This window comes from Lissotriton helveticus, chromosome 7, assembly GCF_964261635.1.
Source record: "Lissotriton helveticus chromosome 7, aLisHel1.1, whole genome shotgun sequence".
Classification (NCBI taxonomy): Eukaryota; Metazoa; Chordata; class Amphibia; order Caudata; family Salamandridae; genus Lissotriton; species Lissotriton helveticus.
Window position 1 is genome coordinate 334115416 of NC_136068.1, and position 144179 is coordinate 334259594.

General features: G+C 46.2%; 1 protein-coding gene across 1 annotated transcript; it reads left to right on the forward strand.

The window, feature by feature from the left end:
• Positions 1 to 31226: 31226 nt before the first annotated feature.
• FAM83D (family with sequence similarity 83 member D) lies at positions 31227 to 75749 on the forward strand. The gene is made up of 4 exons (XM_078652153.1): positions 31227 to 31789; positions 65975 to 66142; positions 69190 to 69314; positions 72207 to 75749. The coding sequence occupies exons 1-4, from the start codon at positions 31313 to 31315 to the stop codon at positions 73201 to 73203; spliced, it is 1767 nt and encodes a 588-aa protein (XP_078508279.1). The 5' UTR covers positions 31227 to 31312; the 3' UTR covers positions 73204 to 75749.
• The last annotated feature ends 68430 nt before the right edge of the window (positions 75750 to 144179 follow it).

A 144179-nucleotide genomic window follows, 5' to 3' on the forward strand; every position in this document is an offset into this window, starting at 1 on the left:
AATGACCTCTGATGTTGACCTTAAAGGTGTCCCAATCTGTCAATCTGTTAGTGCTTGTAAGGCCAAATAAACTCAAAGTAATCCTTGATAGAAGTGCCAATTGCTTAAATGAATTTAACAGTGATGCGCCGGAATTAGCAAACATGAAAGTTTCTACTCTTACATTTGAAGATGACACCTTCCCCCTTGCTAAGTCACCTATGGGGATTTAGAGTGTAATGGACCAGTTTAGCAAATTTTGTAGTGACCGGGGTTTCGAAATCAACGTGTCCAAAGCCAAGTATGTGGTTTTTAATCCTTGCCATACTTCTCAATCGAATCCAACGCTGAATCGGAAACCACTCAAGCTGGCCTACATCTTTGACTACCTATGTGTTACTTTAGACCGGATGATGGAATGGACCCAACATATCTCCACGCGGAGGCTGAAATTAGAACAGCAGATTGGTGGCCTGATGAAGATTTATCAAGGGCTTCACTTCAAACCATTTTCTCCAGTCCTCCAGCTTTATTCATATCATTCCCTGGGGGTGGCCTTATATAGTGCTGTGCTTTGGGGGACACAAAAACATCAAACAGCTAGATATGGTGGAAAGTCAGTTTTTATGGTAGATGTTGTGTACTCTGGTCAGCACCCCTTTGACTCCCCTTAGGTTTGATGCCGGTATAAGACCTCTCTCTGAGTGGGCAGCAATTAGACATCTAATTTTTTGGAGGAGAATTTGGGTCACCCCCGAAATGACATACTACTGTAACGGACTTGAGGAAATCCTTAGGTATCCTGCTACCGCAGATATCCCTTGGATGAGACATGTCAGAGAAATGTTCTTGTAGTGTAGTTCCTATTATCCCAATAGGCTCTGCGCATTGGAATAATACCTTCAATAGTATAGGCCTAGACCAGACGTTAACTAGGTCTACTACTGTCGATATTAGACTTAAAGTTTTGGGTTTTGCCAGCTAGCTCAGAGTTCACTAGAAACTTTCTCGAATAGGCAAGGAGGAGTTGAACCTCCCTGGATAGACAAGAAGGGATTTAGTTTCTGACAACCATAGAACATGACAACTTTGCTCTCCCCTAATCAAGAGTGTATCTCTAGAGTCGTGTGAAAACAAAAGACGACTTATTTTACTCAGTCAGTACGTGCATTCTTAGTCTCACCAGATTGTAGAGAAAAGGAAGAGACGGGCGTGTTCAATAAAAGATGTTATTTATTGATCAGTCTCTTTTCTCATACAAGAGAAATAGATCGATATTATTGCAATACTTATGGTTAAGTAAAGTGCATACAATAAAAGCAGAAGTATAAAATAATACTGTAAAAACATTGATATGGTTTCTAAGCCATATGAAGGTTTAAAATGAATAAAATGAATACATACACATTTACATTTGACTAATCGTACTCAACTGGTGTTTCTAACTACGCCTACCCCGTGTACCTGACCTAAGCCTAATACGTGGGCGGGAATAGAAAGTTACAGTTTAAGTTAAGTTTGTTTTGCCAAGTGACTAACTAAAGAATTCTCTGCAAGGGGTTATTCAGTTCTGTACCTGGAATCTAGGATGAATGAGGGATGGTATCTCTCGTCTCTGGTCTCGATATCCCAGGCTGCCTGCGAGGGCTACCCGGAAGCGCCGGAGCTGGATTTCTCGGCAGGAGAAAGGCAGCGTCTCGTTCTCAGCGCGTCAGGAAGGCGGGGCTGCGCCAGCGGGGTCTGCTCTGCTCTGGGCTTCGGCAAGTCTGGCTGCTCCGATCTCGTCACCACCGCGTGTGTTTGCATAGGGCAATATCGGTAATATTTATACCTTTAAGGTGCCGAGATTGACGTAAGGATGGACATAGATACGTCAATAAGGATGTCATACGACCTGGTCGTTAGCACATTCTTTTGCTGAAGTTCTCGGTGAAATCAAAACAATGGCCGCAGGGTTTTTCCCAGGTCTGTCATAGGTTTGATTTGTTTTGAGAACTCCGTATGCCTTATCAGGGGCTGGAGGAATATCGCTTGTCTAATTAGATGGCAAGCGTTATGACCTAATCAGATAACACGTTCCTGTGCCGTAGTGTGGCTTTATCAGATAACGGTTCCTGCATCATGGGGGTTTTCTGCCTCATGGGATGGCTGCTAGTTAACTTGTTAACCAGAATAGGGTCAGGAATAGGGGGATCGATACAGAACCTATAGGAATACATCACACCCACTCCACGCTAACTATGGACATATTTACGAATCTATGCATAGTAAAAACATACTGTAGAGTATCGTGTATACCTTACCACCCCAAAATACATAAATGCATCTTGAAATTATCAAATATACGGAAAAAACAGTCACATGTAATATATGCACTCAAGCTGTAGAATAATGCTAAAGTAATCACGCATATCTATACATTATCACTAATTTGTATATGAGAATTTACACATGAAATGGCTCTTAATACAGAAAAGAGGTTCGAGACCATTCCATCACAGAATAAAATAATTATGAACATACCAGCGGGCAGCTAATGTCTATAAACTATCTAAAATTAGAAATTTTAGTTCTCTAAGAATAGTTCTTAATTTAAGCAGAAGATAAGTGTCCCGTAAAATATGTAAAAATATTTTGGGGCTGCTGAAAAAAAATCGCTGTCCGTGAACTGGAGGGAAAATTGTTCATGGTATTTTGCTTTTCTAGTTGAAGGCCAAATTCAGGGAACGCCGTGTACGAGCTTGCTCAAAAGTTTCTATTTCTGCTCTGGTGAGAACATCATATCATTTAGACTCTCGAAAAAGTTGTCAACAGCTTCCTGGGAGAGTTCCACTAACTCGGAAAAAGGTGTAACCATGCATTCGTGCGCTTGATTGTCTCCATTGACATTTTGATTAGTATTGCTGACAGAAGGTCGTACCTGATCAATGCTGCTTTCATCTTGAACTTCACTACCCCTTAATCGTAGTGGTGAAGTTTCCACGAATGCCGTCAGCAGGATTGGTAGCCGTTGAGGGCAGCACAAAGCATGAGCCTTTATTGGACTCAACAATGTTTCTGCATCCATTGGCGCATCTGATTGTAGAGTCAGACAGGTGTCTAACACGCATTCTTCTCCGCATAGCAAGCACCTTAATACAGGTAAAACACATCAATGCCACATTGGTCGAAATGAAAGAAACCAAGTCATGTTCAGGTCTCTAAGCCGGGATAGTCCCAGGATTTTTGATATCCGGTCCCGGTATCCAATGGCTAGGATTGTTTCTTCCCTTGTCGGAGGTGTTTTGTCTGTGACATGGTTTGCCATAACGAAATATAAGGACTAAGAATAGGATTCCTGCAATTAGTCCTAAAATGAGGGGAAGTCCGCCAAAAATCGAATGGACGAAATCTGGAAAAATACCCAGTATGGCTTTGAATGGTGTTAATGCCATCGAAAATACTGTCTTAAATACTTTTGAGACTCCACTGGTATCAGAAATATTTAAGATTTCATTCAGGATTTCTGCGAAATGTATGGGGGAATTAGTTGATAATAAGGAGTGAATCTCTGCAGTCGTCCTTGCGACTAGGAGATCATACGTTTCTTTTGATGACGTGAGTCTGGTCGGCGTCTGAAGAAGCACTGTTTTCATTCTGCTTAAAGTATCTATTCGAATAGAAGTAATTTTCAAGTTGGGCCATGCCCTTGCCTCCCTGTCTGGAAGGGAGCTGGGGAACAATAAGCGTCCACAGCACTTGACCTTCGCAGTCGTAGTTACGAGATAAGGAGTCCCGGGCATAAGACTACAGCATCTGTGATCTACAATTAGGATGTAACTCCCATTATAGAGTCTCTGAAAGAATGGTTCTATCTCTGTTACAGGTGCGCCTAGCTGGTGACATGAAAGGTTATTTGAGTTCCCTTCACAGGCTCCATGCAAACTAATTCCGTTACACAGAAGTGTACCGCTTAGTGACATCGCACAATTATTGCCACTAAGAAACACTTTCTGTCCTTTATTACTGACACATGCATGTGAATAGGGCAGGTTCCATGTTGTTTTAATGTACCCCTTTCCCAATTTTTCGTACATGCCAGCCTGTATATATTTTTGGCAGTATTGAAACCTGAAGGTTGATATTGGAATATTAATTATCCCATGTATTATCCATTCACTGACAGGTCGTTCTGACATTGTCACTGGTAATCTCTCGAGTTTCTCAATGCTCAGGATTGTATAATCAGCACCCTTTTGTGCCATACTGATTTGTTTATCAGTAAGGTTAAAGATATTGAATAGTGACGTTGTGTTGATTAAACGCCAAGGCACATAGCCTGAACGCAGATTTTGTAACGTCCAGCCAAGCTGTACAATAGAACGCAATTGAGACTGACCGTGTTGTAACAACAGTAAGTCTTGCGATATTATGTCGATTGCTGAAGACACAATGCTGTCCAGAGAAAAAATTCTGGAGGACAGAGTCATTAACCCATTGTCCACTACAGAAAGTGATTTTTCCAAATTAATACGGTAAATTTCCCGTATACTTTCTGCTGTCTCAATTTGAGTCACCTTCCAGGCCTCGTTGTATGCTGCATATACAGAGGCTGCTATGAAACGTTTCTGACGCTGTTTGCGCGGTCCCATAATGAAATCACGCAAGTCAGCACCATCAGTAAGTAAAGTTAGGTGTTGCTTAATTTCTGCCAGTGTGGAAGTCTGTAGCCACTGAAGGCATAATTTGCCCACACTGTAGGTGGTTATTATTCCTGGGTGTTGTCTTTGGGAATATCTAGGGTCTGGCCTGGTCATTTTGAACCCCTGTGTTTTGTTCAGGAATCTGTTTTGACAGTTATTAGTATCTGTGGGCCAGATCAACCACTGTTTCCAATCAGGATGTGTTCTGTTTTGGGTTAATACATAATTTACGTCTATCTCTTCATCTGTAGAGCTATTGCTGTCCATTGTTGGTTTTGGAATAGACGGTTTATTTAAGTCTTTGATTTTGGCTAAGCCAAGACAGGTAGTTTGTTGAACAGTGTCATTTAAAAATATAATTTGTTCTGGGATCATGCAGGCTCTAAACAAAGATTCTATACCCTGTACTTGCCATTCTTTTGTACCCCAAACACTTTTTACTTCAACATTTTTGTCCCAATAATCAAAACCAAAAGTATTCATTTGTTCAAAGAATGAGTCTGAATATATCAATTTCGTGTTTGTTATCATGGTCTTTGTCCCTGTCTTATTTGACAATTTGAAATAAAATGTTTCGGCATTACTTGTGTTAAAACCTGAAAAGTATGAATATTTGTCATAAACGGTTCTTGAGCTTCCTTTTGGAGGGGTTGCACAATGTTCCCATTGATTATAATTTAAAACATTTCTAGGTTGTGCAGATCTATGTAGAAAATGGTTACCATAGTGGTTATAACAGTACATACTATCATAATTTGTCGAACCCTGCAAATAATCATGTTTGGTAAATTTAGCAGACATCACTAAGTCAGACATCATATTATTTATACTTTCAAAGTCCCAATCATCAGCAAATGAGCTTGGTTTTACAAAGTCACTCAACGAGATCTTAATTTGGTGTGGATATTTCAGGATTTCAACCGGACCATACATTTCGTAGTCAGTGTTGTCCCATGCTACCCCACCCGGTATAGGATTGGCTGTGAAGTTGACTGAAGAAAGTTCTCTTTTCTCGACGTGTGAAGATGTGTGTGGTTTGAGGATCAAGTTGATTTTCTGACTTGCTGTGTCCATTTTAGCATATTTTCCCTCAATGAAGCGTCCCAACGTTAGTACCATGATGAGCCAAAGTATGAGGATAAATGCACCAAAACCCACCCAAAATTCAATCCATGGAGAAATCAGATATGTTTCTTTCAGTTGTTTCAAAAGTACTTTAACTTTATCTTTAAAGGTTTTTGTTGATGGCTGTGTTTTTGATTCAGTGAAGCCTTCAGAGGAATCATCGAAGTTTATGAAGTAGCCGGATGCAGTTCTGTCAATTGTTCCAATTGCTTCAGGATTACTGTTTCTTGCATAGTCGTTTGTTACTTCATTATAGATTGGTGTGTCTCTGCTAAATGTTTTTATTTGGGTTTTCAGAGGTCTTAGTTCCATTGCATTGTTGCATAGTCCTTGTTGTAGTTCTGTAGGCGTTTCGAATGTGATTAGCCTCTTAGATTGAACCTCTGTGTTTGTAGCAAATCTTGGTGTTCTACTACTTATCGGGAGTCCACTTGGCCTACTATTTGTTATCGGCCACATGATTGTGGTTTTACCAGGTCGATGGATACAACTCGGTTCTCCTTTTTACCAGCAAGCGGCGGTAGTACAACTGATCTTGTCCCGTTGACAGACAAGACAGGAACTGCTTTTCTGTAAGAAGGCCCAAATTCCTTCTTTACCGCGATCTTTTCTCTGACTAGATCCCCGACTTTTGGAATCCAGACAGGTCTTGCTGGGACAGGTGGTGGTTCTTCAGTGGTTGTTGGCTGCTGTTTCAACTTTATGTTGCTCAGGTCTTTTCTTGTTTCGTTTAAGTCCTGCAAAACAGCCAAACGATCTTTGATATCAAAGCTTTTTTCCTTCACCACTGAAGTCTGACTGTCGAGGTCTAAGACTAACATCCTAGTTCCAAACAATAATTCGTACGGACTGAATCCCTTCAGAGAATTTCTTGGCAAGTTATTTAGACTACGTTGGACACTTATTAGATGTTTGACCCACCCAGCTCCCGAACCTAATATCCTTTCTGTTATAGATAGCTTTATGCCTTGGTTTTTTCTTTACACCCTCCCGTATCCCTCAGGAAGGAAGTGAGAAGAGTCCCGCTGTGCTATGCTCATTTGGCCATGTTTCCCCTCAGGCTGGAGGGCCAGATTGAAAACAATGGTCAAACGTAGCATGCTCTTAGCGTATATGCCATTTAGACTCGCAAATCTTTGTATAACAGTCCAGACGTCAGCCGAGTGCTGGTGATCTACATTATAAGTGGAAACTAGCCTGTATATGTTAATCGGACGCTTTGCTTTTTACTGTTGATCTTTTCTGGAGTGAAACGACACGGTATTACACCGTTTCTCTCACCACTGCGATTTCTGTTACAGTTTGGGCAGTTCTTTACAAAAATGGTATGATGCAGGCTCATGCCTGGCCACCAGTACCTTGATTGTAATTCTTCCAGAGAATCTTTTAGTTTGAGGTGTCTGAGACCCTCGCCCATATGTGCATCTGCTATTAACAAGTTTCTCCTGTCCATGTTTGGAATCACTCTATCCCCCACTCCAGGGATTCGAGCAAAAGGGACGGAGTTTGCATCGATTATGTATGTATAATTTAGTGGATAATTGATCGGTAGCGCTGAGCAGTCGCCTTTTGATGACGTTTTCACCGCCAGCACTGTTTCACCGTCAATATACTTCACTGTACGCTTTTTTCGAGCTACGGAAGCCGATTTAGTTGCTACCGCTGTGGCTGTCACAGCCAATGAATTCCCTGCAACGTGAACGCCATCACGCTGATGACTCAGTGAGTGTGTCACGTGAGTCTTTGGTAGTTCTTTTTTTAAAAGAGCTATTTGTTCCCAAAGCAGTTTTTGCTTTATTGTTGCACCTGTGTCATCTTTGTAACCGTTTTGAATCCATGTCTGCAAATCGTTGTTATATGATTTGACGCAGTAATATGAATCGGACACTATAAGTGTCGGGAATTCGCGATCCGCATTATCTAGCGCCATTTTCAATGCTATTATTTCAGTCTGTTGTTCTGAATTAGTTTCTACTGAGTGTGTTTTTGTTAATAGAGGTCTTAGTTTACCTCCGCGCCACACTTCTTTTGTAATCTCACATGTGGGGTTGTATGCTTGTTCTCCCCAAACGGAGGGTTGAGCATGTCCGTCTGTATAGACTACACAAGCGTATTGTCGTAAGGGCAGAATGTCGATTGGCAGAGGGAATGTTCTTTCATATTCTAGATTTTTCAGCTCTTCTAGTTCTGGATCAAAGTAGTAGTATACTTTGTCCGTTGTAATTGAATTCACCCATTGTATCCATTCCGGATTCAATGTTGTTGTTGGTAAATTACAAGGTGTTGTTAATGCCTCAAAGGCTGATTCTGCTGTTCTGACTGTGATACGTCTACCGTCAGCTTGATCTTTTTCTCTAGCTATTGCGGTTTGACCTGCATGAACAATTTTTTCTTTAATGCTGAACTTCTTTTCAGCTTCTGTGTACAAGTGTGATTTGAATGCAATCGGTACCTTTTCTCCCTCATTAGAGGTCAGGTATGTGAATCCGCATCTTCCTGGGATGACTCGAATCACAAGATTGCGTGTGTTATCACGTGTTTCTAATTTTGTTTTAATTAACATGTCTGTTTGTAAGGATCTCAAAATTTCTGTGTGTATTTGAGTCCAATTGGTTCTTTTAAAATCTGGTTTTATTAGATCATAAAGGGGTTTAACCCTTTCTGCGTAATTTGCAATGTATGTTCTTCCGAAATTTAGGAAGCCTAGAATTGACTGTAGGTTTTTTAGTGTTCTAGGTGCTTGGAGTACGGCACATTTCTCTAGGAAATTGTCAGCCAGGCTTTTGCCTTCACTTGATAATTCGTATCCTAAGAACAGGACTGTTAGATGGGCAATTCTGGATTTTTTAAAGTTGAATTTGTAACCCTCTGCTGCGAACCCAAGTATTATGGTGTTCACTCTCTTCAAGTGAGTATCCAAGTCATCATCTGTTAAGTATATGTCGTCGACATAAGATAATGCTTCGTCATCATATGTTTGTAGTAATTCTGTTACTCTTGCTGAGAATACCCCTGGGCTATTCTTGTACCCCTGGGCTAAACGACAGAATTGTTTTTGAGTGCCATTTATTGAGAATGCAGACAAATATCTGCTCTCTGGTGCTATGTTTTGACAAAAGAATCCATTAGAGATGTCTAATGTTGTTTTGTATTTTTTGCGCACTATGTTATTCATTAGTGCAGCACTATGCGAGTTTTGTACTGCAAAAGTTTTGCAACATGAGTTAAGGTGTCGGTAATCCAAAACTAGACGATATGAATTGTCTGGTTTGGAGACCGGAAACAAAGGGTTGTTCATTTGTGAGGTGCAAGTTTCAATCACCCCCTGGTATTCTAGTTGATCTAGGATTTCTTTTACCTGTTTTTTAGCTTCTTGCTTAATTGGGTACTGTCTTTGTGCAGTAGGTTGTGATTTTAACTGGATTTTGTGAGGAGGAGAGTCCTCATCCCATCCTACATGATTTTTATATAAAGCAGGAGCTAGAGCTACTGCCCACTTTCTGGCAAGTGTATATTTTTTATGAATTGGGATATGATTTGAGAAGGCAGGCATAATTATTTCTTTGCCATGAGGGCACTCCCTGACAAACTCTGGTGGCCAGTCTTTTTCAGCTAGAAGGATGTCATAGCCCTTGGAGAGATTATCCCAAAAGAGTCCCCTTATTTTTCTAGTCTTATCCCCTTCTATACGTAAAGTTATTTCATATATTTTGTGAGGTTTGCTAACTCTGGTGTCTGCAGTTTCCACTTGAAGATATTCATTCGTGTCCACTGTCTCCAGAAGATTCATAAGGACTTTGCGAGCTATGCTCACTTCTGCTGCGCTGTCTAGCATTGTCTGAGCCCATTCTCCGTTTTTCAGTTGTGTCCTCAGTATTCTCTGCATTGTTAACTACCTTGATACTGGCTACCTTCTTTTTTGGAAATTGTAATTTCTTTTTTAGATGAGCAGGTTCCTTGTCTTTGGACTTGGCGTGCTCTTCTCTTTGTTCTGATCGTCCTCTTCTTTCCGATTTCTGCGAGGAAGTCTGAAAAGATTGAGAGGGACGTGTATCAAAATCTTGATATCTATCAGGCTTCTTTATATTATCCCTATTTCTAAGGTTATATCTTTTCCCAGAGGGGTCACTTTGGGGTGACCTGTGTCTTTGGTTCGGAGATTTTTCTCTCCGCCTAGGAGACCTTCCTCTGGACTGGAATTTCTTTTCTTTAGGATTGGATTGTTTGTTTCCATCCCAGCTCTTTTTTTGTGATGTTGAATTATTATTAAAAAATATTTTTTCGGGACTTTCAATCAGTTGTGGTTTTACTGGTATTCCACCTAAACTATCTCTACCTAGTTCCTCATAGGATTTTTCTATAATTCGGGCAATTTCAGCTGGTTGGTCTGCTATATCTGTCTCCTTTAACCTCTGGCGGATCGCCACGTTTGCTGCTTCTCCCTTTATGTTGGCTAATAATATAGCCGAGACCTGCTTGAAGTCTTTTAGTAATTTCATACCAAGAGTTAAAGCGGGTTCTGGACCGTATTCGTCTTGAATTTGTTTTAGCACATCTGGTATTACCGAAATGGATGGAACACCGTGCGTTTTTGTGTAGATGGAAGCAAAGACTGTACCCCAAGTGTCACAGTCCTCCACGTGTGGTGCGATTCCCATTGGAAGACAGATAGTCAGAATCCTGTGTTTTTCTAACGGGGTTGTGTCTGGAAACACCGCCTCTATTTGGGTGATTTTTTGTGCTAACCAGAATGGTATTTGTTCCCATTTAGCTGGTACTTTACCTAGGCAGGATTGTATGTTCTGTGGTGTAATTTTATTTGTGTTCCCCTGGTGAGGGGTCAGCTGTGGAATTTTAATTGCTGGTTGGATTGTTGAAGTCCGCATCACATATTGGACTAATTGTCTATGTACTTTTATTAATTGTTTTAGCTGTATTAAAAGCTCTGGTGCAGGCATTCTTTCGATGTCTGGATGTGGTGTGTATCCGGCTAGGACCGGCCACGTTGCTCCTGGTCTACCTAATGGACCGAGCCTGGTGATGTGATTATTATGTTTTAGGGCGCCATTAAATAAGAGCAGATGCTCTTGAAATTTAAGTGGTACTTCCACCTCCTCGAAAGGAGTGTACTCATTAGGAGGTTCCTCTGTTTTGTAATAGTGGAAGTACTTTGTTACAGCATTTGCTGCTGGAAAATGTATCCATGAATAGTATACCTCTGTCTGCCGATATTCGTGTGCCTCAATTACGAATATGACTGTGCCACCTCTAGGTGTGAGTCCATTTTCTATAAGTTTTAAGGTTATAGATCTCCTTTTGATGACCGGGATGAGTATTATATCCGGGTCTGTGTCTTGCAGTGCATTATCAGCTGCTGCGAGTTCAGTTGCTATCCTAACTGCCTCTCTTTCTCCTTCATTGCCTGACATTGTACTGTCCAGAAGGTTATTTAGTTTGTTTGCAGATCAGGTTCTTATGGAAACAAAGATTAGATGCACAATATTTTGGAACAGTGTATCCTTCAACGTTGACTAAACCAAGAACCATACATAGGAGTTTCCTCCTGCGAGGTCTGGCGGATATTACCTTTTACCCACTCCAGACGTCTTTGGAATATTATGGGAAAAAAGGGGTCTGAGTGAAAAAGCACGACTGAGTTACTCTAAATGTCTTACGTTAGTTTTATCGCCCTTCCAAACGCGTTGGGCGCCATGTAGTGTAGTTCCTATTATCCCAATAGGCTCTGCGCATTGGAATAATACCTTCAATAGTATAGGCCTAGACCAGACGTTAACTAGGTCTACTACTGTCGATATTAGACTTAAAGTTTTGGGTTTTGCCAGCTAGCTCAGAGTTCACTAGAAACTTTCTCGAATAGGCAAGGAGGAGTTGAACCTCCCTGGATAGACAAGAAGGGATTTCGTTTCTGACAACCATAGAACATGACAACTTTGCTCTCCACTAATCAAGAGTGTATCTCTAGAGTCGTGTGAAAACAAAAGACGACTTATTTTACTCAGTCAGTACGTGCATTCTTAGTCTCACCAGATTGTAGAGAAAAGGAAGAGACGGGCGTGTTCAATAAAAGATGTTATTTATTGATCAGTCTCTTTTCTCATACAAGAGAAATGGATCGATATTATTGCAATACTTATGGTTAAGTAAAGTGCATACAATAAAAGCAGAAGTATAAAATAATACTGTAAAAACATTGATATGGTTTCTAAGCCATATGAAGGTTTAAAATGAATAAAATGAATACATACACATTTACATTTGACTAATCGTACTCAACTGGTGTTTCTAACTACGCCTACCCCGTGTACCTGACCTAAGCCTAATACGTGGGCGGGAATAGAAAGTTACAGTTTAAGTTAAGTTTGTTTTGCCAAGTGACTAACTAAAGAATTCTCTGCAAGGGGTTATTCAGTTCTGTACCTGGAATCTAGGATGAATGAGGGATGGTATCTCTCGTCTCTGGTCTCGATATCCCAGGCTGCCTGCGAGGGCTACCCGGAAGCGCCGGAGCTGGATTTCTCGGCAGGAGAAAGGCAGCGTCTCGTTCTCAGCACGTCAGGAAGGCGGGGCTGCGCCAGCGGGGTCTGCTCTGCTCTGGGATTCGGCAAGTCTGGCTGCTCCGATCTCGTCACCACCGCGTGTGTTTGCATAGGGCAATATCGGTAATATTTATACCTTTAAGGTGCCGAGATTGACGTAAGGATGGACATAGATACGTCAATAAGGATGTCATACGACCTGGTCGTTAGCACATTCTTTTGCTGAAGTTCTCGGTGAAATCAAAACAATGGCCGCAGGGTTTTTCCCAGGTCTGTCATAGGTTTGATTTGTTTTGAGAACTCCGTATGCCTTATCAGGGGCTGGAGGAATATCGCTTGTCTAATTAGATGGCAAGCGTTATGACCTAATCAGATAACACGTTCCTGTGCCGTAGTGTGGCTTTATCAGATAACGGTTCCTGCATCATGGGGGTTTTCTGCCTCATGGGATGGCTGCTAGTTAACTTGTTAACCAGAATAGGGTCAGGAATAGGGGGATCGATACAGAACCTATAGGAATACATCACATTCTCTGCATTGGGTTTAGTAAATGTAGACAGACCCCAGGGGAAACTGCTGTTCTATTTCAGTAATTGAATTAAAATCACTGTTTAGATCTTATTGGCTCAATAAACTCCTAACCTCATCAACTTTGGGTAAATTAACAGGATATTTTGTATTGATAAAGGATTTTTATTGTGCAGAGTCATTTTTAGGTTTCGCCTCGCCGAAAGCTGCGCAGCAGACTTTCGCGCAGAGCAAAAACTTTTGAGAAGAGTATGGTGCCTTTGTCACGCCTCTCACTTCCATTGGCTAGCTCCATAAATGGAGGCTAGCCATTGGAAGTGAGATCTGTCCATCATGGTCCGAGGCGATTCGTGGGCGTTCCTGCGATGTTTTTCTCATCCTGCCCCTTTTATCATGTCATGCGGCGGTGGGCGGTTGTTTATTTATTTATTTTTTCTCAGCAATGCGGCCGCCATTTTTTCGTGGAGCTGGGGAGGGCGGGTCGTTCTCCATGGAAGTGGACTCTCCAGGCAGCCTCTCTCTCCACATAAGCACGCTGCATGCGGCCTCTCTCTCTCCACATAAGCACACTCCAGGCAGTCCCCTCTCCTCGGTATTTGATAACATTGAGTGCAGAGGGTGAGTGTGAGTGCAGAGTGCAAAGTGAGTGTGCAGAGTAGTGAGTGCAGAGTGAGTGAGCAGAGTAGTGAGTGCTGAGTGTGAGTGCTGAGTAGAGAGTGCAGAGTTGAGAGTGCAGAGTAGAGAGTGCAGAGTGCAGCAGAGTGCAAGGGAGTGCAGAGTGCAAGGGAGTGCAGAGTGCTAGGGAGTGCAGAGTGCTAGGGAGTACAAGTGAGTGCAGAGTGCTAGGGAGTGCAGAGTGCTAGGGAGTGCAGAGTGCTAGGGAGTGCAGAGTGATTGCAGAGTGCTAGGGAGTGCAGAGTGCTAGGGAGTGCAGAGTGCTAGGGAGTGCAGAGTGCTAGGGAGTGCTAGGGAGTGCAGAGTGCTAGGGAGTGCAGAGTGCTAGGGAGTGCAGAGTGCTAGGGAGTGCAGAGTGCTAGGGAGTGCTAGGGAGTGCTAGGGAGTGCAGAGTGCTAGGGAGTGCAGAGTGCTAGGGAGTGCAGAGTGCTAGGGAGTGCTAGGGAGTGCAGAGTGCTAGGGAGTGCAGAGTGCCAGGGAGTGCAGAGTGCTAGGGAGTGCAGAGTGCTAGAGAGTGCAGAGTGCTAGGGAGTGCTAGGGAGTGCAGAGTGCTAGGAAGTGCAGAGTGCTAGGGAGTGCAGAGTGCTAGGGAGTGCTAGGGGGTGCAGAGTGCTAGGGAGTGCAGAGTGCTAGGGAGTGCAGAGTGCTAGGGAGTGCAGAGTGCTAGGGAGTGCTAGGGAGTGCAGAGTGCTAGGGAGTGCAAAGTGCTAGGGAGTACAGAGTGCTAGGGAGTGCTAGGGAGTGCAGAGTGCTAGGGAGTGCCGAGTGCTAGGGAGTGCTAGGGAGTGCAGAGTGCTAGGGGGTGCTAGGTAGTGCTAGGGAGTGCAGAGTGCTAGGGAGTGCAGAGTGCTAGGGAGTGCTAGGGAGTGCAGAGTGCTAGGGAGTGCAGAGTGCTAGGGAGTGCAGAGTGCTAGGGAGTGCAGAGTGCTAGGGCGTGCAGAGTGCTAGGGAGTGCAGAGTGCTAGGGAGTGCAGAGTGCTAGGGAGTGCTAGGGAGTGCAGAGTGCTAGGGAGTGCAGAGTGCTAGGGAGTGCAGAGAGCTAGGGAGTGCAGAGTGACTGCAGAGTGCTAGGGAGTGCAGAGTGCTAGGGAGTGCAAGGGAATGCAGAGTGCTATGGGGTGCAGAGTGCTAGGGAGTGCGGAGTGCTAGGGAGTGCAGAGTGCTAGGGAGTGCAGAGTGCTAGGGAGTGCAGAGTGCTAGGGAGTGCAGAGTGCTAGGGAGTGCAGAGTGACTGCAGAGTGCTAGGGAGTGCAGGGTGCTAGGGAGTGCAGAGTGCTAGGGAGTGCAAAGTGCTAGGGAGTGCAGAGTGCTAGGGAGTGCAGAGTACTAGGGAGTGCAGAGAGCTAGGGAGTGCAGAGTGACTGCAGAGTGCTAGGGAGTGCAGAGTGCTAGGGAGTGCAGAGTGCTAGGGAGCGCAGAGTGCTAGGGAGTGCAGAGTGCTAGGGAGTGCAGAGTGCTAGGGAGTGCTAGGGAGTGCAGAGTGCTAGGGAGTGCAGAGTGCTAGGGAGTGCAGAGTGCTAGGGAGTGCAGAGTGCTAGGGAGTGCAGAGTGCTAGGGAGTGCTGAATGCTAAGGAGTGCAGAGTGCTAGGGAGTGCAAAGGAGTGCAGAGTGCTATGGGGTGCAGAGTGCTAGGGAGTGCGGAGTGCTAGGGAGTGCAGAGTGCTAGGGAGTGCAGAGTGCTAGGGAGTGCAGAGTGCTAGGGAGTGCAGAGTGACTGCAGAGTGCTAGGGAGTGCAGGGTGCTAGGGAGTGCAGAGTGCTAGGGAGTGCAGAGTGCTAGGGAGTGCAGAGTGCTAGGGAGTGCAGAGTGCTAGGGAGTGCAGAGTGCTAGGGAGTGCTAGGGAGTGCAGAGTGCTAGGGAGTGCAGAGTGCTAGGGAGTGCAGAGTGCTAGGGAGTGCAGGGTGCTAGGGAGTGCTAGGGAGTGCAGAGTGCTAGGGAGTGCAGAGTGACTGCAGAGTGCTAGGGAGTGCAGAGTGCTAGGGAGTGCAGAGTGCTAGGGAGTGCAGAGTGCTAGGGAGTGCAGAGTGCTAGGGAGTGCAGAGTGCTAGGGAGTGCAGAGTGCTAGGGAGTGCAGAGTGCTAGGGAGTGCAGAGTGACTGCAGAGTGCTAGGGAGTGCAGAGTGCTAGGGAGTGCAGAGTGCTAGGGAGTGCAGAGTGCTAGGGACTGCAGGGTGCTAGGGACTGCGGAGTGCTAGGGAGTGCAGAGTGCTAGGGAGTGCAGAGTGCTAGGGAGTGCAGAGTGCTAGGGAGTGCTAGGGAGTGCTAGGGAGTGCAGAGTGCTAGGGAGTGCAGAGTGCTAGGGAGTGCAGAGTGCTAGGGAGTGCAGAGTGCTAGGGAGTGCTGAATGCTAAGAAGTGCAGAGTGCTAGGGAGTGCAAGGGAGTGCAGAGTGCTAGGGAGTGCAGAGTGCTAGGGACTGCAGAGTGCTAGGGGGTGCAGAGTGCTAGGGAGTGCTAGGGAGTGCAGAGTGCTAGGGAGTGCAGAGTGCTAGGGAGTTCAGAGTGACTGCAGAGTGCTAGGGAGTGCAGAGTGCTAGGGAGTGCAGAGTGCTAGGGAGTGCAGAGTGCTAGGGAGTGCAGAGTGCTAGGGAGTGCAGAGTGCTAGGGAGTGCAGAGTGCTAGGGACTGCAGGGTGCTAGGGACTGCAGAGTGCTAGGGAGTGCTAGGGAGTGCAGAGTGCTAGGGAGTGCAGCGTGCTAGGGAGTGCAGAGTGCTAGGGAGTGCAGAGTGCTAGGGAGTGCAGAGTGCTAGGGAGTGCAGAGTGCTAGGGAGTGCAGAGTGCTAGGGACTGCAGAGTGCTAGGGAGTGCTAGGGAGTGCAAAGTGCTAGGGAGTGCAGAGTGCTAGGGAGTGCAGAGTGCTAGGGAGTGCTAGGGAGTGCAGAGTGCTGGGGAGTGCAGAGTGCTAGGGAGTGCAGAGTGCTAGGGAGTGCAGAGTGCTAGGGAGTGCTGAATGCTAAGGAGTGCAGAGTGCTAGGGAGTGCAAGGGAGTGCAGAGTGCTAGGGAGTGCAGAGTGCTAGGGAGTGCAGAGTGCTAGGGAGTGCAGAGTGCTAGGGAGTGCAGAGTGACTGCAGAGTGCTAGGGAGTGCAGAGTGCTAGGGAGTGCAGAGTGCTAGGGAGTGCAGAGTGACTGCAGAGTGCTAGGGAGTGCAGAGTGCTAGGGAGTGCAGAGTGCTAGGGAGTGCAGAGTGCTAGGGAGTGCTGAATGCTAAGGAGTGCAGAGTGCTAGGTAGTGCTAGGGAGTGCAGAGTGCTAGGGAGTGCAGAGTGCTAGGGAGTGCTAGTGAGTGCAGAGTGCTAGGGAGTGAAGAGTGCTAGGCAGTGCAGAGTGACTGCAGAGTGCTAGGGAGTGCAGAGTGCTAGGGAGTGCAGATTGCTAGGGAGTGCAGAGTGCTGGGGAGTGCAGATTTCTAGGGAGTGCAGAGTGCTAGGGAGTGCAGAGTGCTAGGGAGTGCAGAGTGCTAGGGACTGCAGAGTGCTAGGGAGTGCAGAGTGCTAGGGAGTGCAGAGTGCTAGGGAGTGCTAGGGAGTGCAGAGTGCTAGGGAGTGCTAGGGAGTGCAGAGTGCTAGGGAGTGCAGAGTGCTAGGGAGTGCAGAGTGACTGCAGAGTGCTAGGGAGGGCAGAGTGCTAGGGAGTGCAGAGTGCTAGGGAGTGCAGAGTGCTAGGGAGTGCAGAGTGCTAGGGAGTGCAGATTTCTAGGGAGTGCAGAGTGCTAGGGAGTGCAGAGTGCTAGGGAGTGCTAGGGAGTGCAGAGTGCTAGGGAGTGCAGAGTGCTAGGGAGTGCAGAGTGCTAGGGAGTGCAGAGTGCTAGGGAGTGCTAGGGAGTGCTGAGTGCTAGGGAGTGCAGAGTGCTAGGGAGTGCAGAGTGCTAGGGAGTGCAGAGTGCTAGGGAGTGCAGAGTGCTAGGGAGTGCAGAGTGCTAGGGAGTGCAGAGTGCTAGGGAGTGCAGAGTGATTGCAGAGTGCTTGGGAGTGCAGAGTGCTAGGGAGTGCAGAGTGCTAGGGAGTGCAGAGTGCTAGGGAGTGCAGAGTGCTAGGGAGTGCAGAGTTACTGCAGAGTGCTAGGGAGTGCAGAGTGCTAGGGAGTGCAGATTTCTAGGGAGTGCAGAGTGCTAGGGAGTGCAGAGTGCTAGGGAGTGCAGAGTGCTAGGGACTGCAGAGTGCTAGGGAGTGCAGAGTGCTAGGGAGTGCAGAGTGCTAGGGAGTGCTAGGGAGTGCAGAGTGCTAGGGAGTGCTAGGGAGTGCAGAGTGCTAGGGAGTGCAGAGTGCTAGGGAGTGCAGAGTGACTGCAGAGTGCTAGGGAGGGCAGAGTGCTAGGGAGTGCAGAGTGCTAGGGAGTGCAGAGTGCTAGGGAGTGCAGAGTGCTAGGGAGTGCAGATTTCTAGGGAGTGCAGAGTGCTAGGGAGTGCAGAGTGCTAGGGAGTGCTAGGGAGTGCAGAGTGCTAGGGAGTGCAGAGTGCTAGGGAGTGCAGAGTGCTAGGGAGTGCAGAGTGCTAGGGAGTGCTAGGGAGTGCTGAGTGCTAGGGAGTGCAGAGTGCTAGGGAGTGCAGAGTGCTAGGGAGTGCAGAGTGCTAGGGAGTGCAGAGTGCTAGGGAGTGCAGAGTGCTAGGGAGTGCAGAGTGCTAGGGAGTGCAGAGTGATTGCAGAGTGCTTGGGAGTGCAGAGTGCTAGGGAGTGCAGAGTGCTAGGGAGTGCAGAGTGCTAGGGAGTGCAGAGTTACTGCAGAGTGCTAGGGAGTGCAGAGTGCTAGGGAGTGCAGAGTGCTAGGGAGTGCAGAGTGCTAGGGAGTGCTAGGGAGTGCTAGGGAGTGCAGAGTGCTAGGGAGTGCAGAGTGCTAGGGAGTGCAGAGTGCTAGGGAGTACAGAGTGCTAGGGAGTGCTAGGGAGTGCAGAGTGCTAGGGAGTGCAGAGTGCCAGGGAGTGCAGAGTGCTAGGGAGTGCAGAGTGCTAGAGAGTGCAGAGTGCTAGGGAGTGCTAGGGAGTGCAGAGTGCTAGGAAGTGCAGAGTGCTAGGGAGTGCAGAGTGCTAGGGAGTGCTAGGGGGTGCAGAGTGCTAGGGAGTGCAGAGTGCTAGGGAGTGCAGAGTGCTAGGGAGTGCAGAGTGCTAGGGAGTGCTAGGGAGTGCAGAGTGCTAGGGAGTGCAAAGTGCTAGGGAGTACAGAGTGCTAGGGAGTGCTAGGGAGTGCAGAGTGCTAGGGAGTGCAGAGTGCTAGGGAGTGCTAGGGAGTGCAGAGTGCTAGGGGGTGCTAGGTAGTGCTAGGGAGTGCAGAGTGCTAGGGAGTGCAGAGTGCTAGGGAGTGCAGAGTACTAGGGAGTGCTAGGGAGTGCAGAGTGCTAGGGAGTGCAGAGTGCTAGGGAGTGCAGAGTGCTAGGGTGTGCAGAGTGCTAGGGAGTGCAGAGTGCTAGGGAGTGCAGAGTGCTAGGGAGTGCAGAGTGCTAGGGAGTGCAGAGTGCTAGGGAGTGCAGAGAGCTAGGGAGTGCAGAGTGACTGCAGAGTGCTAGGGAGTGCAGAGTGCTAGGGAGTGCAAGGGATTGCAGAGTGCTATGGGGTGCAGAGTGCTAGGGAGTGCGGAGTGCTAGGGAGTGCAGAGTGCTAGGGAGTGCAGAGTGCTAGGGAGTGCAGAGTGCTAGGGAGTGCAGAGTGCTAGGGAGTGCAGAGTGCTAGGGAGTGCAGAGTGCTAGGGAGTGCAGAGTGATTGCAGAGTGCTTGGGAGTGCAGAGTGCTAGGGAGTGCAGAGTGCTAGGGAGTGCAGAGTGCTAGGGAGTGCAGAGTGCTAGGGAGTGCAGAGTGCTAGGGAGTGCAGAGTGCTAGGGAGTGCAGAGTGATTGCAGAGTGCTTGGGAGTGCAGAGTGCTAGGGAGTGCAGAGTGCTAGGGAGTGCAGAGTGCTAGGGAGTGCAGAGTGCTAGGGAGTGCAGAGTTACTGCAGAGTGCTAGGGAGTGCAGAGTGCTAGGGAGTGCAGAGTGCTAGGGAGTGCAGAGTGCTAGGGAGTGCTAGGGAGTGCTAGGGAGTGCAGAGTGCTAGGGAGTACAGAGTGCTAGGGAGTGCTAGGGAGTGCAGAGTGCTAGGGAGTGCAGAGTGCCAGGGAGTGCAGAGTGCTAGGGAGTGCAGAGTGCTAGAGAGTGCAGAGTGCTAGGGAGTGCTAGGGAGTGCAGAGTGCTAGGAAGTGCAGAGTGCTAGGGAGTGCAGAGTGCTAGGGAGTGCTAGGGGGTGCAGAGTGCTAGGGAGTGCAGAGTGCTAGGGAGTGCAGAGTGCTAGGGAGTGCAGAGTGCTAGGGAGTGCTAGGGAGTGCAGAGTGCTAGGGAGTGCAAAGTGCTAGGGAGTACAGAGTGCTAGGGAGTGCTAGGGAGTGCAGAGTGCTAGGGAGTGCAGAGTGCTAGGGAGTGCTAGGGAGTGCAGAGTGCTAGGGGGTGCTAGGTAGTGCTAGGGAGTGCAGAGTGCTAGGGAGTGCAGAGTGCTAGGGAGTGCAGAGTACTAGGGAGTGCTAGGGAGTGCAGAGTGCTAGGGAGTGCAGAGTGCTAGGGAGTGCAGCGTGCTAGGGAGTGCAGAGTGCTAGGGTGTGCAGAGTGCTAGGGAGTGCAGAGTGCTAGGGAGTGCAGAGTGCTAGGGAGTGCAGAGTGCTAGGGAGTGCAGAGTGCTAGGGAGTGCAGAGAGCTAGGGAGTGCAGAGTGACTGCAGAGTGCTAGGGAGTGCAGAGTGCTAGGGAGTGCAAGGGATTGCAGAGTGCTATGGGGTGCAGAGTGCTAGGGAGTGCGGAGTGCTAGGGAGTGCAGAGTGCTAGGGAGTGCAGAGTGCTAGGGAGTGCAGAGTGCTAGGGAGTGCAGAGTGCTAGGAAGTGCAGAGTGACTGCAGAGTGCTAGGGAGTGCAGGGTGCTAGGGAGTGCAGAGTGCTAGGGAGTGCAGAGTGCTAGGGAGTGCAGAGTGCTAGGGAGTGCAGAGTGACTGCAGAGTGCTAGGGAGTGCAGGGTGCTAGGGAGTGCAGAGTGCTAGGGAGTGCAGAGAGCTAGGGAGTGCAGAGTGACTGCAGAGTGCTAGGGAGTGCAGAGTGCTAGGGAGTGCAGAGTGCTAGGGAGCGCAGAGTGCTAGGGACTGCAGAGTGCTAGGGAGTGCTAGGGAGTGCAGAGTGCTAGGGAGTGCAGAGTGCTAGGGAGTGCTAGGGAGTGCAGAGTGCTAGGGAGTGCAGAGTGCTAGGGAATGCAGAGTGCTAGGGAGTGCAGAGTGCTAGGGAGTGCAGAGTGCTAGGGAGTGCTGAATGCTAAGGAGTGCAGAGTGCTAGGGAGTGCAAGGGAGTGCAGAGTGCTATGGGGTGCAGAGTGCTAGGGAGTGCGGAGTGCTAGGGAGTGCAGAGTGCTAGGGAGTGCAGAGTGCTAGGGAGTGCAGAGTGACTGCAGAGTGCTAGGGAGTGCAGGGTGCTAGGGAGTGCAGAGTGCTAGGGCGTGCAGAGTGCTAGGGAGTGCAGAGTGCTAGGGAGTGCAGAGTGCTAGGGAGTGCAGAGTGCTAGGGAGTGCAGAGTGCTAGGGAGTGCTAGGGAGTGCAGAGTGCTAGGGAGTGCAGAGTGCTAGGGAGTGCAGAGTGCTAGGGAGTGCAGGGTGCTAGGGAGTGCTAGGGAGTGCAGAGTGCTAGGGAGTGCAGAGTGACTGCAGAGTGCTAGGGAGTGCAGAGTGCTAGGGAGTGCAGAGTGCTAGGGAGTGCAGAGTGCTAGGGAGTGCAGAGTGCTAGGGAGTGCTAGGGAGTGCAGAGTGCTAGGGAGTGCAGAGTGCTAGGGAGTGCAGAGTGCTAGGGAGTGCAGAGTGACTGCAGAGTGCTAGGGAGTGCAGAGTGCTAGGGAGTGCAGAGTGCTAGGGAGTGCAGAGTGCTAGGGACTGCAGGGTGCTAGGGACTGCAGGGTGCTAGGGAGTGCTATGGAGTGCAGAGTGCTAGGGAGTGCAGAGTGCTAGGGAGTGCAGAGTGCTAGGGAGTGCTAGGGAGTGCAGAGTGCTAGGGAGTGCAGAGTGCTAGGAGTGCAGAGTGCTAGGGAGTGCAGAGTGCTAGGGAGTGCTGAATGCTAAGAAGTGCAGAGTGCTAGGGAGTGCAAGGGAGTGCAGAGTGCTAGGGAGTGCAGAGTGCTAGGGACTGCAGAGTGCTAGGGGGTGCAGAGTGCTAGGGAGTGCTAGGGAGTGCAGAGTGCTAGGGAGTGCAGAGTGCTAGGGAGTGCAGAGTGACTGCAGAGTGCTAGGGAGTGCAGAGTGCTAGGGAGTGCAGAGTGCTAGGGAGTGCAGAGTGCTAGGGAGTGCAGAGTGCTAGGGACTGCAGGGTGCTAGGGACTGCAGAGTGCTAGGGAGTGCTAGGGAGTGCAGCGTGCTAGGGAGTGCAGAGTGCTAGGGAGTGCTAGGGAGTGCAGAGTGCTAGGGAGTGCAGAGTGCTAGGGAGTGCAGAGTGCTAGGGAGTGCAGAGTGCTAGGGACTGCAGAGTGCTAGGGAGTGCTAGGGAGTGCAGAGTGCTAGGGAGTGCAGAGTGCTAGGGAGTGCAGAGTGCTAGGGAGTGCTAGGGAGTGCAGAGTGCTAGGGAGTGCAGAGTGCTAGGGAGTGCAGAGTGCTAGGGAGTGCTGAATGCTAAGGAGTGCAGAGTGCTAGGGAGTGCAAGGGAGTGCAGAGTGCTAGGGAGTGCAGAGTGCTAGGGAGTGCAGAATGCTAGGGAGTGCAGAGTGACTGCAGAGTGCTAGGGAGTGCAGAGTGCTAGGGAGTGCAGAGTGCTAGGGAGTGCAGAGTGCTAGGGAGTGCAGAGTGACTGCAGAGTGCTAGGGAGTGCAGAGTGCTAGGGAGTGCAGAGTGCTAGGGAGTGCAGAGTGCTAGGGAGTGCTGAATGCTAAGGAGTGCAGAGTGCTAGGTAGTGCTAGGGAGTGCAGAGTGCTAGGGAGTGCAGAGTGCTAGGGAGTGCTAGTGAGTGCAGAGTGCTAGGGAGTGCAGAGTGCTAGGGAGTGCAGAGTGACTGCAGAGTGCTAGGGAGTGCAGAGTGCTAGGGAGTGCAGATTGCTAGGGAGTGCAGAGTGCTAGGGAGTGCAGAGTGCTAGGGAGTGCAGAGTGCTAGGGACTGCAGAGTGCTAGGGAGTGCAGAGTGCTAGGGAGTGCAGAGTGCTAGGGAGTGCTAGGGAGTGCAGAGTGCTAGGGAGTGCAGAGTGCTAGGGAGTGCAGAGTGACTGCAGAGTGCTAGGGAGTGCAGAGTGCTAGGGAGTGCAGAGTGCTAGGGAGTGCAGAGTGCTAGGGAGTGCTGATTTCTAGGGAGTACAGAGTGCTAGGGAGTGCAGAGTGCTAGGGAGTGCTAGGGAGTGCAGAGTGCTAGGGAGTGCAGAGTGCTAGGGAGTGCAGAGTGCTAGGGAGTGCAGAGTGCTAGGGAGTGCAGAGTGCTAGGGAGTGCAGAGTGCTAGGGAGTGCAGAGTGCTAGGGAGTGCAGAGTGCTAGGGAGTGCTGAATGCTAAGGAGTGCAGAGTGCTAGGGAGTGCTAGGGAGTGCAGAGTGCTAGGGAGTGCAGAGTGCTAGGGAGTGCAGAGTGCTAGGGAGTGCAGGGTGCTAGGGAGTGCAGAGTGCTAGGGAGTGCTAGGGAGTGCAGAGTGCTAGGGAGTGCAGAGTGACTAGGGAGGGCTAGGGAGTGCAGAGTGACTAGGGAGTGCTAGGGAGTGCAGAGTGACTGCAGAGATTAAGCTAATGGCAATGTAAATGGCAATGCCATTTATTTATGTTTTCAAAACCAACACATAAATACAAATGTTGTCATTTACAATGCCAATAGGTCTAACTTTTCCAAAGGCGAAACCATTGCATTGTAAATGCTTGTTAGATATAGAACCAAACCTGGCTAGGAAACTTTACATCCTCTTCAGATATGGCACTTTGCCACTCTGCACTTTCACCAAAAAGATATGCCAAGTCATCTAATCGTGTTGCTATGGGCTGCCCATCATATAGATATGACCGAAAATCTATAGCCCATATGTTGCTTTTCTGCCAGGCCCATAGCAGGGCGAGGGTCCGGGTGGATAATCCCAATCGGTAGACATCTAGGTGTCACAAGGCATCTGGAGGCGTGTAATCATCCAGACATATTCATCAGCCCCAATAGTGTTTGCTGTATCGAGGTTTTTAATAAGAATGTAGTTTGCATGGAAAAAAAATTGGAGGAGATGCCTAACCAGATCAATTAGAATCCTCCAGATAGATGTGCTGACCACAATGGTGATTGGAATATCGAGGTATATAATGAGTATTTGGTTTGTACGGAAGAAAGCGTGAGTAGATGCATTGCTGTTATCTCATATCTGTACGATGGTAAATGTTAATAAAACTTTTTTTATGTAAAAAAGGAAGCGGGAGAGTAGCTGCCTCACTTGAAAAACTAGAAAATGTTAAGGTGTACAATTGATAATCAACAATTGGTTTTAAGATTTTAACTCATTCATAAACTGTGTGGCATAGTAACAAGTTCTTTTAATTAATGATTTTAAGATTATGAATGTATTTTATGATAATGACTGTTTTATGATTTTACTCGTATGTCTCTTTCATGGTATTTTTAAATACCGAAATAAAGAGTGTTGAGGATGACTGTGACACTACAGCCACGAATAAATAGTCACTGCTGGCTTAACACATTGGGAGAAAAAGCGTGACGTGACACGAGTAAGAAGGCAAGCACCCATTAAGGCGAACACGGAGAGAATGAGAAAGCACCCGACCTGCTAAGAGCAAAGTTTAAAAGTTTGCATTTTGCCAATTTCTTGCATTCTTTTTCATTGCCTATCCATGTTCCTTCATTGCCCTCCTACACCCAGAATCCGGGAACACGGGCCTGCGCTAGGCACAGGGGGAGTGAGCGGTTGGTACAGCGGGGGCAGCGCTGAAGAGGGCAGGTAACACAGGAAGGAGTTTTAGGTCTCGCCTGTCGATGCGCATGCGCATCGAGCAAGCGAGACTATGGTGGCTTATCCACTCTTTATCCAACTTGCAAGGAATCGTGGCGATTCCTTGCAGTGCACGAGAAATTTAAGCTCAATGCGCATGCGCATTGAGCTTAAAAGCGCGTGCACATGCCCCCAGCCGCCTGCCTTGCCTACTCTCCCAGCTGGTGCCGCTCCACCCCCTGCGGCATCAAAGGCTTTCACGGCCGGCCGGCCATGCTTTCAGTTTCACGACCGGCCGGCCGTGTGAAGTACATTTCAAAGCCCGCTCTCCCTGCTCCGCCCCCTGCTCCGGCTGAGACGCATTTCTCCTCCCTCCTCCCCCCTCCTGGGTCAGGTTACCCTGCTTTCTCTAGTAAACCTCTAGTAACTTAAAGCAGTCACGTTCAAGTTTTTAAATTGAAACCCTAGCTAGCTCTCATTGCCAGAATTGGTATATACTTTATTAACATAATTGCCAATTTGGCAGTCAACAAATGCCTTGATTTTAAGGCTTTTATATTGTCAACGCTAATATAAGAATATGTTGCTGTTTGCAAAACGTATTTCACAGGGAAAAGAGCATAAAAAGGCCCCTGCTTACAGGACATTATGTCGAGTGCTCTGTGTGCTCGCCATTCTGTATCAAAGTGCCGAGATAACATCTGATTCTAAAGGTTCTTGCTCACAGTATTACTCCAGCAAGAGCTTGATCAGCTTTACACTGGACTCTTTGCATCTGTATGTTCACCAGAATATGCTAAAATTCAGTCATACTGATATTGTTGTCTGTTGAAACGTACCATAATATTACCCGCAATGCTTTTTTAGTTCTTGACGGGCTATGCACTGCAAATTTATTTTGCTTCCCTCCATCTTGTTACATCTGTATGTGCTCTAGAAGCACAGCATGCAGGGAGTTGTTGAGCCCTGAATGCATCACGCATAAAACCTGTGTTCCAACAAAAATAACAGCAATAGATTTTGTCCTAAAACCAGTGTATTTTTATGACTTGTTTATCCTTATCCTAAATCTAATAGCAGTGTCACCCAGTTTTGATTTTGAAAGAAGTCTAACTTTCCTTTTGTGCACCCACATATGATCTTTAGTCTTTCATGTTTCCCTTATTGAAGGGTGGGTGCAGTGCGTTTTTCAGTCTCTAATAAGGCCCCTCTTATAACTTCATAAATGTACGCATCTTTGTTTCGAAAAGTTGATTGATCAACCGCGAAGTTAAGCATGCTAACCTATATTCTGATATATAGAACAGTAAAATAATGTATTTATCTTAACGTTTTCCATTTGAGTTGTAGTTGCCAACCCAATCTTACACTGTTCTCCAGTCGATGATACACAAAGCAGTGCATCCATGCTACATTTTTTCACTTTCCTTATTTGCTTTCTGTAGAGGGTCATCAAGCATTTCACTTGACCACTTTTCCTCTCCTTCGAGATTTCTTTAGATCAAAATTAGTAGTAGTACTCATTGCCTTTAGGATTTCATACAAATAACAAACAAGTATTTTCCACCAAGACAACTCTCTCCCTATCGTCCTCCAATCCCACCCCTCATCCACGCACTTTTATAACTTTCTATTCTGATTAATGTTCCTCATATCACAGAAGGGGACTGCAGGATCTACTGTCACCTAAATGTAAATGCTTGTTGACAGATATGTTGCAACACTTGTGCTGTGGTACATATGTAGAGATACTTATCAATAACGCTCACAACCCCTAACAATCACCCCCTAACCCTCACCCCCTAACCCTCACCCCCTCACTCTCACCCCACACCCTCACCCCCCACCCTCACCCTCACCCCTCACCCCCTCACCCTCACCCCCTCACCCTCCACCCTCACTCACCCTCAACCCCTCACCCTCAACCCTTCGCCCTCAACCTCTCACTCACCCTCACTCACCCTCACTCACCCTCAACACCTCAGCCTCACCCTCACTCGCCCTCACCCTCACTCACCCTCACCCTCACTCACCCTCAACTCCTCACCCTCACTCACCCTCACCCACACTCACCCTCCCTCAACCCCTCACCCCCACTCACCCTCAACCCCTCACCCTCACCCTCAAACCTTCACCCTCAACCCCTCACTCTCACTCACCCTCACTCAGCCTCAACTACTCTCACTCACCCTCAACCCCTCACCCTAAATCACCCTCACACTCACTCACCCTCAACACCTCACTCACCCTCACCCTCACTCACCCTCAACACCTCACCCTCCCTCACCCTCACTGACCCTCACCCTCACTCACCCTCACCCTCACTCACCCTCACCCTCACCCTCACTCACTCACCCTCAACCCCTCACCCTCACTCACCCTCACTCTCACTCACCCTCAACCCCTCACCCTCACTCACCCTCACTCACCCTCAACCCCTCACCCTCACTCACCCTCAACCCCTCACCCTCACTCACCCTCACCCACCCTCACCCACCCTCAACCTCACACAGTGCAATAGGTCTCAGACCATTTCAGTTACAGCTTTAAGAAATGTTTATGGCTTTTTTTATTTGTAATTCTTTAGCATTGGCTACAGGAAACAAAAATGCTAAACATTTACAAAAAAAACCCGGGGCCGGTCCTAGGATTTGTGGGGCCCCGGGCAGAATAGGAACATGCGAGGCCCCTATAATTTGCATAAGATTTAACCTGACAGGAAGTGACCTCATATGAGGTAATATCAATTGGACATTAACCCTTTAAGTGCTGCCGTCGGCCAACGGTCGTCACGGGCACTCCCTCCCCAGTGCTGCTATCGACCGTTGGACGTCCAGTTCAGCACTGGATAATGGACAGCGCAGCACTGGGGAGGTATGTGTACGAAGCTCCTAAGGTGTTAATTATATGGCATTGTTGGAAGCCGCTTTGTAAGAAGCAACTTACCTGGTTTTGATATAAGTAAAATGGTTAGAAATAGCTTTAAAAATCCTAATAAAATACGTACATAAGTGGAAATACATTAAATGAATTTAACCTAGTTATTGTTCTCTTGAATGGGATGAATGAAAATGATATGCAAATCGGGAATTCTGGCACTAAGAGAGCTCCAAAGGAGAGGTGCAGACTTTACTAATGTGGAGAAAGAATATTTTTAAGTGTTTTCCTAAAAATTGGAGTCACGTGCTAGCTCAAGAGGGAGAGAGTCTCAGCCCAGCACAACTAGAAAGGAGAAGGCTCTGTCTCCAATCAGGACCATCTAAATTTCAGGATGACACAGGAGTTTGGATGGCACAGTGTATAGGATTCTGGAATGAACAGTACGGAGTGCTTTCGAAAGAAAGGAACCTTTTAATGCAGTGCGCAATGACAAATGGATAGTGCCTTGCAGTTGTCGGGTTTCAAATCAAAAACACAGTAGAGAGCAGAAAGGTGAGAAGAAATAGCATTGCGATGCCGCAGTCTCAGATGAGGAGCCTAGCACTGTCCTGAATGATTTGAAGGGTACTGAATGCGAAAAGGCGGGAAGCCCAGGAGAGAGGGCATAATAATCTAATGAGAAGATAACTGACTGCACAACAGCTTCACTGTAGTGAGAGGGGAGAAAAGGGATGATTTTGTAATGCTTATGGATGTAGTAAAAGCAAGTGGAGGAAGCATGGTTAATCTGTTCCGAATAAAAAAGAGAAGATCCAGGAAAATGAATCGAAGATTTTTTTGCCGACTCCACCAATGTGGGCGATTGACCCAGCTACACCAGCCACCGAAGAGAACACCATATGTTATGAGATCCTTTCAAAATAAGAACCCTTGGTTTGCCACTTTAAGGTTTTAGTGAATTTGTCTTCATTCAGAATTCAACTGTTAGCATGCACATACAAACATATTCTTGGACAAAGACCATATTGTCACTGAGGGAAGTGATGTTTGGGTATCAATATGCACTAGATATCAGCAATAAACCAAAGTACTGTGTGAGTAAGACTAACTGGGGATTATATAGATTGAACAGTGGAGACCCAATAAATTCCACAAGTCAGAGGTTAGAAACATAATAGAAATAGGTGGTGAGTGGATTGTTTCAGATTTCTCAAATGGGATACAGGTAAACCACACCAAGTGTATACTTAAATTCCAGGTTGCACTAGTTGATTTATAAGCACTGGCTGGGAAACAGTGTCAAATGTGGTACTAACTTTTAGTAGTATTAAGGCTGCTCTAACTCTACGATCAAGATTCAACCACAAATGATCTGATACAGCACAAATGTTACTTCAAACTCCTAGAGTTGTCGGAAGCCGGCACATTGTCAATGAGTAAATTGTTTTATGAAAGAGATTTGGAAGTTGATTTCTTTTTTCTAGGATTCAAATATCTCTTGCTGTTTCTGACCCTTCTAACTTCCACCTCTCCCCTCCGGTCTCATCCTGCCCAACCTATAACATCTTTCAATGGTACTGCTTTCTTTCATCCATCTCTCACCAATACTTCTCTCTCAATTCTGCTTATGTTCCCTTGCTGGTTCTGTCTCTCTACCACACATCTTATCCATACACTCCCCTTCAACTCTCATCTCTCCTCTAGCCGCATTACTTATTTCCTTGTTCTGCTGCCTTTACATTCACCTCTCCCCTTCCATCCTCCTGAAGCATCTTACCGTTGTTGATGATAACCCTTTTAAATTCCCCTTCCCCTCAATGCTCTACTCTTTTTCTCATCTTTCCCTCAGCTTTCTGTGATTGAATCCAGAAATATAAGACAACAACTGACTTGCATCTAAAAGAAGCCAAGGGTATTGCTTTTTTGTCACTGGCTGTTTAAGATAAATGAGTAACAACAATAAATTATTTTACATTCACCCTGCAACTGTTTTGACCAATGAGTACCTCCTTCACACACATTTGCACAGAATAGCAACTGCAACTGGAATACGGGACTGTTGCTCAGTGTGCTCTTCAGAGTGGCCATGTATTGAATGACCATGTATTCTGGACACCTTTTTGACCCACTGACAGGCAGTGTGAAAGTTGAACTGCATTCTGCCTCAACTCCAAAGCACTGAACTGTAGCCTGTTATAAACACCTGGAGGCGACTCACTCCGATGTGTGCCCCATACAAGAGTAAAATGCTGTGAAATGAAATACAGAAACACACATCCTGGACATAGCTAACTCTTGGGGAATGCAAGATTAAGTAAAGCATGTGAAATATAAACAGGAACAAAATCGCTGTCATGGATTACCCTATCATGCAGTGAGACTGGGTCAGGAAATAGGCCCAGCACAAAAATAAAAGTGGCCCCCATTAGTAAATTAGTTAGCTAGAAAAGTGTCAAAATTAGAGCAGTTTTTAACTTGTAAAGACATGCTGTTTACGTTTTTTGTAAGGTATGGGAGATTGCATAGATTTGATTTTGCTGCAGGCAATGTTTGTTTTAACATCATGAAAATCAACATTAAAAATATGTTCATCTGACCATAAAGCAGGCAAACAAACAGCCCAAAAAACAGGTCAAATACTAACCTGGCAGATTAGACCATTACACACTGCCTGATTGCCCTAATGTCCAACCCAGCCACACTGTTATACAATTATTGTGCTGATACAGGATCATTGTTTTTGTAGGTAAAGTAAGGGACATGAATATAGGGTCCGATAGGGGCCGGTTTCAATGTCGATTTTAATTTACCACCAGGTAAAGACTCGAGGGACCTAGCACACTGAAAGCCCTAGTCCAGCCAATTTTACATTCTGATTGTGCTCCTCTTCCTGCACCTTTTGTCTGGCTGCTATCTCACACCTATCTGTCCCCCCGCCCCCTCTCACTTGATTCCGTATTTCGTACCCCTTTCATTCACTCTGTGCTCCCTTTCCCTCGTCCTGGATGAGCTGAGCGGTTTTCAGTGTGAGGTGCCGTCAGTCTACCTTTTCTTTTGCGCCCTGCAGCTTATCCTGCTTCTTATTCAACCAGGGGTAGGGCGCACTTCACAGGTGAGGGCTCTTGAATGACCTTTCTAATCGCTGCTATCCTCATGCAGATGCAGCGATTAGACCAAGAGAGACGGACTGGCAGGCAGATATTGATTAAATCCCTTGGGCCTCCTGGGCCCCCTGGGCCTCCAAACTCTGAAGTATTTGAAAGCGCGAGGCCCCCTGGCTGCGAGGCCCTGGGCAGCTGCCCACGCTGCCCACGCCTAGCGCCGGCCCTGAAAAAACCCATAAACAATTCTAAAAGCACTAACTCTAATGGTGCGAGACCTATTGCATTTCCAATGCTTGTTTTTATTGAAGACAAGAAAACATGGGAGTAAACAGAGAGGCTGGTCAAGGCTGGGACGGTCGAAGCTGATACTTCCCATGAGCTCGGCTTGTGGATCAAGCTTGGTAGAAACAGGCTGGTACAACGAAAGAGCTGCAGCCGATCACCACTAAAGTACCAGTAAAGGATTACGCGTCACGTGGCTGGCAAATGGGCGGGGGTGCGGGCAGCGCCAACGGGGGAAAGGGGTGGTCACAGGACGAAGAAGAAGGATGAGCAGCACAAAAGGATATGGGGAGGCCTCTGAAGACTGGGTGCTTGGCACCGCACAGGGGAGGCGGGGTATGCAGGTGTGGGCCGGGGGGGGGCAGGTAAGAGGCTGGGAATAGGTGAGCGATGGGCAGGGCGCGGCGCGATGGGTTGGAGTTGGCAGACAGGGGCCGGGCCCGGGGAGGAGGGCAGGCTGTCAGCGGACCAATAGCTGCAGGAGCGCGCGGTGTTTGTATTTAAATGTCATATAAAGGCTGAGGCAACAAGCTTAGCTGCTTCCCTGCCACTGGCTTTTAAATTTACCTGTCTATCTTGTCCCCCTGCCGTCTGTCTGCTGCTGCCCCGCTGAGGCTCCCGGGTTCGGCTTCATGGCGAACCAGTCGCAGTGCCTGGACGACCTGCCTTCGGGGCACCTCTGGCCCCGGCAGTGGGACGAGGCTGCGCTCCTGCAGCGGGACCTGTACAGCGAGGCGCAGCGGCTGGCGGTGGAGCAGCTGCTGGCCGGGGGGCGGGACGCCTTCTGGGCATTCCTAAAGAAGGAGAAGGTGGTCGCCTTCCTGTCCGAGGAGGAGATCGATGCCATCCTGGCCTCGGCCATCCTGCCAGGCGCCGAGGATGGGGCCGATCTGTCCCTGCTGTCCGCCTCCATGGACTGCTCTTCGGTCACGTATTTCCCCGACCGCTCCGACGTGGAGCCCCCGGCGCTGGAGCTCGGCTGGCCCGCCTTCTGTGCCGGGTCCTACCGCGGAGTGACGCGGGCCGAGGTGCACTTCCAGCCCAACTATGGAGAGTGCATTTACAGCTGCAAGGACGCGGTGCGCAAGCTCATCCGGGGGGCTAAGGAGGTGAGTTGCGCAACTGTGTGTGTGTGTGGGGGGGGGGGAGGGAGGGGGTAAACGACCCATTGCTAGGCGTGCAGAACACCAGCATTAAGGCTGTGACATCAGGTGCTATGACATCTGACAAAGCCTACATGTTTGGGGTGTTTTTAATGCAAAACTAGGATCGGGGTTTCCATTTCCATTGCTTGCAAAGGACCCCTTGCACCCTTGCAATGACATTCAGTTCATTTTAGATTCACTGACTCCTGAATTCTGAGCCGGGCGCTGCCATAAACAGTGCATCGGGTGCAGTGGCACCGGGGACAAGTGATATGAACGGCACTGTTGGCCCCAACGTGGTTGGCTTTAGCACCCAAAGTGAACACGGGCGGTGCACGTTTTGTTTACTTGCATCAGAGAACACGAACCAGTGCTACGCTGCTGTTCTAAGTAAACATTAATGTGCTTGCATAGCCCTCGTGCTGACAGCCGCGTGCCGTTGCACAGCGCAATAAATGCCCCGTGCAAATATTGTCCAATAAAATATTACGCTCTCTGGATTTCAGAAACACGGAGGACACAGGCCGCTACTCCTGCATTCTAACTTTACTATACTATTTTTTGCCCTGCTCGCCTTCATAAGGCTCTGCCATTTCATTGAAATCTAATGATTTATTACGCGCGTTTTCAAAACATGCTTTTGACAGAAATGTTGCCTTCACTTGAATTTCACTTGGAAGTTTGTGTATGACTCCCATTTAATGACCCAAGGCCTCTCAGGGGGTTGACTACCTGTTACACTTTCAGTGGTCCACTCACCTCTAACCTTTTAAAGGTTGATAAACGCATAGAAATAATATTAATACCTGCTGCTGGTAGGGCTATAAAGCATCAAGCCTATGACCGCACTTTATAAATATTTGTTCATGTTGAGATTGCAGCTAAAATGAATTTGGGTGGTTAGAGTAAATTATGCGGCTCAGGACTATAGGGGATACTGGGTGAATCATGGGGACATGTGAGGCGGTCGTCCGTTTAACCTGAGCACGTGCTGTAGGGGTCAGATTATGACAGAGTTAAATATATTTGACCCAATGCTTTAAATTGCCAGGTATTGGAGTACTGACCACCTGCCCTTCTTTCATTTGAACGGTAGAGTACCTGTCTGCACTTCTGAGCACAGCAGGGGGAGGGGGGTGAAGTACCAGCTTCCCTGCTTGACTACATTGTGTTATCCTGGGCAACTCGTGTTGTCCCCGTTGAATAAATCCATTATTTGTAAAAGAACTGTCTCGTTTGGAGACGCTCTGATCACCAGGTTAGAGAGACGGTTTGGCAGAGAGCGGAAAGGGACGCATTCGTGTACATGTCACAAAAGAGAGGCGAATGGATGGAAGAGGAGAGAGCGGAACGGCCTCTGAGTGTAAATGGAAATTAGTCTGAACAGCCCACCACACCTTCAGAAAGAAAAAAAAAAGCATCCGACCGTTAAGATGAGCCAGCCATTGCAAGAAGAGCCACGTGGTCTAGTGCACCAGACTGCTTACACCCAATTCTGTTGACACATCGACCGCTCCACATTTAAAGCTAAACATCGACACTACCCACCCACACCGAATATGCAAACACAAATAACAGATGGTAGAGGTGGGACGTGGGAGCGCCAACAAATTACAAAAGAGCCGAGACAAAGCTCTAGCTTGACTCTTGCAGCCAGATTCATCAAGCCCAAAAATGACTCCCCATTCATTCCTATGGGCCTTTAGGCCCATAGGAATGAATGGGAAAGCTATTCCTTATTTGCGATTCGCAATTAGCGAATCGCAAATAAGGAAGCAGTAGAAATCGCAAAAAATATTGCGATTTCTACATGAATCCCGTTTTGCGAGTCTTTAATAGCGATTCCTTAAAAATCGCTATTAAGGACTCGCAAAACATGACGATGATGAATCTGGGGGTTAGAGCCGTGCACGAGCCAAGCCAGGAAAATGTTGAAGCATGCGATTTGTGTAAATAATGGGAAATATGATAACATTTTTTTTAAAAAATGTGTCTTTCTTTAACACGCGGATTGGTTTCACCTTGGTAGATCCGACGATATCACTGCATTGATAGTCATTTCTCAAAAGTGATATTTTTTTAACATGCACATCGCAACCTTCAAGCTCCCTCGAGCCTTATGCAATGCCATTGGTGAACTAACTGGTAAGGCATTTGTCCTGTGCATCCTTTGTGTGACCTAGATTCTTACTGTAGGTGGAATAACACTACAGTCTAGTGAATTAAACACAAGTGAGAGATTTGGATAGAATGACACCATTTACTCACGCAGAGAAGCCGGGATTGATTGCAGGTTTTCTACTTCCACACTAGGCAATTCAGAGACCAGATGCATGTCTCTTTCTCTCTCCTGTTTTACATCAACTTTTAATACTTTATCTTTAATTTTTAGGCACATGAGGTTAGAGCCTGTGTGACACACAAAAGCCACATGGGGAAGGAGGAGATTAAAATAATGAGTAAATGTTGAGACATAGCAGGGATTTTAATAGAAAGTGTGACATGTAGTGGCACAGTATGGCTGGAGGGTAGATGGGAAAACATGGAAAGCCAAAGTACACTGTGGTGGAATAAAGGACGTGGGGGCATATTTACAAGCCCCTATCGCCAAAACAATGTCACTTTTAGTGACGTTGTGTTGACGATATGGGCTTCGCCTTATTTACAAGGCATCGCTAAGCCGCTTAACGCAGCCTTGTAAATAAGGCACCCTTTCATGCTGTACTTAGCGTGAAAGGGGAGGGCAATGGGTGTTGCGGTGGGCATAAATAAGAGGCAGCACCAAAATTAAGACCAGGGAAAACCTGGTCTTAAGCAGGCGAAACAAGGAGAAATGCTTTAACCCCTTCCATGCTGCTGTCGGCCATTGGCCGACGGCAACGCTTCCTTGCTGGTGCTGCCGTCGGCCAATGGCCGACGCGGCCCTGCCCGTTTTGCGGAAGTGCCGCACTTCCGCAAAATCGCGGGCTCATGGGAGGGGTTAATTCCCCTCGTTTTTGCTGTTTCCATGTGTGCTGCCTTGTGCAGCACACATGGAAACAGCAAATTGTCATTGATTGTGTACTGCACATCAACAATAAAATAAAAAATATGACGTTATGCAACTTCTATGCACATAGAAGTTTAAAAATGCCATGAATGATTGTTTATGTGCAGGAAGAGAGACCTTCCTGCACATAAACAATCATTTCCCCCAACGCAAACACCCTTTCACTATGGTGCAAGTGTGCCTGCGTTGGCGCTAGGCAGCGGAACTCGGCACCAGCGCAAGGGGAAACGCAGGGGTGCACCGCATTGTTGTGAATACGGCGCATCCCTTCGTTTTTAGAATGGAGAAGTGTGGCATTAGCAATGTCTGCTTAATGCCACGCTTCTCCATTCTGTTGTAAATATGTCCCAGGGTTGGGGGAGAGGTAGGAGGGAGAATGGTAATTGAAAAATCACTTGCACAGATGAGAACAATCTAATATACAAATGTACTAATTTGGTTATCGCTAAATGTTTTATTTTTCAACAAAGAAAAAACCTCATATCATTTTTTTGAGAAACGGAATAACAATTAGTTACATCAGCTTCAAAAAGCTCCTAAGAAACGAAACCGGTCGATTAATTGAAATCCATCTAGAAAGAAATTTGGGATGAATAAAGCAAATACAAAAAAGAAAAAATCTTTTTTTTTTACTATTGTTGGGACGGGAATGTCACTTGCATGTTGAACGGTCTTGTTTTCCTGAAGTGCTCCACTACGTGTATCTGGTATCCAGGGTCTTGATTTTGGCACTGGTGTCATGCTAATCTAGCATGTGCGCAGAAGCCTTGGCTTGTCCCGCGACATGGGTAAGGTCCTTTATATGTCCTGTGACCTTGAACAACACACAAAGCATGCCCTCATTGACTGTCATTGGACTACTGTCACTGTCGTGGATTTAACACATAGAGCGGCAGTGGCAGAGTAACGTACTTCATAAATCCTTAGTTGTGACCAGATCTTTTTATCTATCTCTGTCACTGGAATGGAGGCCTACTGGCCCACTTGTGTAATGCTCTCTTTCTGGTTACTCGTGCTAACATTCTGAGTGTATCTCATGCATGCCTGTATTTGTAGCCTGTGTGGTACATTCATGGTGTGTGTGCATATCTGTGAATAAGCTAGAGTAATGGCGGCCTGTGGGATCCATTTTGAGTCCCGCCGTGCAGGCCATCGCAAAAGATGGAGGTGACATTGTTTTCTCAGACCGTGAATATGAGTACTTACATTCTTGAAGCTGGAGGAAGGAGACACTGATGTTAGGAGAGTGGTGAAAGTGGTCCTTTAGAAATGTAATTAGGTATTTTCCTTGGCAAGGAGCTGCTGAGTAATCTTCCTAAATACTGGCATTAGGTATCTTGTAGGCCGTGAGGGTTGGGATTGCAGACTTTGTTATGCAGAGTGATAAGATCTTTAAGTGAGGGCCATCCTCCTTGTCTTTCTCTGAGTACGCCATTTTGGTGATGACAGCCAAGTGCAGAGATCTCATACCTCTTTGTGCCTATATTGTGGCTGCTCCAGTTAGGAGACTCCCCTGCTGAGGAAGCATCACTCTAAACTAAGGCTGTGTCTGGAGAGCAGCCTGGGAAGGATGCTTGAAAGGAAACCACCTGAAACTAGCTTTACTCCTGCAGACGGTGGATACATACCTCATATCTGATTTTGGTGTATAAAAGTTGGGCCTCACTACTGCACTTGTTCCAGTTCCAAGTTGTCTATGGCAAAGAAAGGGAGTGTTCGGCAGGACTGCTGTTGCTCCAGAGCTGGTGTCTGACTGACAAGCATATTGGTGGAGTTGAAGGGACATCACCAGGAACTTTTTAACTGTCCTGAATTGCCTGGAGTTCTGACTGCATGCTGAGGGAGGAAAAGGAATTCCAACCTTGCAGGAGAAGTGTCTTTCCCGGAGGACAGAAGTGCAGTCTTTCCAAGGTGTCTGATGCACGCAGGTGAGACTGAGAAAAAGCGATTGGAGGGCTCAAGTGTCTGGGCCTTTCGCCTACTGGTGCTCGTTCCAGGTAGGAACCTCTATCAGTGCAAACACAATTGTCAAAGCCTAGTCAGGTGTGCGAGTGTTTGACCCAGTGGAAACTGACAGTTTAAGAGTCGGCCTGTGCAAATTGCGCCTGCGTAGAGAAATTGACCTGTGCATGGTTGTCACTGTCTATAGGGATAGACCTATGTGTGGACGCAAATGCCTAGCGTGATTGGCCTGTATGTGGCCACAACTGCCCAGAGTGATCAGCCCGTCTGTGGGGCTGCAGCTACAGTGCCTGTGTGGCTTACATCTGCCAAAGTTGTGACAAGCAAGAGCCCTGCCCTTTCATGACTAAGGCTCCCTTTTTTCCGTTTTTACTGATTTTTTTACACATAAATACAGATTAAAAACATTTATTTTCTTGTCTGTATTTATTTTTAAATGTGGATAAAAATGGAAATTGGGTTGCTTTTGGAGTAATTCTAAATACTGTCTGCCGAGACTGCCAGGCCACTAGCTGCGTGGATTGATAGGTAAGGGGTTAAAAAATAAAGGAATTTTAGTTAAGAGGATTTAACAGCAGTAGATATGCACAAAGTTGACATATTTTCCTATAAGTGCATTGATTTATGTTCTGCTGATGTTCACAGCATTGAAACCGGTCTGGCTTTCAGGATTGAGTGCATATTTATTGGTTAAATAAATGTGGAAATATACTAATTTCAGCTTAATTTCTCCATAAAACACAAAATAAATATGGATATATACAGACGGAAATGTCAAAAAATTAGATAAATACCATAAAACCGGGAGCCCTATTCATGACCCTTTAAAGGACTGCCCTTCCGGTGTGGGCCCAACTGCTGCAGCACTCAATGTTGGTCCATTCAGGACGTGAAAGCCCAGAACTGCAGCGTCCTCTTCTGTCAGATGCAGTACACGAGTGCAGACCCATCGGACAAAGCTAGATTTACTGACGATGCTTCCTGCCGGCATGTAACCTCTTGGGAGAGAGGATGCAAGTATGATTGAGAGCCTTGCTGCTCCACCAATCCAGCAGGGACTGATCCACTGCTTTGGTAAGCTTGAGATTGAGGACAAAAAACTGAGCACCCTGATTTAAGGAGTGATATGCCTGCTCCTGAGCCATGTTTACACTGCTAACTTATACCTCAAATAAGGGAGGGCCCCTAGACCTTCAAGGGGGAAGACATAAGGACACTGATAGAGGCAGAGGACTGCCTGGATTGACACCAGAGAGTCACTTAATTGAAGTTTTGTTCTAGAGTGTGTTGAAAAGTGTTTTTCTTTCTCGTACAGATATGCCCTGCATTAGACATTCCTTTATTATGTTACTGTGTGATTGTCAGGCTCTGAGCTTCAGCACTCCTATACTATTCCCAGAGAAGTCTGTGACTGCTCACCACAGCTACTACTGAGAGTCAAGTGCTAATGGTATTATACTTGGCCCAGTTTCCAGAGCCATAGTAGGATGGACTCCACAACGTTAGAGGCAAATGTCCTCATCTGATCCTGCAGCCCAGTTTGCCCTTCTATCCCTGAGTAGGGTATAATAATTATCATTGTTCTACTAACATCAAACACACAACAGGTGATGTGAGGAATACTTGCGATAAGTCTAATCACTGAGTGCGAAGGGTGTGCCCAGATGTGGATTGTGTCCTCACTGTGCCATAGTAATCGCGCCTTACCTCACTAATGAGACCTAAGTAAGTTGAAACCAGTCTGTGGTTGTTTGTAGTCCCTTCTGGAGCGGGCCTTGCCTGGCAGTTTGGGATGGACTGTTCTCACGAGGAGCAGGGAAGGTACTGATTTTCATAAGGCAGCTTTTGTCTAGAGGTGCATAGTGGGCAATGTAGCCCGAACGACTGCCAGTGGCTGAGATTAATTCAAGCATTTACTCAGTGTAGCTGTTGTACTGTCATTTTGCATGCCACAACAGTCCTCTGTGCAAACAAGCCTTGTGCCTTTCCTTACTGTCTTACTGTGTTGCTCAACAGGAAACATCATGTTACCTATAAATGGTGTATAATAAAGAGCTCTATTCACCTCTTATACAGCACACACCTCCAGCTGAAATATCAGGAAAGATCATCTTTAAAAAACATTGTTTACTACAGAGAAATGTGAAATACCATTATTATTATTTATTTGCAAAATTCAAATTTTTTAGTACATTATTTGATTTTAGGTGCACATAAACATTTGGATTGCAAACTACACATCACTGACAAGCGAATCAGGATTCCATGCATTTTACGCCCAGTAAGTGTACTTCTAAATTAGGAACTTGTTAGAATGTTTTGGAATCACAGCATGTGCTAGTTTAGGATTAAGAGTGAGATTGTGGTGTGTCACCCAGGAAAAGTAAGTAAGCATGCACAAACTCCTAGATTGTATATATTTACATGTTCATTGGTGGCAGTGACCCATTCTGGAAACTCATGCACAGTTGCCCCCATCAATGGTAAGACTAACAGCCTTTTCCAGGGAAGGAGCTGAAAATGAACACCTTAATTAGTGTTCAGTGAACATAGTTTACTCTGTTGGGATCCTCTGCCTTCCTGAGGGACCAATGCTTGGCAAATTTAGAGTAGTCCAACAGCCCATTAGACAACACTCTAAATTGACAGGAACCGGCATAGTGGTGGTTCCTATCAATGCAGAAAATCTTTGAGGAAGGTACCGTCAGCCATGACAGCTATACGTCAAACCTTTGGATAAAACGTTTTTGTTTTTCAGGAACAAACTTAAAAAGTGACAATTTAACTTCTTTATTGAAAAACAAAAAAATAATTGCCCAATATCCTGGGGATATTGTTCCACGATGTGAGGGATTCGGCAGATCATAGGTTTTTGTTTGTTTCCTGCACCACGCCTCCATGTCTTTCCTGGTGGTGACAGACAAAGAAAAATACTTTACACCATCCACTCTAAGGGGCCGATTAGGATGGCGGTTAATCCGCATCCCCCGGGCCGGCGGAAGCCCCCGCCGGCCTGGAGGATGCGGATTAACCGCAGCAGCCACATACAACACCCACCGCCAGATTAGGATGGCGGTGGGATTGAGGTTGGACCAGCGGCGGACGGCAGGTCCGTCCGCCGCTGATCCGCGGGGTGGGGAGGGCCATTTGGTGACGGTGTCTGCAAGACACCGTCAGCCAAATTAGGATGTTCACGGAGACATGCTTTTCCGCGGCGGCTTATCCGCCGTGGAAAAGCATGTGGACTTTGGCTTTTGGGGGCCCGTTGCAGGCCCCCAGGGTGTCGGGGGTGGGGGTTGCACATGGGGGGTACCTATGGTACCCCCCAACATTTACATGCACAAAGCGGCAGGCACCGCGCGGTGCCTGCCGCTTTGTGCATGTAAATGTAATTCATGCATTTTTAACATTGCGGCGGGTGCTGCTTGAAGCAGCACCCGCCGCAATGTTAAAAATACAGGATGTGACCGCCAGGGTGGCGGTCACATCCTAATTTGCACGGAGGGACCGCCGCTGCCCCTGCAGACGGTCCCTCCACCTCTGGGTTGGCGGACGGACGAAGGTCCGTCCGCCATCCTAATCTGCCCCTAAATTAGGCGGACGGTGTAAAGTCTGTCCTTCAACGGCCCATACTCGTCGAGCAGTCTGAGGAATCATACCATCGACTGAGGCAACATGGGCTCCATTTACTGATTACTTATTATCCACCGACTTTATATGAGGCAAGCTGACCGAGGGTTTGGCATACAGGGTACTCTGTTGCTTTTCAAGTGGAGTGCACTGTCTGCCAAAATCTAAATCGGGCCCTGCATTTTTTGTTTTAAGACTCAGACACCACTCAGAATCTCAGCTGAAAACTGAATGCCTAGTAAATACAGAGTGTGAAAGGTTTGCTATTTACCAGGTGCGGTGTTTGCACAGGATTCAGAGTTTCAGACCTTGGAATGGTGGAACGCGTGCATACTGCACGTGTTTACACCCAGGCCGAAGTACGAAAAAGTGCTTGCTCTGTTTAGCTCCATTATTTGTTCCATGTTTTACCTGATGAAAATCTGAAATGTGCATGACTGAGGCTGCAATTATAGTCATATTAGGGCACAAGTTATAGTTACATGGGATAACTATAGCTGGTGAATCTCAGTGGTTTTGTTAGTTTAAAATGGTATGGGTTAACTGACATTTTCACCTCACTATAATACCTTCCCTTTAACCTTTGGTTTTGCCAGTATAAAAATATATAAATTATTCCTTTTTGTATTGCTTTCTAAAGCCTAATTTCCTATGGGCTTGATTGGGAAGTTGTAACTTTTATCCTTTATAAATCACATCTTTGTTCAACTTTTCGATGTTTTACTATCTTACAAATAACTTGGGTCCAAGATATTTTTGTGCGAGGGCAAAGTGGTATTTAATTTGGCAACAAGCCTGCCTGACTGATATGCTTTCATCCTCCTCACCTACGAGATACCAATAAGGATAAGGAATTAACTGGCCTGTAACGACAGAACTTGGGAACAAATGAAGGAGTTAAAGCAACTAACTTAATAACGTAAAACACAATATGTAAACCTATACCAGTAAACGTAGAAAAAAAATAATGTCTGTTGCACGTAGCCAGTTCCAAGTGACCCGTATTAGTGGTGGTTTACATGACCCTTTTGGGTCCGAAGTATCTTCTTTAAGAGGAGGGGTTCTCAACGAGGTTATTAGCCTGACTGTAACTGACTTTAGTAACCATAAGTTGGACACTATGGGCCCCTGGCAGCACTTTTGCAGTTCCGGAGCATCACTTTTTTTACACTCCGGTGGTGCCATGTGCCGCAGCTTATTTACAATTGCAAAAACATCAATTGATGGACAGAATGCAGAACAATGTCATACATTCGTCCCAGTACAGAGATCTGGACCTAAACCCATTGTTTTTTTGCTCACCATGCCATTCCAGTTTGGACCCAGCCATATGCAAATCAGTCTTGAACCTGCACCCAATTGGAACAGTCCAGCCCAAACTGCCAGGCCAGGTCCTTCCTGGACTGGAAACAAGTATCCTAGGACCGGTTTCAAGCTTATTTACAAGGCCACTAGTGAAAGGGACGTTCCATGGGTGTTCCTGTGGGTTTTCCCATGCAACACCCATGGATTCTGAACCATTCTCAGATTTACGAGGAATCGTAAACCTAGGAATGAGTCAGATTCTAATGCCACCACAGGGGTGGCGTTATGGAGGTGCAACGAGGAGAAATATCCTTATTTCTCCTTGTTTTTTCCTCTTTCTATCTGTGCTGCATTCTGCAGCACAGCTAGAAAGAGGAAAACACCTTTTGTGATTGTTTTGGTGCAAGAAGGTGTCCCTTCCTGCACAAAAACAATCACCCCTACAACGCAGACACCCTTCCACCATGGCGCAAAGGTGCCTGCATTGGCGCATGGCAGCTAATTGTGTGCCAGCGCTTGGGAAAAGGACAGGAATGTGCAGTATCTCATAAATACGGCACATTCCTGCCCTTTTTCTTTTGACGCAAGGCAGCGCTGCAAGCAAGATTCCTTGCGGCAATGCCCTGCGCCAAAACCTTGTAAATGAGACCCTACATACATAATCTACAACTTCCCTTTCACCATTGTCAATTAGGTTATAATTTATTTATCTGCCTCTGAAGACTAAGCCAACCTAGGATTTTGACAACTGACATTTTAGTCAGGTTTGCGATATTTGAAAACCAAGATTTAGGGAAAATATTCAAACATTCTGGCATGTTTTTTAAAGGTCTCCTTGGAGTGAATGCTGTGGAGGAGAACTGGGAATCCCCCCCATCCTTCCTAAAATCAATTGCACATTTGACTTTGATTAACTAGTCAGTCGACAAAAAGTTTTGACTCCTTCTGACCTGTATCCCATTTGAGTCAGTGACCTAAATGAGACATTCTGACTGGATCTGTCTGTGCTGCGATTTTGACTCGTACCCACGCCAGGCGATTTTGGTTTATGTTATGAATCTCCCAGTTGGATGCTTTTCATCTCCCCGTTTTTCTTCTTCCACACCTTCTTGTCTTTCAGTAATACAGCTTTAGACTTTGTTTAAAGAATGCAACACAGTGCAAAATAAACAAACGTTTTTTATCCAGAGTAAGCACTAGCTTCCAAGTTAATGGGATTGACTGAACTCGTGGAACTTAACCATCACCCTCTGGCAGAGTTGCGAGTTTCTTCATGCTATCGGTATCCATCGGGGACATATTTTTGTTGTAGATCCATTTTTCTCCAGTCTTCATTCTCGTTCCTCTGGGGTAGCCAGAGGCTACGAAGTAGATTCAGAGAAAAAATGAGTACAAATGAAAGAATGTGAACTATCTCTGACAGTGGGGCTACTGCTGACAGTGTCAGATTGTAGCAACAAGCTGAAATGACACCCTTTTAGCTTCCAGCGCCTGAAAACAATTCACTTTATTATTCTGGAAAGAAACATAGAATTTGTCAGCTAGTACACTCAAAAAAGCCCGTTCAACCAGCCTTTTCTTGAATCACAGACCTGCGTGGCCTTCAGGTACCTCCTCTTTCTATCTCAGGGATTTATTATTCTTTTTCTATTCATGTGTCACCTTCCATGCATTTGCCAGCCTTGTGTTTTTTTGGAGAGGGTGGGGATATATTTTAAGAGGCCACTCCCTAGAACTTCCTCCGTCATATCCAATTGTCTCCAATAGAAGTAGCAGCACTTGTAGAGAAAAACAGTCACGTGATCTGTACTTATTCCATCTCAGGACGTATTTCTTATTTTTCATACGTGGCTATAACCAATGCTTAATTTGTACCAGTGATCACCGTTGGTTAGAATCAGCCCTCATTTTTGGTGACTGCCATGTATTTTTCATCTTCAGTCTTTGACCCAGAGTGAAAGGGAGAAAACGGAGGAAGAGAAAGCTATGAAAACTGAGACAAAGGAAGAAAGCAGAGCAGAAAAACCTGCTAGAGTGAGATAAAAAGACAAAAAGTGTAGCATGGTGAAAGAAAGGGGGATAAGGTGGAATCAAACCTAGGCAGCCTCTGTATTTTGCAACCTCCGGCATACAGCAGCACAAGAAGAGGGCTCCAAAAATAAATGTTGGGCCTTTCATCTTGCAATGTAATTTTTTTAAACAAATTAAGCACTGATTCAACACAGAGTATCTGCTGACAGGACTTGTGGCTTCAGTCATCCTCCATTTTGGTCAAACAACACAACACCTTTTGAAATACACCAGTAACAACGTGATTTGGTGCCTTAAAAGGTCGCAGGTTATTTAACATAATATGGGTGTACATTTGCAGTTTATTGGTCATTCAACACATACACATCCATGTTATTGTATACGTTCATTGTCTTTGTACATTTATTGTTGTTATGTGGCCTTAGACAGTACAGTTCTGCAGGGAACCCCTTTTGGTCGGGCCTTTTTGTCTGAGGTTCTAGGCTTCAACTTGCTACAGAGTTTAGTCGGTGTCCGTCAGGACCTGCCCGGGCTGCAAGTGCCGTTCCGCTTGCCCTGGACCTTTTGCTGGCCCCTCGCTTGCTCGTTAGGGGCCCTGCTGTGTGACATCCCAAGGACTCTGTGCGGGCCCTTCCTCTACTCTTCCTGTGGCTGTGTCCTTGTTATTTCGCTCCCTCAGTACCCCTGCGTGAGGCCTTGTGGGAGCATCCCATCTTCTCTGTCTGCGGCTGTGTGCCATCATTCGCTCCCTCAGTACCCCTGTTGTGAGGCATCCCAAGGACACTGTGTGAGCTTTCCATCTATCTCTAGTAATTTTTTCTCTGTTGCTATATTTCTTGAGTTTCTTCCGCCACGCTACCTACGATTTACGATCGGAGGGAGCTCTCCCTCTCTCTCTACCCTTTTTCCTTATCAGAAACCCATCTGCTCTAAGACCCTACAATGTTTAGCAGGAACATGTCCATCCCCACCAGGTGTACCCCATCGTTCAAATGATAACCCGGGGATCTCAGGTTTATGAAACCGTATCTCACAAACCCCCAGCCGTTGGCCCTGCATAATTTTGACATGGTGATATTCAGTTTACGTCTTGACTTCTCTACCGACACCAGATCCACGGCCCCTCCCCATGCTTAGCGCACTATTATCTCTGAAAAGATAACCTTGGCCGGGAGGATTAGTCTTGCTATGGCTGTGAGGACCGCATGCATTTTTTCCAAGAGGCCCCAACTCCTATTTCTGCTGCATAATGCATTTCCCTCCCAGGTGGATCACTACCGCATCCAGTTTGCCACCCTGCCCCACTTCTTCCCACACTGCGGTGAGCAGTTGGTCCCATTTCATTTCTGGTCGCCCCAGCCAGATTACTTCCGTGTCCCGCAGCCATATTCCTCCGACTTCTTGTCTGGCCGCTGCCCTTCGTATCTCCCATCATATTTCCCTTTTGTCCCATAGGGATCTCACCCCCTCTCTAACCGCCGCCATGTGAGTTGTGAACCATTCCATGTCTTGGCAATCCCATTCAATCACTGGCCATGTTTGCATCTTCTCCCTGTAGCCCTCGTCCTATTTTAACCAAGCATCACCCTGCTATTTTTGTTGTGCATCATGTATTCTCTGCTCGTAAAGAATTAGGGCTGCTGCACTCTGGGGGATTGTTCTATGACTACACATTCTCTACATCTTTATGTATATATGTTGAGATCTTCTCTTTCCACCCTCTGTTTTTTCATTTCATTCCCCTTCTTTCCGTCTCTCATTACCAGTATGAAACTCCTGCATCCGTGGTAGTCAATTAAAAAGGTCAATGAGGAAATAGTGCACATCATCTATAGAATAATACTCTTTACTGCCTTGCAAAATATGTTTCCATCTCTCCTTTCCTAACTGCTCATGCTCACCCTCAGATCTGATGAGTTTTTACCTCTTCAAAGAATTTCACAGTGAGGCCACCTCTTTAGGTCTCACCTTTCAGGTAGCTTTTAGTTGTCTGTTGTGTAAGACTTAAGGTGTCCAATACCAATGCATACAGTGGGCTTTGGGTCAGCTCATTGCTTAACACTGGTTGGCTTTCCGGTCACTGTCGTTTGCTTGCTTCTTATTTAATGCCTTTCGTTCCTACTGTAGTGTGTGTCCCTCCACTAGAGCGCAGCTTCTGTACCATTCTTTGGATTAGATGATTTGCATTCTTCCACTGCTTCCGTTGATGATGCTCAGGAAAAATAGGGATTTTTATTCTGGAAGTGTACATCAAAATGCTGTTGTAGGTGTTCTCTGGGTTCATGCTGCCCTTTTGAGCCTGTCCCGCATACCACTGAGATCACCACCACCTAAAAGACCAGGGGCCTCATTTATGAAAAGTGACGCATTGCTGCGTGAAAACAGTGATGCGTCACTTTTTACTGCGTCCTCCTTGCGACACCAATGATGCGTCATATTTACAGTATGACGCATCATGTCGCAAGGAGTTACAGATACGTCAGTATTTCTGACGTATCTGTAAGCGCAAAATTCACGCATTGCTGGGGTGTGTCACAAAAGTGACGCAACTCCAGCAATGCGTCCTTTCACATGGGGAAAGCCCATGTGAAAGGGCTTGCGTTAGTCTTACACCTGCTGTGAGGCAGGCGCAAGATTTTGACGCAACAGCGTCCTAAAAGTGACGCAGTGAAATCTCATAAATTTCACTGCGTCACTATTATGAGGCTTTTTGCGGGGGAACGCCCCCTCTGCATACATTATACCTGACGCAGGTATAATGTAGCGCAGGGGTTTACAAAGTGACGCATCTGCGTAGATGCGTCACTTTGTAAATAGTGCGCAATAGGAGGCATGTTTTACGCCGCCGATGCGTCACAAAAAGTGACGCATCGGAAGCGCAAAACTGACGCAAGGCCTCATAAATGAGGCCCCAAGAGAGTAGCCATATTTAGGGACTCTTGTAGTAGATGTTTTCAATTCATCTTCAGAAAATTGGACACACAGTGTGAGTTCTGGTTCAGAGAAAATAAGCCTGTTCCATGGCCAGCATGTTTGGGTGTAGGAGTTTTGTGCAGAGGTCATCGGGTTTAGATTTGATTGGCAGGCTACTTTGAGGTCACTAGGGGTTCTTCATCAGAAATGCCATATAGTTTGAGGAAGATGATGAATGAGGACATTCCTTATAACAATTGGAATAATTCAAGAACTGAATCAATTATTCATTCAATTCCTTAAACAATGCCGAACATCTGGGTGGATCCAAATGAGGCCATTGTGTATTGCAAGACAAATGATAAGACGTGCTAGCTGGAGCTATAATTAAGATGACTAGCGCTTTGTGAAGTCATCGGTAACTAGAACTTTGCAGTTAGTTTATGTGCAGGTTTCGGAGTAATCGGGAACTACAAACTTGCAGTTCGTTTATGAGTGGCCTTAGAGTCATATGTGGGAGGATTTCAAAAAGGTGGGTTTAGGGTAGTAATGCCTTGCAGCCATAAAATGCTGGGAAACAATCTTGATCTACACTAAATAACCTCGTTTTTAATATTATATAATATCCCTAAACTCCATTAATGTGTCATAAGCCTCACTTGTGGAATGTGTGAGGTTGTGCCGTGCGGAGGTGTTGAAGCCTAGTATTGTTGGAATGTTGGCATGATTGACAGACATCCTGCCTTGCCACTTTTCACTGTTTAGCTCTCTAATCCATGTTTCTTCTGATCTTCTCTTAGCCTCTGCCTCACCTTTTTCTTTATTGCCTCTCAGCCTCTTTTTCGGTCCGTTTTCCTCCATAGTTATATCTTTTCTGTCAGGGCCTGGACTGCACCCCTCCTTTCTTCTCTGCCATTCTCTCTGCACTTTCCACATCCATATGTCTAGCCCGGGAAACAACCTTTAAAACACAGTCATCACATTGCACTACATTTACAACGCAGTCATTACATCGCAACATCCTTTACAGCGCATGTCACTACAACGCAGCCATTACATTGGATGTCACTACTATGCATCACACTACAACGCATGTCACTACAACACAGGCATTAAAACGCATGTCATTAAAATGCATACCATTACAACACATAGTACCCCTGCACTATCCAACACTTACCCTACTGTTGCACCCCCTGGAGTTAGAATAGTCATTTTTACCCCTACACTATCCAACACTTACCCAACACTTACCCTACTGTTGCACCCCCTGGAGTTAGAATAGTCATTTTTACCCCTGCACTTACCTTATATACAATGTGTTGGTTTGCGTTGTAGAGGTATAATGCGATGTAATGGAATGCGTTGTAAATGTAGTTTTAAAAATTGTGCTGTGATGGCATGCGATGTAAATGTATGCGTTGTAAGGGATTTTGCGGTGTAAAAACTTTGTTGTAAAGGCATGCGTTGTAACGTCATACATTCATCTAGCCCACATCTTTATCCATGCATTTTGTTCTGGCACATCTGCTCTTCCCTTCTGTCATACATCTAGACACTATTCTGTCCCCACCTGCGTCGCTCCTGGTACCTCATTCTGAGGATTTCAGGGACACCGGAAGGTACACAGGTCGGTTGAACCATTACTGCATCTTGCGTTTTTCCCCAGGAAGACACTTTCATCCCATTCCAAGATCCACGGGTTGGAGAGAGACCGGATATGCGATTTTGATACTACTACTTACTAGAACAAAATAATTTCTCTTACCCAGAGCTACAAAACTGCCTTTCCCCCCCTCGAGATAATTCCTCAAGTAAAGCATGGAGAAATCCGTGCAGGAAAAGGTGCTGGTCTGTGTGAAATCTGCCCGCAATCTGGAATATAAAAACAGTGTAAACGCTGTTTGACCCGGATTTGACTCACTTGGACCAACTCTGGAGGTGTCCTTTCACGCCTCTCATTTTACTTGGTGCACCTAGATGAGTGTCTGCCTCAGATTCACTTATCTGCTGGGGGATGTACGTTGTTACAACGCATGCTTTTACCACGCATGCTGTTACAACGTAGGTTTTACAACGAAAACCATTACAACGCATTGCTTTGGGGGATGCTGGATAGTGAATAGTTGAATTTACTATTCCAACTCCAGTCCCCGTGGATAGTAGGGAAGGTGTTGGATAGTAAATTAAAACTATTCCCTATCCTAGAGCGCCCCCCAGTGCAATGCGTTGTAATGGTTTTCGTTGTAAAACCTGCCTTGTAAAAGCACTGCATGGTAAAAGTTGCGTGGTAAAGGATGTTTCCCCTGCTGGGGATGCGTTTTCTGCTTCCTTCAGATCATCCACTCTGACCTCACCAAACAGGGCTTTGATCTGCTCCCCTCATCCTTCTCGAGTCAGTGGAGTGATCTTAGTGCCTTCCTAACAGCCCCTCTGTCCCCACTCTTTGCTTCCAATAGTTTTTAGTGTTCTTCACAGAATCTATACAATGTGTTTCATATGCAGCTGAGCGTATAAGCGTGGGCCCGTGTCCTTCACCTGTCCCATCTGCATTTGCTTGGGGCACTTAACGCTGAGTGCCTCGTAGCCACAACTACAAGTTATGATGGGGTCCAGGGATATTCTGCATTTAGAAAACAATGGGGACCGGATATTGCTAAGTGATGAGTCAGAGCCTAAACGCCTAAGATCATACCCGTGGACACCCAACCCTAAGGGCGAACGCCACAAAGCACTGAGCCAAGTCCAGTGTTTACAGCGGGCTCCTAGGTGCTGGCAATAGTCAAACCAATCACTTTGCAGACTGGAAAACTGAAGGCCTCTTTTGCTAACCAACGGATTTAAAGAACTTCTGTTATACTTTTCTCCTAACTCTTTTCATTTTATTCTCAGAATTTCCCCAACTTCACAAGCACTGTCTCTGGCTGCTGGTGAACTACTTTGACTTTTACGCTTATATATTTATATATTTATATATATATATATATATATCTATATATATATATATATTTTTTTTTGTCCTAGCCCTCCCCATGACTTCTCATGCTGTTTTCCTGTTTTCCTCCACATACCCTGAAAATGCCATAAATAAAAAAGAGAACACTCTCCGCTGCTATGCACGAATCCATTGTATAAAAGACAAATTCCTCTGAAAGCATAAGGGTTTGAAGAGAGTGAGCAATAGTTTTCGATAATGCGGAAAAACTGAATGATTTGAAAATTGGAACTGACCGCTTTTTTGAGAAAAACATCACTTACAGGAGCAAGGACAGAGAAGAAAGTGTCCCTCCTTTCATTGGGCAGGCATATCATCCATTGGCATCAAATTGGCTTTGAAATATTCTACAAGCATTAAAAATGATAAACCCGGGGGAAGACACTTTATTAAAAATTCTTCTCTAAGTGTCTCGGAAGTTAACATCGTGCTGGACAGACTTGCTCCTCTAAAAGGACCCACACTAACAAAATAACATGTTCCAAATCGTATGCAGTGCAAATTGTATCATTTGTAATTATACTTCATACTTGTTTCTGAAATTGTTTGTGTGCATGACCTATAAACACTGGTGCCTTTTTTGCGTGTGTGTTTTTTTTTTTTAAAGCATATGGTATAAGAAACACTTCACAAAAATTCATGGTGACCACACATCATACTGCAGATTGTTAAATCCCAGTGCAAACTAAGACAGCGAGGAGAGTAAAGGATCAGCAGCCTGGTCTTCTATGGTCCGTGGGGAATTAAGTGGCAAACATGATGCTGCGGTCTACCCAGACACTGATTGGTATGGATTCCGTGATCTGACCTCCTTGACCTCACCTCTTCTAATCTGACCAATTTACTTTTAGTGCACACTATGTGCCTGAACTTTCATTCTCTCTATGCATCCGGTTTCCTGTGGCATACTCTTTACTACTACTGACATCTTATGTATGTCTTCCCTGCACACTTCTTACACAGTCTTCCATCTCTAGATCTTGTGCACTGACCTCCCTCTTGATGTCTGGCCCCTCTCTTTCCATCTGACTACTTGAGTGCCGTCTTTCTCTTTGACTTCATGTGCACGGTCTTCTCCCTTGAATTCTTATGCACTACTGTCCCTCAAGAATTCGAATGCACCATCTTTACCTGAGAATTCTTGTGCAGTATCAACACTGCGCTCTTGTAACTGCTCTTCTTTCATTTTGACTGGTGCTTGTTCTCTCCTTTGGCTTTTTGTGCAATTTATTCCCATTTGAATTTTTGGGCATTGTTGTCCCTACTAATTTTTCTTTGCACCATACCTTCCCCTCTTATGTCATGCAGCGCTCTACCCCTTTGGCTTTTTTTTACATTGTCTTCCCTCCATATTTCTTATGCATTTTTAGGTCTCGCCTGTCGATGCGCATGCGCATCGAGCAAGCGAGACTATAGGGGCTCATCCACTCTTTATCCAACTTGCAAGGAATCGTGGCGATTCCTTGCAGTGCCCGTGACTTTTAAGCTCAATGCGCATGCGCATTGAGCTTAAAAGCGCGTGCACATGCCCCCAGCCGCCTGCCTTGCCTACTCTCCCGCCCCCTCACTTCTTGATTGCACGGCCGCTAGGCCGTGCCTCCCCTACTCTCCTCCTCCTACTCTGTCTGTTCCCGCACTCCTCCCACACCCCCGCTCCGCCCCCTCCCCTGCCTGCCATGTCGCTTCGCATTTACGAGCTTGCAATCTGCTTCTCCGCCCCCCTGGCAGCCAAACGCCTATCAGCCTCCCTCCCACCTCGCTCGCCTCAATGTCTTTATTTTCTCTCCCGGCCTCTGCTTATCCGTCCTCATCTCCTTCTATTCGGAGATATTTGTACACACTTGATCCTGTTTAGCTTACTGTCCTGCAGCCATGTAAGACGGGTGGTCTGCTGAGAACTGAACGCAAACGAAATGGTTTTAAACGTTTTGAAATCCTATCCAGCACAATCCTGGAAGCAATCACAGGGTGATGCAGGTCACTTCAGTGTAAAACCGCAACCAAACAAATCCCACAAGTGCGCTCACTCACACTTCATGTCACTAGAGCAAAGTTAACGGAAGTGAACAATTTATTGCTGCATCTCGGGCCAGTGGTAGGTGTTCTGCTTGTTAATACGAGTTTGTGAAATGAATGAGATCGTGTCAAAGGCAGACTGAAACCTGAAATGTAAAGCTTTTTTATTTAATAATGCTGAACGAATACGCTTGGCATTTTCGTTTGAAATGATTAGAAGGCTTGGCTTTCCTTAATGTGCTGCCATGTTTAAAACGGAAGCCTCGCACACCAACATTTCCCCCCCCCCCCCCCCCCCCCGCAAGACCGAGCCAGCAGGTCATAAACAGGACCTGCTGGCATATACACTTCGAGCGTGCCGCGGCTTGGCCAACAGATGGGACCTGGGCTGAGCCTCGGGTGCAGCCCCACCACACCTACCGCCCAGCGGAATTATAGATCACTCTTTACCCAACTAAACCCACTCCCCACCTACGTTTATGTGCTGCTGCTTATGCCTCTAGCCTCACGGGACTGCATCATCACCCACGTGTCCTTCCTGGCTCCCGCCCGAGGGCCCCCCCTCCTCCTTTTCAGAAGGGGGCCGTCCGCTCTGCCACACCTGCGTGCCTCCCCTACTCTCCTCCTCCTACTCTGTCTGTTCCCGCACTCCTCCCACACCCCCGCTCCGCCCCCTCCCCTGCCTGCCATGTCGCTTCGCATTTACGAGCTTGCAATCTGCTTCTCCGCCCCCCTGGCAGCCAAACGCCTATCAGCCTCCCTCCCACCTCGCTCGCCTCAATGTCTTTATTTTCTCTCCCGGCCTCTGCTTATCCGTCCTCATCTCCTTCTATTCGGAGATATTTGTACACACTTGATCCTGTTTAGCTTACTGTCCGCAGCCATGTAAGACGGGTGGTCTGCTGAGAACTGAACGCAAACGAAATGGTTTTAAACGTTTTGAAATCCTATCCAGCACAATCCTGGAAGCAATCACAGGGTGATGCAGGTCACTTCAGTGTAAAACCGCAACCAAACAAATCCCACAAGTGCGCTCACTCACACTTCATGTCACTAGAGCAAAGTTAACGGAAGTGAACAATTTATTGCTGCATCTCGGGCCAGTGGTAGGTGTTCTGCTTGTTAATACGAGTTTGTGAAATGAATGAGATCGTGTCAAAGGCAGACTGAAACCTGAAATGTAAAGCTTTTTTATTTAATAATGCTGAACGAATACGCTTGGCATTTTCGTTTGAAATGATTAGAAGGCTTGGCTTTCCTTAATGTGCTGCCATGTTTAAAACGGAAGCCTCGCGCACCAACATTTCCCCCCCCCCCCCCCCCCCTTTCCCGCAAGACCGAGCCAGCAGGTCATAAACAGGACCTGCTGGCATATACACTTCGAGCGTGCCACGGCTTGGCCAACAGATGGGACCTGGGCTGAGCCTCGGGTGCAGCCCCACCACACCTACCGCCCAGCGGAATTATAGATCACTCTTTACCCAACTAAACCCACTCCCCACCTACGTTTATGTGCTGCTGCTTATGCCTCTAGCCTCACGGGACTGCATCATCACCCACGTGTCCTTCCTGGCTCCCGCCCGAGGGCCCCCCCTCCTCCTTTTCAGAAGGGGGCCGTCCGCTCTGCCACACCTGCACAAACTACCTACCGACCAGCAGTCACTTAGAGGGCGGAGGACTGACTATATGATGGCACTGTGATGCGCGCTGACCCTCCTCCCTGCGTGCCCTGCCAGCCGTCCCACACATCTCTGCTACCCTCTCACCCTTCATCCCTCCCAAGGCCTACTGTAGCTGCAACGCCTGTACTCTGTAACATTGCCAGGAGAAAGACTCTAGGGTGTTGCGTCCCGCCCTTGCGTTTAAATACCCCACCACCCCAGCCAAACTCCTTGCTTCAAGTTCTGGCCGGGCTCAACCTACAGTCCTAATCTGCTGCCCAGCAAGTCCCCTGCCTACGCTACAGCTAACTTTATCTCTGCTCATACACTACTAGACTCAGTCTGCATATGTGCAAACTACTCCTACTTTGTGCAAATGCATAGATTGTGTGGCTGTGCACAAACGTAGATCTCACGAGCAGATATTTTGTGAAGGCTTCTCCTGTGTCTTGTGTACCTGCTACCCCTACAGGTAACTCATCTTCGATTGCGTGCACATGTACTCTCTGTGCTCACATGCTGCTAAAGCAGACTATGGGGGTCTTAAAATATAGCCTGCTTGTTCGTAGCAAGTCTGGGTACATTCAGGTTATATATACAGTGTACACGTGTCTTTTTTAGCATACACGTGCCATGCAGACCCAGCCCGCAAACATGGTTTATTCTGATCTTTTTTTAATCACACACGTAGGCCCCCGCTCCGCCCCCTCCCCTGCCCGCCGTGTCGCATTTCTCCTCCCCCTCCCCTTATCTGCCTTCCCTCCGTCTGTTCCCTCTCCCCGCTCCGCCCCCTCCCCTGCCCGCCGTGTCGCATTTCTCCTCCCCCCTCCCCTTATCTGCCTTTGCTCCGTCTGTTCCCTCTCCCCGCTCCGCCCCCTCCCCTGCCCACGATCCCTTTCTATTCTCCTTTACCACTCCACTCTGGACTCCTTCATTTTGTGCTGTTTGACATATTTCTTCTCTCATCCAACTCTTCTGCGGGCTCCCCTCCTTCCCACTGTAGTTTGCAACAAATCCATCCTCCTTAAACCGTGTACACCATTTGCCTTTCACCCCTCCATTCCCTCTCCTGTCGCTCCCTTTAAATTCCCTCCTCCTTCCTTTTACTACCACTTTCCCTCTTTGTCACAAAAAAACCCTTTTATTCACTCGCTTTTCGTCTCTTTCTCCCCTCCTCTCCTCCTATTCTTTTCCCTTACCCTGTCTTTTCTCCCCCTTTTGTCTTTCGAATCCCACTCTCTCTCCCTCCCCTCACCCCCTCTCATTCCCCAACCCATTTCAGAGCTCAGTTCCGGAAGTGCCTCTTGGCAGCCGTGAGCTGCTGGGTAATTGCGCGTTTTGTAGCATTCCCAAAATGCATCTTTGACAGCTTGTCCAATGCTTCAATCTCTCCCCCAAACCTAGTGGGGCAAGTGCTTCGCTGCGCGCCGCAGCGGCGCTCCAGCGCGCCGGTAATGTTTCCAACCCACTGATATATCATAAGCGCCATGTGCTGTTTTGTGGCTGGATTTTTTTTTAAAAAGGGGAGCGGATATTAAACATCATACGGTATGTTAATGTCAAGTACGCCTGGATAAACATTGAAGACTTTGCTCTGACTCCAGCGTGTGGGCTACGAGATAATTAACCTTTTCCAACCATCCCTGTATTTTTTCTGGATGTCCACTTCTACAATGTTAACGGCGGTGCACTGTTCCGTTTGTTGATTCGACTCTGCTGAGATAACACAGCCCCCTCCCCTGCCCGCCGTGTCGCATTTCTCCTCCCCCTTTCCCTTCTCTCTCTTCTCTGACATGCAGTGTGCGGCCCTAACTGAAGTAGTGTAAACCCTGGCGCACAATAGCCAACACCCTCACTCACCCTCAACCCCTCACCCTCACTCACCCTCAACCCCTCACCCTCACTCACCCTCAACCCCTCACCCTCACCCTCACTCACCCTCAACCCCTCACCCTCAATCCCTCACCCTCACTCACCCTCACTAACCCTCACCCTCAACCCTTCACCCTCACTCACCCTCACTCACCCACCCTCACTCACCCTCACTCACCCTCACTCACCCTCACTCACCCTCACTCACCCTCACTCACCCTCACTCACCCTCACTCACCCTCAACCCCTCACCCTCAACCCCTCACCCTCACTCACCCTCAACCCCTCACCCTCACTCACCCTCAACCCCTCACCCTCAACCCCTCACTCACCCTCACTCACCCTCAACCCCTCAGCCTCACCCTCACTCTCACTCACCCTCAACCCCTCAGCCTCACCCTCACTCTCACTCACCCTCTCTCACCCTCAACCCCTCACTCACCCTCACTCACCCTCAACCCCTCAGCCTCACCCTCACTCTCACTCACCCTCACTCACCCTCAACCCCTCAGCCTCACCCTCACTCTCACTCACCCTCTCTCACCCTCAACCCCTCAGCCTCACCCTCACTCACCCTCAACCCTCACCCTCACTCACCCTCAACCCCTCACCCTCACTCACCCTCAACCCCTCACCCTCCCTCACCCTCACCCACCCTCAACCCCTCACCCTCACCCTCACTCACCCTCAACCCCTCACCCTCACTCACCCTCAACACCTCACCCTCACTCACCCTCAACACCTCACCCTCACTCACCCTCAACCCCTCACCCTCACTCACCCTCACCCACCCTCACCCTCACTCACCCTCACCCTCACTCACCCTCACTCACCCTCACTCACCCTCACTCACCCTTACTCACCTCAACCCCTCACCCACCCTCACTCACCCTCAACCCCTCACCCTCACTCACCCTCAACCCCTCACCCTCACTCACCCTCAACCACTCACTCACCCTCACTCACACTCACCCTCACCCACCCTCACGCTCACCCTCACTCACCCTCAACACCTCACCCTCACAAAGTGCAATAGCTCTCAGACCATTTCAGTTACAGCTTTTATAAATATTTATGGCTTTTTTTATTTGTAATTCTTTAGCATTGGCTACAGGAAACAAAAATGCTAAACATTTACAAAAAAAAAACCATAAACAATTCTAAAAGCACTAACTCTAATGGTGCGAGACCTATTGCATTTCCAATGCTTGTTCCAGCGTTACCTCTTGTGCAATGGCTTTCCCCTTTGGTTGTCATTCCTTTCTTCCGATCGGAATACTTCCGTGCTGGAGGATTCTCCTTCGGAACACAGGCTCCCATTGAAGTCTATGGGAGTCTGACCGAATCGTATCCAGAAGCATCCATATACATCCAAATCGCTTGTTCGGACTCACCCAATCCGAGTCATCCGGAAAGAATTCTGGGACCGAATGGGTAGGAATGCTTTCCAGACAAGATCGTAATCGGCCCCTAAGAGTTCAATAAATGTGAAAATATACCATTTTACAACTCCATTTGTTCTCAAAACACAAAATAAGTCTGGCTAAATACCAATAAGATGGCCCAAAAAATAAATATGGATAAATACAGACTTAAACCTTAAAGAAATATATACCATAAAACCGGGTGCCCAATCTATATATATAAAAACCAAAGTATGTCCGTTTGTCCTTTATTCATTACTACACCGTTCATCCGATCGGCATGAAACTTTGGGAAGTTGTTGAGTACACTCCCGCAAAGGTTTCTGGCTAAAGGAAAAAGTATTTAAAAAAAACAAAAATTGGGGGGCGTGGCTAGCTACCGGCCAAGATGGCAGCAGCATAGCGGAGCTCTGTAGCTAAAGAGCCGTCTCCAGTGAAATCCGTCCACTAATCCGACTCATCGCAGTGTCATTACTGCACCATCGGAATCTCCTACACCTCCGGTGCACAGGGAACTGCCTAGATTCCCTGGGCGGCTGACACCCGTGGAGCGGCACCATGATCAATATAGAGGCCTGGTTTGGCGCCGAGAGCCGGGGACTCCAGTAGAACTCTGCGGGACCCGGGGCCAGAGGCGGAGACCGGCGCCGACCGCGAAAAGGTACTTCCGACGGCGCCGCTTCTCAAACCGCTGTCGGAGCTGAACTGACACAGTTTTCCCTCACCACCGCCAAGCAGATCACCGGTGCCGGCGGCGGGTTAACAGCGCAGTGGTCGATATTGGAAGAGAGATGCCCGACCAGTACGGGTGCGAAGTGAGGGGGCGGACGGGACTCGCCGGCGAGCGGCATTGCAGGTGCAGAAGAAAGGAGAAGAACGCTGCTGCGCTCCACAACTCACGGGGGGCACACCTTGATGCTCACTTGCACTGCCATTAAGAAAATTGGGCATTAACTGCAGTACAACCAACTGGGCACCGTATATAAATAAATAAATAAAGGAAGGTGCACTTCGCCGCCTCTAACGCTGCAGGGACTTTGGCGAGGCCGCCATTACAGACAAGGTGAGCGGCACAGGGGCGCACACTCGGCAAATCCCCCCTTGCACCCCCAACTCAACACCACTTCACCTGGTGGGCAATCGACATACCTACTACACGAACTACTTCCCTCTCAACTGCCTATATCCTGCGACATCCGCCATGGCTGGCAGAGGGACCAGAGGCCAGCAGACTTCAAAGCTGGACAAGTTTGCCTACCAAAAAGATCCGCCAGACAACACCACAACAAAAGGGGACCTACAGCGCTCGCCGCCCCAACATGGGGGAACGCAAAATGACACAGACAAGGTCACCCTACTGGACGTAATGTCCACGCTGAAGGCGATGCAATCATCGATGGGCACGATATCGACAGACGTCTCCTTAATAAGGGCGGACCTCGCAATGATGTCGGACCGACTTGTGGAAGTAGAAAAGACGACCACCGGACTGGTAAAGGACACATCGGAGCTCCAGCGAAGAGTCTTACAGTTGGAAGACGACAACGCCACGCTGAAATCTAAACTGGACGACCAGGAGGGCCGCTCAAGACGCAATAACATACGCCTGGTTGGTGTGCCGGAGACGGAAGGTGGCCATGCCCTGGACCTCTACGTTGAGGATCTAATCAAAAATCGGCTCCAACCCAAGGGACTATCAAACTTTTTCTCCATTGAGCGCGCCCACAGAGCACCCGGAGGAAAAGCAAAACCAGGGGCACCACCCCGTCCCATCCTCATGAGAGTATTCAACTTCAGAGACCGGGACGCCATTTTACAAACAGCCCGCGCACGCCCGCCGATACGAATCGACAATGCAGAAATTAACTTCTACCCTGACTACACGGCCGCGGTGGCTCAACAACGACGGGGCTTCACGGACGTAAAAAAGGAACTAAGAGCACGTGAACTCAAATATTCTATGCTTTTCCCAGCGAAACTGGGCGTCGAATCAGAAGGGAAGACATTGTTCTTTGAGTCGCTGCGAGACGCCCGTGAATGGCTGGAGGGATGGAGACCTGCTAAAGGACCCAGGAATCGTGGCCCACAGCGCGGCAGCGGCAACGGAAGCCCGCAGATCGCCGAAGAGACGGAATAACCGAGAAGCACACGCAACAGTACCGGAGGACGCTTCCAGGCGCTAACCGGGCGGCACTACATTTCTGACTGGAACACCTGAGATCACCCCCGGGTGAGTTGACAGAGACGCTCCAATGGCGACCTGATGGGAAATCATTTATCCTCGGAAGAAAGGGGCCAGCCGTGGTAAGAAACTGACCATAGGACTAAGGGCCCGTGCAGGTAAGACATTCTGATCGGGACAGGCATGGCATGGTATTGTCGGAGAAGAGACTCGGCAGCAGACGCAGAAGTCTCACCCCCACGAACTATAACTATAACTATAAGTTGGGACTTTAAGCACTCTGCTCAGTTGGGGAGGTGGAGGGTTCTTTTTCCACCGGGCAGGGAGGCAGGGAGGGGGGTAAGGGATTTACGCATTTTATGTTTGACTTGTTAATGTTCTTTGTTACTGGCTTTGATAACTCACACATGCATACATGCAACACGGGCTCATACTCGTCTCTGTGCACCCAGACACATCACCTGGACCATGGCACGCTCCAGGGAGAGGCCGGCCGCAACGACTACACGCCACATCCACCTCGTAGACCGACCCCCTAGCGACCCACAGCACTTGTCAGATAATGTCTGGTTGACGATCCTGACTCGTGCGCGGCACTGAGCACCGCCATTACAGCACTACGACACACGCCATGACGGACAATGCTACACCGGGACCTGATCCCCCAGGAAACACACTGCTCTCCCCACCACTGACGATCATTTCCTGGAATGTGAATGGATTGGGCCATAAAATTAAAAGGGGTCTGGTACTACAATACTTAAAACGTAAGGCACCAACGATGGCCCTGCTACAAGAAACACATTTGACAGGCACTGCGTCTAAGGCACTAAACAGGTGGGGCTTCAAAATGGTCGCACAATCGGACTTCTCCTCGGGCTCACGCGGAGTAGGCATACTAGTCAACAAAAGCGCCCCGCTGATAGTCAGGAACACACGGACAGACGACCAGGGGCGGTTTGCTGCAGTTACGTGCCAATGGGAGGGACGGACCTATAATGTAATATCAGTATATATTCCCCCAACACTCCACCAAGGGGCCCTCCAGGACCTAGGGAAATTCCTACTCCAGCTCCCAGAAGGGGACATGATTGTGGGAGGGGACTTCAACGCCGTACTCAACACGGTGATAGATCGCCAACCTCCGCAACCCTCAGCAAGACCCAACCAACTATTTAGAGACTTTCAGGACGCAATGGGGCTGGTGGACATATGGAGACTGCAACACCCACATGACTGTCACTACACATTCCGGTCGGGAGCACATAATAGCCTCTCCCGCATAGACTACATATTCACATTAGCAGTACCTCCTGAACGAGTCACGGCGATAGAACACCTACCGAGGGGAATATCGGACCACTCACCGGTGTCACTCACTTACACCGCACAGCCCACTAGGCGACAAAGAATATACCCCATCTACCCGGGCTACTAAAAAAACACAAAATCTCGAAAGCATTGGACACTGCGACCACACTACTTTGAAGAAAATCATGCATCTCCTTCGATCCTATGGGAGGCGTTCAAGACAGTCATTAGGGGGCAGGCCATCTCCGCCATAACTAGCCATAAAAAGGACCAAAGGCAAACGATAGAAGCGCTAGAATCAACAGTCCTGGCAGCAGAAATAGCACATGCAACCAACCCCACAGATGATACGGCACACACGCTCAATATGGCATCGAGCGAATACAAAACCTATGCAGAGGAAATGGCCAAAAACAGACACACAGATACACTACACAGGATCTATGAACTGGGCGACAAGACAGGGAAAATGTTAGCGTGGCTTGAAAGAAAAGAAAGAACAGACAGATGGATAGCACGGCTAACCTTACCAGATGGCACGCACACCTCGTCCCCCCAGCAAATAGTGGAAGAACTGGCCTCCTACTATGAACACATATACACTCCACGGGGTAACATGACAGAAGAAGCCTGCATAGCTTTCCTGCACGACATACCACTCACCACCCTCTCACAAGATGACGCACAAGAGCTCGAACGGGGCCTTAGTGCGGAAGAAGTGGGGAAGGCACTGGCAGCGGTACACACAGGCAAGGCAATGGGACCGAACGGTCTACCGGTGGAATTATATAAAGCACTGGCCCGACAGCTTATCCCTAACATGCTTTCCATGTACGCTGACTGCCTAGCGCAAGGTACACTAACGGCGGATCAACGGTCGGCCACCATTGTAGCAATACATAAACCCAATAAACCTCCCGACCAGACGTCCTCTTATCGTCCGATCTCGCTAATAAATGCGGACGCGAAAATATTGGCAAAACTGCTAGCGCTACGTTTACAACCCCACCTCACCACCCTGATCCACCCGGACCAATCGGGCTTCATGCCCGGGCGAAACACTTCGCTTAACTTGAGACGGTTGAATGGGGTACTCCACCGCATCCCTACCCTTCGCGAAGAGGCGGTCGTCCTCTCACTGGACGCCACTATGGCGTTCGACCTTATTGAGTGGCCATTCCTTTTTGCAGTACTTAAGAAGATGGGCTTCGGCCCCAAATTTTGTAGTTGGATAAAACTACTATATACGGCTCCTCTAGCACAGGTGGTGGCCAATGGCCATACCTCCCGAACGATCGCCTTGGGACGTGGCACGCGACAGGGGTGCCCCCTGTCCCCTCTCTTGTTTGCCCTTGTTTTGGAACCGCTGACGCTACTAATTAGAACAGACCAGGTGATCCGTGGGATCACATGGGAAACGGGTTGTGAAGATCGCATATCCTTATATGCCGACGACGTATTAATCTACCTTATGTCCCCGACATCATCCATAGCTACCCTATTAAACATACTCAAGACCTATGGGGAAGCCTCCGGATACACCATAAATTGGACTAAATCGCTCATGTATATATTACACGGCCCAACGCCCGCGCTCCCCCCCACCTGCCCACTGCAAACAGTAACCAGGGGATTCAAATACCTAGGCATTTATGTCACCCCACAAGCCACCGTCTTTACGGAAGAGAACCTGCAGAAACCCTTGCAGAGGCTCAGATCGGATGTGACACATTGGCGCTCCCTCCCACTAACGCTGTTGGGAAGAGCGGCGCTCTTTAAGATGCTCTCAATCCCACGGTTCCTCTACGCACTACAAAACACCCCATTCCCGGTCCCACTTACCTACTTCAAGGCTATAGACGCAGAAATCTCTTCCCTGCTCTGGGACGGGAAACCCGCCCGTATAGCGAACTCCAAATTGATCCGTAGCTGGTATGACGGGGGATAGCGCTACCAAGTGTCAAACTCTACTATTGGGCGGCACAGTTGACAGTAGTCAATCAATGGCTACACGCCCCTCACAATGATCCCGCATACAGTTTAGATAGAACACTACTCCCCGCAGACCAACTGATGAAGGCCCTATACACCAATAAACTGCGTCACACACTTACTGGCCCTACGGCCCACACAGTCAAAATCTGGCACACAGCTCAGAGAACCTTGGGCTGGGAGGGGGTGCTCACATTGGCCACCCCGCTATGGGACACACGTCGCCTGGGAACCCTGGCTAACACCAATGGTTTCCGGCAATGGGACCTTATAGGTATTTCAAAAATAGGAGACCTGTGGAACAGAGGTGACATCATCACATTCGAAGCTCTGCAAGAAAAATATGGAATGGCAAACACAGAACGGTATCGTTACACACAAATTAGACACGCCCTAAGGGGAGCCATCCCGACGGGAACGACCCTGGTTGAATCCTCTCCACTGGAGGATCGGCTCCTCACTGACCATCTTGAAACAAAAGCAATTTTGTTAACTTACCGCAAGCTGTTAAACAATCTTCCAGACCCCACAGTGGTCCTCCGCAGCAAGTGGGAAGTGGAATTAGGGGACATAGAAGACGAAGACTGGCTATATGCCCTTGCCTCAGCCAGAGACGCCGCCATACCGTCCCGACTCAAGCTCATACAATTAAAAATTCTACACCAAGTCTATTATTCCCGCACCCTACTACATAAATTAGGTCACGTCCCGGGGCCTGACTGCATGAGGGGTTGCGACATCCCGGGAACATACTTCCATACTCTTTGGGACTGCCCCAGGATAAAAACGTACTGGACAGGAGTAATATCGGAACTTTTGACTGCAAGTGGGGTGGAAATACAACTTGACCCACGATGCTGTCTATTAAATATATGGCCGCCCACAGATCTCAATCGGGGGCTACAGACCTGGGCAACACTGGGAATGACATTAGCGAAACGAAACATAGCTAGACAATGGGGATCCGGAACCGTTCCCACGAGATCGCATTGGGGGAATGACATGGACACGGCAATGGTGGCAGAAAAGGCGGTATTCATACACAGGGGGTGCCCAAGAAAATGGTCCACTATATGGGGCAAATGGAATACGTACCGAGGGGATATATGCGAACCACCACAGGAAATGTCTGAACTGACAGCGAGCCCATAGGAAGGGGACATGGAGGTGACACAGGGTAGCGAACACAGATACCCTCCCAGGGTCAATAACTGTAAGCACTGTAAACCAGCATAACTCGTTTCTGACAGGAAAGCTGGATATTGAAGGTCCCCCACACACACAACAGGTGGGCTATGCCCAGGGAGTAAGGTACCCGAGGACCGCCTCACTGCTGCCGATATGAAGATGATGTGCTGATTGTAACTGTTCAAGGCTTGCCAAATGTAATATTATGGTGATGTAGTGCAGATGTCAAGTTATACTGTTCCTTCACATACACATCAGGTGGGTTCGGCCCAGAGGGTTATACACCCAAGGATCGCCTTGCTACTGTTGACACAGACTTTGATGTGCTGATTGTACAGGTTCGCGGATTACTAAATGTACTATTAATGTTGTATAATGGAGATCCCACAGCCCAATGCCTGCATGTACGAAAACGAATTCTACGTGTACTGTTACACTGTAAAAGCCAATAAAATTGTTTTAAAAAAAATATATATTTTTTAAATTGTTAAAAGTTGTTGAGTACACTCCCCCGAAGGTTTCTGGCAAAGAAAAATAAAAATTTGTTAAATATCGGCCCCCCAGCCACCCAGGGCCCTCATAATCTTTCCAATACTGAACGTTTACAGTTTACGGTGCGATTCGCTTTTGCAATGACCATCAACAAAGCACAAGGACAATCGCTGCAAGTGTGTGGACTAGATTTGGAGAATCCGTGATTCTCACATGGACAACTGTATGTGGCCAGCTCACGCGTCGGAAAACCTTCTGATTTATTCGTGTACGCAACGTTTACAGTTTCCGGTGCGACTCGCTTTTGCAATGACCATCAACAAAGCACAAGGACAATCGCTGCAAGTGTGTGGACTAGATTTGGAGAATCCATGCTTATCACATGGACAACTGTATGTGGTCAGCTCACGCGTAGAAATACCTTCTGATTTATTCGTGTACGCACCAGACAGAAAAACAAAAAATAACGTGTATCCACAAGCACTCGAATAAATAAACAGAATTAAAACAACACTTTAAAATGTTTTCCATATTAAAATGAATACGTTTCAATAAAAATGACACAATGTAAATTGAATGTTAACAAGTTTCCTTAAATTTCCTTACTTCTGACATCGCAGCAACGCGCGACAGGTAAGCTAGTATATATTAATTTTCCTTTTTAGTAGCATGTTTTCATCTTCAGTTTTTTTGTGCTTCATGGAACGTGAAAAAAAATCCTAATACTTTATGGTACAAAAAACAATTACATCTCCACAATGTATAGTGAGGAGATATTACAATGTTATTATATGAGATTTATCTGCACATTACAAAAACTGAGAAACAATATACACTGTGTTAAATCAACACTCTTTCGATCTCCTGTGCAGAACAGTGATTTCGAAAGAGGAGGCTCTCTGATCCACAGGGCCTAGACATGCACCTTAGTGGAAACCCATAATAGGTCACAAACCACACTACTCTACTTTGGAGCTGAGCCACAAATATTTAATAGAGTTGGTGTTATGCACATATAGCACAATATAATCAAACCTGACAGGGGTATTTTTGGAGATCTCAAATGTTCCATGTGCTCTTACAAAAAGTCACCATTCGACCCCAGATTTTGTGTCCTTATGCATTCTAAACCCTTTTTTATTTTTTTACCGTGGCACTTATTAAATTGATGATGCAGTACAAAATGTACTTGTATGGAGAAAATGCATTTGTGTTCGTATTAACTCATATTTATCCCGAAAAGCAACTAGAGTTTTTCAATGACATTCTACAGGATGATGGAGAAAAACATTTCTCCATGAATAAAGTACGGTGATGTTAGCGATGACAAACAGAAGCAGATGCAAATCATGCAGATACAAATGATTAAATATGTATGTACTATATGGTAAAAGCCTGTGTTGAATTGATTAAAAAAACACTATTATAATGTTATATTTGAATATCTCCTAATCAATGAGAATCAGTTGTCTTGATAAAGCTACTGTAAGATCATGAAAAGTGCTTGCTTGTCATGACAAATATGTGCCAAAAGAGATACAATAAAGAATAGAATTATTACAATGTAAGGGCCTGATTACGATCTTGGCGGATGGAATAGTCCGTGACAATCGTAATGGATATCCCGTCCACCGTATTACAAGTTCCATTATATCCTATGGAACTTGTAATATGGCGGACAGGATATCCGTCACGTTTGTGACAGAGTATCCCATCCACCAAGATCGCAATCAGGCCCTAAGTTCCTTACCAGGAATTGAATCTCTTTCGAACACAATGACAATAGTTACCGCTCACTTCAGCAAGTCAAGAACTGTGAATGACTTCTCCCTACAAAGTCTCTCTTTCCAAAGTCAACTGAAAGTTTGATTTTACCTCAGTCCCTTCATCTCGTACAGATTAATGGTTTATTTCTTTTTTCATTGCATTGAAGATGTTTTAGTGGTAGCTAAGCACTTTATTCACAGAACTTTGTGTTTTCCAATCCAGTAGACAAGAGGATTGCTCAGGCTGGGGCTGCACTTTATAATCCATTGTGGATTAAATATATTGGAAAGCAATAGCTAAAATTGGCTTGGACGAATGCCTGCTTGGTTTAACATGATGTTTCGTCTCGCTTGCTCTAGGTTATCGCAGTGGTTATGGATTCTTTCACGGACATTGACATCTTCAGAGACATCCAGGATGCCTGCAAGAAACGAAGGGTTCCTGCGTACATCCTATTGGACCACTCTGCCCTTCCCCAATTCCTAAAGATGTGTGAGCACCTGGGTGTCTCTCCTGAGGAAGAGAGGGTAAGGCCTGACATAATAAAATGTAGCTCATCACCTTTCAATGCCATAAATTTCCTTTTGTTCGATTAATAAAACCATTCTCTTTGAGCGGTCTTGACAGTGAAAGGAGAGGCAGATAAAATAACTTACCTTCTGAAATGTTTTCATAGTCTAGGAAGTCTGCAAGTGAGTGTTGCTTTCTCTCTAGTGTATCGGTACTCGCTAACATTTCCCCAGAGGGTCACAAAGTACTGTCCGTGGCTTCTCGAGGGCCGAATCGATGCCAGTAGGGAGTTGGTCATGGTGTTGAAAGGTGGGCGTAGATGGTTGCAAAGCAGATGCATGCTAAAGATAAGTTGTCTAGGAAACATTATTTGCTTCTCTACCTTTCTAGTTTAGTAAACCTGCAAATAAAGTATGCCTGTTTCAGAGTTTTCTGACTGTTCCTGCGCTATCAAGTGAACAACAGCCTGGTGCTGCTTTTCACCAGGGAGCCGTAATTGAAGGCCAGGAGTGCAGCATGTGACCTACGGGATGTACTTAGAGAATCCCTGCTCTAGTGGATAATATTGCTACATAGCTGCTAACTGGAGTGCTATGTCTCAAAATGCCACACGCTGGTTAATTTAAAGTCTTCTTAAAAATAATATTTGCAACAAACAGCTATGTTGTTCATATAACAAGACTACAATATTGAAGGTGCCACTAAATAACATCCAAACACATTGTCATTTTCACTGTTGCTCACTGTTTTGTCCAAATCACTGTTGGGTATGTCTAGTGACTGCTATGAACACTGCTGCCAAGACTTGTTTGTAATCCCTCTTGATTCACAATAAATTTAGTGATATTTTTATACAGAAATTACAATCTTCTTATGGTCCTTGTATATGTATCTGTAATATTTTAATAATCCCTTAAGCACATATGAGTCTAGATAGTTTACACGCCTTCGGGGTGAAAACAATTATCAAAAAGAATCATTGTGCTACTGATTTTCAACTATTTACTGACCCAGATTCATCCTTCTGGATAGAGAATATAGATGTCTGAACCATAGGCACATTTCCTAAATTAAATTCTGAATACTATGTGCAATCTTACTCGTTTAATTGGACTCTTGGTGATATCTTAGACCTAGACTCTGACACCAGGCAAATCTCCTTTTACCTTTTCTCCTATGTCAGTTTGGCTTGTTGAGGTTGGAAGGCTGGTCATCAGTTTGGCCGAAATCCCAAAGGTAGGCTTTAATAAATGTATGAGGATTTTCTTGTACTTTAAGTCCGAGTACTAACAACATCAGCCAATATATGGAGGGTGGGTGGGGGGGTACATTTTCTTTCCCGTCTCTCTTTCAGATTTATTTTCCCAAGAAATGTCATTTCCAATGCGATGGGACTTCAAATCGTTATAGCCTTCCTCTTGCTATTCAGATTGCAATCAACACTTCGGTATTTTGTGCCAACAGGCCAGAGTAGTTTGTAGGTAACGTTTTAATTAATATCCAGGTGCATAAGAAATTAGATTTCATGAGCTTCAATGACGATGAGTGTATGCAATTGCTGTTTCTTTTCAGTGTCAAAATTGGACACAGAAACCCTATGTATGTTCGAGAATGTATCCTGTTCGAACCGACTTTTTGCCTTTCTTATGGCTGCAAAGATGCCATGTTGTTACAAACCTTTTATAACAGAAATCTTCACGGTAGTGCGCGTTATTTGATAAAATTGCTCATTCCGCCATATCACCCATAGATTTGTGTTTTTTCGAAGATTCAAAGATACCTACTGCCCTATGATGACACACCATGAATGGTAATACTATCTTGAGAATACCATCTGCACCGACAGGGTAGTAGTACTTCCGGACCTAAACAGTAAAGTGCCCATGACTGTACGGCATGTGTTAGACTACCAATACCAGAAGAGTGGCACTTCAAGAACATACACCTATTCGTCGAGATTTCGACTAAAAAACACAGGTTTGGTAGTGCAACTACCAAGGCCACTATCTATTGCTAAAGGGTATGCTAAAGTACTAACCTCAGTGTCGGAACTCAGTAGTGCCCCCAGTGGTGGCCTCACACAGTCATTCAAGAGATGCTACTGATCTGTGGTAAAGCTAATAGTGCTACCCATATGAAACCAGATGAAAGGCCACAAAGACTGTGGGTGGGTTGATGTCAAATCTTGAAAGTCCTTGTGTTTTGAAGATCATTTTTCGGTGGCAAAAGGTGAGATGCATTTTTGGGGAAAGATGTGGCCTGGTTTCCTGATCCTAAAACTGTACAGGAAATCTATAGCGCCATGAAACCGCTTGGTTTAAGTGCGCTCTACAAATGATTTTAACTTAACATAACATCTACTGAATAATCCTAAACCCGAGAATTTACTTCTAAGCATGTTTTGTACTTAACTCGTTTCTCTGGCAGTAGGAATATAAAAGGATTGTAAATCTGGTGTTTACCTGTATGTTATATCTTGCACCTTTCTGTAATCTCCTGCACTTATTTCTCGGAAGAGGTGCAATTTTTAGAAGCAATTTCTACTCTATTTCAGACGTACCACAAGGGGACAGAAATAAGAGAGAATGGCCGGGGTTCAGAGAGTGGCTCGGTTTCTTCCTTGCCTCTGTTCACTTTGATAAGCCCAAAAAAACAATAATATCGCAGGAGACTTGCTTATCGTTTCTTGCGACAGCACAATCACCATTCTCTGTATTACCAAACATGCTAAAATATGCATGTTTATTCAATAAAACACAGTCTTATACCCACGCTCGCCAAGTCACTATCCTGAATAAGGAGCACGATTGAGTTCACTTTTATTTGCCGAGATTAAATGTATTCTACTGCAAAGTAAAGGTGTTGCTTAGGTTACTGTATGCTTTTATACTGCCTTCTTGTTGTACTCACATAAGTCACTGTAATTATTGCTCACAAAAATATCTAAATAAAAAACTTAACGAGTGATTGACATATGTGATCTTATTAAATAAGAACTAAACATTGTATTTCATGTTTTGTAATGAAGATAGGCTGATCTTTCCAACTTCTTTGCTTTTAACAGCTTTTGAAAATTCGAACCATAACTGGAAACACATACTACACCAGGTCAGGAGCAAAGATCATTGGTAAAGTCCATGAAAAGTTTCTCCTGGTTGATGGGATGAAAGCAGCCACAGGGAATTACAGGCAAGTAAACGCACCAGACTGAAACATCTGCTTGTGTTGTGTCCTCACCAGCAGGAAAAGCGAAGGGAGGAGAAACGTGGTAGTTTCCTCAACTCTGCTAGCTGTCGTCCATTGCTTTACATGTTCTTATGCCTTGCTCTTGTAGAGGCATGCAGTGCCGCAGAATATAGTTAGACCCACCCAGTGTTGACAGTCTCTCTCCCCTGAGCTAGAAACCACAGTGTTTGCTCCCTCCATCCTGGAACAACACTGAGACATCCTGTTTTTAAAGCAAACCACCATAGTGTCTATAAACCTTTTTATTCACTCCCGCCTTATAAACAAATATTCCTGTTTTCCTTGTGTTCCAAGTCTTACCTGCGCTCACTGTTGATCACCAGTCTCTGCCAACCATGCCCTTCTGGTATGCCTGCCAGCCCAGATCTTTGGCAGACCAGAAATGCACAAACCTAGCCTAACTTCTGCTTAAGCCCATCTAATGTGCCAGAATGCATACACATCTGTTTTCATAATGTTTCCCTCTGCCTCCCTCAAAGACTTCACAAAAACTAGAGTGAATGCTTAAAAAGCCTTTAATGCATTAAAAAAAAATATATATATAAGGACACTTGGTAATATCTCTGACCTCTATCTATCACTGCACCGATCAACCAAGCTGATGGAGTGGAAAAGCTTTTTGAGTAAATGGGAGGAGGCAAGCACCCTAAAGTAGTATGGCTGTATTTCAAACCCTTTCTCATTCTGTCCCTTTTACAGCAGTTTACAAGTGATCCCATAACCGCCTTCAGGAAATAACTGTGAGCGATGGTCTATATTGGCAGGCTTGAGCAATAGTAGGTCCAAATCAAAGATCCCCTGTAGTAGGGAGTTCTAAGTAAGCACCCACATACATCTGACTAACATAATGTAAACATAAAAAGGTGTTTGTAGAGCACAAATGTCACACCGACTGGTCTCTTGGTTCTACTGACTGATTATGGATGTTTACTATTGCCCAACTCAAGTGTAATCATTAGATCAACTTTGGAAGAATGAAAGTCAGATTGGACCTGTCAGCATAATAACCTGTGATCACGAGCTCCAACACCGATATCGGCAGTGGTTGCATTAGTCGAGTGAACCAACTTAATGGTTCAATGCATTAATTTTCACATTTTAAAAATCTACATAGAAATATATATTTGGCTCCTAGTTTAAGAAAATATAGTCGAATGGAAACCTTTTGAGGCTAGTAACTTTTTAAAGTTACTAGACCTTGATGATCTAGTCTAGTGACAATTTGTTTACTTCTTCATCTTACCTCAGGCAGAGATGCTCAGTGCCTCATGGCACATGCGTGGCCAGCACCTTCTATATCCAGTTATTTTCACAGATCAATCCCACGAACTCCAGAGTGAGCTGGAATGTGTTTTTCTTTCAAAGTGAGTTTTAAAAAGGGGCAGCCATTGAGCGCCCAGGGGGAACAGGTCTGGAGCCATATCATGACCGGCTTTCTCGCCAGAGCCGAGCACCTGTTTTATGCGGCTGAAAACCAATTAATTTAACTCTTAAGGCCAGATGTACAAAGCATTTTTCCGGTCGCAAATGGCTCGATTTGCAGAATTGGGGTGCTTACGACCCAAAATATGCATTTTTAAATGTACAAAATGCGATTTGGTAACTTCATAATGAATCCCATTTGCAATTCCATATTGGAAGGGGTGTGTTTAGAGCGTCCCTTCCAAATTCAGAATCAGTATGGTATGTATTACTGTTTTGTGACTGAATACCGGGCACAAAGCAGTACCATTCCCTTCCCTTTTGAGAATGTTAATAAAATTTAGGGGCATATTATCAAGGACCGGTGTTAAAATTATCGCAGTTTTATCGACAGGAAACTGCCTATAAAACGGCGATAATGGGCTTGAAAATACGCCCTTGTTAATTCCCATAGAAGCCCATGTTCTGGTGTTAACATGGGCTTCTATGGGAATTAACAAGGGCGTATTATCAAGCCCATTATCGATGTTTTATCGGCAGATTCCTGTCGATAAAACGGCGATAATTTTAACACCGGTCCTTGATAATATGCCCCTTAGTTTTTAAGAGTAAGCAGTGGTCCAGCGCCTACTCTTAAAAAATTAAACTTAAAGGTTTCAAATTTTTTCTTTTTAAACGCATCTGCATTAAAAAAAATGCTTTATTAAAAAGCAATACGACATGGTGGTCTTCTGACCTCAGCAGACCACCATCCCTGTGATGGCTGTGATTCCTAATGGGTTGCAAACTGCAACCTACCGTATTAATATTCATGAGGTAGGTCAATTTGTGACCCGCATGGAATCCCTAAATGAAGCTCAGTGATACACATAAGGAATGCCGATTTCCTAATTGTGATTTGGAGAGAACTCGAAATTATGAAATTAGAAAATCTGCATTCCTCATTTTTGTACATTTGGTACATAGTGCTTTATTTTCATTTAGTACAGCTTGGAAGTAGTGAGCAAGGTTTGCCTCTTTCGGTTTATGAGCCGAGCTGTCTGAAAATAAAGTACTAACTCAGAAATATTAGCTAAAGGAATACACTTATGCACTGCAGGCACATACAACAGGCACTGCTCCAAAAAAGCCCATCATGATACCACCCCTGACGTTTTAGTTCCACATTTGGTGGACATGAGCTCCTCGGTTCAGCCAAATTGCAGTTCCCACGTGGTACTGCATATCATCTTATGATTGTTGTGCTTAAATTAGATCAACTGACACAATAAAACCAATAGCATGCTCAAGCTAAGGAACTAATTTATTAAAATTGGGTAAATCTTGTTTATATTTTAAGGGCATAGTTGGGTAGTTTGTTAATGTAATGTATCTTAAATCCATTATAAAGTCAGATTTTTTTTTTGTTTGCAGTTTCACCTGGACTGATGGCAAATTAAACAGCAGCAACGTGTTGGTGTTGTCAGGCCAAGTGGTGGAGCACTTTGATCTACAGTTTCGAATCTTGTATGCTCAGTCAAAGGCCATCAACCCTAAACTTATTGTGAGCTCCAAAAGCCTTGGAACCTTTGAACACTTGGTTGGCAGGAAGCTCCCACCTAGGCCATTTGTCATGAGTAATTTCCTCAAATTGGAAATGGCTAAGTTATCGAGCACCCCCAAAAAAACTGAGGAGCAGCTTGCAAAAAATGTGGCAAAACCATCTTGCGTGTCTGACACATCCATCACATCTGTTGCTGGAGAAGAAGAATGGCTCCGTGACCGTGATCTTGTCTTAGACATCAGGGAGACCGCCACCATGTCTACACAAACCGAGCCATGGGAAGAAGGGAACCGTGTGAAGGTTTCGAATGCTGGAACGCAAACTATGGTGGCTACAATGGCAACAGCTACACAGACCCAAGTTGTAGCCAAAGTGGCTAGCACACAAACGTTAGTGCAGGCCAAAACAATCACAACCCAGACAGAGATGGATGAGGGCTTGAAATATTCCTTGGAGCAGAGGAACCCGAATATGGAGCAGCCTCGGACGTATGGGAGGTCATCAACAGCCTCCTCCTCCTCGTCTTCATCAACGTCTACAGTAGGGTCAACCAGCTCAACCAGTTCACATTCTTCCCTACAGTCAACAGACTACCTAGGATTTGGTAAATATGCTGGAGTCCATCAATCAGATTACACTTTACGAGACTGTTTTAAGAAACTAGCCAAAGAAAGGCAGTATCACTACTCCACCATCCGCTCCAAACTGGACCACATGGTTTCTATACTCTCGAAGCGGAATCGCATGGCTGATACTTACTTGGGCCACAGCCAGACTGCTGCCAACTACACCCTGAGGAGAAGGAATGAGCTCCATGGCAGCTTTCTCAGCCTCAGGGATGTTCAACTCTATGCACCTGGCAAGTGACCACTGGCCAATTACACTGCACTGGAGAACGTTCACACTTCAGAACATTTCCTTGTCTTGCTGCTGCTTTCATGGTGCTTACTACAAGACTTGTATATGTGTGTAGGTAAAGCACTTCTACAGTAACCATTGTACTCCTTAAAGAGAGGTTTTTGGACTTCCTTTTACAGTGTGCCTTTAATTTAAAACTTTATTATGCACTGATGTTGCAAGGACAGGTTTCAAGGTGTACCAAAGACAGACCTGACAAAGTGCAGAAATGTAACACTATCTGCAGCTGCCTTTTCGAGAGAGTTGCCTAAATTAGGCGGGATCTTTCTTGATCATCAAAGGTATATATTCGTTTAAAGAAATGGACATGCATACAGTTTGCTTATTATATGATACAAGTGTAACCACTTGTTTAAAGCCTTTGGAATATTTTTGGTGTGCCTTAAGGTAAATAAACAGAATTGCCTGGGAATGGGGACAGGGCAAATATGTTTTTTGTGATTCATCTATACCGCTGACCTACTCTTGATTAATGTGAGTACTGCAAGTCCAACAGGTAACCTGCCCTCAACTGAATGCTGAAATGTGGCTGTGGTACCAATATAGAGAAGATGAGAAAAGTGGAATTGGTGTCATCTTTTTCCTTCTCTCTTTTTAGCAGAAATCAATCCTCGATTGGAGGTCTAGATAAAAGAGGGTGCCTTGCATGCGGTTACATCTCTCACACAAAAGGTGATAGGAGGAATGCTTACAGATAGTCTAAACACTGGCAGTCGCTCAGGGCAGCATTCCAACCCATCAATTTTTGTCCACTGTCCCACTCTAGACAAAGGTCGGCCTTATGCCACTACTGACCCTGCTCCTCATGGGGGCAATATTGATACCGACATCTGAAAACACTAACCAGTAGCTCAGAGCAAGACATTCCTTAGATCACTTTTCAAGTCTACTTAATCATTCTGGTACTATTCCTGCTCTGATTAAGCCCGCATGGGTGGCAGAGTCTATACACAGCCATAGGAATAAATGCTCCTCAATTAATGTTACGGAGCATTTGCTATAAAGCAGGATTGTATATTACATTGAAGGTGAGGAAACGGGCTGTCAGAGGTGTGGAGAGAAAAGGGAAGTTAGTACATAGGTGAAAGGAAGATGGCGATCCAGGTGATCCTTGTTGAAGCATGGTAAGGAGGTAACAGGTGCAGATGAAGGTTACTCCTTGGATCGTAGGAAGGCTATTAGTAAATCTTTTGAGATTTCTGGAATCAAGTCTGGCCTTTGAGAACCAACAGGTTACACTCTTACTTCCTGAAATGTGAGCTTATTTGCTATTCAAGTTTGATTGCACCATCCTGAAAATCACACAGCAGTGGTGTGGCTGATTTGGACTAAAGCTTTAGGAGCTTTTTTCGTCCCATGATCCCTGAAAGAGATGTTTGATTCAATCTAAAAGCCCAAAGGGTTTGCACAGGTTGGAATGCATGGTGCGAAGTGATCTAGGTTGACTGAGTAAAACGCATGAATATGTTGCTGACCGGTGGAGTCCCCATATTTGTTGAACGGCTGCAACAGTGTTGTGATGGCTTGTTGAACAATCTGCAGTCTGGGCAAAACAGACATAGCTGTAGTTTTTCTTTGCTCTACTGGGTGGGGTGGACAGGCTGTTGCTTGTGGGTGTTGTAACATTAATTAAAATGTTTCAGGGTCAGTTTTCTTTCTTTAAAAGCCCATATCCTTGATACGAACTAGATACATACATTCTGATGAACTATAGCATGCATTTAGAAGTCTTTCTTGTCACTGGGGAAGGTCGAAGGCAAAAGGTACAATATATGAGAGCAACAGGACTGAGACCGGCCAAATAGATTCTAAACGCAATATGTAATAAAAATGTATTGCTTTGATTGCAATCAGCTGTGATTGACATTTACAACCTTTTCCATATGTCCACTGCCCTTATTTTGGATGTATGCCTGGGGCTTTCTGGCATGGTAATACTCGCCTGGAATGTATACACATAGCAAATGGGTTAGGACTTGAATGCAGGGGTAGACAGTAAGGAGGGCTGCACGTACAACAATACGGCTTCAGAATGCGCCTCCAGCTGTGTAAGCAGATCGACGAACTGCGTTTCAGTATTAAGCATACAGGTCACATTAATATTTTTCATTTGAGTTGTCATTTCACAGAAATTCATTATCAAGAGCTGAATCTACAAACTGTGATTGCCATATCTAATGCAGGCTCAAAATGCAACCACATTGAGAGGAGGGTTTGGATAATAATGACTGTCTTGCGCTTTGGATGCTCAAAATCTCCATTATGTTTAGTAGTATTTTGTCGTCATCACTACACCTCTGCCAAAACCTGATGGTATCAATTTCAGAACAGTGTTAAAGATTCTGTTCTTCACATGGCTAAAGTCTAGTGAACTCGTGATCTTTCTGTAAATTCTATCATTCTCTCCCTTGCTTCTCTCCCTCTCCTGGGGGCTAGGTGGCAGCATGAGTGCTGCGTAAATGACACAATTAAAATAAACTGTCTATGCAATTCTATGACCTGAACTCACATTTGGTTGATTTCCAGTGAAAACCTGTTAAGATGAAATAAAATCAAAATGAGCACCCTGGGACAGAACTTTAACCCGAACATTAGTAGTATACTCTAAAGAGTAAAGCAACCCAACCCATGCACCCAGCCTTCCTGGATGTCACAGCCCCGTTTCAGTACATCCACCAGGGATCCCCCTACCAACAGTCCACCACCTTCACCACTAAACCCTCATGGTTCTACCCACCCCCACATGGCACCAAATCATGTATATATACTATGCTACCTATGCAACACCTGCTTCAAACAAAATCCAGAATTGAAGCTCTGAACATGAAAGTGACACACCCATTTCAACCGCACCCCCTTTAAAACAAAAAATAAATATATAAATATATATATATATATATATATATATATATATATATACATATATATACACGCTTGTTTTTTTACATACTACCTGTTACTATAGTCCTGCAATTCAGTAGCAACGTTAACAGGAGTTCTCATTACCCAGATGAGTGGGGTTTTCATTCACCGGAGAAAAATGAAAGGAAGACACATTGGAACACGTGACCTTCAGTTTACCAAAGTAGGAACATTGACTACTGATAAGATGGTTTAGTGGATTAAGCCACATGTTGCAGAGATCTGTGTCTATCCAGAAATGTTTGGTATAATACTGGTGAGAGCGTGCAGGTGAGTGATTTACAATTTCTCATCTGATGGGTCTTTTTAAGTTGACTGAGACACAAAGAGAGTTAGCAATAATAAAACAATTCAATCTTCATGAAGCTCATTTGGCCACACAATAAGGACCATGAATCAGTAATTGAAGTTAAGTAGTTTTATTTTCAATTAATAGTGAATCCTATATATATGCATGTCAGGAGAATATTAAAAAGATACAAATCAATTACAGCCACAGCAATACAGAAACTGAGTATTGGAAATAGGTGTTCCATAAAAAACTCAAATGTTGTCTCCAAAACAGGAATAACTTCTAAAATCATCCTAATCAGGTTCTAAATTTAGAATACGTCTGGTCTATAGAGTGAGGTCTCAAAGGAAATCAGAAGTCTTTCAGAATTGGAATATGTTAGGCATGAAGCTTCACAATTGCAAGGATTAAAGAAGCAGAGAGGTCTGTATCCCTCAAAGTTTAGGGGAACCTGCTCTAACTCCTAAAAGTGTGAACATTAATTAAAACAATCAAACAGAAACTTCAGCAACAATCGTATCTCTTCCCACGTCACCAGGAACTGATCGTTTCAAAACTCGTGTTGTGCATTTTCAACATTGTCAGACTTTCCCATCTCACAGAACTTGGACAGTTACTGCAACCTTGAACATCCCTCTGTTCCTGATACACGATGAATAAGAGGCTTCATCTGCTCAATAGGTCTTCATTTCTTGCCAAGATTTCTCTTCTCAGGCCATACTATCAGGAAACTTGCACAGGCAACCATACTTCTTTCTCTAGCTAATGAAACCTTGAGAACGCATCTGCAAAGGAAAGAACACACTGACCAAGCAAAGCACATTTGAAAATCAAGGCCTTTAGTCAGGATAACTTTATTTAAACATTTAATATGGACTTCAAATGCATGATTATACATGTGAACATGTAACTCAAGAACAAATGCAAACATAAAAGCATACATGATTAAAGTATGCTTAAAGCATGACTTTAAGAATATATACGAATATGACTTAAAATATCAATGCAAACGTGAATACAGAATATATGTCCTCATGGTAAACTGATTATTAGCGCATGCGTTTATAAAACTCTAGTTTCTACATAGTTACATTTCATTAATGCGGTTCAGTTGTCACACATCTTAATAAAGTTATGTCACAGAGTAAATATAGTCTCAAAATATAAATGCAAATTGTCAATGATAACGTGTAAGGGATGGAGTCTAAATTGTGCTCCTCCATTGGCAAGAACACTTATATTTGAAAAGCACTAGTGAGAGAGATCTGTTTGTAACCTACTGGTTACACATTTAAGTAGCTATAGAATATTTTAGAGCGTTATGGGCCTTTGACAAAGCAATTTGTGTAATATTTGGATTACATGTTCATAATGTACCACAGTGGGTTTCTGCATTTTAAATCATCCTAGCGCAGTCTGCAGATCAAAAGTTCCTTAAGGGGATTTGGGGACAGATGTACAAAGCTTTTTTTCAGGCTATAAACAGCACGATTTGCGACTGGACAAATGTTTTTTCTACAATTCGCTATTTGGAAGGGGCGTGTTTTGGGTGTCCCTTCAAAATACTGAATCGGTATGGTATGTGTTAGTGCTTTGCGACCAAATTTCGGTTGCAAAACAGTAATACTTTACCACCATTTAAAAAGTGGTGGTAACCCAATCGCAAATGGGATGGGGTGCCTTTGGGACCCCTTTCTCTTTGAGAGTGTTACAAAATATATATTTTTAAGAGCAGGCAGTGGTCCCACTGACAACTGCCTACTCATAAAAAATGAAACATAAACGTGTTTTTTTGTTTTTAAACGCATACCGTTTTCCTTTAAGAAAACCGGGCTACATTTTTAAAAAAAAGATTGCTTTATTTAAAAGCAATGACAGGCATGGTTGTCTGCTGATCCCAGCAGGCTACCATCCCTGTGAGGGCAGCTACTTCAAATGGATCGCAAATTGCATCCTACCTCATTAATATTTATGAGGTAGGTTGATTGCGATCTCATCAGGAATCGCTAAATAAAAGCCAAAGGGTTTCATGCAATAGCAATTGCAATTTCCTAATTGCAATTTGCGAAAAATCGCAATTAAAATATTTCAATCACAAAACAATACATATATGGCCCTATGTGCCTGCCTACTGCAACCAGCGAGGCATACTATTGAGTAATTACAGAGCTGACTCAAAGTTTCATTGTTCTGGGATCAATAAATAAGTACCAATGGGTTGGGTAGCAATTCACATCTAATATTATACATATATCAAAGTAATGAAATTCTAATTTATTAATACCTATTGCACTTCATACTGCACTACTGCCTTTTCCAAGTGCTGTAAATATCCGGAAATACTATTATCCAATTCAAAGGTACACAATTTAGACTAGATCAAAGGCTAAGTTGGCCTTGCCGGGACTAAAACATCTGACCTGCTTATTAACACAACTAGCAGAGCTTTTCTGCTGGCTATATTGTGTACTGCACGCAGATGCCACATTACACAATGCGTGGAACAAGCACATCATTTTTCGTATGTAGGAAGATTGCCTCATATCTTACACAACTCAATTGCTTTTGTCTTTCCTGTATTTATGGTATCATCATACATTTTCTTTACAAACCTTTGCATTTTTAGAGGGGCATAAAACATTCATAATGCTGTATCTCTTGAAAACTTGTGGGCGGTGTCCCAAGGCCTCATGAGTTTAGAGGCACGGTGGAGTGAATAGCTGTATACACCTCTTGACTAAAGGTATTTCTGACTGCCTTTCAACTGATGAGGTTAAAGAGTGGGCTGCAGACACCGCATCCCTTTCTTTCACTAATTTCTGAAGTTTTGCAAAGAAAATCCTTTTCAAAATCTCCAGGAACAACCTGAAATACAGACAAAAGATCTGACATATGGGCAAAGGGATTCAGCTCTGTAAAATAAGGCATTCTGGTCTAAATCCGGATTGGGGTAGAGATAAACGTATGCAGATCCACAGCACATTTCCCATTATCCCCATAAGCCCCACCTCCATGAACCCCAACCATCACAGCATGGAAAGACAACCACTGGAAAAGTGCCAGTGACAATGCCCTGAAAAGTATCACAATGCCAAAAGACACATACTAGAAATGTGTCATGCACCAAAGGTCAAACTCCTGAAGTGTGATGCCCACCAAATCTTAACCCAATGGAAGTGTGCCACAGTGCCTAGACAACCCACTGAAATTATGTCACTGTGTCAAAGAACAACCCACTGGAAATGTATCAAAGGGGCAAAGGTCAATCCACTTAAAATGTGGCACGGTCATTACACACACACACACATTACTTGCCATATAAGTTTTACCTTCCTGCCAAATACCTACCCAGTTTGAACTTACAGGTTCATGTTGATTTCCAGGCGGTGTAACACCACCTCCTGCAACCCAGTGCTTAATATAGGCATCGGTACTCCGCACTGCTGCAATCACCAAGTCATTGAGCGAACTGCTTAAGTAGCACACACCACGGAAATTCACAATGCAAGTACCAGGCACTGCCCTTCTAAAATTGAGCTCAGGTACCCTGAAAGGAACAGTCAACTTTGAGTACACACCAAATGTGCACGTAAAACATTGAAATGAACACAATACACGGCATATCAAACTGCTGTTTTTAATGAGCTATGCTCTGGTGAAGACATCGTTTCACCTGTGTGTAACAAATAAATCTAATGGAAGTTTCTGGCATGCAATTTTAAAAAAATTACACTAGTTGCTGTGAGGTTTGCAGTTTACCAGTCCTCAGCTATTTGCCTCTTTCTTACATGTGCATGAAGGAGTACACAATAAGCACATTAGTGCTTGAAGGCATAACCCATCACGCTGTAACCTCTGTTTTGAGATGACTTTTCTTTTGCCAGGGTCAACTGCACTCGTTATAATCACAACTGCTAACTTTACACTAGGCTGAAGCAGGTAAATAAGCTGGCAATATTGAGGTGAGATTCAAAAGTGTTCCCAAACAATGCCAGAGGAATAATACTGCAGACTCTTTTGATACAATTATACCCTACCATTCCAGAAAACCTACTCTCTTTACGTCCTAAACAAGGAAAGTCTTGTATTTGGGATCTAGTTAATTTGTAGTTAGAGCAGTTTTAGTTTAATCGCCTAATAACATTACCTCATTGATTTAATTGTATGCATTTTACACCAATGTGTGCCTTGACTACTGTTTGAGTCATCTTTTCCTTATGTTAATTTGAGCTGTGTATTCTTTAGTGGTACTTTTGAACACACAAGTGTGTGCACAGTTTCTGTAAGGTCTGGACTTTACGGGAATGTATTTACTCAAAATGTTTGCAGTTTGTACTTTGTTTTCCCTTTGTATGTGTTGGTGGTGTTTCTTAATGTATGTTTTTGTCTTATGAGTGAAAGAGCAGGACATACAAAATTGTTTAATAAAATGGAAAAAAATATATGTCCCTCGTATTTCTTTGCATTGACTTCCGGCTTCTCACACACGTTTCTGGGAAATAAGGTATTCATAGATTCATATTTTACCATAAAATAACAAAACCATAAAATACATTAATAGTGTAATGAAAAGTAAAAGCTATAACAAGATTTTCTAGTCAGAAGTAGCAAAATGTCATACAATGTTTACTTTTAATGAAAGAAAAGAGTAAAAATCAATGGAAGACAGTAAAGAGTGCATAAAAAGAAAGCAGGGTGTCAATATAATCTCAAAATGTGCTGTATAGTAATTTAAAAATGTCTAGGAATAACAAGCATCGTAGAAGTATGTGAAACCAATATTCTTATTTTAAGAGGCTTCAGTACACGAGTGGATGCACTAGGCAACTGGACTTCCCTTAACAAAAAGCAAGACCACAATGACTCAACCTTCAGTTGTAGTAGGATATCATTTATATGTAAAGCAAGCAGATTTCCAAAAGGTAAAAAAGGATCATTTAGATTTAAACAACTAGAAACTAGCTGATGAATTGCCTCAGCTATTAGAATATCTAGCCCTTTCCCCCTGACTGGAAAGAGAATGAATCATTAACAAAGCTGCCCAAAATGATACTAAAATATTGTAAAGAAGCATTTGAATTCAATGTACATTTAAGTTTGAACTGAAATTTGTAACATCTACTGGAGGGCAGTGCGGAGGCATCTCGGATAGAAAGGCTGTGGTGAAATATGGGTCCCACTTTGCAAATTCAGACCTGTTACATATTTCCCATATGATGACGCAGTGTGGGAAACATTTATCTTAGATCTTTAATGGGTTATGGGTTAGGACAAGCCTTTTTGAAGCATACTTATAAGAGGTGGGTGCAAGGCATGTGATACGAGAAATAGAAAGGGCTAAGTTTAAATGGTACCATCTTCACAAATGATGTCGTACTTCGTTTTTGTCTTGACTGTTGTTGTTACCCAACGGTAAACTTAATAAAGAGGTTTTTTTTTTAAAAGAAAGACATTTGGAACGTCATTACATTCAAACTATAAATGGAAAAAGGACTCTACATCTGTTGACAAGACCAGCAAAGATTTTGAATTATCATAGTTACAGAAAAAAATAAGTAATAAAGGTTCTTTTTACAATGAGAGTTTTAGTTACGTTAACTGATCTTGAAGTACTCAAATACTTTGTCCACAGTTTAGTACCAGTTCCTGTAATCGTGGGATACATAAATGATTCAACTTTAATCTTAGATTTTGTGAAATCATTGTAAGATAAAATCATAGAATTGTATACCTTTTATGCATTAAGGAATTTGATTGATTTTCTTAACAGTTTGATGTCATGCCAAGAGGGCAATGCAAACATTATATATACTTACAGATCATACCATTCGAAATAATACATACCACATAAAAGAGAACTCCAGTCATCCTAAAAACATATACATTTTTACACACAAAAAAATGATTCCATCCAAGCACCACCCACTCCTCATAAAAAGATATTCTGAGATCGAAAAAAACGAGGTTTTACCTAATGAATAACCTGTTTTTTTTTAAGTGTGATGAAGCACATATTTCAACAGACTTCAGTTTTCATCAAACAAAGTACAATTCCTTTCAAACCAAAACAAGCCACAACGCAGAGCCAATAAAATGAGAAACTTATGATCTATCCAGCTCCCAATTTTGGCTGGAAAACTCATCTGTAAAACCAGTTTCACAAAGATATGTAATTGATCATATATTTAAACAAGATAACATTGATCAGTGTGCAAAAATGAAGTTCTTTTTGTGAAAATAGAGACACAGTAATGGAAAATACAATTATATGTTTGCAGAATGTAATTAGACATGGTAGGAGTTAACATTGTGCAAAATACCATTCCTTTTGTACAGGATGAAACTGTGGCAGTACAATATACAATTGTATTTGTGCAAAAAATGCATTTATAGCTGGGGGAACCAAAGCACATTACAGCATAGGCAAAATATTAGTCTGTAAAAAGGCTACAATGTCCCCTTTCTATACCTCTAATACAATGGGCCACTCCACTCTGTTGACCGTTCCTCAACAACAGACAAAAATTTCCCTACCAAACATTGTTTCGAGTTCTAACCCCACTGGAGCATCCAGGGAGACCTTAATATCAAGGAGATTAGCAGCCCATTGCCCAGCCTGCTTCTCCTGAAGGAAGGATTTTATTATTTGCCTTAAGGAACCCTCTTCAGCTTCAAGGAGACTAGACCAATAATTCATGAGCCACTGTTTGTATTTAAATAGTATGCTAGTAAGGCCCAGTTCTAACCTCAGGTCACTTTTTACTGCTCCTCTGAGCAGGCCAAGCCATTTTTTCCAGATATTAATTTCGATGGTCTGCACACCCCTCAAGTATTTTACAGGAAAAACCTCACAGCCATACAGTAGCAGATTACATTTTTTGGCATTATAAATCTCTCTCTGAGAACTTTAATGGACGTGGGGCTCAAAGCTAAATCCAGCCTGTATAAAGCACCAGCAGTAGCCTTAGCACGCACCTCCTAGAGGTCAATATGAGGTGTAAAGTTGAGGTTATATCTAAAAAAAAGACCAAGATGATGATATTCCTTTACCACCTCTACTGAGATACCACTAAATCACCACTTAACCTTTTATTCTGGACCCATCTGTAGAAAAGACCATTACTTTAATTTGAGCTGTATTTATTTTCAGATTGTTGGCCATACAATATTCAGCAAAAACATCTAATTGCCTCTGATGGCCAAATGTTGTAAGATCCAACAAAACCGTATCATCTGTGTAAAACATTACTGAGATGGGAAATGTTGTTGACAAATCAATGTATGACTCATACAGAGGTTGTTTCTTTTTAAAGGCATATTTGTCAGTCAAAAAATGTAATATTAAAAAAATCTGTTTTTGAATAGCCTTTACGAAAACCCAGTTGAACCTTAGGTAGGGTATTAGCATTCCTTACCCAATCTTCTAACAACCCACTGGAGATGTTTCACATATACATTTCTGGGGATATTCAGCAGTGTAATCATACGGTAACTTGACGGGAGGTCCCGCTCCCCCTTTTTATACAGCGGAACCCTAATACTACCTTTCCAGGGTCCCAATATCTCCTGGCTGCTGATTATTGCTCCAAATACCAAGGCCAGGGCTTGAGCCCAAAAACTTGGGTTGAGTTTAATTATGTCAGAGGAAAGCAGTCAGGGTCCTAGGCCCTTTAGCTTTTAGACCTTTGATGATGGATTTGATATTCCCTACTGATGAAGCCAGATTGCTCTCCACCGCCCCGATGACTGAGGCCCCAACCTGTGTACTCCTCAATCCTATAACATTTACCTCTTTAAGTTTATACAGCTTCGGTATACAGCTCACCTATGTTTCCTCCGGAACCAGCACTGCTACAGTAATTTTGGCCACCCCCAGCACTCGAATCACTATATTCCACTATCTTAGGGAGGCAATTGTTATCATCCATATGCTCTCCCAGTCTTCCCAAACTATTCTTCTAAGCGCTTTCCTATAACTTTTCCTGTGACATTTATAAAACTCCCTTATGCTCTTGTTTAGTGCTGTCTTGGCCTGTTTTTTTAGCAAAACCAGAAGACACCTTCCTGCCCAACCACACTTTAAGCCTGTTGATGCCATATTACTTATGGAGGCAATTAGATTCTCATACTCCAGCACATTGTGCTCACGTGGTAAAGTAGACTGATCTTTCAGGAATTCCGTCATTCTCTTTTGAGTTTTTAGTTTACCAGTCTACGCTCATTTAGTCAGTGAATTGGTGCACTATTTTGCCAAAAATCTCTTAGATGTGCCTCCGTATGCACTGTAGGAATGTGGGGCTTGTGATCACTTCCTAAAAAATCGCTTAATACTAGGTCCATAAATATACCAAACCTTTCGGGGGAGATCATTACATAATCTATCAATGTAGGCACGCTTCCATTATCAAAGATATGTACAGCAGGCTGATCCCCTACACATCTACCGTTAACAATAGTCCGGTGCAAGCTATTCCATTCCCATGAGTTGTCATACTGGTTTGATGATTTTTCACAATTAGAAAAGATCTGCTTTATTTTTCAGATTTCACAATAAGGATGTTCTCAAACCCAACAAACTCATGGCCCCTGACAAGGGAACATGATTGGACTGATTAATTGAGGCCCCAGCACTCTCCCCCTGTGAATTGACCTGAGTTGAGGTCACCTCAGAGGAGACGCGCCTATGGATGAATGAGTCATAGATGTCAAAACCTGACCTTCGAAGCTCATCTAATGATTTCATTACTTCATTCGCCACCATCCTGGAACAAAAATAGACACAGGCAACTGGTCATGATGTAGACACTTCTCTGGCCTTGGTAAGAACAACTAAAGAAATGTCTTTGGAAGAAATTTTTGACAACCTTGGCATTGTCTCAAAAAGAGATAAAATACATGAATTTATTAAGAACACATTCCATATCTGCAAAGATATCCACCAATTGCAGAACCCACTCTGCTTCCTCGTAGGGGCTAACTACAGATCCCTTGCCCCTTTGTTCAGCCTTAGATCTAAAAGGCTCAGCTCCTACATTTAGGGGGAGTCTGACCTTGCCATTGAAAGGCACCAATCTGTCCTCCTGGCCGAACTGCTCAGATTCATATCTTGGGCCATCAGACGCCCCAGCCCCTCATGAGAAATAGGGATCAATGATGGAGGGGCTGCCCCTCCACTGCTAGTAGGGTCTCTCCTTGCGAAGCCATCATAGGAAATGTAAGCCTTTTTGTTCTTTCCTAACCTTCACATTTTTCTTTTTCTCTTTCTTATACTTGACTTAATGACAAGCTCCTCTATGTTAATTGATTTTTTAACTTTTCTAAAAATTGGAAAAAAGTAATTACATTTTTCAGAATCCCTCCCTGGACCCGGCAATTCTTCCCCCTTACCAGGGATGACTTGTCCAGAACGATCTTATTCTTTAAAAAGGGATTCCAGCTGGGATAAGTCAACCAACATTTCACAGGTGTTAACCTTTTTTTTCAATTTCATACTTGGAACCCCCTACTTAGACTACCAACTCCGTACAACTTAGGACAGGACTTTTAGCGTTCATCGACTGCTATCACCTACTGGTTTTTAAGGATAATTCTTTAAGTATCACTGACAGAATATCTCAAATATAATCAGAGCTATCAGTGGTCTTCTGCAGTAGAGACAAAATAGATGACAAAACGCACTCAAGATTTATCAATGAGTTAGAAAACATACATAGTCCAATGGAATAATACTGGCAGGTTCAATAACAAATCGGGAGACACTGAAATGTTTGATAAGACAGAAATTGTAAGACTTGGAGTACTAGAAAACATGTCTAAAGATTTTTTCGGCCACTTGGGTGTATCAAACAATGGTTCCACTCCCATGTTTACTAATTCCTTATTTGATTTGAAGGGTGAAATGTCCAGCAAAGTATAGTCGAATACAATAGAGGACTGTAAAGCCTGTGGTGCTGTTATAATGGTACTCACTGGAGAAGGTTCGCTCAAGAAGGAATTTTCTCCCCTACAGTGGGACTCTTGAACTGGCTGAGTAGAGTTCTGCAGCACATAGACAGCCTCAGTTGGCGCAATCGACTGATCTTCATCTGCTTGCATCGTAACATTTATCCTCAAATGCACCAACACTATACTGGAGGTAGGAGTTTCTTCGGCTAATTTGTGAGAGTAGCCGATATTATTCTACTCCCCTTTAAAGCTCCCAAGTGCTGCGCTCTGTTTCTTAATGGGTTGAGTTAGTTTTTTTTGGAATAGTCTGGAAGAGAGAATTCTAACAGATCTGAGTATTTTTGCCATTACAGTGCAAACCAAAGCTGTTAGAGGATGATTAAATCAGCGAAGCACTTAGGACTGGAAAAAGAATAAGAAAAATATGTGATGCCCACCAGGGTCGTTGTAGAGAAAGAAGGGGTTCTGGATCTGCAATCTGCACCCGATTCGAACCAGGCCACTTTCGCAGAGATAGGCTCAAATTTGTTGCTAGAGTCACTGGCTCACCCCTTGCGCAGGATACCACGGTCAGTGCCACCTTGACTTCCCCAGATGCTGGTTCCATGATGACTCTACGGGGAAGGGTCACAAGCACGCTCCAGCATTACAGAGCAAGTTTAGAAGACTGTTGGACCAGCTGGTACCTTCAATTCTCTGGCACCGGGGATCGCCCATTGACTAAGGAGAAAATCTCTCCCCAGCCCTCCAACTGTGGCCTTTCAAATATTGAGGTGTAGTAAAGAAGCAAAAGGCCAGTTTGATGGCAGGTTGACCAAAAGAACAGAAGAGTAATTCCCCTAGGCTGCAAACCACACCCAGACCTAGCAGGACCATTTCCGCAACCCCTGGAACACTGCCAGAGGCAGCAGGGATCTAACCCAACTGCCCCCTCATTGACATACTGTAGATTGTACAAAGTTCTTTTGGGACTTATCCTTAGGACTAACTTGAAAAGTTTGTTTAGATCTTAGACCCCCAAAGCTCACACCAGCCTCAGCCCCCTCACTCCTTGCTTCTTACTGTCTACAGTGTCCACACAAGTAAGAAGGACAGGCGCTGTCACAGTGGTGGTTGCAGCATTTAAGGCTGTTAAAGCGGCATTTTTGGGGAGCTTGAAAAGAATGAAAAGAGCCCACAAGCTGGCCACAAATTCTGGCAGCAGATTCTTTCATGACCACCATTCCTGCTTGTGCAGGGGGCCAAGCGGCATCCAAGAGCAGAGGTAACGCAGAGTTCGGTTGGCACTGGGCACAACTGGGTCAGACACCGTCCGCTGAAACTGCCTGCGGTCACCGCAGTGATCCCACTTGCACTGCTCTTGCTAGTATGCTCATGCGCACCCCATCCCCCCCCCCCTGCCAAAGGAACGGGGGAGCAAAGCCAAGGCAGAGCTGAAGGAAACACCAGGGAGAAAGAAACCAGCAGTAGCAGCATCGCACTCTGTTCACTGCTCCACAGAACTCAGTGCACCACAATTCCACTCCACATGTCAGAACATTAAGGAGTGTGTTGGGAATAGAATAAGTATTACAAATATTAGAATGTAATAAATCAGTTTCAAATCTTGCCAGTAAATGTCAATGTAATATTCTGATGAAAAACAGTAGTTGAAAGGCAAAACTGCTCTTGCAGTCTCCTAAAATGAATAGAATTACCGCCCTCAAACAACTGGTGCATCCACTGAATTTCTTTATCCTTCCAAGTACTCCAGTAAATTATTTTTCTATTACTGTTTATAGTATCACTAAACCATATAGTCAAGCAATGTAAATGTATGGTCTAATTTAATTTTATCAACATAGGATTAACAATTTTAATTGTATGAGAAAGACACAGGTGATTTATTGTGAATAATAAAATGTCTACGATGGAGAAAGGTAATAACACGACTTTTTCCAGGTAAAGCCATAAAGATCTGTCTTCATCCTCCAAATATTTCATCCAAAATCGAGCCTGCTTTAAATAAAAAGAGGTATGATAAAATAATTAAAAACCACCCCGTACATTTTTTAGGACAGTATCTATTTTGTTGAGATGAAATCTATTAGATTAAAAAAATGGTGACCTGGTATGGTAGTAGGAAACATAGATAAGGTACTGAAAACTAACCAATTCAATTGTATCTGATCTTTCCCATCAAGACCTAACATGTTTGGGCTACAGTGGTCTTGTTTTCTGAAAAAATCCAAATGTAATTTAACTGTATCTTTTATTTTACCCGCATACCATAAACCAAGTATTTGATTTTTTTAATAGGTCGATGCAATATTATCATTTGCAAAAACATTATATTTAATCCCTGTGTCCTAAATGGAGACACCTCTAGTGTATTGTTTGGTTTAATACGATCCAGGTATAGTATAAGGGAAAGAAAAGAAATAAATGCCAACCTAATCAATCAAATGCATTCTCAGCATCTAGAGTAACAGCAGCAAAGGGAGAATGAGAATATGTAAAATAATATGAACTTCATCAGAAGACATTCATCCTTTAACAAACCCAGGTTGTTCATACTTTAGTAGCTGATGGAAATGGCCCTTTTTGCAGGGTTATCCCCAGGCTTTTTGCCTTCCTCCTCTTCTGTTTTTGCCTTAGTTTTTACTGATTTTAGGACTCTGGGCACTTTACCACTAATGACTAGTGCTAAAGTGCATATGCTCTGTGTATAAAGTGTAATGTCATTTGGTTTCTCCATGATTGGCATATTTGATTTACTAATAAGTCCCTGGTACAGTTGACTACATGTGCCTAGGACCTGCAAATCAAACGTTACTAGTGGGCCTGCAGCCCTGATTGTGCAACCCACATGAGTAGCCCTTCAAACCTGTCTCGGGCCTGCCACTGCAGAGCCTGTGTGGGCAGTTCTAAACTGTCATGTCAACCTAGGAAGTTCAACTACTTACCAGTCCCAAACTTTCCCTTTTACTACATGTAAGGCACCCCTAAGGTAGGCCCTATGTAGCCCAATGGGCAGGGTGCAGTGTATTTAAAAGATAGAACAGGTACGTTTGTGTTTTCCATATCCTGGTAGTGAAAAATGACTAAATTAGTTTACTACTGCAAGGCCTTTCTCTCCCATAGGTTAGCATTGGAGCTGCATTGTAACACTTTACAAGTGTATATTACAATTGGGAGCAGATTGACAATTGGAGTTTGGTGTCTCTGGACTGACAATTTAAAAACACATCTTTTAGTGAAGTTGGTTTTTAAATTGCAGGTCTAAAAATGCCACTTTTAGAAAGTGGAATTTTCATACTTTAACAATTCTGTGCCCCTGTCTGTGCCTCTGCCTGTCCCAAGAATACACTTCTGGGTTGGATGACTGTTGGGCTTTGTGAATTCACTCTAGACGATCACACGCAAAGGGAGTTGAGGTGTGCCCTCCATATCTTGATGGCCCATCACCAGGCTGACAGGTCTTCCTCAGCTAGAGTTGTAGTAGGAGTTAACACTTGCATCTGAATTCAGCTCTGCCTGTCTCCACACAAAGAGCTCCTTAGCCCCCTGAAGCGTGTCTGAATTCAGGGCCATGAAGGGCAGGGTCTTGTGCACTACAAAGACCTTTTGTGGTATCCTAACTTGTTGTCATGCATCATCTCCTTGGTAACCAGTTCCCTGCTACTCAGAGTGTGATGTCATAGAATGTTTATGTATGCTTTGAAAGAGCAGTTGGAGAGAGTGGTCTGAGCAGCAGGACACTGCTCCTAATGGGGCTATACATTGACCATCTTATCTACCTGTAACCAAGACTTTACCCTTACACTAAATATTCCTAATATTTTCTACATTACCGGCAACGTGACTTACTGGCTACGAGTGTATAGCTTCAATTACTACACTGGCGACCATTTGGAAAAGAACACACATGTAAAAGGAAATTTAAAATAATCTTAATCTGCTGAAGGAACTGAGTTAAAGATATTTAATTCCAAAGGAATTGAAACGCCCAGGAAGCATTCACCAGTGTCTCCTATCATCTGACAGCCTGCAGTGTGGGGCATTTGACCTTCTTTACAATAATTTACGCTGCTTCATGAACTGATGCCAACTGTGAGAAGGTACAAAAGGAGAGGGGTCCCAGCAAACAATTTTTTAAAGACAGGACACATTTAAAATTGCATTTAAGCACAAATACACACAAGAGAATGTATAATCAACACACTGTTATTTAATCACACTGTGTTACCCATAACTCATTAGATACACATTGAAATTCTCATCAAATGACAATAGTGCCCCTTGAAGTGAAGAAGGATAGCGTGCAAGTGAAAGGTAAGGTTTGTGCAGAATTCTCGCGACTGTGACAAAGAAGAAAATCCATTACCATCACAACACTAATTTCTTCCTGGCGTCAAAAGAGCCAATTGTTAAAAGAACAATCAATGTTCTATTGATGGAGCAAGGATTCGCACATTACGCGACTTGCTTGTATCAAGAACCTCAAATAATGTTAATAGACTAATTAACATGTTTTGTATTACTAATATTGCATATTTTACACTACACGTAGTGTCCCAGCGATGCTTGCCTATGTGTTCACTAAAACGTAATACGCTTGCCTCTAAAATGGCTGCTGCTATGCTGGAATTTAGACTGCGCATGCGTCGGTCATACCCATGTGATGTGACGCACTCGCAGTTCCGGTGGGAATTTGTTGCTCATGCGCAATACAGCTAAAGATGGCCGCTTCGTTTTCTCATATGCTCCGAGCTTGCATCGCTGCTCTTGCAAAGCTGTTTGTTCTGCACTTATCCTAATGCTATAGTTATTATAAAGTAAGGGGTGTAGTGTAGCCATTCATGGTATACAGTGTAATCATTTTTTCTCTGTATTTCTAAATTGTTTTCGCTTGCTTTTCATGTATCGTATTCTTTGGGCCTGGGAGGCGCTTGCTACCCCATCTTGAAGAGCCCGTATAGTACTTGTCACGTGATGAGGGAAAGAAACCTATGCAGCAGTGGAACTCAGCCAGCTGGCAGCCAAAGCCAAGATGCTCCTGGGAATCGACCTGTTACCCAGCAAGACGAAGCTGACTTGTACCTGAATTGTTACATTTGTAATAACTGCTGTATACTTCATTGTTCACTGTACATTCTATGTCATGGGAAGCTAGAATTTAAGGGGTGGGTATGAAAAATGAATATTAAGCCTGAGAAATTCTAAAATTCAGGTGGTGTGATGACTTAACCTCCTCCTTTGTCCAATCAAAATTGGGGATTCTTACACTTGCAACATTGGTGGGTGTTACACTGACCCGAAAAACAGTATAACTAGCCTAGGTTTAGCTAGAGAAATTGTCCGACTTGTCCGAATAGCTGACCTGTCCCTGACCCAACGAACTCTATAGGTGACTGATACAGAGAGCTGCGGAGCACTCTGTCCGAATTGCCACAGACCCAATCGGGGTTTTGGGAAACCTTAAGTGTTGGCGAAGCACTTTGCTGGGAGATTCGAGAACCCAATCGGGGTTATTGGCAGATTCCTTGCAGAGAGAGAGTAGCGCAGGCGTTGCAACCGAAGCTGCGGGTGTTGGTCGTACCCTTTGATGAACCCGGTCCTGATCAAAATTCTGGGGTTAACCTGTCCTGACTGTCTAACTCCTTAACGGCCAAGTGTACGTCCTCAGACTACCTCGCTAAAACATTTTCCGACCACAGACCTCTAACACTTGACATACACTGGGGAAAGATACCCTCACCAGTGCCCACCTGGAGGCTCAACCCCTCACTACTAGAAGATGGTCCATTCCGCACACACCTTTCTGACACGTTAAATAATTATTTCAGGGAAAACTGGGACTCCACGTCTTCGAACCTGATAGTGTGGGACGCTATGAAGGCTGTGATAAGGGGAGAGTCGATTGGCAGATTGGTGGGGGCCCGAAAAGAAATCCATGGAAAACTCTGCGATGTGGAGAACCGCCTGAGGGAGCTGGAGACGGCGGCGGGACTGGACCCTGGGCGCAAAGGAGATTTACAATCATGCAATATTGAACACGCAGAACTCCTGGAAACCTTGAGGGTTATAGATTATGGAGACTATCTGAGACGCCAGCAGGCGGAAGCGGATAGATCCGAGGCCCTACTAGCTCGTCTGATCCGGGACACTCCTGATATCCCCGTAATTAAGAGCATCCGGGATGTAACAGGCAGGGAGGTAAACACACAATTGGAAATTAACACTGTGTTTAAGGTTCATCTAGAGCGGCTATATGCCCCCCCCCCCCCGAGGGCGCTGGGGATGATATGACGGAATTCCTAAGGGGAATAACGATCCCTACCCTGAGCCGGGAGGTACAGGCTTCCCTAGCCAGTCCCATAACGCATCAGGAAATAAAAATAGCTATCCACACACTCAACCGGGGCAAGACCCCTGGCATGGACGGACTGCCTGGAGAATTTTATCAAACTTACTCTGACACGCTAGCACCCGTCCTAGAGAAAATATACAAAACTGCTTACGAAGTCGGTCATTTACCTGCCACGACCAGGCAGGCTTTGGTAATCTCTATTCCGAAACCCGGCAGGGACATCCTCGATGTCAGTAACTATAGACCCCTCTCCATGCTCCCCACGGAATACAAAATCCTTAGCAAAGCTATCGCCCTGCGTATACAAGTCCATCTCCCAGGCTTGATTCATACAGACCAATGTGGCTTTCTCCCAGAGAGGAGCACCTCCCAGAACACAAGAAGACTCCACGCCCTTATGTCGGCCACGCCACAGGATCTACCACACGCCAGCTGCATTGCCCTGGACCTCCGGCAAGCATTTGACTCCCTGACATGGGACTTTATGTTTGAAGCCCTACAACGCTTCGGCTTCCCGGATGCCCTGGTAAAGTGGATCCGTTTGCTGTATACGAACCCAACAGCTAGAGCACGTACGGACAGCTATGACGTCCATAGGGGCACCCAGCAGGGATGCCCGCTGTCGCCGTTACTGTTCGTGCTCACACTTGAGCCTCTGGCGACCGCGCTCCGAGCTAGAGCGGCGGAGGCGGGCATATTAGTTGGAGGAACCCATAATTTGATCTCCATATATGCCGACGATATATTAGTGTTCCTCCGAGATCTGCAGGGAGATCATTCACACTTAGCAACTATTTTTGAACGCTTTGAGAATATCTCTGGCTTGGCCATAAACCCGGTGAAGTCCCTGGGCTTTTACTTCTGGGAAGGACAACGACCTTCCCATGTACAGTTTGGTACCTATGAGATCCAAATAGCGCCGAACACATTTAAATACCTGGGCATTAATGTATACCGAAGTCAGGAAGACCAGATTGAGGGTAACGTACGGAGGGCAATCAATGGTCTTCGAGGTAGTGTGAACTTCTGGACATCCCTGCCCCTGTCTGTCATGGGAAGGGTGGTGATTTCAAAGATGGTCCTACTTCCCCGGATACTGTACTACTTTGTAAACTTACCGGTTCTACTCCCACAGCAAATTTTTGCCACACTGAACACGTTATTGGTCACCCTCATATGGGTGGTTCGGGAAGACGCCGAATAAGCCTTAAGAAACTACAGTTGAATACCAGACAGGGGGGCCTAGGAGTGCCAGACTTACAAGGTTATTATTATGCAAGCCAACTCCAATGGCTGACACGCTGGGTGGCAGGCAGGAACCTGCACGTGATCGCTTTCACGACAGACAGACTGGCGCGCGGAGAACTACACTCCCTTCTGCTGCCCACTGCCAAGATCCCCAGAGATTGCCACCCCCTACTACTCACTGCTTTGCGGTGCTGGCGAAAGGTATTGGCGTACACAGCTGGGTCCATTCCCTATGCAGACAACATTCCCCTCCTGGGGCTCCCAACACCACAGGGAAGTCTGACACAACGCAGGTTACAGCCCTGGACAGATGCGGGGTGGATAGAGTGGGTGACCTGTTCGGGGACGACACCCTACTGGATCATGCCTCCTTTGCACAGTCTACGGGAGCCCCATTACGAATGTACCTCCTACATGCCTCGGTGACCCACTATGTACGACACACATGGGCTCCACAACGCACCAAGCCAGAACAACATGAACTGGTACATCTCCTTCATTATATGGGGACGGGGACACCTAGTAAGATGGCTCTATGTGGGCATAAGGGAACACGCAGCTTTGCCCCTCACCACACTCAGGGAGGCCTGGGTTATGGACACAGGGGAGGCCATAACGGACGGGGAATGGAAGACTATCCTAGGACACCACCGGAGAGTGTCCAGAAACGTTAAATTCAAATTCATACAGGCCATGGTTTTACACAGGGCGTATCTCATCCCCCAAAGACTCCACAGGATGTTCCCTGATTCCACCCACAACTGCCCTAGATGTCAGGAGGACGAAGCTGGCATCCTCCATATGATGTGGACGTGCCCGAGAATACGCAATTACTGGGTGACGATCAGAAACAAACTACACACTGTCACAGCTATGCAGATACCTGAGGGGGCACTACCCTGCCTGATAGGACACAGGAGGAGACCCAAGGCCGGCAAAGCACAACTGAAACTATTAGACTTAGCACTCTTGTTGGCACTCAGGGTCATCACTATGAGGTGGAAATTGGCTAGGCCCCCGAATGTAGAAATATGGCGCTCTGATTTGGTAAAATGGGGCAAAGCGGAATCTGCGGTCCTACGTAGGGAGGAGGAGAAGTGACAACGTAAATACCCTATAGCCCTAGAATGGGACCGAATGTTGATAGAGATGGAGGGTGTAGAACTAGAGTTGTCACAGAGAAACAACACATGATTGCACTCACGGAATGCAGAGTGATAGCGAATGTAAAGGCACAGGCACGATACACAGGTTAACCAAGCCATGTGGCTGAACATTCTCTGAACAGAATAAAGTCAGTATACCGAGAATGCAGAGTATACACAGGGTACGGCCAGGAGACAGGGAGGGGGGAGGGAGGGAGTTAGGAGACAGTTAATACACAGGCAATGCTGTAATTTACATGCAAAGGAAAAATGCTGAAGCGGAAAGATAATTTGGAAGTTATAAGATAAGATGTAATGGAAATGTATGAATGTTAATACGCCGACAGTTAAAGTTAAGAAAAGGTGAAAAGACTGATTGAATGTACATTGATTGTATGTAAAATGTAATACTAGTTACAGTCACGAATAAAGAGTTGTAAAAAAAAAACCTGTCCTGACTGTCCATGAGCTGTACCTACTGGCACCTAAGTCCTTGAGGGTTCCTTCCCGTCTTTCCAACTGACCCGTGGCCAGGGTTGGTCTTCACACTTTCTTAGGTAAATATAAATCTGTGTGGGTGTTTAGATATTATCATATGTTCTTCTCTCTTACCCTACCCGAATTTGCAAAGTTTGCTTAAATTGCATATGTTCTTTTTTTGCTCCTTTGCACCTTGATAAATGAGATTTTCATGCATCTCTCATCTATTATCATGTTTCACTTTTCTACCCACTTTTAGCCAAATGCTAAATCATTTCATATAGGTTATGTTCCTTTCTCTTTCCCTCCCTATAGTGATTGAGCTAAAATCTGGATAAAATCCAATTGTATAAGTTTCATTTCTTTCCAAACCGTTAGTGAATTGCGAAAGTCTACTTCGATAGCATGTTCCCTTTCTTTACCCGCCTTTAGTAAAGTTGTGAAAGTCTGTTAATCTAAATTAGCATGTTCCTTATTTTCCTTCCCTTTATTTCACGATTTCTAAATGATTCGTTTTCTTTGTATTATTCATAGTTATACGCTATTTTTAATTCTAGTCATAGACAGTCTGATCTGTGTAAATCTATTTCTCATGGCATATGATGATAAGGATTATTAGATAAAGGTGTTCAAAGCTTCCCGAATCTGTGGTTATTATAAAGAGTGAAAACGTTTATTAAAGTTATATTGTATTGGTGTTGCTTACTTATTCCACAGCTAGCTCCTTGGTCCATTGTGATCTTAGGTACCTGTGACATGGATTGGTAAGTCAGGTACACTGGACGTAAATAGAAGGGAACTGGGTTACTGGTAGTAGAGTGTAAGGTTACCCGAGTAAATAAATAAATAGAATTTTATGGGCCCAAGTGTGCATTTGTTAGTCGGGTGACCTGCACGCTCTATCAGTAATTTTCTGGTAGCAGTAGTATGGTTAAGGACTAGTTAAGATAGGTAGGTTAATTGTTGATTACTGTATGAAATAATTGCTGCTAAAATGTATTGCTGCTAAAAGTATTGATCAATCAAATGTTTTGTTTTGAAATGATATAAAATGTTTTGGAAAAATTTCTCTGAAATACTGCTATATTGATACATGTATTAACAACTCGTTAGTGATTGTTATATGTTTGTCTGGAATCCCCGGGGGCAGAATAGCGGGTGGTGAAGAGAATCCACTTTGCAGTGAGGTCACTTACATCGAGGAAAATTAGTGCATGGTTAGGTAGAACTGGAAGCGCTAATTAGGGTTTTCTGTATGAATAATTGAATAAATGATAGCAAAGAGTTTGCTGGCAAAACTTCCATTGTGATATAACCTAGTAAGGGTCACACGGGAGGAGTAGTAGGTTCGTCTGAGCTTGATTGATAGCAAAAGAGTTCACTAGTGAAACTTTAGACTTAGTATATATCCCGAAAAGAGTGGATGAGTTAAAGAAGTAGCAGGTTCTCTAATGCTTGAATGAAGGGTAGGCAGAAGAGATCTATCCGTAGTGTATGAAAAGTAAACAGAAGAAGTTACTTGCAGTGAAATAAATCTTTCCTTTCTAGAGACTCGAGTACAGTGGCGAATGTATTTACGTAGTAAATTAAATAAAGCACTTGCACTTTAAGAAAGAAAGTAAGTTTCCGTTACCTTGTGAAGGAGGGAGTCAGTTGCGGAGCTGCTCTGACGTCACTCTGTGCCGCTCTGGTATTGGTCGAAGCAGTGGGTGTGTAGCGGAGCTGGTATTGTAAAGGAGGGGTGAGCGCAGAAGTGTGAGAACTTGTCTCACGAAAAGGCCGCGCACCCATTTGTCGAAATTATTTGCAACCACAGAGTTGATTGGTTGTCAAAATTTAAAAGACATGCTAGCATTGGAAGAGAATAGTAAACAGGAGTACGTAATTCACGCACGAACTAGGTTTAGAAGTATATGTGGTATCCAGAATTTTTACCTGATCCGAAATACTTAGGGTTTGCTAAGGAACAGATGTTAAAAGGCAGACCTTACAAAATGTAAGGAAGCAAGAGAAAGATGACTTTTGTAGACAAGGTTAAAAATTATTTCAAGAAGGATAAACCCATCAAAACTAGAGAGGGTATAATCATTCCACCACCTAATACTCCCGCATCATTTATGGTATTTGACAAAGGGTATCATACCTGTGTATGGTTGGAAAATTGGGTGGAATATACCAAAGATGACGGAATTTTAGCATTTCCTTTAGACGGTACCTTTAATGGTAGAATTTTGTTTAATTTGAGGACTCGAATGAATGATTTACATCCCAGACCTAGATTGACGCAATATGAGGCTTTAGAAGAATGGGAGATTGAGGCCTTTGAGCGAGATAGACCTAGAATTGACAAAGGAATAAGCAAACGGTATCCGAAAATGCATGGAGAAGCAAAAGAGAAAACAAGCACTGGCGTTGCCAATAGGTTTCGCAGTAGGAAAGTTGGAGCTATTGGTTTTGTAAATGACATTTTATTTTTATGTTTTGTGATTTACAATGCCAATACTTTTAACTTTAGCAAATTTGACACTTATAGCATTTGTAATGCCACATGTTTTGTATTTACGTGACTTAGATGTATATATCTTGCTAATATAAATGTCGTTTTTTTGTTAATTAATTAATATTGAAATAAAAGTTATTTATAATGTATAATGGCAATATTGTAAACTTTCCTAAATACCTTTTGTGAATATTATGTTCAGTGTTTTTTTGGTGCAGAATATCTTTTTAGAAGTGAAATGTTAAAAATTTTTTGTGGCATTTGTAATAAAGTTTGAAACATTGAGTGAAGATTTTATAAATAGTTGTTGTTGAATTTTTGCATGGATTGATGCTGTGGTGGTACGGATAGAGCATGGACATCTAGGAGAGTGCCAGCTGTCCTGTGTCTCTCTATGGTGCTGGGCTTCTGGGTAATAGGGACACGGGGGCTTTCGATGCGTGGCACTGATAGGCTGGATGAACGCCGGTAGCCATCTTGCTCGTAACGAAAGCTACATGTGAGTCCCAAAAGATCGAATTTGGTGCGCAGCGGCTGGACTCTGTATAGTTTTCATTACTACCACGTGTGCTGGTCTTATGCTCCCTGTGGGCTGTTTGTGTTTGGTGTGCGTGTTGCCGTGCGTGAATGGGAGAGAGTCTGTAGGCTGTTTGTGTTTGGTGTGCGTGTTTACGCGAGTGAAAAGCAGGGGGGGTTATGCTTGGAAAGAGTGCACATCGGAATGTTGTCGACGTGTGCGTGTTGCCGTGCGTGAATGGGAGAGAGTCTGTGGGCTGTTTGTGTTTAGTGTGCGTGTTTCCGCGAGTTAAAGGCAGGGGGGGTATGCTTGGAAAGAGTGCACGTCTGAATGTTGTCGACGTGTGCGTGTTGCCGTGCGTGAATGGGAGAGAGTCTGTGGGCTGTTTGTGTTTAGTGTGCGTGTTTCTGCGAGTTAAAGGCAGGGGGGTATGCTTGGAAAGAGTGACCTGTCCTCAGGACACCCCTGCGCCGCACGGCCCCCAGCTGTGTGTGTGCCCCCTCGTGTGCCCTAGCTGCTGCTCGCAGCCTCGTTCCGCCGTCTGCCTGCCGCCCTAGCTGCCGCTTCACTGTTCTGTCCCCCAGCTGTTTAGATTTATTTCAGCGTTCAACTGTTGTATTTTGTGCTTTGTGTTTAATATTGTGATTGCATACTTGTTCCCGCTCTGCCGCCTGCCCCGCTCTCCGCTTCCCGCTGCCGCTGTCTCGCGGCCACGCCCCCTCTTTCCGTGTCCTCCCCGCTCCCGCCTCCCAGCAGCTCCTCCCTCCCACTTGTCCATAAATGGCGACCGCGCGGCGCAGGTGAGTGTGACCTGTTCTAAGGACACCCCCGCGCCGCACGGCCCCCAGCTGTGTGTGTGCCCCCTCTTGTGCCCTAGTTGCTGCTCGCAGCCTCTTTCCGCCGTCTGCCTGCCTCCCTAGCTGCCGCTTCACTGTTCTGTCCCCCAGCTGTTTAGATTTATTTCAGCGTTCAACTGTTGTATTTTGTGCTTTGTGTTTAATATTGTGATTGCATACTTGTTCCCGCTCTGCCGCCTGCCCCGCTCTCCGCTTCCCGCCGCCGCCGTTCTCGCGGCCACGCCCCCTCTTTCCGTGTCCTCCCCGCTCCCGCCTCCCAGCAGCTCCTCCCTCCCACTTGTCCATAAATGGCGACCGCGCGGCGCAGGTGAGTGTGACCTGTTCTCAGGACACACCCGCGCCGCACGGCCCCCAGCTGTGTGTGTGCCCCCTCGTGTGCCCTAGCTGCTGCTCGCAGCCTCGTTCCGCCGTCTGCCTGCCTCCCTAGCTGCCGCCTCACTGTTCTGTCCCCCAGCTGTTTAGATTTATTTCAGCGTTCAACTGTTGTATTTTGTGCTTTGTGTTTAATATTGTGATTGCATACTTGTTCCCGCTCTGCCGCCTGCCCCGCTCTCCGCTTCCCGCCGCCGCCGTTCTCGCGGCCACGCCCCCTCTTTCCGTGTCCTCCCCGCTCCCGCCTCCCTGCTGCTCCTCCCTCCCACTTAGCCATAAATGGTGACCGCACGGACGCACAGCGGCCACGCGCAGCGGGCGCGCCGATTTTGCGCTGAAGCCGCGCCAAAGGCAAGCCCGTCTGCGCCCGTCCGTGCCTGGACCGCGCCCAGCGCCAGGACCCCTGAAAACCGCCGATGCCTGCCCACACGACGGACCTACGACGCCGCCACCCTCATCGCACTCAAACCCGACCGAACAAGAGCCTGCCACCGAGCCACCCCGAGGCGCACCCACGGACCCTTCACCTGCCAAGCCTGCAAGTTCACCTGCCTCCGGACCTGCACCACAGCCACCAAGCCGAACACCAACAACAGCCACCTCAAGTGCATCCTGCTCAACACCCGCTCCATACACAGACACGCCATCGAACTTTGGAACCTGCTCGACGCTACCTCACCAGACGTCGCCTTCCTCACAGAAACCTGGATGAACGCCTCCTCCGCACCCGACATCGCCATCGCCATCCCAGACGGATACAAGATCACCCGGAGAGACCGCGTCAACCAGACTGGAGGAGGCATCGCCATCGTACACAAGAGCACCATCCGCATCACGACCGACTCCAATGACACCTTCGCCGCCGCCGAGCACCTCCACTTCCAGATACACACCGACCCAAAGACGACCCTCAGAGGCACCCTCGTCTACAGACCCCCGGGACCACGTACACAATTCTGCGAAGACATCACGGACTTCATCAGCCCGCACGCCCTCCGCTCCACTGACTACATCCTCCTAGGGGACCTCAACTTCCACCTGGAGAACAACAAGGACCGCAACACCTCCGCCCTGCTGGACAACCTTGCGAACCTCGGACTCAAGCAACTGGTCAACACCCCCACCCACTATGCCGGCCACACGCTTGATCCAGTCTTCTCATCCAGCAAGCACATCACCTTCAGCCACTCCACAGGACTACACTGGACCGACCACAGCTGCGTCCACTTCAGCTTCAGAAGAACCACGGCCCACCACCACCCGCAACAGGTTCCTCACAGGAGCTGGAGCAAGATCACCGCCGAGCAACTCACCACCTCCCTCAGTCAGAACCCACCCGCCAGCACAACGGACCCCACCGAAGCAGCACGCAACTTCACGAAGTGGCTGACCGACTGCGCTGACGGCCTCGCGCCACTAAAGAACCCTACCAGCAGACCCAGAAGCAAGAAAGCCTCCTGGTTCACCGACGAACTCAAGGACTCCAAGAAAACCTGCCGCACCCTCGAGAAAGCTTGGCTCCTCGACCAGACCACAGACAACATGACCTCCCTCAAACACGCCACCCGCAAGCACCACCAGCTCATCCGCACTACCAAGAAGAAATCACTGAAGGACCGACTGGACAACAACGCCCACGACAGCAAGGAACTCTTCAGTATCGTCAAGGAATTCTCCAACCCCAGCACCGGCAACAACGACATCACTCCTTCACAAGACCTCTGCGACTCTCTCGCCTCGTTCTTCCACGCAAGATCGCCGACATCCACAACAGCTTCAGCGCACCATCAACGCACCCAACCGTCGAACCAACGCCCTCCACCGCCACCCTCCGCACCTGGACCACCGTAACCACCGAAGACACAGCCCGCACGATGAACACCATCCACTCCGGATCTCCGACCGACCCTGCCCCCACCACGTCTTCAACAAGGCCGACTCCATCATCGCACCCCAACTCCGGGACGTCATCAACACCTCCTTCAACATCGCCACCTTCCCGGAGAGCTGGAAACATGCCGAGCTCAACGCCCTACTGAAGAAACCAACAGCTGACCCCACCGACCTCAAGAACGTCCGCCCCATCTCGCTCCTCCCTTTTCCTGCCAAAGTCATTGAGAAGACCGTCAACAGACAGCTTGCAGCCTTCCTCGAAACGAACGGATCCCTCGACCCCTCACAGTCTGGTTTTCGAGCCAACCACAGCACCGAGACCGCCCTCATCGCAGCCACCGACGACATCAGAACCCTGCTCGACAACGGGGAAACTGCGGCCCTCATCCTCCTGGACCTCTCTGCAGCGTTCGTCACCGTCTGCCACCGCACCCTAGTTCAACGCCTCAGCAACATCGGTATCCAAGAGAAGGCACTGGAGTGGATCATGACGTTCCTCACCGGAAGAACACAGAGAGTCCGCCTCCCCCCGTTTCGATCCGAGGCCACCGAAGTCATCTGCGGCGTTCCGCAAGGATCATCACTCAGCCCCACCCTCTTCAACATCTACATGAGACCTCTTGCAGCCATCGCACGCCAGCACAACCTCAACATCATCTCCTACGCCGACGACACCCAACTGATCCTCTCCCTCACCAGAGACCCCGCCACCGCCAGAACCAGCCTACACGAAGGAATGAAAGACGTCGCCGAGTGGATGAAGAACAGCCGCCTTAAACTGAACTCAGACAAGATGGAAGTCCTCGTCCTGGGACCATCGCCCTCCGCCTGGGACGACTCCTGGTGGCCCCCCGCCCTGGGCGCCACTCCCAAGCCAACAGACCACGCACGCAACCTGGGCTTCATCCTGGACTCCTCCCTCTCGATGACCAGACAAGTCAACGCCGTCTCCTCATCATGCTTCAACACCCTACGCATGATCCGCAAGATAATCCGATGGATCCCGACCGAAACCAGGAAGACGGTCACCCAGGCACTCGTCACCAGCCGACTGGACTACGGAAACACCCTCTACGCCGGAACCACAGCCAAGCTACAGAAAAGACTCCAACGCATCCAGAATACCTCAGCCCGACTCATCCTGAACATCCCCCGACGCAGCCACATCTCCGGCCACCTGAAGGACCTACACTGGCTCCCCGTCAGCAAGAGGATCACGTTCAGGCTCCTCACCCATGCACACAAATCTCTGCACGACCTAGGCCCCAAGTACCTCAACGACCGCCTGATCTTCTACACGCCCACCCGCCAGCTACGTTCGACAAGCCTCGCCCTCGCCGCCGTACCACGCATCCGAAGAGCCACCGCTGGTGGCAGATCCTTCTCCTACCTGGCGGCCAAGACATGGAACTCCCTCCCCATCCATCTTCGGCTGACCCAGGACCACCTCGCCTTCAGGAGACAACTCAAGACCTGGCTGTTCAAGCAATAGCGGACCCCCTCCCCCAAGGGCCTTGAGACCCTGCCGGGTGAGTAGTGCGCTATACAAGTGTTATGATTGATTGATTGATTGATTGAATGTTGTCGACGTGTGCGTGTTGCCGTGCGTGAATAATTTTTGCAGTTGTGCCGGTCACAGTCTATTAGCTGTCTTGGTGCTAGTTATCCTCAGACCTCTGTCCTTCAATAACTGCATGGATTGGTGTTCCTTGTTATTTCCGTCCCAAAATGATGATTTATTTGCAGACACAAAAGGGTGTTTTAACTCCTCTGACCAAAAATACATTTATCGTTAGTGTCCCGATTTGTAGAGCATGGACATCTAGGAGAGTGCCAGCGGTCCTGTGTCTCTCTATGGTGCTGGGCTTCTGGGTAATAGGGACACTGGGGCTTTCGATGCATGGCACTGATAGGCTGGATGAACGCCGGTAGCCATCTTGCTCGTAACGTAGGCTATATGTGAGTCCCAAAAGATCGAATTTGGTGCGCAGCGGCTGGACTCTGTATAGTTTTCATTACTACCACGTGTGCTGGTCTTATGCTCCCTGTGGGCTGTTTGTGTTTGGTGTGCATGTTGCCGTGCATGAATGGGAGAGAGTCTGTAGGCTGTTTGTGTTTGGTGTGCGTGTTTCCGCGAGTGAAAAGCAGGGGGGGTATGCTTTGAAAGAGTGCACGTCTGAATGATTTATTTGCAGACACAAAAGTCTGAATGATTTATTTGCAGACACAAAAGGGTGTTTTAACTCCTCTGACCAAAAATACATTGATCGTTAGTGTCCTGATTTGTAGAGCATGGACATCTAGGAGAGTGCCAGCTGTCCTGTGTCTCTCTATGGTGCTGGGCTTCTGAGTAATAGGGAGACAGGGGCTTTCGATGCGTGGCACTGATAGGCTGGATGAACGCCGGTAGCCATCTTGCTCGTAAAGTTAGCTACATGTGAGTCCCAAAAGATCGAATTTGGTGTGCAGCGGCTGGACTCTGTATAGTTTTCATTACTACCACGTGTGCTGGTCTTATGCTCCCTGTGGGCTGTTTGTGTTTGGTGTGCGTGTTGCCGTGCGTGAATGGGAGAGAGTCTGTAGGCTGTTTGTGTTTGGTGTGCGTGTTTCCACGAGTGAAAAGCAGGGGGGTATACTTTGAAAGAGTGCACGTCTGAATGATTTATTTGCAGACACAAAAGGGTGTTTTAACTCCTCTGACCAAAAATACATTTATCATTAGTGTCCCGATTTGTAGAGCATGGACATCTAGGAGAGTGCCAGCTGTCCTGTGTCTCTCTATGGTGCTGGGCTTCTGGGTAATAGGGACACGGGGGCTTTCAATGCGTGGCACTGATAGGCAGGATGAAAGCCGGTAGCCATCTTGCTCGTAACGTAAGCTACATGTGAGTCCCAAAGAATCGAATTTGGTGCGCAGCGGCTGGACTCTGTATAGTTTTCATTACTACCACGTGTGCTGGTCTTATGCTCCCTGTGGGCTGTTTGTGTTTGGTGTGTTTCCGCGAGTTAAAGGCAGGGGGGGGGGTATGCTTGGAAAGAGTGCACGTCTGAATGTTGTCGACGTGTGCGCGTTGCCGTGCGTGAATGGGAGAGAGTCTGTGGGCTGTTTGTGTTTAGTGTGCGTGTTTCCGCGAGTTAAAGGCAGGGGGGGTATGCTTGGAAAGAGTGCACGTCTGAATGTTGTCGACGTGTGCGTGTTGCCGTGCGTGAATGGGAGAGAGTCTGTGGCCTGTTTGTGTTTAGTGTGCGTGTTTCCGCGAGTTAAAGGCAGGGGGGGTATGCTTGGAAAGAGTGCACGTCTGAATGTTGTCGACGTGTGCGTGTTGCCGTGCGTGAATGGGAGAAAGTCTGTGGGCTGTTTGTGTTTAGTGTGCGTGTTTCTGCGAGTTAAAGGCAGGGGGGGTATGCTTGGAAAGAGTGCACGTCTGAATGTTGTCGACGTGTGCGTGTTGCCGTGCGTGAATGGGAGAGAGTCTGTGGGCTGTTTGTGTTTAGTGTGAGTGTTTCCGCGAGTTAAAGGCAGGGGGGGTATGCTTGGAAAAAGTGCACGTCTGAATGTTGTCGACATGTGCGTGTTGCCGTGCGTGAATAATTTTTCCAGTTGTGCCGGTCACAGTCTATTACCTGTCCTGGTGCTAGTTATCCTCAGACCTCTGTCCTTGAATAACTGCATGGATTGGTGTTCCTTGTTATTTTTGTCCCAAAATGATGATTTATTTGCAGACACAAAAGGGTGTTTTAACTCCTCTGACCAAAAATACATTTATCGTTAGTGTCCCGATTTGTAGAGCATGGACATCTAGGAGAGTGCCAGCTGTCCTGTGTCTCTCTATGGTGCTGGGCTTCTGAGTAATAGGGACACGGGGGCTTTCGATGCGTGGCACTGATAGGCTGGATGAACGCCGGTAGCCATCTTGCTCGTAACGTAAGCTACATGTGAGTCCCAAAAGATCGAATTTGGTGCGCAGCGGCTGGACTCTGTATAGTTTTCATTACTACCACGTGTGCTGGTCTTATGCTCCCTGTGGGCTGTTTGTGTTTGGTGTGCGTGTTTCCGCGAGTGAAAAGCAGGGGGGGTATGCTTGGAAAGAGTGCACGTCTGAATGTTGTCGACGTGTGCATGTTGCCGTGCGTGAATGGGAGAGAGTCTGTGGGCTGTTTGTGTTTAGTGTGCGTGTTTCCGCGAGTTAAAGGCAGGAGGGGTATGCTTGGAAAGAGTGCACGTCTGAATGTTCTCGACGTGTGCGTGTTGCCGTGCGTGAATGGGAGAAAGTCTGTGGGCTGTTTGTGTTTAGTGTGCGTGTTTCCGCGAGTTAAAGGCAGGGGGGGTATGCTTGGAAAGAGTGCACGTCTGAATGTTGTCGACGTGTGCGTGTTGCCGTGCGTGAATGGGAGAGAGTCTGTGGGCTGTTTGTGTTTAGTGTGAGTGTTTCCGCGAGTTAAAGGCAGGGGGGGTATGCTTGGAAAGAGTGCACGTCTGAATGTTGTCGACATGTGCGTGTTGCCGTGCGTGAATAATTTTTCCAGTTGTGCCGGTCACAGTCTATTACCTGTCCTGGTGCTAGTTATCCTCAGACCTCTGTCCTTGAATAACTGCATGGATTGGTGTTCCTTGTTATTTTTGTCCCAAAATGATGATTTATTTGCAGACACAAAAGGGTGTTTTAACTCCTCTGACCAAAAATACATTTATCGTTAGTGTCCCGATTTGTAGAGCATGGACATCTAGGAGAGTGCCAGCTGTCCTGTGTCTCTCTATGGTGCTGGGCTTCTGAGTAATAGGGACACGGGGGCTTTCGATGCGTGGCACTGATAGGCTGGATGAACGCCGGTAGCCATCTTGCTCGTAACGTAAGCTACATGTGAGTCCCAAAAGATCGAATTTGGTGCGCAGCGGCTGGACTCTGTATAGTTTTCATTACTACCACGTGTGCTGGTCTTATGCTCCCTGTGGGCTGTTTGTGTTTGGTGTGCGTGTTTCCGCGAGTGAAAAGCAGGGGGGGTATGCTTGGAAAGAGTGCACGTCTGAATGTTGTCGACGTGTGCATGTTGCCGTGCGTGAATGGGAGAGAGTCTGTGGGCTGTTTGTGTTTAGTGTGCGTGTTTCCGCGAGTTAAAGGCAGGAGGGGTATGCTTGGAAAGAGTGCACGTCTGAATGTTCTCGACGTGTGCGTGTTGCCGTGCGTGAATGGGAGAGAGTCTGTGGGCTGTTTGTGTTTAGTGTGCATGTTTCCGCGAGTTAAAGGCAGGGGGGGTATGCTTGGAAAGAGTGACCTGTTCTCAGGACACCCCCGCGCCGCACGGCCCCCAGCAGTGTGTGTGCCCCCTCGTGTGCCCTAGCTGCTGCTCGCAGCCTCATTCCGCCGTCTACCTGCCTCCCTAGCTGCCGCCTCACTGTTCTGCCCCCAGCTGTTTAGATTTATTTCAGCGTTCAACTGTTGTATTTTGTGCTTTGTGTTTAATATTGTGATTGCATACTTGTTCCCGCTCTGCTGCCTGCCCCGCTCTCCGCTTCCCGTCGCCGCCGTTCTCGCCTCCACGCCCCCTCTTTCCGTGTCCTCCCCGCTCCCGCCTCCCAGCTGCTCCTCCCTCCCACTTGTCCATAAATGGCGACCGTGCAGCGCAGGTGAGTGTGACCTGTTCTCAGGACACCCCTGTGCCGCACGGCCCCCAGCTCTGTGTGTGCCCCCTCGTGTGCCCTAGCTGCTGCTCGCAGCCTCGTTCCGCCGTCTGCCTGCCTCCCTAGCTGCCGCCTCACTGTTCTGTCCCCCAGCGGTTTAGATTTATTTCAGCGTTCAACTGTTGTATTTTGTGCTTTGTGTTTAATATTGTGATTGCATACTTGTTCCCGCTCTGCCGCCTGCCCCGCTCTCCGCTTCCCGCCGCCGCTGTTCTTGCGGCCACGCCCCCTCTTTCCGTGTCCTCCCCGCTCCCGCCTCCCAGCTGCTCCTCCCTCCCACTTGTCCATAAATGGCGACCGCTCGGCGCAGGTGAGTGTGACCTGTTGTCAGGACACCCCCGCGCCGCACGGCCCCCAGCTGTGTGTGTGCCCCCTCGTGTGCCCTAGCTGCTGCTCGCAGCCTCATTCCGCCGTCTGCCTGCCTCCCTAGCTGCCGCCTCACTGTTCTGTCCCCCAGCTGTTTAGATTTATTTCAGTGTTCAACTGTTGTATTTTGTGCTTTGTGTTTAATATTGTGATTGCATACTTGATCCCGCTCTGCCGCCTGCCCCGCTCTCCGCTTCCCGCCGCCGCCGTTCTCGCGGCCACGCCCCCTCTTTCGGTGTCCTCCCCGCTCCCGCCTCCCAGCTGCTCCTCCCTCCCGCTTAGCCATAAATGGCGACCGCACGGACGCGCAGCGGGCGCGCTGATTGTGCGCCGAAGGCCCGCCAAAGGCAAGCCCGTCTGCGCCCGTCCGCGCCTGGACCGCGCCCAGTGCCAGGACCCCTGGAACCCGCCGATGCCTGCCCACACGACGGACCTAAGACGCCGCCACCCTCATCGCACTCAAACCCGACCGAACAAGAGCCTGCCACCGAGCCACCCCGAGGCGCACCCACGGACCCTTCACCTGCCAAGCCTGCAAGTTCACCTGTCTCCGGACCTGCACCACAGCCACCAAGCCGAGCACCAACAACAGCCACCTCAAGTGCATCCTGCTCAACTCCCGCTCCATACACAGACACGCCATCGAACTTTGGAACCTGCTCGATGCTACGTCACCAGACGTCGCCTTCCTCACAGAAACCTGGATGAACGCCTCCTCCGCACCCGACATCGCCATCGCCATCCCAGACGGATACAAGATCACCCGGAGAGACCGCGTCAACCAGACTGGAGGAGGCATCGCCATCGTACACAAGAGCACCATCCGCATCACGACCGACTCCAACGACACCTTCGCCGCCGCCGAGCACCTCCACTTCCAGATACACACCGACCCAAAGACGACCCTCAGAGGCACCCTCGTCTACAGACCCCCGGGACCACGTACACAATTCTGCGAAGACATCACGGACTTCATCAGCCAGCAAGCCCTCCGCTCCACTGACTATATCCTCCTAGGGGACCTCAACTTCCACCTGGAGAACAACAAGGACCGCAACACCTCCGCCCTGCTGGACAACCTCGCGAACCTCGGACTCAAGTAACTGGTCAACACCCCCACCCACTACGCCGGCCACACGCTTGATCCAGTCTTCTCATCCAGCAAGCACATCACCTTCAGCCACTCCACAGGACTACACTGGACCGACCATAGCTGCGTCCTCTTCAGCTTCAGAAGAACCACGGCCCACCACCACCCGCAACAGGTTCCTCACAGGAGCTGGACGCCTTTCTGCATTTTCGCTGTGACCTGTTTGGAGTTTGGAGCTTGGAGTTTGTCATCAGCCATCAGCCCACTTCTTGCGGAACCCGCTCCGCGGGTCCCGCTGCGCTAGGAGCGCTGCCTGCCGTTGTTCACAAGGGGACGTTGAGGGAAGGATATTTGTAGGGGCTGCGAGCGAGTGCGCGCGCTCCACTGGGACTGCATATCCCAGGAGCGCCCGCCTGCCTGCCTGACTTGCTACACCTGGGCCGCTCTCCCCGACCCCTCCCCCCTCTCATCGAGCGCTTATCAGCTGCTTCTCTGCTTCTGGCGAGTGGGACGCCTTTCTGCATTTTCGCTGTGACCTGTTTGGAGTTTGGAGCTTGGAGTTTGTCATCAGCCATCAGCCCACTTCTTGCGGAACCCGCTCCGCGGGTCCCGCTGCGCTAGGAGCGCTGCCTGCCGTTGTTCACAAGGGGACGTTGAGGGAAGGATATTTGTAGGGGCTGCGAGCGAGTGCGCGCGCTCCACTGGGACTGCATATCCCAGGAGCGCCCGCCTGCCTGCCTGACTTGCTACACCTGGGCCGCTCTCCCCGACCCCTCCCCCCTCTCATCGAGCGCTTATCAGCTGCTTCTCTGCTTCTGGCGAGTGGGACGCCTTTCTGCATTTTCGCTGTGACCTGTTTGGAGTTTGGAGCTTGGAGTTTGTCATCAGCCATCAGCCCACTTCTTGCGGAACCCGCTCCGCGGGTCCCGCTGCGCTAGGAGCGCTGCCTGCCGTTGTTCACAAGGGGACGTTGAGGGAAGGATATTTGTAGGGGCTGCGAGCGAGTGCGCGCGCTCCACTGGGACTGCATATCCCAGGAGCGCCCGCCTGCCTGCCTGACTTGCTACACCTGGGCCGCTCTCCCCGACCCCTCCCCCCTCTCATCGAGCGCTTATCAGCTGCTTCTCTGCTTCTGGCGAGTGGGACGCCTTTCTGCATTTTCGCTGTGACCTGTTTGGAGTTTGGAGCTTGGAGTTTGTCATCAGCCATCAGCCCACTTCTTGCGGAACCCGCTCCGCGGGTCCCGCTGCGCTAGGAGCGCTGCCTGCCGTTGTTCACAAGGGGACGTTGAGGGAAGGATATTTGTAGGGGCTGCGAGCGAGTGCGCGCGCTCCACTGGGACTGCATATCCCAGGAGCGCCCGCCTGCCTGCCTGACTTGCTACACCTGGGCCGCTCTCCCCGACCCCTCCCCCCTCTCATCGAGCGCTTATCAGCTGCTTCTCTGCTTCTGGCGAGTGGGACGCCTTTCTGCATTTTCGCTGTGACCTGTTTGGAGTTTGGAGCTTGGAGTTTGTCATCAGCCATCAGCCCACTTCTTGCGGAACCCGCTCCGCGGGTCCCGCTGCGCTAGGAGCGCTGCCTGCCGTTGTTCACAAGGGGACGTTGAGGGAAGGATATTTGTAGGGGCTGCGAGCGAGTGCGCGCGCTCCACTGGGACTGCATATCCCAGGAGCGCCCGCCTGCCTGCCTGACTTGCTACACCTGGGCCGCTCTCCCCGACCCCTCCCCCCTCTCATCGAGCGCTTATCAGCTGCTTCTCTGCTTCTGGCGAGTGGGACGCCTTTCTGCATTTTCGCTGTGACCTGTTTGGAGTTTGGAGCTTGGAGTTTGTCATCAGCCATCAGCCCACTTCTTGCGGAACCCGCTCCGCGGGTCCCGCTGCGCTAGGAGCGCTGCCTGCCGTTGTTCACAAGGGGACGTTGAGGGAAGGATATTTGTAGGGGCTGCGAGCGAGTGCGCGTGCTCCACTGGGACTGCATATCCCAGGAGCGCCCGCCTGCCTGCCTGACTTGCTACACCTGGGCCGCTCTCCCCGACCCCTCCCCCCTCTCATCGAGCGCTTATCAGCTGCTTCTCTGCTTCTGGCGAGTGGGACGCCTTTCTGCATTTTCGCTGTGACCTGTTTGGAGTTTGGAGCTTGGAGTTTGTCATCAGCCATCAGCCCACTTCTTGCGGAACCCGCTCCGCGGGTCCGGCTGCGCTAGGAGCGCTGCCTGCCGTTGTTCACAAGGGGACGTTGAGGGAAGGATATTTGTAGGGGCTGCGAGCGAGTGCGCGCGCTCCACTGGGACTGCATATCCCAGGAGCGCCCGCCTGCCTGCCTGACTTGCTACACCTGGGCCGCTCTCCCCGACCCCTCCCCCCTTTTCACCTATTTGTGCATACAACGTATATTACACGCCTCGCATCCCCGCTGCGCGAGAGCGCGCGGGAGGGCGCCGGGAGAAGCCCGGGACAAGGGCGGGACCGTCTGTGGCCGTCCGGGGCCGCAGGAGGCCGGGCTGGGCCACCCCTTTTCCATTTACAGGCTTGTGTTTGATTACAATTTAGTTCTTAATTGTTTTCCAGGATCAGCTAGTCATTCGAGGACAGCAGGGGGTTGAAAACTATGGCGAATACCTTAAATACCTCTGCCTTACTGACTTCTATGGGTGATGCTGAAACTGCGGTGATGGGGCCTCTAGATTCGTATTTTAAGCGTCTGCCCCAAGATATTGACAGGGAAATTGCCTTGGCGGAAAGACGCGCTGGACGAAGGTTATCGATCGAATTGATGAAAAACCCCCTTGAAAAACACATAGGACAAAGTTTCCCTGCATTAGTCACCCCGTTATCTTCTACAGTATTGCCACTTACACAAGAAACATTGTATGATATATCTGTATGTAATGAGCTGTTGGGTGCCTCTCCTATAGATACAGTGGTTACCGCCCTATCATCAGAGCATTTAAAAGCTTCTAATACTGCGCGTATAGGACAAAATGTTACACCAAAAGCAATTGTTCAAGTACACGCTGTCAAGTCCAAAGTATGCTCAAAGAGGAAGAGGGTTACAACTTTAAAAAAATCCATAGTCCCTAATCCAGCAAGGAAGATTAGGAAATTGGCCATCAAAACACCCATAATCCATGTCCTAGCTGAACAACTTAATGGGGTAATAAGGGGGGAGGAATTGGCTACTCTAATAGACGTAGAAAATCCTAAAATTCCGGCATCACCAATAACAGAAATAATCCCCCCTACCATAGCATCCCCAGGGCAAATGAGGATTTATCCGGAACATTTATTGGATTTGGAAAAACTTATACGCTCCCTCTTAAGTCCCCTTGAAACTAAACTGGAGAAGTTAGCAAAACAACTTGACCATTTTGAACAAGCCAGTTTGGATAATTTTTTCTCTGTAAAATCATTAATTAAGGCTCAGAACAAATTGGACGAGAATGGGCGACAAAATTACCCAGTTGAGCAGGATTTGGGTGCTATGGGGGTCGAGTTGTTTCCCGCTAAAGTAAGTGGGGTTTCTACTCAGCAGAAACAGGGACTGAATAATAATAAAAAAAATTTTGCAGTACCCCGACCACCAGTAAAAAATAGTGGCCCTGGGCGTACTAATACCGACTGTACTAGCACAATGGCCAATAGTACTAAGGATAGCATAAAAATCTGTGCCCCTGTGGTTCAGAAAAAGAGTTCACCTTTACCATCTACTATGGACTGTGCCCAGGGTACATTGATAGACACAGATAAAAACCCCGCTATAATTATTGATGGACTAAATGGGCCGCCTGTCTCTCAGTTAGTAAATAAGGGTGGCTATGTAGGAAATGGTAATCACACAGCCGGTGGAAATAATGCTAGTATGGCTGTGGGAAATAGTGCCCCCGCGAGTGTTGCTGCCCCAGAACGCTGCCCACCAAAACCTTATGCTAATAAATCTTTAACTCGGATTCCCCCGGTCCAACTTACCCCTGATTCTTATCCATATGTGGCCATTCTCACTAATGTTCCTCCCCTACCAGATGGCCAAAGGGAAACATATGATATGTTAAAAAATAAAGCCATGCATTGGCTGCGGGTAAATAGACCCCTGCCAGGAGATGTGGATGGCTTGATCATTGGGGTCAGAAGGGTCAATTGGATTGGGAACACTTTTAAAAAGCAGAGGGGTGAGTGTATTATAATTAATTTCCAAGACCCAAGGGTAGTAGGGCTAATTACAAAACCTGGATGGAATATTAGCATTGGTGGGATTGGCGTTGTGGATTTGACCTTTTTCTACCCAAGACCTCAGTCATCCTACCCAGGGGGGAATGAGTCACTGAGATTTAGTTTGCCTCCACGGGTAGAGGCTAGCTCTTTCCCTGCTCCCTTCTTGCGTCCACATGACGGTTACAATCAGGTATATAATCCTGATGGTGGCGCAGGGTATATGAGATGGGGATGTTGTCGAAATTTACCAACGTACCATAACACAGGCCCTATTATGGATTTGGTTAATCGTTTTAATCCTTTAAGTGATCTGAACATTAACGGTTGACTACCCACACTCTTAACGGCACCTACAATAGCTATGCCTGAGAGGGTAACCTCCCTATCATGCTCATTTATGACCTGGAACGTTGCAGGAATAAGAGCTAAAAGATCGGACCCTACCTGGATACAATATATTTCTAAACATAAGGTCATAGCTCTGCAAGAAACATGGGGCACTTCACTTTCTTTTTCCCTAGATGGCTTCCTAAGTTTCATAATACCCGCTAGTACCAGTAACGCGGGGAGAGCAAAAGGGGGGCTTATTACATTTTTTTCTTTAGACTTAGCAGGAACTTTTAATTTAATGAATTCAGGTTCCCCAAACATTCTAGCGATAGAATGGATAGTCTCCCCAAGCTGCACTATACTAGTAATTAATTTTTACAATGCCTGGGGTGGACCAAATGAATTTGAACATGTGCATTGTTTGGAGAACTTGATAAATAAATACAGTCAAAATTCACATACTCCTTTCGAAATTTTTTTAATGGGCGATTTTAATAGCCACAAATGTCATTTGCCCTGCCAATCACTAGATGCAGACACTCCGGCCGGAGTCTGCATCCCTCACTTTGAACATACCAAAATGGGGGATTCACTTGACCTATTGTGTGCTAATTTTAATATATACGAATCATACAAAACTGCTTCTAATGAGAAGGTCCCCACTTTTAAAGGCACAATTAAGGGGACGATAATTGATTACATATTTATGTCCATAGGCTTAATCTCAAAGACAAGTGATTATAAGGTTACTGTCTCACCCCATAGTGATCATAACCCTCTGTCAACTGTAATACACTGGAGTGACTTATGGCGCAGACAGGTGGATCAGCCCCGGGTTTGCGCCTTGGCGGTGCCCAGTGATCAGGGCAGACGGCTTAGATGGGGTATGGCTATGGAGGAACGGTTTATGGAAACCTTACTCCCCAAAATTGAGGGACCGATAGAAACTTGTCTTGACCAAACTGCCTCGAACCTTCAGGTTGTCACGGCTTTTAATTGTATCTGTGCACAAACTGTCAGGGACCTCATAAAACCCAAATCAAAGTACCCTACAATGCCCCACAAATGGTTTGATAGCAAATGCTCAAGGTCACATAGAGAATTGAAACTGGCCCTTAAGGCCAAGGAAAGGGATAAAGAGTTAATCTCTCATCTGAGACGGGCCTATAAAGCCAACGTGAGGGCAAGGAAAGATGAGATTAAGAACAATGCATGGAATGATCTACTCAATGTAGATGTTCTAAAAAACAGTAAACAGTTCTGGGAAATTATTAACCACCCCTTTTTTATAGGGGAGAACAATCTGAACACAGATTGTGTAATTCCCGATGAGAGATGGGTACAGCATTTTAGCTATATTTATGGGGGTGAACCATTAGTCTGCCCAATTACTACTGAGGTGGCCCATTGTGCAGCCACAGTGGTATTTACGGAAGAGCAAGTCCTAAAAGCCATTATGGATACCTCAAAAAATAAGGCACCTGGCCCTGATGGTGTCCCGGCAGACTTTTTTAAATTTTGCCCAGTAATCTGGAGTAAAGTACTGACTAGAGTGTTTAGAGCAGCAGCCGAAGGATTCCTACCTCAAACATGGGCAACATCCATAATAGTTCCCATCTTTAAGAAGGGAAATCGGGAGGACCCCGGGTGCTATCGCCCAATTTCCCTTATCGACTCTACTTTTAAAATCCTAGGTAGAGTCCTTTTGGTCCAACTAAGGGAAAATTTAGAATTGAATGGGGGACTCTCGAATATTCAATATGGCTTTCGCGAGAATAGGGGGACATTGGAACAATGTTCCAATCTCCACCTTCTAGTCTCCAGGTATACGGTGGCCGGGGAGGGGTCAGTTTACTTGGCCTTTATGGACCTTTCCTCGGCCTTCGACCTGGTGAATAGGAGTAAGTTATGGCCTATTCTACTAGAGCTAGGCATAGAGGAGTCCTTGGTGGCATTTATGGCAAGGTTACACCAAGATCTTGAGGCAAAAATAAGAGTCACCAGGGATGGAAGGTGTACGGAAAGTTTTAAATCTGAAAAAGGGGTGCGCCAGGGTTGCATCCTGGCCCCCCTTCTTTTTACTATTTATATAAATGGCCTGGGGAAACACCTAGAAACAGGATTGGCTGATGTTCCCCGTGTAGGAGGAGCTCAGATCCCAGCCCTCCTATACGCGGACGATGCCGTCCTGATAGCTCGCACAGGGATTAGCCTACAGATTCTTCTGGACCGTTTTGGTTCCTTCATGGAGAATCTAGACTTGAAAATCAACGTCTCCAAGTCCCACACTATGATTATTGGTCGTAAAGTGAATATGTTGCAGAAAAAAACTTTTATTTGCAAAGGGGAGATTCTCTCTAGGGTTCCAGTTTTTCCTTATCTGGGAGTCCTTTTTGACCAAAGAGGGTCCTGGGCCCCCCAGATCAAAGCAAAAAGTCTTAGCTTAGCACGATCTTCATCAGCTCTGCTGGCCTTTACAAAAAGACTGGGAGCCAAACCAATGGAGGCGCTGATTAAAATATACAACAGTAAGTGCGTTCCAATCGCTATGTATGGATCTGCAATTTGGGGTTATGTAGAGACGGCAAAGTTACAGAGGATAGAAAATGGTATCATTAGGAATATTTTATCTGTCCCTGATTCCACACCCACTTTCTCCATTCATGAGGAAATAGGTTTACCATATATCTCTGACAAACTAAAATTAGCCCCCCTCCTTTTCTGGGTCAAAACATGGCTGAACCCCGAGCTGACGCTAAACCATGCCATCCTTAAGGACGTCATTGCAAGGGATAACGCCATGAGAATTCCCTGGCTAAAATATATTAAATCTACATTACTAATGCTGGGGAGACCGGAACTTTTTAATGACCCATCCAGCATCAGGAGGGAGGATGTCAGATTGATTAAGCAGATGTTTCTGGAGAGGGTTTGTATGGATAGAGAAGAATTGGAATTGAGGAAACCCATGGTGAGGGCACATATTGTTCTAACGACTTCGCCCACCATAGAACCTTATTTAAAAATTGTGACTAATCCTCTCCATAGACTCCTCTTAACTAAATTCAGGATGAACTTAATCCATTACTCTCTAGGAAATTTTCCGGTGTGGTCAAAACCTGATGATGGTCCGCCATGCGGATGTGATCAATTTTCAGTTCAAGACACCCTTCATTTTATATTTTTTTGTGACTTTTATAGTAGCGAAAGGAAAAAATATCTATTCCCTGTTTTGAAAGCGGCGGGCTTTTCTCAAATAAGGCCAGCCTTAACCTTTCTCCAAATGTTAGCAGATACCTACACCATGTTTAGCGTTGCTTGCTATTTAACTGCTGCATTTAGATCTAGGAAAAAAAGATTACCCCGGATAGACCCGTTTTAAATTCAAATTTGTTCTTAAAGAAAAATTCTTAATATTTGTAAATAGATTTGTACTTTTGAGAAACAACCTGATGAAATGTAATCACTAAGCAGAAAACTTTTTGTAATGAGATCGAGTGATGTTTTAAAGAAATTGTATTTGTGTTTGCTTTATGTCTTTTATGATTTTAACAAAAATCGAATAAAGAGTATTTTGACTGACTTGACCTCGCGAACCTCGGACTCAAGTAACTGGTCAACACCCCCACCCACTACGCCGGCCACACGCTTGATCCAGTCTTCTCATCCAGCAAGCACATCACCTTCAGCCACTCCACAGGACTACACTGGACCGACCATAGCTGCGTCCACTTCAGCTTCAGAAGAACCACGGCCCACCACCACCCGCAACAGGTTCCTCACAGGAGCTGGAGCAAGATCACCGCCGAGCAACTCACCACCTCCCTCAGTCAGAACCCACCCGCCAGCACAACGGACCCCACCGAAGCAGCACGCAACTTCACGAAGTGGCTGACCGACTGCGCTGACGACCTCGCGCCACTAAAGAACCCTACCAGCAGACCCAGAAGCAAGAAAGCCTCCTGGTTCACCGACGAACTTAAGGACTCCAAGAAAAACTGCCGCACCCTCGAGAAAGCCTGGCTCCTCGACCAGACCACAGACAACATGACCGCCCTCAAACACGCCACCCGCAAGCAGCACCAGCTCATCCGCACTACCAAGAAGAAATCACTGAAGGAACGACTGGACAACAACGCCCACGACAGCAAGGAACTCTTCAGCATCGTCAAGGAATTCTCCAACCCCAGCACCGGCAACAACGACATCACTCCTTCACAAGACCTCTGCGACTCTCTCGTCTCGTTCTTCCACCGCAAGATCGCCGACATCCACAACAGCTTCAGCGCACCATCATCTGCGGCGTTCCGCAAGGATCATCACTCAGCCCCACCCTCTTCAACATCTACATGAGACCTCTTGCAGCCATCGCACGCCAGCACAACCTCAACATCATCTCCTACGCCGACGACACCCAACTGATCCTCTCCCTCACCAGAGACCCCGCCACCGCCAGAACCAGCCTACACGAAGGAATGAAAGACGTCGCCGAGTGGATGAAGAACAGCCGCCTTAAACTGAACTCAGACAAGACGGAAGTCCTCGTCCTGGGACCATCGCCCTCCGCCTGGGACGACTCCTGGTGGCCCCCTGCCCTGGGCGCCACTCCCAAGCCAACAGACCACCCACGCAACCTGGGCTTCATCCTGGACTCCTCCCTCTCGATGACCAGACAAGTCAACGTCGTCTCCTCATCATGCTTCAACACCCTACGCATGCTCCGCAAGATCTTCCGATGGATCCCGACCGAAACCAGGAAGACGGTCACCCAGGCACTCGTCACCAGCCGACTGGACTACGGAAACACCCTCTACGCCGGAACCACAGCCAAGCTACAGAAAAGACTCCAACGCATCCAGAACGCCTCAGCCCGACTCATCCTGAACATCTCCCGACGCAGCCACATCTCTGGCCACCTGAAGGACCTACACTGGCTCCCCGTCAGCAAGAGGATCACGTTCAGGCTCCTCACCCACGCACACAAATCTCTGCACGACCTAGGCCCCAAGTACCTCAACGACCGCCTGACCTTCTACACGCCTACCCGCCAGCTACGTTCGACAAGCCTCGCCCTCGCCGCCGTACCACGCATCCGAAGAGCCATCGCTGGTGGCAGATCCTTCTCCTACCTGGCGGCCAAGACATGGAACTCCCTCCCCATCCATCTTCGGCTGACCCAGGACCACCTCGCCTTCAGGAGACAACTCAAGACCTGGCTGTTCGAGCAATAGCGGACCCCCTCCCCCAAGCGCCTTGAGACCCTGCCGGGTGAGTAGTGCGCTATACAAGTGTTATGATTGATTGATTGATTGATTGAATGTTGTCGACGTGTGCGTGTTGCCGTGCGTGAATAATTTTTGCAGTTGTGCCGGTCACAGTCTATTACCAGTCTTGGTGCTAGTTATCCTCAGACCTCTGTCCTTGAATAACTGCATGGATTGGTGTTCCTTGTTATTTACGTCCCAAAATGATGATTTATTTGCAGACACAAAAGGGTGTTTTAACTCCTCTGACCAAAAATACATTAATCGTTAGTGTCCCGATTTGTAGAGCATGGACATCTAGGAGAGTGCCAGCCTTCCTGTGTCTCTCTATGGTGCTTGGCTTCTGGGTAATAGGGACACAGGAGCTTTCGATGCGTGGCACTGATAGGCTGGATGAACGCCGGTAGCCATCTTGCTCGTAACGTAGGCTACATGTGAGTCCCAAAAGATCGGATTTGGTGCGCAGCGGCTGGACTCTGTATAGTTTTCATTACTACCACGTGTGCTGGTCTTATGCTCCCTGTGGGCTGTTTGTGTTTGGTGTGCGTGTTGCCGTGCATGAATGGGAGAGAGTCTGTAGGCTGTTTGTGTTTGGTGTGCGTGTTTACGCGAGTGAAAAGCAGGGGGGGTATGCTTTGAAAGAGTGCACGTCTGAATGATTTATTTGCAGACACAAAAGGGTGTTTTAACTCCTCTGACCAAAAATACATTTATCGTTAGTGTCCCGATTTGTAGAGCAGGGACATCTAGGAGAGTGCCAGCTGTCCTGTGTCTCTCTATGGTGCTGGGCTTCTGGGTAATAGGGACACGGGGGCTTTCAATGCGTGGCACTCATAGGCTGGATGAACGCCGGTAGCCATCTTGCTCGTAACATAAGCTACATATGAGTCCCAAAAGATCGAATTTGGTGCGCAGCGGCTGGACTCTGTATAGTTTTCATTACTACCACGTGTGCTGGTCTTATGCTCCGTGTGGGCTGTTTGTGTTTGGTGTGTTTCCGCGAGTTAAAGGCAGGGGGTATGCTTGGAAAGAGTGCACGTCTGAATGTTGTCGACGTGTGCGCGTTGCCGTGCGTGAATGGGAGAGAGTCTGTGGGCTGTTTGTGTTTAGTGTGCGTGTTTCCGCGAGTTAAAGGCAGGGGGGTATGCTTGGAAAGAGTGCACGTCTGAATGTTGTCGACGTGTGCGTGTTGCCGTGCGTGAATGGGAGAGAGTCTGTGGCCTGTTTGTGTTTAGTGTGCGTGTTTCCGCGAGTTAAAGGCAGGGGGGGTATGCTTGGAAAGAGTGCACGTCTGAATGTTGTCGACGTGTGCGTGTTGCCGTGCGTGAATGGGAGAGAGTCTGTGGGCTGTGTGTGTTTAGTGTGCGTGTTTCCGCGAGTTAAAGGCAGGGGGGGTATGCTTGGAAAGAGTGCACGTCTGAATGTTGTCGACGTGTGCGTGTTGCCGTGCGTGAATGGGAGAGAGTCTGTGGGCTGTTTGTGTTTAGTGTGCGTGTTTCCGCGAGTTAAAGGCAGGGGGGGTATGCTCGGAAAGAGTGCACGTCTGAATGTTGAAGACGTGTGCGTGTTGCCGTGCGTGAATAATTTTTCCAGTTGTGCCGGTCACAGTCTATTACCTGTCCTGGTGCTAGTTATCCTCAGACCTCTGTCCTTGAATAACTGCATGGATTGGTGTTCCTTGTTATTTCTGTCCCAAAATGATTATTTATTTGCAGACACAAAAGGGTGTTTTAACTCATCTGACCAAAAATACATTTATCGTTTGCGTCCCGATTTGTAGAGCATGGACATGTAGGAGAGTGCCAGCTGTCCTGTGTCTCTCTATGGCGCTGGGCTTCTGGGTAATAGGGACACGGGGGCTTTCGATGCGTGGCACTGATAGGCTGGATGAACGCCGGTAGCCATCTTGCTCGTAACGTAAGCTACATGAGAGTCCCAAAAGATCGAATTTGGTGCGCAGCGGCTAGACTCTGTATAGTTTTCATTACTATCACGTGTGCTGGTCTTATGCTCCCTGTGGGCTGTTTGTGTTTGGTGTGCGTGTTGCCGTGCGTGAATGGGAGAGAGTCTGTAGGCTGTTTGTGTTTGGTGTGCGTGTGTCTGCGAGTGAAAAGCAGGGGGGGTATGCTTGGAAAGAGTGCACGTCTGAATGTTGTCGACGTGTGCGTGTTGCCGTGCGTGAATGGGAGAGAGTCTGTGGGCTGTTTGTGTTTAGTGTGCGTGTTTCCGCGAGTTAAAGGCAGGGGGGTATGCTTGGAAAGAGTGCACGGCTGAATGTTGTCGACGTGTGCGTGTTGCCGTGCGTGAATGGGAGAGAGTCTGTGGGCTGTTTGTGTTTAGTGTGCGTGTTTCCGCGAGTTAAAGGCAGGGGGGGTATGCTTGGAAAGAGTGCACGTCTGAATGTTGTCGACGTGTGCGTGTTGCCGTGCGTGAATAATTTTTGCAGTTGTGCCGGTCGCAGTCTATTACCTGTCTTGGTGCTAGTTATCCTCAGACCTCTGTCCTTGAATAACTGCATGGATTGGTGTTCCTTGTTATTTCTGTCCCAAAATGATGATTTATTTGCAGACACAAAAGGGTGTTTTAACTCCTCTGATCAAAAATACATTTATCGTTAGTGTCCCGATTTGTAGAGCATGGACATCTGGGAGAGTGCCAGCTGTCCTGTGTCTCTCTATGGTGCTGGGCTTCTGGGTAATAGGAACACGGGGGCTTTCGATGCGTGGCACTGATAGGCTAGATGAACGCCGGTAGCCATCTTGCTCGTAACGTAAGCTACATGTGAGTCCCAAAAGATAGAATTTGGTGCGCAGCGGCTGGACTCTGTATAGTTTTCATTACTACCACGTGTGCTGGTCTTATGCTCCCTGTGGGCTGTTTGTGTTTGGTGTGTTTCCGCGAGTTAAAGGCAGGGGGGGTATGCTTGGAAAGAGTGCCCGTCTGAATGTTGTCGACGTGTGCGTGTTGCCGTGCGTGAATGGGAGAGAGTCTGTGGGCTTTTTGTGTTTAGTGTGCGTGTTTCCGCGAGTTAAAGGCAGGGGGGGTATGCTTGGAAAGAGTGGACGTCTGAATGTTGTCGACGTGTGCGTGTTGCCGTGCGTGAATGGGAGAGAGTCTGTGGGCTGTTTGTGTTTAGTGTGCGTGTTTCCGCAAGTTAAAGGCAGGGGGGTATGCTTGGAAAGAGTGCACGTCTGAATGTTGTTGACGTGTGCGTGCTGCCGTGCGTGAATGGGAGAGGGTCTGTGGGCTGTTTGTGTTTAGTGTGCGTGTTTCTGCGAGTTAAAGGCAGGGGGGGTATGCTTGGAAAGAGTGCACGTCTGAATGTTGTCGTGCTACGGTGAGATAAGCAAGAGGCACGCGCAGGATAGAGAGAAGGTGGGCGGAGGGAGCAGCTTCAATGAGGCATGGACAAAGTGAAGAGCCAATGAAAAACAACAAAAGCTCGTGAAAAAAAAGTTTATGGCCCAAAAGCGCGTGCCTGTGGCCACGTGAACTCAAAGAAAACCGCACCGAAAAAGCCATAGTTTGACGAGTATTTTGACCACTATAATTCTCTCCAATCCATTCCTGCGGAATGGAAAAGGCGAGACCTAAAAATGAAGCAGTGGAGACAGAACATGATGATAGAAGGGCTATTCCCAGTATTAACTGTAGACGAACCCGTAGGAGGTAAAAGGAGAGAGAAAACCAGACACTTAATGACTGCTGGTGATTCTGAGGATGAATACCTGGAGGATTTATTAATGAAAAATCCACCGGCATATAATGAGGAATCTAGGTCCATGAGTACGAAAAATCCATTCTTTAGGCCTCCCTGTAATAGAGGGACAAGTACATCTGATCCGACTGGTCCGTGTTATAGGCCTATCGGTAATGAGGGGTCGAGCACATCCGAGCTGACTGTGCCATATTATAGGCCGTCCTGTAGTGAGAGACCAAGTATGGCAAATCCGACTGCACCAAATCTTTACCCTCCCTTGATTCCACAAGTAGTACATGAAACCACCATGGAAAGGGTATTACAGGATCGAGAAAGAGAAGCTCTAGCTAAACAGGGAACTGAACTCATCCAGAAAATATCCCAATTAAAGCTCTGACAATTCCAGTAACTATTGGTCCTGTTGTTCCTCTATATAGGGATAAACAGGCTAGTCCACAAACTCCCGTTATTTCACCATCTGTAGTGCAGCCAAGAAAAGAGCCCTTAATAGTGGATGATCAGGCAAGTGAATGTGAATCTGTAATTTCTCTTATGGATCTTCCCATTAGGGAACCAGAAAACCGTTCACAGAAAAAGAACACATCTTTTAGTTCAAGAGAAGTCCAGATAGAGTCATCTTCCGGTACTAGAAGTGCCCCGGTAGTGACTACGGAGGAAATCGAAAGATGGTCCAGAGAATTAGAAAAACCAAATCCTCAGCCAAAACCATTAGATATTTACAAATTAAGAATAGAATTGGAAGAAATAATGGCTGGGAATGTGGGATTGGACAGACTAAACACTCTTAGTGAAGAGGAGTTATTATTCATTTGCAAAAGTATTACCCGAAACACCAGAGTGTTCCATGAGAAATTAATGGACACTGTAGCTAACATGGGAATAGATGTCAGCAAATCTAAAGTGTTGCAAAAGCCCTACAGAGCAGAATTTTCTGACAAAGATTTAGAAAACATGAATGTGTCAGGGAAAAAGGTACAGATCAGAGAATTACTAAACCTGTTACAGAAATGGGGAGATTTAGAAAAATGGAAAGCCAGGTGGGCCAAGAAAAAGGAAGATAGTAGATCAAAGCAAATGACCTCTGAATATGTTCTAAAAGAAGCAGAGCAGGTGGAAGAACTGTATCCTTTGCGAGAAGTGCCAGGTGGAGGATATGTACATGTGCCATGGTCCAGACAGGATATTGTATCATTTACAAATGACTTCCCAAAATTACGAGAGAAACCTGTAGAGTGGTACAGACAGGTTGAGAGATTTATTAAAGTGCCTCCTGAAATATCTAGATGGGTTCTTTGACATTGTAGTTCCTGTAGATTTATGGACAGAATGTAAAATTGCTGTTGATTGGCCAGGTGAAGAATATGCCAGAGACCCAAAGACAGGAGCTCCTTCAGGGGAAGTAATGAGGAAATACAACCAGGTCATATTGTACCTGAAAGGAAAGGTGCCTGCAAAAGAAAGTGATTGGACCCGCATAGATAGAACTACCCAAAATCGTGATGAAACTGTACATTCATACTATGAACATCTGTTACAAGTGTTCAAAACGTACAGTGGGCTAGATAATATTGAGATGAAGGACATGACCCACTTCATTTATCGATTCGTGCTAGGGTTAAGACCTGAGATTTCTCAGTGGATCAAAGACAATAAAATCTGTTGGCAAGCTAAACCTATTGATGAAGTCCTAAAATATGCCAAATATTGTGAAGATGAGCTGGAAAATAAACGAAAAGAATTAAAAGAAAAAGTCATGTGGGCACAAGTAAAATTAGCAGAGCACCAAGAACAGCAGTTAAGTAAAATGAATAATACCCAGAATCAAGGCCCTGGGGGTGGAGGAAAGCCCAGAGTAAAAATGAGCCGAGAGGAGGCCATAAAAAAGTTTCCCTGTCACAGGTGCGGAAAGATAGGGCACTGGAGGGACGAGTGTAAGGCTGTGTAGAATGATAACGTACAAATTAATGATTTAAATCCGCAGGCGCAGAATGAGGGACCACGAAAGGCACAGCAACAGGTAAAACAGCATCAGTTGCCTCGTGCACCTAGGCCGAACTATAGGAGCAAAGCATAACAGGGGGAGGAAACAGAGGTTTGGGAAAGAAAGGAGGATAGAAATGCAGCAACTTCGCAATTTCTGTTGAATGATACATTCCTCTGTGATGAACCTTAATGACGGTGCCTGAGGAGGGAGGCGAGGAGTGCGTGCTTGGCGCCTCCTTGCCGGTGGACCAGTCAGGGCCATACATTGAAGGAAAGGTTGAAGGAAATGATGTCACCTTTCTGTTGGACACTGGTGCTACTCGTTCTACTGTGAGAACAGCAGACGTTCCAAACCTACCCCTCTCGGGAGAAGCGATCCAAGTAGTGGGCGTTTCCAATCAATTAATTAGTACCCCAGTTACAGAGCCCATGGAGATAAAAATAGGGAATTTCAAAGAAATGCATGGATTCGTTGTCTGTGATTCCAGTCCTGTGAACCTATTGGGACGAGATTTGTTGTGCAAAATGAATTGCACCATCTTTTGCACACCAAAAGGCGTCGAAATACAAACCCCAGATGAAGACGGAATATACAAATTAATGTTACTAAGACCTGACTCAGAAATTAAAAGACTGACAATACAAGACTTACCTGAAGAGCTCCAACAGACAGTGAAACCAGAGGTATGGGATTTTACTGGAAAAGATGTAGGATTAATGGCAAATGTTGACCCAATTAAAATAGCCATAAAAGAAGATGCAGTTTACCCGAATACTAAACAATACAAAATGAGTGCAGAAGTAAAAGCAGGGGTTGCAATAGAAATAAAAAGATTGTTAGAAGCAAATATCATACAAGAAGTGATGAGCAGTCCTTGTAATTCGCCCATAATTGGAATCAAGAAACCTAGTGGGAAGTACAGGGTAGTACAGGACCTGCGCAAGGTTAACAAAATTGTCGTTCCTTGTTGTCCTATTGTTCCAAACCCTGCAGTGATTTTGTACCAAATTCCATGGAATGCTGGATGGTTTACCGTCATAGACCTATGTCACGCATTCTTTTCAATTCCATTGCATCCAGACAGCAAATTTCTTTTCTCATTTGAATTCGACAGTCATGTTTACGTCTGGAATCGTGTCCCTCAGGGGTACACAGAGAGTCCTTCGATCTTTAATCAGATTCTGAAAAAGTGCCTTGAATCTTTGGTTTTACCTGGAGAATCAGTCCTGGTGCTATACATAGACGACCTCTTGGTGGCATCTAAAAGTCGGAAAGACTGTGTTATTGACACCATTGCCTTATTGAACCATTTAGGTGAAGAAGGACTTAAAGTATCAACAGACAAATTACAGTTCTGTACCTCCTCAGTGAAATATCTGGGGCACCAGATAGAGAGAGGTATCAGGAAGGTTACCACAGAAAGAATTAGAATAATTCGAAACATGGAACTACCCAATAAGAAATCAGAATGTTGCTTGGAGTTGTAGGATACTGCAGGCAGTGGATTGTGGGATTTGCAGTCCTAGCAAGACCATTGATAAAAATGACAAAGAAAGGAGCAAAAGACCCAGTGGAGTGGGATGACGAAAGCATGTCAGCTTTTACAAAATTACGGGAATGTCTGTGTACAGCTCCCGCATTAGGAATGCCTGATTACTCGAAAGAGTTTGCATTGTTTTGTGACACACGAGACAATTGTGCACTTTCAGTCCTAACCCAAATTCATGGTTTGACCAGACGTCCAGTGGCATATTTTTCCGCTACTTTGGATCCAGTGGCCGCTGGATTACCTGGATGCCTGAAAGCAGTAGCTGAAACTTGCATGAGTCTTGAACAAAGTGAGTCTATCATTATGGGACATCCTGTAACAGTGTATGTTCCACATGCAGTTGTAATTTTACTGACCAGAACTAAAACCCAGTATCTCACACCTAGTCGGCTGACTAAGTATGAGAGAATCCTTGTAGGTGCGGCAAATGTAACCATTTCCAGATGTAATATTTTGAATCCAGCTACCCTATTACCCAATTCACTCACGGCAGAAGTGAAGGGAGAGGTCGAGCATGATTGCCTTGATCTGACTGAATTTAGCACAAAACCACGCCCAGACATAAAGGAAATACCCTTAATTGACGAAGAGTACGAACTGTTTGTAGACGGCTCATGCTTGAGACATGAGGATGGAGGCTTAAGTGCCGCCTATGCTGTATGCACTCTAGGAGGCCCAGTGGTAGCATCCTTTTTATTTGGAGTCAAGTCTGCAGATGTAGCCGAATTGGTCGCATTGGCAAAAGCCTGTAAATTTGGGAAAAACAAAAGAATAACCATATACACTGATATTCAGTATGGTTATGGGGTTGGTCATGACTTTGGGAGAGTTCCTGACTTCTTCAGGTACTCCTATCAGAAACGGAAATTTTGTGCAGGAATTACTGGAAGCAATCCAGCTACCAAAAGAATTGGCAGTGGTCAAGTGTGCTGCTCACAAATCTGGCGATGACAAGGTGACAGCAGGTAATCGATATGCTGACCAACTGGCCCAACATTGTGCTAAAAATAAAATATCAATCAATACCAAATTGGGGGTAGGCGGAAACAGCTGCCAACTTATGGTGTTTGAAGATGTACAAACATGGGAAGAACTGAGAGATTTGCAGAATGCAGCAGGACCAAAAGAAAAGAGAAGGTGGAGAAAACTTGGTTGTCAGAAAAGAAATGAGGATGGTGTCATTGTTTACAGTGATGATATGCCCGTGTTGCCAGACAGCTTGCTTGCTCCTATGGCTAGATTAGTACATGGAGATGCACATTTAGGAAGAGATGCAATGGTCCGTGTCTTTAGACAGACATGGTTCAATTCGAAATTCAGAAACATCGCAGAGGCACTCTGCCAGAGGTGTTTGATATGTTAGCAATTCAATCCCGGAAAGAAAACAGTAGTTTTACCAGGTAAAATTGGAAAAGCAGAAGGTCCTTTCATAAGATTACAAATTGACTTTATTCAGTTACCCCCATGTCGAGGAATGAAGTATGTCCTCGTCATTGTCTGCCTATTTTCAAAATGGGTAGAAGCTTATCCTCCACGGAAAAGCGATAGCATCACTGTAGCCAAATTGTTACTGGGGGAACTGATACCTAGGTACGGTTTTCCAGTCACAATTGAATCAGACAGAGGTGGGCATTTTCAAAACGAAATAATAGGCCAAATCTGTGAAGCATTCAAAATCACACAAAAACTACACTGTGCGTATCGCCCAGAAGCTTCTGGAGTGGTAGAACAATTGAATGGCACTATCAAGTCAAGATTGGGAAAAATGTGTGAATCTACTGGAATGGATTGGATAGACGCTTTGCCCCTTGTCTTGATGGGACTCAGAAGTATTCCGGATCGAAAGACAGGCCTGAGCCCCCACGAGATTCTGATGGGAAGAGTAATACGGCAAGCATGGGTACCAGGACACAAACTGATAAACATTTCTGATGATTTGGTGCTAGAGTACTGCAAGCAACTGGGTGACCAAGTGCGTTCTATCTCTCGCCAGATTGGGGAAGACGCCGTCGCCAGGCCAGTAGCTCCAGCCCATGATTTGCAACCTGGTGATTGGGTTGTAATTAAGAAACATACTCGGAAGAGTTGCCTCAGACCGAAGTGGGGAAAACAAAGACAGGTGATTCTCGTTGCCACAACGGCGGTGAAGTGTGCAGGTGTGCCCCGGTGGATCCATGCCAGCCATACGAAAAAAGTGACAGAAGATGAAGAAACTGAGGCTGAAGGTTGTGCAGCTGAGGGGTCTCCAGACGTTGATCCTGAAGTAGCTGAGGAAGAACAACCGAGCACCAATCAAGATGATTGGGTCCCAGTAATCGACCTGACACTCGACCCAATAAGAACCAGAAGACAAACCTACTTAGATAGAGAGTGGGATAGTGAGGATGAGACAGGAAGGAGACAATTAGATCATCGAAGTCCAAATTAAATCTGATGAAGAGGAAGGTCAGATAGGGACAGAACAAGTTATTGACACACTTCCAAAAACTCCTGAGCCTGAAAAGGGACAGTTAGAAATTAGGGCGGAGGTTCAAGCGGAAGAAGATCAAACGTTCGAAGTGCTTGAACAGGATCATATAGAGCTAGACGAATGCGTTCAGGAAATCGAAGTTGAAACAACCGAGAGTCAAAATCAGCACACTCCTGAACAAGGCCAGCTTAGTAACCAGGCAGAAGAAACTGAAATAAGACCTGGAACTAGTCAGACAGAAAGGGAAGAAGAAAATGTTGAAGCACATGTGCCACAACTAAACGAAGATAAAAGAGCCTTTGAAGAGGGCCAAAGCACAGTATCAGTTAAAAGGTTCAAGAAAAAGGACAAGGTACCTAGATATATAAAAAGACTGAGATTGAGACTAAAAACCGACGAAGAACTTGAGCAAAAAGATCAAGACACCAGTAAATCAGATCAGTCTGGAACAAAACCTAAAAGAAGAAGTGCCCGAATAAAAAGACTGAACAACAAGTATCAGAGTCCTGAATGGACTTATCTGGTGTTGGAGGAATCTGAAAATCTTGAGATAAGTGACGAAAGTGATGAAGAATTGATTGCTGACCAGACTGCCGAAGAAGTGGAACCAACCTGAAAGTTGCCCTGTGTAAGCAACCTGTGAAAAATTACAAAGAGGGGTTGAAAACTTCTTTTAAGCCAAAATGTCTGATTCCACTGTGAATGGAAGACCTAGACGCAAGTGTTGTAAAACATGCTGCCAAGTATGTGTATGTAGTATAGCCTTAGTATTTATATTATGGATAGGACTAACAATTACTATTTCTTACATGATGAGTAAAGATACTAATTTGTACCCTACTAAGACAGTGACAAAAGACACAAAAGAGCTGCAAACGAAAGATACACCACAAAGTGTAGAAGGACACGAGAAGGCAATTAACCTTAGACAAACTAGAATGGACCTAGATGCACCAGATGAGGAAGGACTACATTATCACAGAATCAAGAATAGAACTCATTTAATTGTATTTGCAAACCTATTAGCACACTATGTAGAAGCAATGGAAATAGAAGACTGTTACGTTTGTATGAAGCTACCTACTTCTGTAGCTGAGGGAGTGACCTACCATCACTTGCCACTAACATATGGAATTTCTTGTAGCATTTTAGCTAGTTTATTCTATAAAAGAGGACCGTTACAGTACTATTATTCTAACTCAGACGTAATATTTTCTGTACTTCCTATACGTGGAAATCTGAATCCTGTACATACTAAGAGTGATGTAACACGTTATATGGAAGAATATTTTCTAACCATAGGTACAATAGATTTAGGTGAAGCACATAGAGATAACTTAACCTGTTCATTACACGAACAAGAGAAAATGTTTCTAAATATGGCAGAGAAGAGAAGAGAAAGTTTCCAAAGAAAAGCGAATGATAAAAGGCAGAAAACACCTAAGTGGGCTGAAAACATGGGGAGCACCTCAAATGGTGGAGCAAATGCTGCGTTGTTACTGGATTTCGAAAAGAAAGGGAAACTCTGTCTTCACCGAGAAAAGACTAGTTATTATAATAACATTTTCATTGGTTCCAGTCAATGGGAACACAATTACAAGGTAATTGGAGGTTGGGGTTTCAAAAATGGGTCAGAACCTGTGTTTCCTGGAATTTATTATATATGTGGAAACAAGGCTTATTTCAAATTGCCAGATCACTGGTATGGAAGCTGTTATTTTGGAATTGTCTTCCCAAAAATATACCATGTGAATGAAATCGCTGAAAGCAATGAAAACACTAATGGATTAGTATGTAGTAAAAGAGAAAGTGTAGGGGAAATAATGGTTGATATATTTAGTGCATTGATACCAGCAGTGGGAGTGACTCTGAATACACACAGAATTTGCAAACTATCCACAGTAGTAGATCAGTTATCAAATGACACTGCTGCAGGTTTCCTGATGGTCAATACCGAAATGGTTGCGATCAGATCTATGGTTTTGCAAAATAGACTTGCTCTTGATACCTTATTAGCAAAAGAGGGCGGAGTCTGTAGAATGTTGAAAGCGCAACATTGTTGCACTTACATTCCTGACAAAAGTGTTGAAATTAAGAAATATGTGAGAAACATAACAAATTTGGAAAAAGAGCTCAAACCACTGGAGGTTGACAGTGCCTGGAAGAGACTAACTGATGGTCTCTCCTCTGTAGGTAGTTGGTTTTCTAACCTACGTAAAAGTCTTGTGAGTAAAATACTGATGCCAATAGCGGGAATAGGTTTATTTGTGCTTATTGTAGTGATTTGTTGCAAATGTCGAAAACACAAAAAGAAGTATGCTGTGAATAAGAGAGGAATGAAAAGAAATGTTGATGAACTCGAATTAGAAGAGCTGAATAATCAGATTTACAAAAGAGCAAAGAATTTCCATCCTAATAAGGATAATGGAAAAAGACTAAATAGAAAGTTTGAAGAAATTGAATTGGGTGAATGTGAAAAGTTGGCATCTGGTTCCATTAATAGTGATGATAGTAAATATCATCAAAGAGGGGATTGATGGAGCAAGGATTCGCACATTACACGACTTGCTTGTATCAAGAACCTCAAATAATGTTAATAGACTAATTAACATGTTTTGTATTACTAATATTGCATATTTTACACTACACGGGGTGTCCCAGCGATGCTTGCCTATGTGTTCACTAAAACGTAATACGCTTGCCTCTAAAATGGCTGCTGCTATGCGGGAATTTAGACTGCGCATGCGTCGGTCATACCCATGTGATGTGACGCACTCGCAGTTCTGGTGGGAATTCGTTGCTCATGCGCAATACAGCTAAAGATGGCCGCTTCGTTTTCTCATATGCTCTGAGCTTGCTTTGCTGCTCTTGCAAAGCTGTTTGTTCTGCACTTATCCTAATGCTATAGTTATTATAAAGTAAGGGGTGTAGTGTAGCCATTCATGGTATACAGTGTAATCCTTTTTTCTCTGTATTTCTAAATTGTTTTCGCTTGCTTTTCATGTATTGTATTCTTTGGGCCTGGGAGGCGCTTGCTACCCCATCTTGAAGAGCCCGTATGGTACTTGTCACATGATGAGGGAAAGAAACCCATGCAGCAGTGGAACTCAGCCAGCTGGCAGCCAAAGCCAAGATGCTCCTGGGAATCGACCTGTTACCCAGCAAGACGAAGCTGACTTGCACCTGAATTGTTGCATTTGTAATAACTGCTGTATACTTCATTGTTCACTGTACATTCTATGTCATGGGAAGCTAGAATTTAAGGGGTGGGTATGAAAAATGAATATTAAGCCTGAGAAAGTCTAAAATTCAGGTGGTGTGATGATTTAACCTCCTCCTTTGTCCAATCAAAATTGGGGATTCTTACACTTGCAACATTGGTGGGTGTTACACTGACCCGAAAAACAGTATAACTAGCCTAGGTTTAGCTAGGGAAATTGTCCGACCTGTCCGAATAGCTGTCCTGTCACTGACCCAACGAACTCTATAGGTGACTGATACAGAGAGCTGCGGAGCACTCTGTCCGAATTTCCACAGACCCAATCGGGGTTTTGGGAAACCTTAAGTGTTGGCGAAGCACTTTGCTGGGAGATTCGAGAACCCAATCGGGGTTATTGGCAGATTCCTTGCAGAGAGGGAGTAGCGCAGGCGTTGCAACCGAAGCTGCGGGTGTTGGTCGTACCCTTTGATGAACCCGGTCCTGATCAAAATTCTGGGGTTAACCTGTCCTGACTGTCCATGAGCTGTACCTGCTCGCCTACTGGCACCTAAGTCCTTGAGGGTTCCTTCCCGTCTTTCCAACTGACCCGTGGCCAGGGTTGGTCTTCACACTTTCTTAGGTAAATATAAATCTGTGTGGGTGTTTAGATATTATCATATGTTCTTCTCTCTTACCCTACCCGAATTTGCAAAGTTTGCTTAAATTGCATATGTTCTTTTTTTGCTCCCTTGCACCTTGATAAATGAGATTTTCATGCATCTCTCGTCTATTAGCATGTTCCACTTTTCTACCCACCTTTAGCCAAATGCTAAATCATTTCATATAGGTTATGTTCCTTTCTCTTTCCCTGCCTATAGTGATTAAGCTAAGATCTGGATAAAATCCAATTGCATAAGTTTCATTTCTTTCCAAACCGTTAGTGAATTGCGAAAGTCTACTTCGATAGCATGTTCCCTTTCTTTACCCGCCTTTAGTAAAGTTGTGAAAGTCTGTTAATCTAAATTAGCATTTTCCTTATTTTCCTTCCCTTTATTTCACGATTTCTAAATGATTCGTTTTCTTTGTATTATTCATAGTTATACGCTATTTTTAATTCTAGTCATAGACAGTCTGATCTGTGTAAATCTATTTCTCATGGCATATGATGATGAAGATTATTAGATAAAGGTGTTCAAAACTTCCCGAGTCTGTGGTTATTATAAAGAGTGAAAACGTTTATTAAAGTTATATTGTATTGGTGTTGCTTACTTATTCCACAGTTAGCTCCTTGGTCCATTGTGATCTTAAGTACCTGTGACAAGGATTGGTAAGTCAGGTACACTGGACGTAAATAGAAAGGAACTGGGTTCCCGGTAGTAGAGTGTAAGGTTACCCGAGTAAATAAATAAATTGAATTTTATGGGCCCAAGTGTGCATTTGTTAGTCGGGTGACCTGCGCGCTCTATCACTATAACCATTCTAACAGCGCCATGCCCAATGTACTGCAATCAATGTTCACAGTTTTAGTAGCGCAGGCTGGTTATAACACGAAAAACAGTCGACGTTTCTACCCCAATTAGTAGTAGGTATCGATGGAACCTTAGGGCGGGGTCTTCCTCAGGACAGTGTAGGTGTACGGAGGTGATGAGAGGGGCCAGGCAACCTAGAACGATTGAGAATGATGATGGTCAATAACGGAATAGCAACAAGATTAATGTAAATTTCTAGGAAAAAAACCAAGCGAAATTACCTTGGCGAGAGTGGTACTGTATTGGGCCAAGCGGCTCCAAAAAAGGTGGGGGGCGAAATAATCTGTAAGACATTGTAAAGAAGGGGGGGCCTGGTTAACTCAAACATGTGTGTACTAACAATAGTAGGTACTAAAAAGGGGGAAAACATGTCACAAAAGGCCATCTGTGAACTTACGACTAATGGCGCAAAATCTGGGTCAGCGTGGTCAATTTCATCTAACCGCTAGATCCGGGCTGCCCGTAGGTCAGAGTCACTCTGCAGAGTAATTAAAAACATACACAGGAGGTGGCAGCGTTATTATCCGATTACGGACTGCTGCTATACGTATGCATACTGAGCAAACCCATCTGTACTCACATTAAAAGATTTCCGTTAAATCATGGGCATCGTATTACAGCCGCGTCCGCGGTCCGTGATGCCTGAAAATACAAATAATTGCCATAAGGTAATGAACGTCCCGTACGTGTGGGTGAATTACTCCTGCACTGTGCTGGTCTACTCTGTGGCCAGTGCAGTCCATTACCTGAAATAGAATGCACCTCCGACATATAGAAGGGTTCCGTGGTATGCTGGATGAGTCTGCAAAATGCAGTGAAGCGGGGACGTGAGGTTAATAAAGACGTCCTGTCAACGCGTGCACGTTTACTACCGCGTGATGCGTGGGTGTGTCCACAGTAGAAAGACTTTGGCGAGCCCCGAACATATTTGGCTGTTTTACAAAACACAAACACATGACAGTCAGTTAACTCATAACGCGCATCTCTCCCACAGGAGGATGAAGGCGCAATTTCACACATTATTACAAGAAATGGTTTATACAAATGGAAAATCGTTCATGTTGGATTCCATACATTTGGTAGAAAGGGCGCGCACCTCTCGAACATGAGGGTGAGGAGTCCACTCTTGATTTGTATAACATCAAAGATCACTCATCAACAGGCCATATCTTATAGTAAAGATAAAACTTTATGGAACCATTAGTATCTTCCGTGGGTATGGACATATAACCCCTGGTCTTGATGTGAATGTATTACCTAATAGTATGCCACGGGGGTCTCGATGTTTAACAACCTTGGTGAGGGACTACAGCAAAATAGTAATTAGGGTCTCAGTTCTAGGGACAGAAACAGAATCATTATCTAAATAGTGCAGCGAGTTGTGCATAGCTGCTATCCATTTCATTGATGCCACTTTTTATGGAGTCAAAAAAGGACATCCATTTTGCTTCGCGCATGTTCAAAATCATGTTTATGTCTCCACCTCTGGGTCCCAAGGACACTGTCTCAAGCACAGTCCATTTCAAGGTGTCTGGGTTGTGGCCTGTTTTTTTGCAATGGTCCACCAATGGTGGGCCAGTTACTTCACAGCGAATCCGGCTGCCATGTTGTAGGATTCTTGCTTTTATTTTTTGCTGAGTCTGGCCTATGTATAACAAATTGCACGGACATTGGATCACATAGATGACACTTGTGGTATTGCAATTTGTATAGGATTTCAAAGCAATTTTACGCTGGTTGTGTTCAAACTCCTTACATTGTATCGTTGTTGCGCAGACTTGACAAGATCCACATCTGTGATGTCCTAGTATGGGTGGCATGTTCCACATAGAGAGCACAGTGGCGGTTTCAGGAGGATCAAGGAAAGAGTGGACGACTTGATCTCTAATGTTCTTTGCTCTCCTGAATGAGTGTAAGGGAAGATTCTTCTGCTCAATGTCATCTGCTATGAGCGTCCAATGTTTATTAACAATCTTTTTGATGGCATTGCTCTTGGTAGAAAAGGTTGTCACACAGATCATCCTTTGGCAAACGGAGTCACTTCTGTTTTGTGGTTGTAGTAGATCTTCCCTAGGGCTATACCATGCCCGTTTGCGTGCCTGTTTGATCAATCTCGCCGGGTATCCTCTTTCCCGAAGGCGGTCTGCTAGTACTTCCGACTCATTCATGTAGTTTGTTTTCATGGAACAATTCCTGCAGACCCGCAAGAATTGCCCAAAAGGCAGATTGTCCCTCAAGCCCCTTGGGTGGTGGCTGTCGTATTGCAGAAGAGAGTTTTGTTCAGCTGGTTTCCTAAACAATGTTGTTTGTAATGCACCGTTTTCATTGAAGATGGTTATATCCAGAAAGTCAATACGATTGGCATTAGATTGTAAAGTAAATTGGATGTCTGGATCTTGGTCATTCAGCCAGGCATGGAAACTTGTTAGATGGGCTTGAGTCCCCGTCCAAATCAAAAGGACGTCATCTATATAGCGGACTCATAAATTAACGTTATTGCTGTATGGGTTCTGACCGCTGAAGATGTGTTTACTCTCGTAGTCATCCATATATATAATAGCCAGATCTGGGGCAAAGGAGGCCCCCATCGCGACTCCCTTTGTCTGCAGGAAGAAATCATTTTGAAACACAAAAAAGTTTTTCATCATGGCTAGTCTGAGGAGATCGATAATGAAATCTGTAGGGACAGGTACTGGTTCTGATCTCTGATTAAGGACCCGCTCTGCCACCTCCAATGCGCTTAATTGCGGGATACTTGTGTACAGGGACAATGTCCATTGTTACTAGAAGTTGGTTTGAGGGGTTAAGTGGGCAGGTATCTACTATATTAATAGTCAGCATGGTATCCCGTAGGTATGCCTTGGTATTTTCGGCAATAGGCTTCAAAAAATGGTTGATATATTTACACAGGGGCTCCAACATAGAACCACAGCCAGTTATAATCGGCCGGCCAGGTGGATTGGTCATGCTTTTGTGGATCTTGGGTAGAGTGTAGATAGTGGGAAGTGTTTTTGGTTCAAGAATTGAAATTCCTGATCTGTAAGGAAACCTTGATCTCTTACTCTTTGGGTTATATGGAGGATCTCTTGAGCCAAGGTCTTTGAGGGTTCCATAGGTAGTTTCTTATAGCTGACCCCATCAGTCAGTTGTCTGTAGATTTCTTTTTTGTATGTTTCCACATCCTGCACCACGATGGCCCCACCCTTGTCCGCTGGCTTGATTACCAATTCCTTATTGTTTTTGAGGGCAGTTAAGGCGGTCTTTTCTGTATTGCTGATATTGAATTTCGTATATTTGAATTCGCTCAGTATTTTATCCACATCACGGGATACCACGTTTTCAAATGCTAGTATCTTGCTAGTCATGGCATAGGTTGGTGGAAAGAATGTAGAAGGTACCCGCAATCCCGTTTCGGAGGTGCTCTGCTGGGTTGTGGAGTTCTTGAAAAAATACTTTAGACAAATTTTCCTGAAAAAGTTGTAGAAGGTGGCTTGGTATATGCCCTCCACTAATTAAAGTGTGCACAACCCTTATGATGTATGAAGTCAAAGATAACCTTTAGAAAGCTATCCTAGTGGTAGCTGTGGAGAGCAGCCTTCAGGCTTAATCTTGAAGGAATGTAAAGCAGCTTGTTTTACCAGAATATCACCTCCTGAATGACTAAATGAAGGAAAACCACACAGTAGTTATATAAAAATATGTCTTTATTAATATAACACTCTGTACTATCCTCTACCTGAGGATAGAACACAAAGCAGACAATACGAGATCAATAGAACAGTTGTACGTAGCACAATACACAGTGGACTCCAGGGGGAGACCAACCCATATACGGAAATAGTGGTATAACAATCACAACTTGACTAGGGACAGTACCTAGTGCACGTAGAATCTCTGGGACCCCAAGCAACCACCCAAAGTTATGACACAGGGCCCACGGAGGACGGGTGCAGTGAGAAAAACACCACTGCGTGCTCCTTAAAACTCTATGGGAAAGTCACGGTTGGAAAGTTAACGTTTAAGGAACCTTCTAGGAGGACTTTGAGCAAACCCTTTGGAACTTAAGAGGTTAGAGAGCCACCCCACCCATGGATACCGTAGTACCCGAGTTACCTATCCCAGGGGAGCGGAGTGCATAGGTCTGAAGTGGTGTCGGAAACCTCTGTCGTTTTCAATGGAAGGCTGTGAAGAAGTAATGCTGCCGTGCAGGTGAAAAGGGTATGGTGGAATCCAAGCTTGAATTTTAGAAGGAAGGAACCTGAAAGCAGAGGGGACAGAGTCTGGGTCACTTCAGCGTGACCAGGGGCTCGGGAGATGAATGCCCACCGATGTCGGGTGCTTCAGGTGCGAAAAAGGGATGCTTGACTCTGCAGCCACAAGGACCAGGAGATGTCGAGGACGACCAGGAGCGGGATGCGAGCTATCCCAAGAAGGATGTCGAGTGCTGAGGGGTCGGTGTCCGGCGGGAGCACCAACAACCCTTGGCAAAAGCAACCCACGCAGGAAGGTCAAGCAGGTTACGGTGTGCACCAGCAAGGTCCAGGGGACTCACCAAGCAATGGGGAGTCAGGGCACATCTGGAGCAACCATGAAAGCCCAAGAGAAATCAAGATGGCCCTCAGGAGGACCCACAGGCCGAAATACCAGGAGTAGCGAGGGGACCTCGAGCAAGATTGCAAAGCACCAGTCCACGGAGCATTCAGTGTGAGGAGGCCAGAGTTCTTTGGTGCAAATACTGCTCAGGGTCAGGACTACATGCAGTCCAATGCACAAGCTCAGGAATCTCCAACAAGCATATGCAACTGCAAATGGATGCGGTGCATAGGGGTTCGGGTTATGCAGTCCCCACGAGGTATACTGGCCTCAAACTTGGTGAGAGGGCAGATCCTCAGGAACCTTCAGAAGCCCACCTCCTGTGTTGCCGAAATCCTCGGAGTCCACAGGAGCTCAGGAGCAGCAGACCAGTCTGTTGCGGTTAGGTGCCTGCGAATGCAGGGGAGTGACTCCTTCACTCCAAGGGAGATTCTTCAGTTGTCTTAAGTGCACCACAGGCCCGGTACAGAGCCTGTATGGAGCAAAGGCACAAACGAAGCTTCGGACGGAAAGGGGGACAGAGTCAAGCCCAGTCGAGGTCCAGCAAAGTCCAAGGTGTCCAGACGGTCGAAGGTCAGTGGTTTCTTCTTGTAGAATCTTGTCCACGTAAAATCTAAAGTCTTACAGCCAGGTAAGCCATTTTGTACCCACTGTAAGGATCCAAGTGCTGTTTCCGCAGGAGTGCCAGGAACCGAAGACAAGCCCAACCCGTCCCCCCTACACCTCTTGTGTCTATCAAACACTAGAGCACAATGGTGATATGGAGGGAAAGGAGGGAACAAAACAAGGAAAGGAAGGGGAAAAAAGACTACACGGACAAGACTATCCAACAGGTCGGAAACAGGTGCTAAAAGAAAGAATTAGGGTCAACATGCAACAAAAGAAAACATAGAACAATATCTTGTATATTCTATATGTGTTTACCTAAATGGTGTCTTGAAGTTTAATACAATGCCAGTGACTGACTTGCTCCCAGGAGTTTCATAGGACCGAATCACCACAGTAATGACTTTCATAAGCCTCAATAAATGAAAGGCAGAGATATATCCAGGGTGTGCCTACTCCATACTACTATATACATGTGCTTAAGTGTTGATTCTTACCCTCTCGTGGACTGGTTAAAGCAGAGGAGGTAAGAATGTCCTACTAATGGGTTCTCAAGTCTGTAATATCTGCAACATAACAATACAAGCCTAAGTATATATGTGGTTCACTTTAGAGGTAATTGTAAAAGTGCGCAAAGCGCTTTACCAGGTCTTTATTCTTCAAGACTGTGACGAATGCCAGCATCCTATACCAGTGGGAGTCCAAAAAGACCACAACTACCACAATGCCCTATGAGCAACCACACACAAGCCCAACCCAAGTCCGGCCGACCAACGGAACTCAAGTCCGGTAGGCGGGCGAAACCGGGAGTAGCAGGCTGGCGCCCCAGGGAGGTGTGGAGAGGATAGCCGGCACTAGAGAGTTAAAGTGGAACCTCGAGTCTGCCTATTAACCAAGGACGGAGGCGCAGTGAGGGGTTGCCAAGGCTCCCAGAAAAGAGCAACAAAACCCCTAAGGTACCAAGATCTCAGAAGGGACACAAACACCGAAAATATTGTGGTCCCGCAAAAACGAAGAGATCTCCAGCCACGAGAGACTGGACAAAGCAACATGATACAGTGAAACGGCAATACGGCTCGGCGGAAGTGACGCGACGCAAGAGGCCAACAACACTAGAGCGCGAAGCACCCCTCAAGGGGGGAAGCCAGGCTTTTGACTATTGCCTGACCACCTCGCACATGCGTGCTGCAGGGCGGCCATCTTTGCCGGTAAACGCGAGCTGGCAGGCGTGCCAGTACACCCCCTCTACAGTCCCCCCCCACAGGTTTGGGTTTGTTGGGCTGTTGTCTGTGAAACTTCTTCACTAGACTAGGTGCGTGTACCTGACTAGCTGGTTCCCAAGTACGTTCTTCTATTCCATACCCTTTCCACTGAATGATGTACTGTAGTCTACGCCTGACTCTTCTGGAGTCTATAATAGCTTCTACTTCGAATTCCAGATCATCATCCAGAACTACAGGAGGAGGGGGCACTGGTAATCTCGTACCTGGCTCTACCGGTTTCAGTAGTGAAACATGGAATACAGGATGTATCTTAAAAGAGGCAGGGAGGTCGAGTTTCATAGCTACAGGATTCACGACCTTTAGAATCTTATAGGGGCCTATATACTTAGGTTTGAACTTACAGGCTCCTTTCATACTGATGTTCCTGGATGATAGCCAGACTTCATCTCACTGTGTGTAGGGTGGCTCCTGACGTCTGTGGAGATCAGCTCCCTTCTTGTATCTTGTCTTAGCCTGTTCTAGATTGTCTTGTGTGAACTTATGGATCTGTTGTATGTCTTGTATCAATTCAGTGGCAGCAGGTGTAGAAAGAAGAAGAAGAAGAAGAAGAAGAAGAAGAAGAAGAAGAAGAAGAAGAAGAAGAAGAAGAAGAAGAAGAAGAAGAATGGCTAGGTAGAATTCTGGGGTGGTATCCATAGGAGCTATAAAAAGGCGTAAAGGCAGTGGATGAGTGATGACTGTTGTTGTACGCTATCTCTGCTATCCAAACCAACTCCTCCCACTCCTTAAGAGATTGTAGTGCTTGACTTCTGATGTATTGCTCAAAACAGTGGTTGACCCTCTCTGTTTGCCCCTCTGTCTGTGGGTGGTGACTGGATGAAAGCCTCACATCTACTGATAATAGTGCACACAGGCCTTGCCAAAACTTAGACATGAATTGGGTACCCCTATCTGAGATCAGAACAGATGGGAGTCCATGCAGCCTGACCACCTGTTGTAGAAACACTGATGCCAACGATTTAGCAGTGGGGAGTCCTGTCAATGGTATAAAATGAGCCATCTTGGTAAATGTATCTACCACAACTAATAATGTGGTATGTCCCTTGACTGTGCGAGGTAACTCCACTATAAAATCTAAGGAAACAGTATGCCAAGGGCTCGGAGGTGTGGGTAACGGATTGAAGAACCCTACGGGATTTTGATGTGAGACTTTACTTTGGGCTCAAATGTAACAAGTCTGTATGAACTGTTTGGTGTCTTTTCCCATCCCTGGCCACCAAAAGTGTCTCTTCAAGGTTTCTATTGTCTTTTTGTTTCCAGAATGCCCCGCTAACGGATGGGAATGGCACCATTCCAGTGCTTGACATTGTAATTCTGTGGACGGGAGAACTAGACCACAGTCAACATAGTAATAGTCTCCCACTATAACTGCATCGGGTGTTTGTGTAATCTGATTCATGTCTTCTGACTCCTGCTCAGTCTTCACCTTAGCTAGGAACTCTTCTTCAGAACAGACCCCTCCAATGAATCGATCTTGGGAAATTATGGGAGGTGGTTCTATCCTCTCTTCAATGGGGTCATAACCCAGCCTTGATAAGGCATCTGCCTTGCCATTCTTTTTTCCTGCCCGATACATGATAGTGAAGTCATATTCACTGAAAAACTGAGTCCACCTAAGTTGTCTCATAGAGAGAGCTCTGGCTGATTTCAAGAATTGGAGATTACGGTGTTCAGTTAACACTGTCACTGTATGGTTGGCTTCCAACAAGTATTGCCTCCACTCCTCGAATACCTTCTTAATAGCCAGAAGTTCTTTGTCTCCGGTACTGTAGTTAATTTCGGCAGGAGAAAGTTTGCGTGAATAAAACGCCACTGGATGGTAAATTCCTGTCTCTGGATCTGCTTTAGAGAGAATCCCTCCTACTGCCACTTGGGAAGCATCCGCTTCCACCAAGAAAGGATAAGCTGGATTGGGATGGCGCAATATAGGGGCATGTGTAAAGGCTGATTTCAATGTTTCAAATGCTGTATTAGCTTCTGTTGTCAATTGGAAAGGTACCCCTTTCCTTAGTAAGGTCGTGATAGGTACCACTACACTAGAAAAGCCTTCAATAAAACGGCGGTACAAATTAGCAAAACCTAGAAGGCTCTGGACTTCCTTAACACACCATGGAGTAGGCCACTTATGGATAGCTTCCACCTTTTGAGGATCCATGCGTAATCCATTAGGTGATACAATGAAACCTAGAAAGGCTACTTCCTGTACGTGAAATAAACATTTCTCTAGCTTGCAATAGAGATTGTTATCCTTCAGCCGCCCCAGAACCTTTCTTACATGACTCTTATATTCTGGGATGGAGGATGAAAAGATGAGCAGATCATCAATGTATGCTATAACGCATTCATCTAGCAATTCCCTCAACACCTCATTTATGAAGAATGGGAATGCCGCGGGGGCATTACAAAGCCCAAATGGCATCACAAGGTACTCATACAATCCGTATTTAGTACAGAAGGCCGTCTTCCATTCACCCCCCTCCTTGACACGCATAAGATGGTAAGCTCCCCTTAAGTCTAATTTAGTGAAGATGGTGGCGTTCTTCACTCTGTCAAAGAGGGAGGAAATCAAGGGAAGAGGGTACCTATTCTTGATTGTTATGTCATTTAAAGCTCTGTAATCGATACAACACCTCAGGCCTCCCTCTCTCTTAGGAATGAAAAAGAGAGACGAAGAGGCAGGGGACCGAGAGGGCCGAATAAAACCTATCTTGAGCATGTTATCCAAGTAGTCACGTAGGTACAAGTTTTCTTTCTCAGTGAGCGAATAAACTCTACTGCAAGGTATCTTAGCACCCGCCTGGATATCAATACGACAGTCGTACGGTCTATGCGGGGGAAGACTCGTAGCCTACTCCTCATCAAAAATAACCTGAAAATCATGATATTCTGAGGGCAATGAAGGGACTTCAGAAGGGAGCAGAGTTTCTTCTGACTTAATCCCCTGCACCACCCCTACTAAATGTTCTCTGCAAACCTCCGGTCTAAAGTCTAAGGTGGAATTAATCCAATCGATGAGGGGGTTGTGAGTGCGGAGCCAGGGTAACCCGAGTAAGACTGGAAATTGGGGAGATTTAATAAGATCGAATTCCAAACGTTCTTGGTGTCCTTGGATTAAATCTAATTGTAAGGTAACGGTTTGATGAGTTATAGGTCCTGATTTTAACACACTACCATCTATTGTAGTGACCTTTTCCCAAACCTCCTTAGGCTTGTGATCTATCTGATGTTGTTGTGCCCAGTCCTTGTCCATGAAATTCCCCGTGGCCCCCGAGTCTAGCATAATGTGAACCTCCACTGTTCTGTTATTACATACGAAACGAGCAGGCAGAGAGAAATGACTGGGATGGTCCGTCTTGATTTCAACAGAAGAGACTATCAAACCTGAATTACCCGAAACCCCAGTCTCACAGGGCCTCGGGCTATCTAGTTTTCCGACTTTTTAGACTGAGAGGGTTTGGTTGGGCATGTTCTCAGAAAATGGCCTGATTTACCACAGTAGAGACACAACTTATTGTCTCTTCTCTGTTGCCTTTCTTCTGAACTCAAAGGCCCTCTTATCGTCCCTATTTGCATGGGTTCTACTTCGTCTAATGTATTTTCGGTCTCAGTTCTCTTCTCGCGATAGACATAAGTCTTGGTGTCTGATCGTCCTCTCTCTCTCTTACGCTCTTGTATTCTATGATCCAATTTCACTACTAGATCTATGAGATCAGGACACCTATCAGGTGGGTCTACTACCTGGGACAATGCATCCTTAAGATCATCACGTAACCCCTTACAGAACAAGGCGCTACGTTTCTCTTCGGGCCAACCTGCCTCTGCTACTAGTCTGTGAAAAGTGGTAATATAAGTAGAAAGATCTTTTGTTCCCTGTTTTAAGGACAACAATTCTGTATCTGCAGAATGTGTAAACGTGTGTTTATCGAAGAGCTTCTTCAGTTCTCTCCTAAAAGCTGAATAATCATGCAACAAAGGATCATTCCTTTCTATCAGGGGTATGGACCAATTAGCCGCTGACCCTCCCAAGTATGAAATAACAAAGGCAACCTTTGATTGGTCTGTTGGAAAACAACTGGCTTTACACATAAAATGTAGTTGGCACTGGCTAATAAAAGCAGCGAACTTGGCGGTGTCGCCTAAAAAACGTTCAGGCGGGGCTAAAGGGACGGACTGGGGAGTTGATACTTGTATGACAGGAGAAGAAGAACTGGGACCAGCTCTTCCCACCTCAGGATCAGTCCGTATTTCTCTCTGTAAAGCATCTACTCTAGTAGCCAATGCTTGGGTCTCTAACTGTAGATTTCCCAACATATTGGCCAAATCCTCCATAGTTACTTGGTTCAGCCCCATGACACTCGGGCGTAAAAAACAACGTGGGCTTCGCGCTCTGTAAGGATCCAAGTGCTGTTTCCGCAGGAGTGCCAGGAACCGAAGACAAGCCCAACCCGTCCCCCTACACCTCTTGTGTCTATCAAACACTAGAGCACAACGGTGATATGGAGGGAAAGGAGGGAACAAAACAAGGAA

What these genes read in the sequence shown, in the direction of transcription:
- FAM83D (XM_078652153.1), top strand. Translation starts at nt 31,313, where the DNA reads ATGGCGAACCAGTCGCAGTGCCTGGACGACCTGCCTTCGGGGCACCTC. An exon ending in TCATCCGGGGGGCTAAGGAG is followed by an intron (nt 31,790 to 65,974) that starts GTGAGTTGCGCA and finishes CGCTTGCTCTAG; the next exon opens with GTTATCGCAGTGGTTATGGA. An exon ending in TCTCTCCTGAGGAAGAGAGG is followed by an intron (nt 66,143 to 69,189) that starts GTAAGGCCTGAC and finishes TGCTTTTAACAG; the next exon opens with CTTTTGAAAATTCGAACCAT.